Raw genomic sequence first — 120,129 nt, 5'->3', positions numbered from 1 at the left:
TGGGGGCAGGACTTTTTCAGTCTGGAGACTGGACTTTTGATTGGACAAAGATTTGGCTACGCTCATGAGTGTACAGTATTTTTGAAAATAAAACCTTTTTTTATGAAAGTGATTTTTGTCAACATTTAGGATTGGAGTACAATAGCAAATAGATGACATTAAACTCACATGATTCAACTCTTTGTCTTTACAGGTCTTTTAAGTATAGAGGAATTTGTGATGTGTTAATTTCTCTTCTCCCTCTCTCCCTCTTCCTCAGCTGTCAGTCTGGTCAGGTCCGGTCTGTTTGTAGCTCTATTTTAAGCGAGGACACAGCTGGGGGGAGGGGAGGAGGAGCAGGGAGGATGAAGGCTCCAGGGGCGAGAGGGTGTTGTAATGAAAGACTTATCAGCAGGCCAGGACACCCGTCCAGACAGTCTATGAGATCAAGCAGCATGTAGATTTTCATATCCATCCATTGACACTCACCTCACATATCAAAAGCGTCAATAATTAACCAGGCCTGAAGCTATAATTATTCATTATCCATCAGAGGTGCTGGTAATCTGGTCATGGCTTTATGATAGACTCGCTGCTCAAGGTTATTTGGAAATGATGATCATTAAAGTGACCCTGCTTGCATATAAAAAGTGTTAAGCTGTACATTTCTGAAAGCTTAAGATGTATTACAAATGGCTTGCTAGATTGTTTATGAGCAAATCTGGTTTTGTGGGGCATTTGGCAGCCTCATTGAGACTGTGTTTTTCATGTGGTCCTAAAAGGCAAGGCTCAAAACAAATTGTTGCTGTTGTGGATGCCAAAACAAGAGCTGTCTCATCAGAATTATGGACATCTTATCTTCTCTCAGCCAGACGGCTGTGTGTGAGGACAGTCTAAACCTCTCAGAAACCGTCATAGAATCTTCCTCTTAATCTGCATATTCAGATGGTATTCAGTGTTGTAATCATCACACATGCCTGCTTTTGTGGGCAAGGAAGCCTGGTTTTGTCTCAGACTTCCACAGATGTTTTCCAGCAGTCTGAACAACTGCTGAATAGCAAAGAGGATTTACCTTTATTTTTTCCCCTAGCATGCCTTATATTTGGCTTTACATATCGAATACAAACTGACATACTGTGCAATCTGTTTCTAAATTAGTTTTCAAATTGCAATTTGTTTCTAAAGACAACTACATTTGCATACTAAAACCAAATAATTTTACCAACGTGAGGCCTCAACTTTTGCTCTTTAACTACAACAAACTGCTAAATCAATGGGTATAAAGCTGTAACGAGGTTTGTGGTCAGGGAAGGAGGAGGCGCAAAATGACGAATGTTCAACATACTTGAATTTATCAAAATAAACAAACAACACTACGAAAATTAAGCGGCAGCCCCTCATGGACGACTGATGCACAAACATAACAAAACACAAAGTAAAATAGTCCAGGCCTGAGGCCCGTTTCAATAAGGAGGTTCAACCAACTCTGAGTTGACTTACCCTGAGATGAGTTTTGGGTTTCAGAATAGCTGAATTGAGTTAGTTCTGTCAATTCTGAGTCGTTGCCTCACTGCCTTATCAGACAATGGCTTGTAAGGCAGTGTTTGTGCATGAAGGCACCTCACAAAACTTATTTTGGACAGACTTCTTAGGCAGTGTAACCGTTTAATGATCTACAGCAAAATAGAGAGAGCTTTGGTGAGAACTAAACAAATATTTAACTACTACAGTAGTAATTTCTCGCTAGAAATGACATCAGAAGTGGAAAATGTTGGTAAAAAACTTACATTTACACACAAACTGACCAGCAAACGCAACTTTCGGATGCCATCTTTTTTTTTGTCACAGAATGGAAAGCACGGGATTGTGGAATAGCAAAGGTAGCGAAGGATACATATATCCCTCTTTCAAAAGTATACAAATTATTAAAGGTATTTCAGGGGACAGGAAGTGAAGCGTCATGATTTTTGATTTTCACGAAATTATGATTCACCATGGCAACAGCACCCGACAAAAGACGTCCGCATACTTTCGGGTCAATATGTAAATGTAATTCTTAATTCGTTTAATTAAGTTTCATTTTCTTGGTATCCCACAGGCAAAAAAAAGAATGTGGCAGCAGCTAAAAATTAAGTATAAAAACATAATTCAATCAGGTAAAGCTTTAAGCATAAAAGGTTCATGGGTGTAGGTTTCATGACTTTACAAATATTTGGCGTATTAAGTAAATATCATTCAGTGTCTATTTCAATGTGCAGCGGCTTTTCCCACACATGCTCTTTTCACATAATTAAATGTTCTCTGATCCCACCTGTTACATTTCTTAATTAGGGTAATGAAATTAACATTTGACTTCTACTCAGCCAACAGCAAGAAAGCAGAGGCTCGCAAAACACCAGCACCACTGACAGAGGATATTAGAAATAAAGATGACCATACAAATTTGTGTTTAGTTAACAGCTGTGGTGGTGGTTACAGCATATATCTCGGACTACCTATCCATCTGACATCCTTCCATTTCATACAGTAATCCGTTTTCGTTAGTGTGATGATGGGAATATAATGGGTGTCATCAATGCATCCAACCACTGGAAATCCTAAAGGAAATTCTAATTATTAGGTTTAAGGTTACTTCCAGAGGTTTATCAAGTGAACGTCAGGATTCTGTATAAAAGGACCTGCCATTTTTGGTCACTTTGACAGTGTCCTTATGATGAAAGATGTGCAATGAATGAATGTACCTGCACTGCAAAAGTGCTTTTCTTGCTTTCTATTTTTGTCTTTTCCAGTCAAAATATCTAAAGATGCTTAAATCAAGATGCATTTTCTACATAAGAAAAATGACACAGTATTTAGTCTTATTTCCTGGGGGAAACACTAATTGAAGTGCATTTTTCTTATTTCGCAAATTATCTGTGGGGTAAGAAAAATAATCTTGTTTCTGTTTGCATAAGGATTGTTTTTCTTACCCCACTGGCAGATAATTGTACTTGTTTTAAGTAAAATGCGCTTACTTTAGATTTTAGATTTAATTTATAATTTTTCGATATTTGTACTTGAAATAAGACAAAAATACTCAGTAAGAAAAGCATTTGTGCAGTTTGTATTTAAACACTGCTGATGCCTTAAAAAGGGGGAGGAGACCGAAATAAACTCTGTGTTTACAAAAGAAAACCGGCTCCAGACCAGATTAGGTTCACAGAGTAAGTGACCCTGGTAACTGACTCTGAGTATAATCTACCTCTCTTTCAGAAACTGGCTTGACTTACCCTGCTTCTGGGGTTTGACATACCTCGGGTTTGACATACACAAAACTCAGAGTTTACCTCATATCAGGGTTAACATACTCAGAGTTTTCACTTAACCTCCTTTCTGAAACGGGCCCCTGGTCCTCTCTCGTCCTTCACTGTTGTCACTCTTCTTTTTATCCATCATTAGCAATCACGCCACTGGCCTCGCTCCGTTCCCACGGCTCTTGGCCCCGCCTTGCTTGGCACATACCCCCATCGCCCTTTGCAGGCCAGGGGGTACCCTCGAGACTGCGCTCTACTCCCCCCACGTCGGCCACAGACAATAGTGTGCATACTAAAGCATGTAACAGCAATTGAATATTAAACTGTAATGTAGTGTTAATATTTTTTTATACTCAAACATGTTAGTGCTTGTATACTAACGGATGATTTAATGCTAATTATATACTAAAGCATGATACAGTGTGAATAGCTTGTATTCTAAATCATATTAGTGATAATGGTATGCAAACTAAAGCAATATATTGCTACTAGGTTGTATACTAAAGCATGATAGGCCTACTCGATGCATACTAAAGTATTATGCAATACTAATACTTTTATACTAAAGTATTTTTATACTACTTTTATACTATACTTATACTAACATTTATACTAAAGCATGATACAATGCTTATAGTTTGTATAATAAAACATGGGATGCAATGCTAATACTAACGTGTTCTGCAATGCTAATAGTTTGCTTACTAAAGCATGATATAGGGATAATTTACATACCAAAGCATGTTATATATTGGTTTATAAACTAAAGAATTATATAGTGCTAATAATGTACTAAATAATGTATTTGTGTGCTAAAGCATTATGCATTGCTATAGTTTGCATACTAAAGCATGATACTGGACGCATACTAAATTATGATGAAATGCTAATAGTTTGTACTAAACCATGATATAGTGCCAATGGTTTGTATACAAAAGCATGAAAAATAGTACTAATAGTTTGTATACTAAAGTATGATCGTTTCTATATCAAAGCATAGTAAATCTTAAAATAGATGCAGTGCTCACAGTCATGAGTGTGATTCAGGATGTATACTGAACTGTATAATTCAGTCAATGCTAATAGTTTGTATACTAAAGCATGATGCATAAAAGATGCATCAGAAAAGATGTGTTCCTGTTCCAGGACTCATTCAATCTCCGTCAGATGCACAGCGCAGCGTAAAGTCTATAGAGCTCTAATTATGACAGAACAGCCTGCCTGTAACCTGCAAACAGCCCCATCTCATGCCTCTCATTTATCTTGTTTGGAGGTGGGGAATTGGGTTTCAGATAAAGCATAGGATATAGTCCTGCTACTGCCTCAAGGCGGTGGGATAGATAGTCTACCTTGGTGTGTCAAGGTGAAATAGATTGATTTGTTGTGGTTGAGGTATTTGCAATGGATGTGGGAAAATCTCGTTTCGATTTTATTGGCTTTAAAACCTTGGGATGGCCTTTTTGTGGCTCGTATTGTACACTGGAGACAGCATTTCTTCAGTACAGAGCTACGTTTCACCAATAGGCATTAATTCAGTTTTTCTTGATTTTCTTCTTTCATTATCTAATTAAATGTCTCCGAAACGGTGCTATTGCTCATGTGATATTGTTTAAATTGCACCTCAGATTTGGATGTTTCATTCTTTATTTTGGTCTTTGGTTGGAGTGGAGCACAGATAATATCAAGGTCATGCCAACGTACAGCCTAGTACCCTTTGAGTGTTTAGTAGCGTCAGACTGTCCTTTGGGAAATCCCCCTGACTAGGATAATGTCAGGTGACAGGTCCATGGTACTCCTGCTGTAACTGTGCAGTTTTAATTACAAACCTGCAGAGTGTGTGTGTGTGTGTGTGGATGAGAGGGGGAAGATATTTAAAGATTCACTGTGTGAGATAATTAAAAATTCACTGTGGAAGAGTCAAACAATTATTCTGTATACAGATTTCTAATTATCCCCAGTTTATGTGTGTGTGTACAGAGCATTTTCTGGGAGTGAAAGTGTTGCTAAATGTCAGGCAGGGGAGGGTCATGCCAGCTGCACGACACTGACGTGGCACCCATACCAAATATCAGACATGTCTGGATGAACTAAGGACAAGAGTTTGCGTGTGTGTTTGTGTGTGTGTGTGTGTGTGTGTGTGTGTATAAATAGCAATATAAAATCAATTTATTGAAATATAATGTCAATAATATGAATATAATGCACATTTCTTGTACCTTTCTCTCTTTTTTTAAAAAAATATTTCAATATAAATTCTAAATGTAGTTAATGTTATCTGATATTTATACAAACCTGCAGAGTGTGTGTGTGTGTGTAGATGAGAGGGAGATGGAAGATATTTAAAGATTCACTGTGTGAGATAATAGTGATAGTGTTTAAAATCCATATATACATTTAACATAAATTTAATTAGAAAACAAACATGAATTAAATATTTGCAATATAGTATATAATGTTATATATGTTATCCTTAACATTTGAGTATTAAATATACAGTAAATGGTAGAAAATTATAGGATATTTCTCAAATCTATCTGTCTATTTGTCATCTGTCTAATATAAGCAATCATTGGCATTATATTAAATACAAATATATTTTATATAATGTAGCAGACAGTATAAATAAGTATATATAGCAAATAATTTCACAAATAACAAAAGTGAAATGGCTGCAGAAGGCTCGATTACTACATAAAATAATTTCCTCCATTGTTTCACACAACTTCATTGATTAGATGTCACTGTATTATGACATCTAGTGGAGACGATGAGAAATAACATTAATTTTTACCAATAATTATTTGTGAATCAGGAGATCGTATAACTAGAGTTGAGCTGAAACAAGAACAAAGACGACTTTAGTGTGTCACATCTAATAGGTGTCCATTTCTCATCTCAATTTGCAAAATTTTAACTTAAAATTTTAATTTTAAATCAACCTAACATTCAAATGCAACAATGGTTAACCAGTGCTCATAACCGGTGCTCTTGCATTTTCATAACATATTCACGTCTAAATGGTCATGGCTATATGTGACTTAAAAAATGATTAACCTGAATGTATATCTGACTGTGCTGCGCTGACCAAGTAAGAGAAACAAGAGTGTCAGTCTCATCTACTTCTCCTCAAGAGTTATCGAAACATTGTGGTAATTACGCCATAATCTGTTGATCTTTTCAGAAATACAACTGAAAAGCTTCTTAAGGAAATGGTTTAAACTCTTTTCCGCCGCTAAATGTGGATAGATTAATTACGTGTTGTGTGTTTTAGCACAGCAGTTGATGCCAAAATTGTAAGACAAATGCAGCATGTGGTATCTGATTACAGCAGGGCGATGCATTAATAATAATTATGGATCTGACAAATTGCAGCCTCTGTTAGACAATCATTTTGCAATCAATTTTATTTGGTCTCTGATGCTTTAGAAGGCATCAGATAAGTATTATCATGCTGATGAGATAAATGAGACCTCGTACTTCTATGCAACCGAGGCTGAATACTAAGAGACACCTCAGATCTCCTTAATCACAAAGTACATCCTGCAATTCACAGAGGGATAGTTACGTTGAATATTAACATGTCTTCATTCAGAATGTCAGACGTATTGGAGGTCTTAGTCTACAATTATCTTCCAATAAGTCACTTTGGGTAAGCTTTACTTGAAAACGGATGCGAGAAAATGTTTACATGTGTTAATCATTGTCCATTATAAAAACACAAACCTGCCACCAGCTTCCTCTCCTCTAAGATCTAAGACAGCCATTTCATATGCTCTGTGTCTATTGTTATCTAATCAGACTTCATGAAGAAGAAATCAGCGTGTGTGTGTGTGTGTGAACCCAACTGGTGATGACTTGAACATTTTAAAATAGTTGCATCTATGGACCAAGGATTGGCTGTTGACAGCCACTTAAAGGTTTTTGTTGCTAGGAGAAATATGCATGACTGTTACTGCAAACTCCCAAATGGGTACCCGAAAGGCAACCAAGATATGCAGATTTGAGAGCCCTTTGTATGTAGTGCTGTTGCTTGATTTGGTGCAGAGCAGACCATTTGATGTAGTTGAGAACCTCAAGCCTGCTTGTTTTCCAACAATATATATATGCGTCCCCTTATTCTCACTATAAAATTGTGTATAGCAATGTAAACTTTACAGTTTTTCTCAATCCCTTTGTTTTTTTTTCTCTCTGATCAGTTAGTTTCATGTTAACATCAGATTTGAATTTCTTATTGATTTAAAGGGTTAGTTCACCCAAAAATGAAAATAATGTAATTTATTACTCACCCTCATGCCGTTCCACACCCGTTAGACCTCTGAAGATGAAGATATCTTTGTTGAAATCCAAAGGCTCAGTGAGGCCTGCATAGGGAGCAAAGCAATTTACACTCAAGATCCATTAATGTACTAAAAACATATTTAAATCAGTCCATGTGAGTACAGTGGTTCAATATTAATATTATAAAGCAATGAGAATATTTTTTGTGCGGCAAAAAAAAAAAATGAAATAACGACTTTTATAGTGATAACCGATTTCAAAACACTGCTTCATGAAGCTTCGGAGCGTGTCGAATCATGATTTGGAGCGCCAAAGTCACGTGATTTCAGCAGTTTGGCGGTTTGACATGCGATCCAAATCATGATTCCACTCGCTGATTCGATACACTCCGAAGCTTCATGAAGCAGTGTTTTGAAATCGGTTATCACTATATAAGTCGTTTCGTTTTTTTTGCCGCATAAAAAATATTCTCTTCGCTTTATAATATTAATATTGAACCACTCTACTTACATGGACTGATTTAAATATGTTTTTAGTACATTAATGGATCTTGAGAGTGTAAATTTCATTGCTGCCTATGCAGGCCTCACTGAGCCATCGGATTTCAACAAAAATATCTGAAAAGGTCTTACGGGTGTGGAACGGCATGAGGGATTCATTACATTATTTTAATTTTTGGGTGAACTAACCCTTTAAGCAAATTGCATGTGTTTTGGCACGTGTGTGCAAAAGCGTACAATAACTAAATTCATGGCTTGTTGATCAAAACTGATGAGTTGATTCCATAGACTGTAAAAAAATATGGACGTAGTGTCCGTGACGTCACCAATAGGATTCTGAAGAGCAGTTTTGAAGCGTAGGCAGCGCATTTTGGATCTTGGCAGTGCGTCACCGCGCGTCACTCCCGGATAACAGAAAATGGGCAAAGAGGCGGGACGTGTGGAGCTGAGGTGACGTGATGACTAACAGACAGCAGACAAACGGCAATTCACCTGTCACTCAAGTGGCCACGCCCTTAATTGTGCAGGACTTTAAAGCTTTATAATGTAAACAAATGAGTTATAAACAATTCACCTCCCAGTTGTCATGAATGGCAAAATTAGATATATGGACCAAAACCACAATTTGTACCAGGCTGTAAACATGTTTTTTTTCTGCTGTAAAGTTGGCCATTTTAACATGGGGCTCAATGAGATTCTGGAGCCTGTCTCTGGTGGCCAGTCAATGAATTGCAGTTTAAGTCACTTCCGTATTGGCTTCAAGAGAAACTGGGGGAGGTTGATTCTCAGTGAAATTGTCAAACTCTTCATGACTTCTAAACATTATTTCGCTGTGTGAGCCTTCACATACAAAATTATCCAAATGATCAATATCTGTCAGGCATGCATGTATATTCCATAAACACCCATGACATGGAATTTTTGTAATGTCTGCTAAATTGGCAAATGGCCTGCCATTGTAATGAAATGGGAATCACAATCTTACCAATCAACCAATCAAGTTTGGAAGCACAATCAAACCATTTTTGAACATCACATTCACAACAGCAGCAGCAGCTACATCAGTTTTACAGTGTTTCTAATTTGCTTTGGCACAAATTGTCGAAACATTCTCTAAACTGTAAGTTCAATTGTCACAACTGTTTGCTGGAACGTCAGAACTCAATGGCATGTCTTCAAAATGTAGTTACTCACCCAAAACATTTAATTAATGCTTCAAACCCTAGTTATTGTGTCAGTAAATTGGCCAATGCCACCAAAATAAAGTGTTTTTGTCATTTTGTGCGACCACTCTGGTCAAAATGTTTTCTTTTCTGTTGACACTAACTGCTTTTAAATTCTATACAATAATGTTTTGTCTGAATGCTCTTGTGGATCACACTGAGCTTTTTTTAACTGTAAATACTAGGGCTGGGCCAGAATATGCGTTCGATGGGTTGGTATTCGAATTTCAAAATGGTGATTTGAATGTGTGTTGGTTTTTTTCCTGGCATGCATTAAGAGCCGGGGGGTGAAAACTTTTGAACAGGATGAACATGTCCACATTTTTCTAATTTTGTTTAAATATATATATTTTTTTTCATTTAGTACTGCCCTTCAGAAGCAACAGAAGATACTTGCATGTTTCCCGGAAGACAAATTAAGTACAATTTACCTTGATTTTCAAATTCAATAGGTTTTCACCCCACGGCTCCAAATGCATTGTGTTTCCTTCTGGAGCATCAGTGAATGTTTCAAACTTTTTTTAGTAGTTGTGTTTGAGTCCCTCAATTGTCCTCAGTATGAAAAGATGGATCTTAAAATCATACAGTCATTGCTGGAGAGGGTTCAAATATGAAAAAGAGGCTGGAAAACTGAAGAATGTGCAGGACCTGGAGGATTTTTCTGAAGAACATTGGGCAGTTTAACTGCTCAGGACAAACAAGGGACTCACAAACAACCATCACAAAACAAAAAAACAGCCGTGGATCACCCAGGGAACGACACACAGCACTGAGAATCAATGGTTCATAAACTTTTTATCAGGGTTATTTTAATAAATTCAGCTATTTTTTTTGTCTTGTGGACTATATGTAAACATTTTTTGTGTAAAATATCTTATTAATAAAAAATAACATGCATTTTGTATGATCCCTCTTATTTAGTTAAAATTATTCCCATTTTCACAGATTCTGCAAGCGGTCCACATACTTTTTCATGCCACTGTAGTATAGAAAGCGGTCTGTGTAAACAAAAAAGTAGGAAAAAACATGATATTTGTATATAATAAATATTTCCTTAGAGAAAAAAAACATCTAAATACACAGTGTGGCTCACACAATGACAAAAATACTTTTTTATTTTGGTGGCATTGGCCAAAAAATTTGCCAAAGTGATTAAGAAAAACTGTAATGCAGCTCAACATTATACATCCCAGTTTCAATAAGAGATATGTTATGAAGCAATATGCACAATAAATACAATTCTCAGTTAATAAATACAATAAGTTCAAGTGAAATTCTTGGCTTGTAGGTCAACAGAACATTTGGAGTCATTGAATGTACTTCAAGGTGTCTGTATTATCAATATGAAAAATATATATTTAATATATATACAAAAATATTTAATTTTTTTATTTTAAATAAATGTTTTATTTCTGCAATAACTAGATGTGATATCTGTAATATAACTTTATCAACTTTAATATAAAGATATATAAAACGTATAAGAATATCTTCTTTTTGCTCTGCAGAACAAAGAAAGCCATACAGGTTTGGAACAATATGAGGGTGAGTAAATGACATACTTTTCATTATTCATTCATTTATTGACTTAAAGAAACATATAGGCCTAAACTTGCAGGTTGTCACCAGGACCTAGAGGTGTTAGGATAGGTTCATAGGTCATTGTTTAACAAGTACTATATAAGTAACACTTTGTGAATGTACAAAGCTAATGATTGGCCCATTGGCTTTCTGAATTATTTTGTAGAATCAGTGACGTAGCCTTGGATTGCATTTATTCTAAATTGAAGAGACAACAATAAAGCATTTAAACCCAACCTTTAGAAATGTTCTTTTAGGAGTTCTTTGCTGGTGAATGTTGAGATCATGCAGACAATATTCCATAAAACGTGTTGATTTAATATAAGTGGTCCAATTATGTTCACAATCAAAACATACAAGGGGTGGGGGGGGGGGGGGGGGGGGGGGCGCTGAATGCTTGAAGCTGATTGGTTTACGAACGTTCGAAGGTGTGCAATTATTTTATTTTCAGGGAAATGGATGGCTAAAGTAGTTCCGGGCAGGTCTTGACCACATTACAATTCAATATAATTTCTCCAATTGATTTCAGTTTTTGTTAAAGGTTTTACAGCCGACAACAGCAAAAGAACCAAAACCCACAACGACACTGACCAATCAAATGAATACACACAAAAACGACAAATTATTTCCATGTTTCCCCCCCAACAAATTAGGCTACCTTTCACAAAATCACAAAAATAGCACCATAAATTTGCAGTATTTTTTCCTTTATTAACTGAAAGCAGAAAAGAGAGGCTGACAATCACGACGGAAAACGGGCAGAAATAGTTAGCTACGTGCTAGGCTAAGGTGTGAATTTTAAGGCGTGAATACAAATCAGAGCATCTTGTAAATATTAATATACAGCTCTGATTTGATTTTTGATTCATACCAAGTTGAGATTAGCTATAAAAAATATTCGCTTATTTAAGAACGTGCATGGCATGGACTTACTCAGGGGAGCTAGAACATAGGCTAATGTAGGCCTTCGTGTAAAATGCAGCTAGTTCAGTTGAAACCTTTCCCCCTTCGACTTGCTACTGTTAAACTGAAAATACGAGGTAAACTGTCTGCTTAGCAGCACTGGAATAAGAATGCGCTGTTTATATATTTTATAGCAGTTTAGTGTCATCCACACAAGATGCGTTTTTTGCGGTTAGTGACGCCCTTTTTAAAGGTTATTTTAACTTTTTCCGCGTTTATAAAGCCGCGCCATGCACGATAAGCTGCTCTACAAAAGTATGGAAACGAGATGCGACTGCGAGCGCTACAGTCAAACACTAGGCGATGTTTACATTAAAAACGATAGAAATGTAGCGCAATGGAATGAAAAAACATGCTCCGTGTAGCCTTTAATTGCCCCTTTCCACGCAATTAAAGTTGCATCATTGCTATAGTAACTATGGCTTCCATTCTGTTTTCTTTCCAAATGATCACTGGACAGTAGAAAAGTGAAAATGTTAGCATTTTATTCGAAGTAAAGATTTAAAAAAATGACATGTAGGTGTGTTATACAATGTTATAAATAATTAGCCTATAGTTGACAAGAAAAATATAAGAAAAATAATGCACACCCGAGGTGGTAATGCGTCGTGGCCGTTAGGCTACACCTCGGGCCGTCGTCAATGCAAGCCTCGCTTATCTCATGCTTATCCACGACTCTCATTGAGGATCAAAATCATTGACAGTTTAACTGAAAATCATTGACCGTTTCAAAGAGCTCTGTTGAAAGGTGATTTTTAGGCATTAACTTCAGAAGCATCGCACAAAGATTGATGAAATGGGTGGAGTGAATGGATATAAATGTGGGAAACGATCGTCTATTCTGACATCTGTCAAGCAAATGTTTTGAAACCTACTGAAAGGAGCATCCAGACACCAGTAGGCTACAGCTGTCAGTGGAATAGATCGCAGATTTTCACGCTATGTTAATTGAGGAGCGTATATTAACACTTTTCCGTAGGAACTGTCAACATACACTGACATACTGGAGTGTGTTCTTTAGCTTTGGACTGAGCATAGCCTTTCTGGGGCCTACGATCCTAGATCTGAAATGCCAGACGGGCTCCACGTTACAGGAGATCACCTGGGTGTTCTTCTCCCAGCAGCTCTGCCTGCTCATCGGCAGCTTTACTGGAGGAGCTTTCACAAAAACGTGAGTAGAGCAGCGACTCTCTGCTGGTAAACTGCGTGAAGGACATCTGCATCAAGATCAACTCTCCATTTCTGTAATACTCCCATTGTTTGTGAAACAATGTTTTGTTTAGTTTCAGTTGAAATGTCAGACAGTAAAGGCTGTAAGAGTCTATTACATTCTTGCCTGCAGGGAGTTTTTGCACTTTTGGTCCTTTTTTCCCTTTTTTAAAATGCTTCCTCCTCACTTTGTGAATCTCAGATGTTGGTTAACCCTTTATTATGGCCATTTTATAGTTTAACAAATGTATTGCAACTTTTCACGTCAGTTTACAGCCTAAAACTTCTTGACATCCTCAAGAGAGATGATATTTGAACACAGTACAATTAAAATATACTTTTTGCTTATTAAAATAGGCCATGTCTTTCACACAAACAGCAAATTGTAAAGCTTGAGCTGGGATTTATCATATCATATATTTGTAAAACTATATGAAATCATATTTGAAAAAAAATCACATTCAATATTTTTATAGTTTTAAAGACAAATGTATATTTTACGAATTTATATATATAATTATTATTATTGTTTTGTTTTTGGTTAATCTGATATATAACTTCATATTCAAGTTTGAAAATATGATTTTTTTAAATGAATTAAATGAATATATATAACAAAAATATTTAATATATAAAGATATGAAAAAATTCAGCTTAAATAATTACATTAGATATTTTTATAGTTTTAAAGACAAATATATTCTACGGACATATTGCGATATTTCTGATAAAAAATGATACATTTATTGTGATTTATATATTCATATAAAATAATATTATTATTATTATTATTATTACTACTAAATAAATAAAATATTTTGCATATTTCACTGTAAAATTGAAAAACTAGTGGTCAAGAAAAATAATATTATTACTACTAAATAAATGCAAAATATTTTGCATATTTCACTGTAAAAAAGTGTTCAAGAAAAATATGATTTTATTTTACACTACAGCTAAAAAATGTAAATACTACAATTCATGGATGCCATCTTTCATTTTCAAATATTAAAATTAAAAGTTTTATTTTGATGTAAAAAGCAGGGAGCCCTTAAAGCTTCTCTTTTGTTCATAAGTGCTTCTCATTACAAGTTTGAGAAAATGGTCGACCCAAACTCAGAGCGGATGCACAGATACACAAGTTTGTGTGGAGCAGCATGTACTGCGAGTTGCTCTGAAATGCTGAAAACACCAGTGGATAATAAAATAACACTGAAACGTGTAGAGCATATATTAATTCATTTAAATGACTCATGTAGCCGTACAACTGACTGACTAACTGTCACACGAAAGCACATAAAAATACAATTTTAAACTTTTGTAATTGGCAGTGTTTTAAAAAAAGTACAAATGTGAGAAATAAAGAGGGGGGAAATAGCAACCAAACTGTTTTCCTGGTCTTCTCAGGTTGTTCGGTGCTCTCATCGCCCTCTTCCTCTCCTCCCTCATCATCTCTGTGGTTTTTGCTATCATCCCACTTTGCTATAATGTGCTGTTGCTGGCGGTTGCTATGGCAGTGTCAGGCCTGGCTATGGGCATCATCGACACTATTGCAAACTTCCAACTTGTGTCTATTTATAAGAAGGACTCTGCTATCTTTCTGCAGGTGAGTGAAGACATTTCTCTTCATATACATCACTCAGGGAGGTGTTGGTCTGCTCTATACATAAGTTTATGTACAGTAGTGTTTATTTCAACTAATCATATTGTTGTTTTATTTCAACCTGTTGGTCAGTGCCTGAAAATAATGTAATTCAATGGGAACTACATCAATGTAAAAGAACATCGATTTCTTTTGGACCTGGACATTTTGTGAGATTCACTCCAGTATTCATTCTGTGCCGGCTGCTTTAACACGTTAAATTGACAGCTCTAAATTGTGTTTCCCATCTGTGTCTTCACTCTCTTTCCAGGCACTGCACTTCTTCATTGGGCTCGGCGCTCTTGTGAGCCCCCTGATTGCAGAGCCTTTCCTATCAGAGCACTGCCTGAGCAGTAATAGCACAGAAAATGCCACAGAGATACTTCACCACTTCAGATCCAGCTACAGGTCCCCTGTAATCCTTCCTGAGAGTTCCCCGCACTCCGGGCCGGTCGAGGAGAAGGCCAGTGTGTCGTACGCCTTCTGGATCATGGCTCTCATAAATGTAAGCTGATGTATAGCCCTGTGAGCAGTGTGCAGAAGAGCCTGAATCTCTGTGACATCTTAAGTCTTTTTTTCTCTCCTAGTTGCCTGTACCGATTGCAGTTTTAGTATTGATGTATCAAGAGAAGCTGCTTCCCTGTTGTCCGAACAGCACTCCACGACTGCTGGACAAAGATGAGTTAGCCATGGAGACTAAAGCACCAGAAATCACAGAAATGCCCGAACCACACAATGCAGGTACAAGTGATCTTTGACCTACAATAACATATCAGAACTTTTGGGTCGGTAGGATTTTGTTTGAAAGAACCCAGTTATGCTCACCAAGGCTGCATTTATTTGATTAAAAAAAACTGTAATGTGAAATATTATTACAATTTAAAATAACTGTTTTTGAATTTTCAGCATCATTACTCCAGTTTTCAGTCACATGATCCTTCAGAAATTATTTTAATATGCTGATTTGCTTCTCAAGAAACATTTATCATCAATATGAAAAACGGTTGTGCTTTACATATATATTAGTGCTGGGCAAATTAACTGGTTAACGCGGGCGATTCATTTTTTCAGCTTAACGCATTAAAAATATTTAACGCAAATAACGCAGCGTCCGTTTTTATTAGGGGTGCACCGATCCGACTTTTTCAGTCCCGATACCGATACCGATGCCTGGGCTTTGTGTATCTGTCGATACCCGATACCGATCCGATATATTGTTGAATTAATAATAAACTGTATATCTTCCACCTTATACCTTCCTTGAAGAGACTAAAGGCACCAGACTTTACTAACTAAACATAACTAAGACAAAATAACAGATGTATGTAAGGTGTTGAATTCTTATTTATTTAAAAAACAATTGTGCATTCAAATCTAAAATAGAATGTAATCTAACTTCTTTAAATAAATAAAATGTAGCAGTGGAAACAAAAAACAGTGTATTGGTCAAACATACAATAGTAATCTGACAGTTACCAAACATTTTTTACACTACAGATAATTGTTTTGGTATATAATCATATCAATATTAAAAAGTAGCATTACAAATTAACAAATAGTCTAATACCATATGCAATTTAATAAAAATTTTCAGCTAGCTAATAACAACTTTGTTCTGGTTTCACCTCACTCCAGATTAAATGATTGTAGGCTAGGCCTATTTATTTTACTACACATTGTCAACAGAAATAAGATGAAATACTGTTGATAATTAAAAATAATTCTTACTACCCACTCTTGCTAAAATGGGTAAGCACACTTGTGTTCTCATTTCAGTTGCGTTCTGAGTAAATTAATAAACTGAGTTCATGAGTTCAGTGTTGGACAGATCAGTTGTTCTGGCCAGTCGTTAAAATGATTCGGTTCAAAGGAGTCATTAGGTCACGAATCGGACATTAGCAGACGCGTTGTGTGCGAATCCCGTCTGTAAGAACATCGCGAAAGATGTCAACACACAGAAAACACTTCATAACTGGATATAATTTGTCTCCCGCTTATTGAAAGTATGCTTTATGTCAGCTGGTCAGAGAAGAGTCAATGTTTTTTGAGCGCAATTCACACCCAGTGATAATTCAAGGACAAAATTGTCCGAATGTGTCACGTGCAACATGGTTTCGGTCTTCCCAGCTTTTGATTTGGATTAATATGTGAAATATGAGAGCGAACACTGATTATTTTGAAGACCCAGAGAGCGCGCGCGGGGGAGGAGCTCTCAGATCGGTCTCAGTGTCACCACAAGCGCAGCATCAGTTCTACATCACTCGTAAATCACAATAGGCTTGTTTGAGATGCGCCTCGCCTCGCCTGAAATTCAGCCGAGACTAGGCGGCTGCAGTGAGGGGAGGAGTGAAAAAAGTGCAGGCAAGCCGGACAGTTCTCTCTTCTCGTAGTGGATCAGACACCTGCGAGATCAAAGGCGGATATCGCGGGATTCACACTCGTGCGCTTTGTTGCTGATAAACTGGATGTAATTTAAGTTCTGTTACTTTTATATGAAAATAAATATTATGAACAAGACACCCAAAGTTGTTGTTATTTATTTCCATTCGAAATACGTGTTTATCAATCATTTTGACTTTAATTAGGCCTACATACATGTTTTTTTATATATATATATATTTTATAAATATGACAAAATCACATAACCCACAGAGAGATCGCCTTTGCTAGAGAGTTTGGGAATATTCACACATAAAAACATGATCTCAGAGTTTTAAAATCAAACATTTTAAAAAAAGAACCATACATCACTGTTGTTTAAACCAATAAGCATTAAGCTGTGTCGTCAGCAAGTCGTTTCCCATCATGCTTTTGCTCCGCGCAGTCGGTGGAGAGCAGCTGCGCTCGTCTGCAGAATCCGACACATCCGCCTTTCGCTCGCGAGAGTTTTTTGTCATACGTCAGCATGACATCAGAGCAAGGCGGACCGCCCTCGGACACTTTTCTAACCGGAATGCATCTCGCGCTGATCACCGGTGATCGGTTCTGCGCAGATTTTGCTCATCTCAAACAAGCCTATTAACTCATCAAATTAGGCTTTGGCCGTCAAAAAAATGTCAATGCAGGAAAGACCCTGACTTTGCAGTAATACCCTCGAAACAGCGACGAACTAGTTGGCGTGGCAAGCGTGAAATATCTCCTCCACACAGCCGACTCTCTGGCTCGCTCCCTTCTAGCATGCGACACACGTGAAGCTGACGAATGACGTAGGTTCTGCTGCGACGGAAAAAAACACCTGGAGCTTGTGGATCTGTTAATTTTTCCGATCCCCGATCCAGCTATTTTGTCAGTATCGCGGCCGATATCCGATCCTAATATCGGATCGGTGCACCCCTAGTTTTTATATCCATTTTTGCCTAGCATTACATGATCATCACGCTCCTATTCGTGTAAATGCATCCAAGCGCAACAAGACACAAGAGAACGCGCTGTATATCAATGTCCTGTGTGTGTGTGTGTGTGTGTGTGTGTGTGTGTGTGTCAATGTCCTGTCCTGTCTGTGTGGCTGCGTTTCATGTCAGCTAATCGAGGGACACTCTGACACACACACACACACACTCGACGCACAGACAGACTCGCGTCAGTCTCCTGCTCACATCGAGTTCCCTTTTGCTCTTGAACAAACAACAACAACACAGAGAATTTTGAGTATTCTCATATTAGGAGTCTTAAATTAGTTAAATAACGTCTTAAATGAACTTAAAGTGTTGTGAGGAAATGAGATGCGTGGGACAGCGCGTGAGATCCGCTTCATTTTCGTCAGCGGCCGTTCTTAAAGTGACAGGAGCACTGATGATGCCTGTCATTAATGTACATCAATGAACAACGGGAATAGAGAAAATTGTAGTTTTAATGATGATTAATCTATATTTCATTTATTGCAGTTAAGAAAGGTGTTTGATAACTATTACATTTCTGTATATGTCTATTATATCTATTATATTATATCTGTCTATTATTATAATGGGTTTATGTAAAGATTGTTTTAAGTTGTTTTTTTAAAGCCTAATAAATGTTGAAATTGGGAGCTTTCAGTTATACTGTAATGTAACGTCATTAATGTTTCATAGAGACATTAGTATCAGTGATACTGGCCTTCATTCATAAAAAGATGCCATTACAACACATATTTAAAATATACTGTCTTTAAATTGTTTCTACATTAATTTGAAGAGTAACTGAAATGATTAAAATATAAATATTAAAATCTTGCGATTAATCGCAGAAAATGTTTTGATTAATTAGTAAATTTTTTTTAATCGATTCCCAGCACTTATATATAATTATATAAATATAAAATTACAATCAGTAAACATTTTTCTTCAATATTGTTTGATGAATAGAAAGTTAAAAAGAACAGCATTTATTTGAAATAGAAATATTTGTAACCATTATAAATACTTGTATTGTATACTTAATTTTTTTTAAAGCAATTTAATGCATCTTTGCTGAATAAAATAATTAACTTTTTTTTTAATCATACTGACTGCAAAACTTTAAGCAGTGATTGAAACTAACATGTAAAACTATTTATGCAACTTCTGACTTTCACCTTTTTTTTTTTTTTGTCCCCTTCAATTTTCATCATTCAGGGCATGGAAACATTTTCAGCTGCTGTATTAATGGTAACCTGCGTGGGTTGCCAGTCACTTTTTTTGTTATCCATATCTTGGGCGGGATGGTGCTGTTTATGACAGAGGGCATTATGGTGAGAAAGCTCAAAGAAGCTAATTATATTTATGAATATTTGTTGAGAACTGCAAGTTAATATTCACACTTGACCCTTGAACCTCACCTTTAGGGGGTCTATGCCGGCTTTGTTTACACGTATGCTGTTTCAGCTCCCATGTCTCTGCACACTAAAATGGCAGGATATCTGAACTGTATCTTCTGGGCAGCCGTCACAGCTGGACGACTGGTGTCTATCCCGCTATCGTACCGCTTCAAGCCGGTGCATCTGCTCATCACAAACCTGGTAATCTATTATGAAACAATGTAATTAACACACATTGAGCTGTGTGATTTTCACTGTTTACAGTGTATACACCCATCCAAACTACCTATATAAGTGTTTACCTTCATGCTCCAGTAGAGCTGTTGCCATCAGTTGTTAGAAATACAGCATGAGGCTCTGGAGTATGTGATGAATCATAGATTTACGATTGCTGAATATGGATCCTCTCTGCTCTCTCCCTCTCTTGTTAAGGTTGGTGTGAATGTAACATTGCTGCTGTTAATGATCCTCTACACAAACACAGTGTTTCTGTTTGTTGGGACGACCTTGCTCGGGCTTTTCATCAGCAGTGTTTTCCCCTGCATATTGGCCTACACTGAGGACATCCTAAACTACCGCGGTAAACTGCACATAACATACTTCATGTTTTATATCACAGTGGGGGCCACTGATTTCAATTATTCTTATGTTCTATATTCCATAATAATAATAATTAAATTTTTATCGTTTTTCTAATTAATATATAAATTCTACATAATTCGTATCATATAAACATTAAAGACTATATATAGATCATTATAATTAGTACTATAATATATGATTTAGAATTTCAGTACAACAACCTCCTTTTGGGTACATCTGAGGATGTTCTTAATTGGAAATTATTTAAAAACATAAATATTTATAAATATAATTTTTCAAAAATAAAAGCTAATATAATAGGGCTATCTAAAATGTAATGTTAAACTGAAAAAAAAAAATCTCATGCGTTAAAAATATTTTACGCAATTAACACAGCATCCGTTTTTCCTTTGGCTAGCGTTACATTATATGATCACACTCATATTCGTGCAAATGCTTTTAAACCATTAAGCGTGATAAGACACAAAAGAGAACACAGTGCCGTACTGGAGCATGTCTGTGACACACACACATACTCGTGCGCACAGAAAGCTGTTTCAGAACAGTGCTTGAACAAAATTACGCCCACAAAAACACCCACAATGCCTGCTTTGTCAAGTATCCTCGTAGTATTAAATGAATGTAAAGAGTTGAGAAAATGGGATGACGCGAGATCAACTGACATGCATGTGCACCAGGTCTTAAAGTGACAGCAGCCTAATAAACCCGCTGCTGTCTATCATTAATGTTAATCAAAGAACAAAAGAAAGAAATGAAGGAAAATCAAATGATCAGTTAATCAAAGACATCTGATTAGCTGCGCCTGACTGCTACTTACCCTCTTAATGTCTATGGAAGCAGCAAGGGTGTACTTAGTTTACCCATGGCTTCTCCATTTTGGCTTAGTTTTTGTTTAATAAATAATGACAGAGTGTAATATGTCATGTGTTGTTGTTCATCTGAGGTTGTATTTACCTAATTTTAAGACCTTCCAAGGACCAGTTGTTCTTATAGTTAAAAACGTTGAATTCAATAGGGTGTCCTTTCATTTTCACTACTGTACACACACACTATAAATTATTTTAACTACAGACTAACTTTAAAATATATATTATGTATCAGTAAGTACTTACATGATTTTGATGTTACATTTTCCTAAATGTGCGTATAAATATGTTATATTTAAGAACAATTATGTTTATTATATTTATATTCATTATAAATGTATATGCATTTGTAATTTTAAAATGTATTAGGTAAATCGTCGGAATGCGCACAGGCTAATTACGAGCAAAATGACAAAACAAGTGAAAAATTTCAATTTTGAGGTTTTCACAAAAAAACGAGTTCATTAATCCCTCCTTTAAAACATTATTAAAGACAAGTAATCCAATTACAGATTGCCCAAAAAGATACAAATGAAATAAACATTGCTTTTCATGTTTTCAGGTAGGTCTTATCGTAGTTTTCATTTACAGGGTGAATTCGTCCAGTCACGCGCTAAACGTGAAAGAGAATTACGTGTAGTACTCAAGCGCGCTTCAGACTTTTGCACACAATAAGCTTCTTGTCCTGTAAACGTCCTGTAATAAAGGGAACCACTTGTATTTTTATGCTTTCTTTGTTACATGTTATCGTTTTATCTTGATTATGCTTGTACAGTACTTTGGTAAACCGTCTGTTTTTGGTGCTGTGTAACAGTTGAAGTCTTTACTTACATGAACAATTCACTTTTTTTAATCCAAATTGACACATGCTGATCAGCGATCAAGAGCATGTCACAAGTGCATGCTCTCTCTTTTACTGTCAGTTAACATTAATATGCACCTCGTTTTACAAACTTTAACATAAACAACAAAAAAGTTCTCTTTTTTTTCTTCAGGATGTGCAACAACTGTCTTAGTGACAACTTCTGGAATGGGTGAGATGACATTGCAAGTGTTGGTTGGATCAGTAAGTACTTGCGCTCAAGTTTTAACACTTGGAGAAAGATTTTCTAAAAAAGTAAATAACCCTGAGCAAATTTCTTCCAGCTTATTCAGAAAAAAGGCAGCTACATTTTTTTGGTGTGTGGTTTGGTCACCGGATGCCTTGGTTTCATCTTCCTCCTTAGCATGATCCTGTGCAACCGCATCCACAGAAATCTCACAGGTAAAAACAACATACTTTCACGGTGATAAGTTACATACTTAGTTGCTTAAGTAGTTGTTCAAGTAAACTGTAAACATTATATGACTAAATGTCTTTACCATCCAGGAGTGTCTAAAAAAGCAGCCATGGTGGAAGCCCCACCAGCACCTGCTCCACCTGCTTCAGAGAAAGCCACTCCAGAACAGAAAGTTGCTGTAATACAACTTGAATCAATTAAATGTGACTCTGGATGAGACCTTTTGCAGGTCATCACCTGCTGGGAATACTTAACTGTAATCCGTGAATATGCTTTTATCATATTTGTGTGGTGGGAAAAAAAACTACAAGACAAAAACAACAGAAAATGTTTTTATGCATTTCTGCTAAATTTGGTATTATATATGGATCTTTTTGGGGAATTAAGTCATTTATGGCATAAAATGGATACATATAAAGTTTTTTACTTTACCCACAACTGAAAATCATTAACACCAAATTAAATACCAGAATAAACTAATTAATTTGCCAATCTACGAATTCCTAGAACTTCCCTAGTTTTTATCTTTTATCTTAAAACTGGTCTCGGGCTGGAAGGTCAAGGCCAGAATATTGTACTGTTTATTTAAAAAATTCAAATGCTTGTGAAAAACTCATGACTAACGCAAAATATTGCAATAAATTATTGTTCACCATGTCAAAAGACGGAATAATATATGCTGATTGCGGTCGGACAATGAATAACTCCTCTTAAAGCAAAAATTATTTACTCACTCTCCTGTTGTTGTATTACTTTTTTTTTAAAATACCTTTATGCTCCGCAGAAGAAAGGAACCACGTGAGGCGAGGATAAGTAAATGGGATGTATGAAGCACAGCTCCCACACAAGTTAATTTCAATCCAAGCAGATTTCTGTTTGTCAATGCGGTGAATTCGCATGACCAATTTTGAACCCAGGGGGGAAATTTTGCACACTCAGGCAAAATTCCTGCTTGCTCGTTTCCTATTTAAATGACTGGATTTTAGCCATGAAAATTCATCGAACTGTAAATATAATCACACTTTAAAAGGGCAAAAAAAGGTTGCCATTGCCCATAGTGTTACAGTGTATAGAGAGCAGCTCACACAGAAGTCTCTTTCAAATCAAGCAGCTTTCCAAATTGAACACCTAGCGAATTCCTATGGAAATGACAGGATTTTTCCCCATAGATTTTACCCTATACCAGTACCATATTTTGCTTGATGACATCGAATTATGCAGTGCTGAGAAATCCTCTAAAAAATGCTAGAAGCCACACTTTAACACATTAAAGTAACACATCTTTAAGTGTCATTGCTTGGCTGAACTCTTCCAGAAAGATCAATGCATTTTACTTGCATGAAAACAAAAGATCCAAAGTAGTATTTCTCTCAAGCTATTGCTTTGAGTGCATATGTGTTTGATCTTAACTTTATTCAGCCATTCTGGGAAGTAGCTACATTATTTCTTATAAAAGACAGCATGGAGCATATATTAAGGAGATGTACCAACATAAAACACAGTACGAACTCAGGTGGGAACTGTGCTTCAACTACATTCATCCAGCACTTGAGGAAAACATCTGGATGCCAGTCTGTAATCTGAAAGAGGCTAAGTAAACTAGTATGATGTTTTTCCATTACAGTCTTAACAAAACTACAAAATAATGCTGTAAAAAAAGAGTGAAGAACAGGTCACCAACTACTCGATTTCTTTAAAGATACAATTTATTTTTCCTTGTAAAACAAATTTTACAAAAATCAGAATAGCGTAATTAAAACAAACATTTATTTTGGATAAATTATGATATAGACTGAAAGGCTACAGATTAGGATGGAGATACACGCAATAAAAATAGTCATATGAAGCTGAGAAAGCTATGGATGGTGTGCACTGAATTCAGCTCGTGTTTACCATTCTAATGGCTCGACGGACTGCATTTAAAAAGGCATCTATAAGCATCAAAATATTCTTAAAAAATGCACACATGAAGCATCACAGAGGTCAATAATAAGGTTCACTAGCTCACGTCTGACATCACTCATCCTGAGCCCGAGACTCCGCCCACCGACGTACTTCGCACCACGTACATGAAAGCATGCCAACCATGAAAGAGGTTCAATACAACCATAGAAAAAGTCATCTTAGTTCAAATGCTCAGACGGGAAAAAGCTGATTTACTAGACTGAATCAAGAAATAACTGCACGAAAAGTGGGAAAAGTAGCATACTAGAGCTATGTAACGTACAGTTGATGTAGCAAGGAAATCACATGACTGAACTGCAGCCACAACAATCCAGTGCAGTTCATGACGGCAAGCGTATATGCTCATTAGAAGCCTGTGTTTTCAACGGTCAATGCAGCTGGGATGAGATCATGTACATTAAAAGTCACAAAAATTAGTTTGTTTGGGAGTAAACAAGCAGTTGCGATCTTCTTCAAATGCATTTTGAAAAATGCCCATAAAGTGAAGTACAGAGCCTACAGTATAATCTGTATTTTTTGGGCAATTCATTTTCATCCTTTGTTATACGTTGAAGGTCAACTATAACAAAATGGTTTTGTTGCAAAGCTTATAATTGAAACATTGATAAATATCACTATGAAAGACCGCATTTTGGGATAAGGCCAAACCGTACAGTTTTCGAATAGGTCTGATGATATTTTACAGATTTCGTTTAGAGATATGGTATTTACAAGCTGAGAGACATAACAAACATCCAAAACACTCTTTGAGTATTGTGGGAAATAAATTCCACTGCTCCTCATTAAGAAAAACAGATAACAGACACGTTCACCAGCAGGCGAAAGAGCTCAGTCTTCACCTGATGGAGCTTCCTCCTCAGAAACATCGTCTTTTTCCTCTTTCTCATTCTCCTTCTCTTCCTCCTCCTCCTTTTCTCCGTTGCCATTGTTTTCCTCCCCTTCGGCGCCGCTTTCGTCATCCTTGGTCTTCTTGGGGGCGGGCGACTCTTTCCTGTCTTCCTCTTGCGCCTCGTCCTCTTCCTCCTTGTTGCTCTCGTTATCCTCACTTTCTGCTTTAGGTGAGGCCTTTTTCACAACTTTCTTCACCTTCGTCTGACGTTTTCCTCTCCTCTTTTTGGGCCCTCGGGTCACTGAGAGAAGATAATTGACTTAATTACTGTGACAGTTAAAGGTATCTAGAGGAAGTTTGTAATTAATTAAAGCAGGAAGTGATTAATTATCAAAGAATTACAGTAGACCTTTTTTTGGCAGAAACAATCTGATAGTAGGATTATGGGTGGCTTTACCTGAAGCCCTTATCTTGGGTTTAGGGGATTTCTTGTCTTTGCTTCTCCTGCTCACTTTTGAGATCTTCCGTTTGGGTCGGCCATAATCACTGTCATCATCATCATCCTCAACCATGAAGTCTTCATCGCTGCCTGAGTCCTCTATGAGCAGATGAGGGAAGTATAAAATATCAAGTATCTCACGGTTAGCTAACATGGGAATGTCAATGTTCTTGAAATAGTTTGACTCTGACATAATACTGTTTGTACCGCCAGTGTAAACGTCACTGTCATCTTCCTCCTCCTCTTCCTCTCCCTCCTCATCCTCACTTCCTCCGTCCCCGAGAAGAATCTCCCTCTGTTTGGATGCAGCTTTAGTGGCAGCCTGACGCACCTGCCGGCCCTTCTTCTTCACAACTTTTACATCATCGTCACTGTCATCTGTGTGTCAGAAGAGCAGATACATGGTTAATTAACACAAGCTGAAGGTAAAATGCATTAATATGCAAAATGCGTAAACACAAAATCACAACACAGGCATGAAGAAAATTGACTGTGGTTTTGCTTAAGTGAATAAGAGCAAGTAAATTAGCAGATGAGAGCAGACTGACATTGTAAAAAGGAACAAAAGAATACAAATTGCATTTTAATAGCATAAAAGCAAGTGAAGAACATGAAACACTATTATACACGTTATACACCATATTGCCAAAAGTATTGGGACACCCCTTCAAATCATTGAATTTAGGTGTTACAATCACTTCCATGGCCACCAAAACACTTTTTTTACTGTATGTAAATGCTGTTTTATGTGAATATTACCACAGGAGTGAAGCCCAAAGCTTTGTTTAGAAAAGAAAAGGTTAGCAATTAAATGTTACTTGGCATGTGGGCCAAGAATGGGATGTCATTAAATTCCATGTGCATGTAAAGGCAGGCGTCCCAAAACTTTTGGCAATATAGTGTATATTGTTTAATAAACATAAAATATTATTCACTGCCTATGTGGCTACTGACAGATTAAAGTTTGTTAGGTGGGGATGTTTGTACTTAAAGGGATAGTTCACCCAAAAATGAAAATTCTGCCCTCATTTCGTTCTAAACCCATATGACTTTAATTCATCTTCAGAAAACAAATGAAGATATTTTAATGAAATCTGAGATACTTCTGTCCTTCCACAGAAAGTGTCAAGTTCACCCAAAACTCTGATGCTTCAAAACGTTAATATAGAGATTGTAAAATAAATCAATATTGCTTTATATGATGAACATATTTAATTTAGGCTTTTATTCACATGGAGCACTCAAAATGGTGACATGAGGGTGAGTAATTGATGACAGAATTGTATTATTGTGTGAACTAAACCTTTAACATTATACACTACCAGTAAAATGTTTGACCACACTTGACTGAATGTATATTTTCCTGTCATTTGGGGTGTCAACATTTTTGCTGAAAAATTAATTGAAAAAAAAAAAAACCCCAACAAAACAAAACAACAACCTTGGAAAACAAGCCATTTTTTTTACATATTGTGCATTTATATTTTTAATGAAGAAGCTAAAATGAAATCCCAAATGTGCGCAGAAAGTAGTTGTCAGAAGTGACAATGAACGAAGCAGTCACTCAGCGTTTATACTGGTAGTACCTGCAGCCCTTTTCCGTTTAGCTGGTGCCTGTCTCCCCCTGCTGGCCTCTTTAGCATCAAAATCACTGTCACCACCATCATCCTCCTCTTCCTCATCCTCCCCATAGTCATTGTCATCATCACTTAAATCCTCTGGAATATGAGGATAGAAAAGCATTTTGTCAGAATATTCAATAACTGAATAAAAATTTGAATTGACTGAATAAAATAAAATAAAACATTAAATATAAGAAAATAAGTGACTTACTCTTGTGGTCCTTGGTTCGAGAATCATCACTACATAGGAAGAGATACAGCATTTTTTCTTTAGCAATACATAAAATAATTCAGACAAAATACAGCCCCAATGAATTTAAACAAGTCGTACTAATGAATATGTATGCAGCTCATAAATAATGTTCCAAATGGAGGAAGCTACAATAAATGCTTGCAGTGGTGCTTAAAGGGATAATGCACCCAAAAATGTAAATTTGTTCCAAACCCATAAGACTTTCGTTCATCTTCAGAACACAAATGAAGAATGAAATCTGAGATTTCTGTCCCTCTATTGACAGTCTACCAACTACCACTTTCAAGCCCCAGAAAGGTAGTAAAGACATCCTTAAAGTAAGCCATGCGACTGAGTGGTTTAACCTCAATTTAACGAAGTGATGTGGTGCTCTCATGAACATGTTAGAGATTAATATTTTGTAAATAAAGTGGTAATTTTTTATTTTTTTTTATTTACTATAAATGGAAGGACAGAAATATCTTTCAATGGTGGAACAGAAATATCTAATATCAATAAAAATATATATTCATCATTTGTGTTCTGAATTAAAGTTTTATGGGTTTGGAACGACATTTAATTATTGGGTGAAATAACCCTTTAATCTAAAATATCACTTTTACAGCCACAATTGTATCATTTTTGCTTTCATTACTATCTAAGATATTATATATTTACGTACAAATATTATAGCTATTCAAAGAGACTGACCTGCGTTTTACAGAAGTCTTCTCAGGTCGTTCCGTTTCTTTTACATATTCCTCATCTGTATCAAGTCATTCAGTTGAATCAGGTTATAAAAAAGCACGACTTTACAGCACATACAACACTTCATCTACTCAAGTATTAATGCAGCACAGTGACATTACTTAACATTAAAATCTTTTTCAATTAGTTATATTATATATATATATTAAGAACAATTATGTTTATTATATTTATATACATTATAAATGTATATGCATTTGTAATTTTAAACTGTGGAAACCCTGTTAAGTGGGACACAATAGTGAGGTGTGCAACAGGATATTTGCATTAGAGGAACTTACCTGCATCGTCAGACTCTTGGAATTGTGCATAGTCAACAACCCTTTTATTCCTGTGCACAAAGAACATGAAAGGAAAAATAAATGACCCACAAGAGGACAAACATGTATACAATATGTTTATAAATCATTTATTATTAGTCACCATTAAATCAAAATGGACAATTCTTATTTTTGTATGTAATATATTTCACTCTTTTTTAAATAATTTATCCGTGCATGTAGTTTAAAAAAAAAAAATTAATGAGCCCCTGTAAACTTTAATCAAAATAACTTCCCCTCCCACTTGCAGCAACATCTCTTCTCACATGACGAGGGTGGAACAACCTGTCACTCACATGACACCTCACAGCAATAGCAAACCACAACCATCCAACCAATTCCAGATGGACAAAAATCAAGTCCCATCCTACTTTTTTCTTGTTCGAGAAGCCATTTCACTCATGCGTCACAATAGAGAAGAAAAGACTATCGCAACTCCTGATTCATGCCGACTTTAAGACCTTCATCTATATTAATATCTTATTGCACCATATTAATGAATTTACATGCTTCGATGCCCACATTGCAATATCAATACTCATAAAATAATCAATGGTGTAGATCAGTGGTTCCCAACCACGTTCCTGGAGGACCCCCAACAGTGCACATTTTGGATGTGTCCTTTGTCTGACACACCCACATCAGGTCTTGGTGTAGCTACTAATGAGCTGATGACCTGAATCAGGTGTGTTTGATTGAGGAGACATGCAAAACGTGCACTGTTGGGGGTCCTCCAGGAACGTGGTTGGGTTAGATAACCTGCATTATATTGTTTACTTTTTAATGTGGGAGGAACAATAAAACATTTATCAGTTTCAATTTCAATTTGCTTTTGGTTGAAGTTCACTTAGTTTAGCATTTTATTTTAACACACATTTATTTATTTTAATTAATCTTAGCTCAAAGGAAAATTGCCAGACCCCGCCAGCAGTACCGCCCCACATATGGGTAAAGGACCCCTGTTGAAAACTCTGGCTTAAAGCCACAATATGTAATGTTTCACTGCTAGAGGTCGCTTATTCAAAACAAAGGCATAGCTTGATGATGCCTTGATTTTGCGGAGCTTTTATTGTGCCGCAAACGACTGCTTCCGCTTCTTACGCTCATGCGGATGTGGGGTAACGCATCGCTGTTTTATCACATTGGATACATTATTTGAGTGTTTTGAAAGTTGTGTTATAATGCGACTCTGTGCGTTCGCTCTGGGGCTACTAAGAGACACTTGTTGCACACTGCAGTGAGCTAAACATGGTACTCGTGGTAAATCAAGAAAACGAGATTTAAGACAAACTGTGTTTAGCTATATATATAACAATGTTTCGTTTTCTGTCGATGAATGTTGCTCACCTGTCTAATAAAACACATAATATATTAAAGTGCCTTTGGTGTTTCCATGGTTTCTACATAATAAAACCCGAAATCGAGGGAAACACGCATATGATGTCATTGGTAGGCGACACACAAACACGGTCCGTGTCCTGGTTAAAATTGCTTAATTCTCTGGATTTAAACATTCTTGGAAACAATTGGCATAATGTGAATACACAAGTCAACAAAACATATAACATTGTTCTAGTGCTTTTAGGATATTTTAATCCAAAAATCTTACATATTGTGCCTTTTTATGCAAAAAGCAAAAATGCAACAAAAAAAAACTGATCTGAATGCAGCAGAACTTCTTTTTAGGCTAACAGAAACTGAATTATATGAATCTAAAAATAAATAAATAAAAGTGTATTCTAAATGGTTGCAGATTTTTTTATTCTCCATATGGCAACAGTGCTGTCACTCCTCTTATTTAAAGCTGTGAAGGGGCAGAGGAGACGGGGGTGCCATGTTGGAGTAGGTTAATTGCCATGCCAACAGCAGCAGTGTGGGGAGGGACTCTGCTCGGATAGGGCATTGAACTGCAGGCCCTGCAGGTCAGACAACATTCACTCACTGCCCACAGGACCTCCTCAGTTCATGAATTATACCGAAGAGACCTGCATTCACTCCCTGCTCCGAGAGAGTGTGCATATTAAATAAAAGAATAAGGTTTACTGTTTGGCAGGTGATAAACAACATGTTGCCACTGTTCACGTCACTTGGCTTGAGCTCGTGGGTTCACAGCGTTACGAAAACAACAAGGGCGCATTTAAATATATATTTATCGCGAAACCGAAACACAATTGTTGATTACCCACTTAGCAGCCTTAATTTCTGACTGAAACCAGTTCCAAACTCAAGGTGCATTGATTGCAAACACAAGTTTGCAGGGGAAATTGCTCAAGTCGTGTGTGTGAAATAATGGCGCGCATTGCGCTGGAGGAGTTTCACGCTGTGCTGCTGCTCAAACACACGTTGCCGCTAAACTAACAGTAATGCTCATGGGGCTAACTGTGGAAAATACGCGAAACTTCCACCGCAATACGTTATTAGTGCACAATATTTTCGCTATATGACGAAATAAATATAGGGATATTTTTGTGATATGGCTAGCTGGCTGGTTTTTGAACAACATTAATTACCTACCAGTGAGAACTACTATCCCGCTTTTTTATTTGCTGCTTGAGGTTAGCATATAGGTATGACTGGGGATGTAGCGACCGATATTGCCATGTTTTAAATGAAATTATATCCGTAGACGTATAAAGAGGTGAAAATATACATGTTTTGGGAAGCTATGTAAACGCGCGGTAAAAATGCTGGTTAGCCAGTTAGCATTTAGCAACATGGAGAGACCCACACACAGATCACATCATGTGCGAACCTGTGATTCCTGTAAAGCAACAGACAAACAAAACGCACTTACCTTGAAGGTCTCGCCATTCTGCAGACAGACTGAGAAACTTTAGCTTTTTCCAAACTACTATTTTATTGGGGAACCCCAGGTGCAGCTTAAATCCAGGTGTCTCCGGCTGCTGGAAAGCGCGTTCTGTAGCACGGAGCTGTGCGAAACTACCTAGCGTTAGATGCAATGCAAACTGCACTAAAGACGCGCAAATGTGTGAGATTTAGAGCATCTGCTCGCACGCCGCGTTGGCCTGTGTGGCAGAAAATGGAGAAATGTTGAAGTTGATCCACAGGCCGGATTGACCTGGTTAAGCCTGCTGTCGAATAGTAGCTAACTAATTAGCCACTGCCTGGCCTGCCAGCCAGGAATCTTTTATGAGTAAAAGTGGGATGGGAGTCTGAAGAACGCAAGATGCCCGCAAACCAGGATTGGATGACCACACTCAGCAACAGCCCTTTACTACCCACTCTTTCACATTGAAAGATGGTTCATCAGTTGATTAGATTATTTATATTGAACTATTTCCAAATCCAGTTTAGTCAGATAATGTTATTACCATGTGGTAATGAAGCTATAGACTAATTTAATCAATGTAATAAACATAGGCCTGCTAGGGCTGTTTTAGGGCTGTTACCAACACCACCAGAGTTAATAAAGACATTTATACATATTTATTCTGATTTAAACAGATGGCTGAGAAGTATTTTGTGTCTCAATTGTAGGAGGCAACAGGTGTGTTGCTGTTTTATTTCAAAAGCACTGCTTTCTTCTCTTTAATCAGGGTTATTAAACACACAAACAGTTGTGTTAACATGGCATGACCTGTAATCTCTTCCATGTTTTTATGTTTATTGGCACAGTGCTGTAATGAGTGCAAGAAGTGCTTTTCAGAGTACAGAAAGCTTACTCTGATAGAAAGCATGTTGTGTCATTGTTACAGTGTAATTATTAATTTAAGTACTGAGTAATATTAATTAACTACATGAACTTACTATAGGGTTTGGTTTAGTTGCATGTAATTATGCATAATTTACTGTTATTATGGTAAGTGTATATATAACAAGTTCACAGTAAATTTAAGTGTTACCGAAAGCACTTTATGTGTCATGGCCGATTTTAACCAAGACGCTGTGAAACTGCTTGACCTCATTGGTACATTCATAAATTGAACCAATGAAGGTTCTGCAATTGAATGGTCTATAGCAACTATTGCTGAAAATCTATCAATTAAGTGACATGGACATTTTTGCAGAGAATTAAATGAAAAATATTTTTTATGATAAATGGTGTCCTATGCAAATATATTTAAAAATACTAAAATATAATAAAGTTCTTGAGGAGTTCTTAAGTTTTTTTTTCAGTGAATTTACTATAATTTCTAAACATACTGTGAATTGGCTTGCTCACAGAAAAAAAAAAGAGGAAAAACTGTCACTAGGTGGTACCCTTTCAAAAGGTACTAATATAGGCTACACTTTTTTAGTATGGGCTAAATAAGGTTTATTAGCTTTGATATTCTGCGTGGAACGAGTGTGTCAATTTTGAAGGACTGTCTAAAATAGATATTATGATATTTTCTCAGATGCATATAAGATAGTCTTATTGTGTAAGAAATTGTTATTTTTAGTTAATGTTTCTGGGATTTCAGCCCTTAAAGATTAATATACCATCAGGCAATTAAACTTAGCATTACAATCAAACAAAATCTTTCATCTAATTCACACAATACAATAATCCTAATATGTAATACATCAGAATTCAATAATTATCCGGATATAACTTTTCTTACTGTCTATTTATCAGTTATTTTGTAAACCTTGTTACATATACGTTATAAAAATGTGTCGTTTTAATGGTTCAATGTAGCCTATATTACATACAATATGGAAAGAGAGAGCAATAACAAATAAATTAAAAGCTATTCAAAAGCTAAAGAATAATTTTTTTTAAAGACTTAAAAGTGGGAATTGATAAAGCTGACCTGGAACTATGAGTCTGGTACATATTACGGGAAAACATTATTTACGATGTGCTATTTCAGTTGTGCTGTATACATTTGTGTTTCTTTTACCTGTTATCTGCTCTGCAGATTCCCTCCAGCACATCTGAAAATGGAATAAAAAATCTGTTAAATTAAACTTTTTATACCAAGTAGCCTACCACCTCACAAAATGTTTGGCTCTCCAAGTACCACAAAAATGACCAACATTAAAATAAAGTAGCGTAGTAGGCCTAACTATTCAGCTACAGCTCTGCACAGTTCAAAAACGAGGCAGTTTATTCCTAATAAGAATATTTACTGTTGTCAGCCACTTTGTAAATACACAGTTTGTACATTAACACTGCGCTTACATACATGTATATTCAATAATGAAATCCAGTGGCGGCTGGTCAATAGAGGGTGCTGGGGCGCCGCCCCCCTCAAAATTCCAGAAATATACATGTATACAAAAATGATATAAAAATGAAACAAAAATAAAATAGTTTACTCATACAATGTGCCGGCTGTTAGTAAGAGCCTCAGCATTTAATAAAAACTGGCTTTGATTGGTTAACTATTTTATATGCTCTTCAATATGTTTCATGCGGTTTCATGCGCGAGGGACGCCGGACAAATGGACGTCTATCTGAGTCCAAAAATATACGGGCAGCATGTGACCTGAAGCTGGTCTCTAATTGGTTTTCTCAAAGATCCTCCTCCGGATGCAGGTCGCTGCGTCCCTGGCGAATCAGAATTGAATGTGTGTTATTTTATCCAATCTGATTGGTTCTCGTCACCTGTCATTCAACTTTCCATTCTTGGCAACTAAAGCGAAAGTGCGCGGGCGACACAGTCACTCCGACTCCGCCAAAACCCTGTTAGGATGATCAGTTTCGTAGAGATGGCCGCAGTTAAACCAAATTCTTTCACAAGGCGTTCGCTGATCCCGGACCAACGCGATTTACAAATCCAGCAGCAGGCCAGTGATAGGACGCAGCTGCACTCGGAGCTTCACACGCTTGTTATGAGAAACGTAGGTGGCTGGCTGGATGTGTTGTTGTTAGCAATGCCCTTTATTGCTTTCCCTGTCTTTTATTTCAAAGTGTCGGTACTGAAGTTTTGTGGACAACAACGGGGGTAAGAGACCTCAAATATCTAACTGAACAATGCAAACGTCATGACACTACTGAGATGACTGACTTTAATCAGAGAGTCATTGAGAAATTTGCTGGCCAGAAAGAAAGGAGAGCAAGATGTATGTTCAAGTAGTCAACATGCTAGTCTGTTGTTGCTGTTTTCTTTTGTTTTTCCTTTCCTCATTCAATTATATGTGGGAAATGAATGTGTAAAAAGTAGGGCTGTCAAAAGATTAATCGCGATTAATCGCATCCAAAATAAAAGTTTGTGTTTACATAATATGTGTGTGTACTCTGTTAATTATTATTTATATATAAATACACACACAAACATGTATATATTTAAGAAAAAAATATTATTTTTATATATAAAACTAGAGATGCTCCGATCAGCATTTTTGGGGCCGATCACCGATCACTGCCGATCACAGAATGGCAGGTGAATGGCAATCTTTTATCTATAATCTTGCAGAGTTTGCACCATTTGTAGAAATGAATCTAACTCTAAATTAACTGTATTGAAGAAAAAAAAACTGAAGAAATAGGCTAGAGTCAAGATCTTGAAGAACCACCAAGTGTTTATTTTAGAAAATGAGATAACTTAAGGCTACTGTAGGCCATCTTTCCCAAATAAATGTATATAATAAATGTATATAATTATCTCACCTAAATATTTGATCATGCAGTGCATTTTTGTTTTTAAAAACAAATTTTCAGGTAGGTCTAACATTAGTATTGAGGTAAGAAATACTAAAGACATTTAATAAGAAATCAAATGTAACTTAATATTGATCTTCCCTGATAAATTAAATTAGATTAATCCTTACACTTAAGGTTGCAAAAGTTAGTCATTCAAGAGCAGTGAGTGTCATAAAGGTTCATCAAACAACACAAGACAGAGAAACTCAGAGACATGTCAGCTGTCGAATACGGATACGGTTACATGCAGTTGCACAAACGTTCACTCGCGAGTCACGTTATACGCTTTATCTTTACTCTTTGTATTTGTAATGATTACGATTTATTTTTGCTTGGTGCAGTCCCGATAAGTCGCCATGTGGCGTTCTGCACCTCTAGAAAGTAAACACACACAAAAAAAACCCTGATCTGAAGTTTTATACTGCCAAATAAACAGACGAAGCCGTTCGTCACTTCCGAAAGTCCGTCCATTATAATTAATTAAACATTTGCACTTCATGATGCTGGTATTATTGTAAAGGCAAAAGTTTGTTGAACAAAACGGCAATGAATTCATACTTGTCACAGGATTCAATTTATCGTTAAAGCAGTTTTTCACGATGAGTGATCACATACCCACATAATGCGTGAGGTTATTAATGTACAAAACATTCTAAAGTCTTCTTTATTTCATGATGGGAAGGGCTGGGCTCATGCTTGTTGTTGAGCTGATAGTCACATTATATAGCCTACAACACTTGTACATTTTCTCGTCAAAATGCAGCTGCTCCCACAAATATTACACGACATAATAGCTAGGTTATGCTTCATAAATCACCCAGTCTTTTGATGAAGACGGTTTCTATATAAAAAAAAGTAAATAATAAACCTTCGCTATTGGTCAATTTCATTGCACAAGACACGTTTTCCCCCACGCCCACTCGCGGGAAAGCTAGACAGCAGTCATTGGTGGCCGCATACTGCCAGTGCCCAACGATGGCACCAGATGTCGGCGGGACGGGAGGATGAAGGCCGTCGCGGGAGATGGTCACTTCGGACCCATTCTGCAGTGGATTATCAGTGAATCCCAGTTGCCTCCGATGAAAGTTTGTAAAACTATGCTCTAGTTGTGGTAGTGTTTGGGGAGGGGCCAGGCTCAGTGGCTCCAGTGAGTCATCGAGCCACCGCTTTAGTACTAACTTACACAGAGTTATCTGTCTTTGTAATGTGTTTCAGCAATACATTTCTAACATATATAATGCGTTTAGAAAAATAAAAGAATTGTCTTTACAGGGACACGCGGCACGTTTGTAAGTCCACAAGACCGAAAGTGCATATGAAGTGTGCCATTTGGGACAGGGCCTTTGAGAACCACTGGCTTAAAGTTTATGGCACACCCATCCAGGGGCGTCGGATTGGGGGTAAAACCAGTACTGATTACCAGGCCCCAAGGGAAGAGAAGGCCCTTGAAAAATATTTTATTTTACCTGGATATTTTAATTTCCTAATTAAACTTCATAATGAATGTCAGATGAAATGTCAAGTTTATGTTTTATACACAGCGAAGATGGCCTGCATTTGACCGACATTACAGAATCTGGAGGGCATCGATATTTATCAGGTTGTCATTGCATGTGATACTAGCCTACATATAATGTTGTTGGTTTTAATAAGATTTTTCCCCAATAATAAACCTGGTGTCCTCCATGGTCCATGTTCATTCCGACAAAAAACGCACTTGAATGCAACAAGCTCGTATCACGACTTCGAGAAGTTTGCCCGTGAAGGCAATAAATAACAATAAAGCGAGCGAGCAAGTTTCCACCTCGTATTAATGCTGCCTTCACGGTCTATCGGAAATTTGATAATTCCCACTTCTGAAGTCGAGATTACGAGCTCATCCCATTAAAATTTCGAAAGTGGAGTGCGTTCATGTGCAATGTTTACCTGGAAACTCGTATTTACGATAATTCCGAGAGCACGTGAAGGCAGCATTAATGCTTTAACGTGCTTCACGGATGAGTAAATGCCGAAATTAAGACGAATAAATGCATTATAAGTAAACGTTCCATTTTTATTGTAACTGTAACAAATGGAACCTAATTTAAGTGTTGTAATTTAGTTTATTTTTAGTTGTTTGCTGTTCAGTCTTGTATATGTGTTTTAAGTGAATGTATGTAGGCTACATATTTTTTTGCATTGGTTTGTGAATGAATTTGCCCTCTAATAAAATCCTTTTCTGAAGTTGTTTCACATTTAGTTTTTTATTAAAACGATAGTTTTAGCAGTTTTCACTCTATTGTTTAATTATTGTAATATCTGCCTCAAGTTTCTGATTTATGTTAATGTTAATGTGTGCACATCATGTGTTGTTATGGTAACTCAGCTGGACTCCAGAAAGCGTCATTATGACGTGAGTTTCAGCTGCATATGAACATTCTTTATGGAATTCTCTCTGTTGGGTGTTTTTGGCGATTGATGAAGTTGGTGTGTTTTTTGCGGTTGGCGAGTTTCTACAGTTATTGAATATATTTGATTATTGTTTATCGGTTTTTGACTCTCTTTCGGACTTTGACTATCGGCTTTGGATTCGCGACAGATTTTGACTCTTGGTTTTTGACTCCCTTCTGCTTTTGACTCACGATTTTGACTGTTTTGGATTCCCGTGTTTGACCCTTTTCTGGTTTCGACTCTCGGCCTCGGACTCCTCGGATTGGTCGACAGCTCCTTTCATGAAAATGGGAGTGGTCGGAGTTTTATCAGTGTGTGTAAGTATGCGATATGCACACAGCAGACTAACAATTCACAAACACTTTCGGTAAAGAACTTATGAAATTTCTAAACATCAGCATTCTTTTTTTCTGTCTTGTTTTCATTGTTAAATATTGATATTAACAAACAACATCCTGTAAATTGGTGTTTGTGTACATGGAGGAACGCTATAATACATGTAGTAATGTTTTAACATGACAATGTATACAATAATAACGAACGGCTCAAAAGTCGGACAATTTCTGTTGTGGCGTTGCCATGACGCGTTGCTATGGGTTGCCTGCGTTTTGATTGACTGCTGATTTTCCACTGTTCGGAAACGGCTCTCGAGCCAAATATGGTCCTTTCAGAGAGTGGCCTTACGGGAAAAAAGTAAACCATATATTTTTTTCATCCATAATCAGAGCTAATGTGTTGATTTAATTACAAATCAATATATTATATATTTTAAAGTATTACACAATTCACTAATGCCCGTTTGTCATGTGCATACACCAACCAATCGTGATCTGGCAAAGCAAGTTCAAATTCCATTGGGCGATGTGAAGTGGAGGTAATTTTCTGTTCTTATTCATAAATCGGTTGAAAATTACATAGACAGACGAACTAACTTCGAAGAAACTTCGATTTCCTGCGGTTTGTGTCATTTTTTAAAAAATTGCATCACTGACTAAATGGATTTTAACTGACAACAAACAAATCCCTGCACAAAACCATGCAGCAGCAAAAGTCACATTAGTGTTAAATTCACTTGTATTATGTATATTGATACACCGTTTACTATTTCATTAAACTATCAAAGTTAAACAAACCCAAGTGCCACTGGCACCTACAGGCCTATTATGTGAAGTGTAGGCTGACGAAATACGTGAAGGGACTTTATTATATTACCATTTTTTTATATTATGCAGCATTATGAAAGAAATCTCTTATGTTCATCAAGCCTGCATTTATTTGATAAAAAACAGCAATATTGTGAAATATTAAAATAATGATTTTCTATTTTAAACTAATTTAAAATATAATTTATTCCTGTGATCACAGCTGGATTTTCAGCATCATTACTCCACTCTTCAGTACCACATGATCATTCAGAAATCATTCTAATATGATGATTTAATGTCAATGATGGAAACTGTGATACTCTTTTCAAGATTCTTTGATTAATAAAAATTAAAAAGAACAATGTAATATTTCACAATATTAGGCTACTGTTTTTTCTGTATTTTTGATTAAATAAATGCAGGCTTGATGAGCATAAGGATATATATATATATATATATATATATATATATATATATATATATATATATATATATATATATATATATATATATATATATATATATATATATATATATATACATACATACACACACACATACACACATACATACACATATACATCTCTCTGCACGGCCCTGCTACAATGCATACTTGTTGACAGCTTCATGTAAAAAAAAAAGTTGTGCACTCCTACAGTATTTACCAGTACTGTCTGGATTTGTTGTTTTTCATGAACTTTTGCCTTGTGCAGGTGGAAACACAGAGAGCTGTGTTTGGTGTGCCCCTGATCGACCTGAGGAAGAGTGGACAGATGAGGCTGGGTCTTCCTGTAGCGCTCATGCACATAGTGGAGTTTGTGGAGAAGCATGGTGAGTGCCGTGGCTCGTGTGTTTCTCAGTGTTGGTCAATGCAATAGCCTCATCTATGCTGAGATAATGTGTGTTTGTGTTTAGGTCTCAGGGAAAGTGGCCTGTTCAGGGTTGGTGGGAAGGTGAAACTCTGCAAGGAATTGAGGACAAGTTTTGATCAAGGAGGATTTCCGGAGTTTGACGGTGGGGATATTCCTACTCTTGCCTCCTTATTAAAACTTTTCCTCAGGGAGTTGCCTGGTGGACTTATTCCAGAGCTACACAGGACACAACTGCTGAAAGTGTTCAGGGGTAGGTGAAGCTGGGGTGGGGATGAGAACATTTTGGGTTCCTGCTGCACAACAAAATTGATTTAACTAAATCTTCTTGAATTCTTTATTGTATCTTGCAGATTTAAAAGAGGAAGAACTGAATCAGGCTGTGAGGACGATCCTGAACCGTCTTCCTGAGGAACATTTTAACGTCCTCTGCTACCTGTTGTTCTTCCTGTCCCGTGTGGCTGCAGAGAGTCATATAAATCTTATGACATCCAAGAACTTGTCAATAGTTTTTGGACCCACTATCTTTCAGTAAGTGTTTGTATTTGTGTATTAATCTGATATAGTCTGTAATTAAACGCACATTACAACATAACTCAAGGACTGAGGTGTCTATATAGTAATGTTTGTTATCTGTGTGTGTAGCGTTCCTCTCGGCTCCGCCATGGTTGAGGAACAGGAGCTGTGTAACGATTTGACAGAGCACCTGCTCAACAACCTGAAACATTTGCTGCCAAACATGTACCCTCATGCATCCACCGGCAACACAGCAGTGAGTTTATACTGTTATAAGTTTGTTTCAGATGATATTGGTATCTGTGTGATTGGGTTATGAATTTAATCAGAACATTGTTAAACTATTATTATTAGTCATTCATTGCTAGTGTGTAAGAGTGTATGAGAGATTTAAAATGCTTAGAAATGTGTTTGTGTGTTTGAGGAGGCAGAGGACTCGATTGATGAAGAGTGTGTCCAACACCTGCCACTCACAGAAATCAGGTACGTTACGTATGCTGAGAACACACACACACACATACACACACACACACACACACACACACACACACACACACACACACACACACACACACACACACACACACACACACACACACACACACACACACACACACACACACAACACACACACACACACACACACACACACACACACACACACACACACACACATGCAGAGCCGTGTTGTTAGCAAACAGTTGTTGATCAAATGTATGCACAGATCACATACACCCACAAACATGTACACATGGATGCTGGTCATTATGGGTTTTTCATAACTCATTTATCGTATAGTTCTTGTCAGACCTTCCTCATGCTTGTTCTGTGTATGTATTTCCAGATCAAAGCTGCCTAAAGTTGGACGACTTCGGCGATTGAATAAAAGATTAGGAAATTTTGTGAGAATGTTTTGCTCATGCTTTGGCAGGTAAGCGGCAGGATCTTTATAAAACATTTTCATGTCAGAGTGAGAAAGAGAATGATCTGGTTGTGCACAGTTATACAGGTAATGAATGTGTTGAGTGGACAAACATGAATTCTCTTTCTTTTTCATTCTTACAGTGGAGAGGCTTCTGTAGGAATGGAGACCTAGACATAGGTGACCCTGACCGCAGGACACTGAGGTCAGTAAGGGTCACTTGAAGACAATGAGGCTGGTGAAGGTCGTGGCAAGACATTCGGGCCGGCACCACAAGACATTCAGGCTGGCACCACCACGCACTGGGGCCAGTAATGGTCACCACACAGCACTGGGGCCACTGGGGCCAGTAATGGTCACCGCACAGCACAGCACTGGGGCCGGTAATGGTCACCGCACAGCACTGGGGCCAGTAATGGTCACCGCACAGCACTGGGGCCAGTAATGGTCACCACACAGCACTGGGGCCAGTAATGGTCACCCCACAGCGCTCGGGCCAGTAATGGTCATCCCACAGCACTCTGGCCAGTAATGGTCACCCCACAGCACTCTGGCCAGTAATGGTCACCCCACAGCGCTCTGGCCAGTAATGGTCACCCCACAGCACTCTGGCCAGTAATGGTCACCCCACAGCGCTCTGGCCAGTAATGGTCACCCCACAGCACTCGGGCCAGTAATGGTCACCCCACAGCGCTCGGGCCAGTAATGGTCACCCCACAGCACTCTGGCCAGTAATGGTCACCCCACAGCACTCTGGCCAGTAATGGTCACCCCACAGCACTCGGGCCAGTAATGGTCACCCCACAGCGCTCGGGCCAGTAATGGTCACCCCACAGCACTCTGGCCAGTAATGGTCACCCCACAGCGCTCGGGCCAGTAATGGTCACCCCACAGCGCTCTGGCCAGTAATGGTCACCCCACAGCGCTCTGGCCAGTAATGGTCACCCCACAGCGCTCGGGCCAGTAATGGTCACCCCACAGCACTCTGGCCAGTAATGGTCACCCCACAGCGCTCTGGCCAGTTATGATCACCGCACAGCACTGGGACCAGTAATGGTCACCGTACAGCACTGGGACCAGTAATGATCACCGCACAGCACTGGGGCCAGTAATGGTCACCACACAGCACTGGGGCCAGTAATGATCACCGCACAGCACTGGGACCAGTAATGGTCACCGCACAGCACTGGGACCAGTAATGATCACCGCACAGCACTGGGGCCAGTAATGGTCACCTCACAGCACTGGGGCCAGTAATGGTCACCCCACAGCACTGGGGCCAGTAATGGTCACCGCACAGCACTGGGGCCTGTAATGATCACCGCACAGCACTGGGGCCAGTAATGGTCACCACACAGCACTGGGGCCAGTGAAGGTAACCCCAAGAAACAAGGGCTAGTGAGGGTCACTGAAAGACATTGGGGCTGGTGAGGGTCACTGGAAGGCACTGGAGATGGTGATGGATGATAGCGTGTGATTATGAAGATACAGAGAACTCTGCAGCTGATTTCATTAAAAAGCTTGTCATCTTCAGTCGATTAATAGTGACTCTCTTTTTTCTTTATTAAGTCTGTACACAGTCTTTTGTTTGTAGTTGTCCAGGCAAGATTAATTTACAAAATGGCAAATTTTAAAAAAGCCCATATTCTGCACTCCAAAGTTTAGCTGTTTACACTTACATTTATTTACACCAAAATAAACACACATTTCTGAATATCATAAATTACCTTTTAATTGGCCTTAATATTTTAAAAAAAAGTTTAATCACGTTTATTGGTGATTAATTAACATTAATATGGAAATGTTAATATGGGGAAAAAAATATGTATAATAAAATATCTTCCTGAAACTCTCATGAGCTCAAGGCGAGCAATTAAATAAATATCCTTGTCCTTCGCGTTACTAACACAAGTAATCGCCTTTAGAGTAGTAATAGAAAAGATCTGCATGTGAACAGATGGTCTCTTGATTAAGTTTGATGCTGTTGCAGTGAGCATCTTCCCGAGGACGTTCCTAAACCAGCACTGAACGAGCAGCATATGAATCGGAGGGACATTGTTTTCCTGTGGAAATACAGGTAAGGCAACTCATTTTTCCATTCGTTTACAAAATTATCCTCAAACATGTCCGTGAAAAGTATGAGTAACTGTCGCGTGGCTGCGTTTTGTAAGTCCGCGACCTAGACTACAAGGATGAAAAAAGTTATCGATGTAGGCAACATAATACTAAATGTAAAGGTAACGCATTAGCTTTCCCCCCGTATTTATAGTAACCATAAACAGAAATAGCAACACAACACACTATGAAACTAGGATATGAGATTCTCAAATCATGCAGCTCCTCTTTAGTCTTCATCACAATTACGTGTTAAACAGTCAGAAAGTGTCTAAATTAATAACAGTTATTTAAGCAATAGCAGATTTTATAATTTTTTTAGTAGCCTATTGGTTTGAATACGTTAATAATGGAATTATTTATTTCTTCTTATCTTTAACTTAGCTACGACATCAAAAATAGATTGTAAGACTATTCATTTTTAGTTTTTTTTTTTCTATTTTATTAAAACCTAAAGAAATTAGTTTAAACCAAAGTAGTCATCCTTGCATATGCTTCATGCTAACATCATGTGTTGAGCTAATATACAGCCTAGAGTGTTTTCTTATTTTGTTTACCTATTAATTTCACATCCTCTCACTTGCATACATGTTGAGCTGGAAAGCAAGTGGATCTGGGCAGATTTGCAGTTTATTGTGAAGTTGCTTCTGTGCTGTAAAATGTGTGAATATTATGAATGTAATTCTCCATTTTTATTGTTATATTCCCAGAGAGACCCGGAAAAGCACCAGGGAGCAGTCTTCCATTGTCAGGTACTGAGCACTTATGCGTTTAAAGACCCTAGCCATGGCAGAGTTGCAGATAGGGAGATGGAAGATCAGATTAACCCAGGGACTTGACAGTAATACTGACACTGATCAGTAACAGTAATTCTTTTCCCTCACAAGTGTCCTACTAAATTCAGCCATCCTCTTTCTTTCTGAAGATCTACCAGTTTGACTTTTGGGGCAGATGATTAATATGTATTATTAAATACACAAAGCGTCATAATATTTACATTTCTTGTTATTTTACCTGTGTTTTTGCTTGAATCTTTGGTCACATTATGCTGTTTTTAAATATGCTATTGAAATAGGCCTTAAGTAGATATATATTATGCATGTACAGAAATAAATATTTATTGAAATAATGATCAAGACAAAATAATGATACACTCCTTTTTTATCTTAGGAAAATGCAAGCATGTCCTGGCAAACAGAAATCTGCATGAAGCTTGTCTACAGGAATAAATTAAGGCAGAAACCAAGGGCTCTTCTGCTTTTGTGTGTGTGGCTCCTGTGCTCACAGTCAGTGTCCAGCAGCAACCAAAAGTCTCGAGGGCAAACCGGTAAGCAAAGCCAAATAGTGCAACATCTCCCTCTCTCTCTTTCTCCCTCCCCCTTTTGTCATTCCCCTTAGGTCTCATTACACACACTGGACACACAACTATATGGCCCTGCTGGGAGCATCAGACCACTGCTAATAACAGCTAAAGAACCATTTGCCACCCAGTTATAACTCATTCAGTCATGAACACATTGAATCTAAAAGGTCATGAGGTGGCTGCTATTGCGTTAAAGTATATATTTACACCATAAAAAGTCAAATATTATATTTTGATATTATATTTAATATTAAATATAATATTTTACGCAAACGCATGCATAAATATACATATATATATATGCACATGTGTTTGTCTATAATATTATATTTTATATATATATATATTTATTATAGACAAACACATGCGCATATATATGTATATACAGTAATTCTATTATTTGACTTTTATGGATGCAAATAAATACTTTAAAGCTATAGCAGCCACCTCATGCATTTTTCGACTATTTTATTAACATTTTAAATTAGCTTTTATTTTTATATTTTTAGTTTTCATGTCAAATCATTTTGTTATGAGCTTCAGCTTTTGTCTTTTTTTTTTTATGGCTATTTTTGTCAAATTTATTTGTATTTCAGTTTTAGTTAGCTTTATTTCCAGGTTAATTATTTTAGTGCTTCAACTTAAATTCAGTTTATTGCCAATGCAACATTTCTAATTTTCATTTAGTTTAAGTTTTTGAGCGTTTGACGTATTTGAGCTTTATTTCAATGAACAGAAATGTTTTTAATAGTTTTAGTTTTAGTTAATGATAATAACCCTGATATATAGATGGTGTTCTTGTGACATCTTGACATATAAAGTGTTTTAATACAGATTTATTTATTTTATCATCTGTATTTACATTGGTCTTTATATATGTTTATATGTTATGTTTTAATATTTATTTCTGTGCTGCTTTTAATAAAGTCACTGGATTACAGCTCACAGTAATTGTAGTGTTGTGTATGTCCATGTGAGGGCGCCAAAACATTAGAAAAAATGTTATCTGTGCCTCTGTTTTCACAATATTTTAAGACGTGTGTATGCACAATATGCCATATTCTGCGTGAAATAAAGCTGTCCTGTCTCTAACTGTCTGTCTGTCAATTTAAGGTCGGTCTGAAGTAAAGCCGGGTACATGTGAAGTGGTGGTGGCTCATCGGTGCTGTAATAAGAATAAAATAGAGGAGAGGTCTCAGACGGTCAAGTGCTCCTGTCTCCCTGGACAGGTTGCTGGGACTACCCACACCCAACCTTCATGTGTAGATGGTATGTCTGTATCTCATTAACCTTTTACTATTGTACACTTTGGGTTTAAGAATAAATGAATCAAGGGTAACTGCATCAGTCACAGCTTTTTCTATTGTTGTGTGATGCTGCATCTACACCGATAGGTGTCAATAAAGTCCATGATAACTGTCATATTGGTCAAAACAAACAAAAAATTACTTGGTACAGCATAAGCTGCAGTGATCGTTTGCAAACACTTGTTAAATTTGTTTTAGTTTCAGAAACGGGCTGCTTTTGATTTAAAACTCCAGCAACATTGGCTTTCTCAAGCTGTCACTCTCCTTAGATTTAGGCTTCGAGGTGTGAATCTAATCCTGCTCTGACAGTTTGTTGACTTTTCAATCAACAGATATTTGAGGGGGATTTACTGCCTTGCACCATTTCTTGCTGTAGGTATCTCTGTTTTAAGTTTTCTGCTGGAAATCTTTTTGTGAATTTTTTTTAGGCATGCACAAATGTTACAATTCTGGCTGATACAATAAACTAATAATTAATTAACTAACTAACTAACCAACGAATGACTGATATTAAAATTCTATAGTGATTTGTTTAAATAAATGAAAATGTCTTTATTACCTTTCATGTAGAGTGTAATACTACAGTATATTATTAGTTATGTATATAGAATTATTGTCTCCCAAAATAAAAAAACTGATTCTGAACTGCCTGAAATGAGTCGTCAGTAATTCTAGCCTTCCTGCAGGAACATACAGTGGGAAGAACAAGTATTTGATACACCGATTTTGCAGGTTTACCCACTTACAAAGCATGTAGAAGTCTGTAATTTGTATCATAGGTACTCTTCAACTGTGAGTGACGGAATCTAAAACAAAAATCCAGAAAATCACATTGTATGATTTTTAAGTGATTAATTTGCATTTTATTGCATGATATAAGTGTTTGTGCTTTCCTGTAGCTCAAACAGTAGAGCATGGCGCTAGCAACGCCAAGGTCGTGGGTTTGATTCCCAGGGAAAGCAAATATTGACAAAATGTAAAATGTGTACCTTGAATGCAATGTAAGTCACTTTGGATAAAAGCGTCTGCCAAATGCATAAATGTAAATGTATTTGATACATCAGAAAAGCATAACTTAATATTTGGTACAGAAACCTTTGTTTGCAATTACAGAGATCATACGTTTCCTGTAGTTCTTGACCAGGTTTGCACACACTGCAGCAGGGATTTTGGCCCACTCCTCCATACAGACCTTCTCCAGATCCTTCAGGTTTCGGGGCTGTCGCTGGGCAATACGGACTTACAGCTCCCTCCAAAGATTTTCTATTGGGTTCAGGTCTGGAGGCTGGCTAGGCCACTCCAGGACCTTGAGATGCTTCTTACGTAGCCACTCCTTAGTTGCCCTGCCTGTGTGTTTTGGGTCGTTGTCATGCTGGAAGACCCAGCCACGACCCATCTTCAACGCTCTTACTGAGGGAAGGAGGTTGTTGGCTAAGATCTCGCGATACATGGCCCCATCCATCCTCCCCTCAATACGGTGCAGTCGTCCTGTTCCCTTTGCAGAAAAGCATCGCCAAAGAATGATGTTTCCTCCTCCATGCTTCACGGTTGGGATGGTGTTCTTGGGGTTGTACTCATCCTTCTTCTTTCTCCAAACACAGCAAGTGGAGTTTAGACCAAAAAGCTCTATTTTTGTCTCATCAGACCACATGACCTTCTCCCATTCCTCCTCTGGATCATCCAGATGGTCATTGGCAAACTTCTTCCATTTTCTAATAATTGCGCCAACAGTTGTTGCCTTCTCACCAAGCTGCTTTCCTATTGTCCTGTAGCCCATCCCAGCCTTGTGCAGGTCTACAATTTTATCCCTGATGTCCTTACACAGCTCTCTGGTCTTTGCCATTGTGGAGAGGTTGGAGTCTGTTTGATTGAGGGCGTGGACAGGTGTCTTTTATACAGGTAACTAGTTCAAACAGGTGCAGTTAATACAGGTAATGAGTGGAGAACAGGAGGGCTTCTTAAAGAAAAACGAACAGGTCTGTGAGAGCCGGAATTCTTACTGGTTGGTAGGTGATCAAATACTTATGTCACGCAATAAAATGCAAATTAATTATTTAAAAATCATACAATGTGATTTTCTGGATTTTTGTCCAGATTTTTTATTTGGATTTTTGATTCTCTCATAGTGGAAGTGTACCTACTTGTACACTTGTTCTCTGTAATACTTGTTCTCCCCACTGTACGTAGGTGTGTAACAAATTTGCATAATGCCGCGAACAGCATCTACTTTGACCTGCCCTCAAACATTGTAATAACACTGTATCTGAGGTCTGGAACAGTTGGGTTCGTGTTGTCGACTTGTCGAGAAGACCTTGTTTTCTGTGATGTGAAAGCGAATCACTTTGCACGGCAAAGGATGAGGTCTTGGGCTTGAATTGATATGGTAAAACCAACACCATCAGTGCTAAGGAAGCATCCTGAAACCCTGAAATTCAGATATGGTAATGGCCGTTTCGAGGCAGAATAGAGTAAACCTAGTCTCAGCCTCAGACGTGACTCCCAATGACCGTTGGCTGAACGTCTGATACATATGGCACACTTTTCTGGAAATACTTCAGGATTTTCAAAGCCGCTATCTGATTGGTTGAATTCTACAGGATGTCCGAGAGATGTGTATGTTGCGTTATTTAATGGTCCGCATGGAAACAAAGCTGTCATGATGCCAAACCCACGTGTGGAAGAAGAAAGCCGTTGAGTTTACAACTGTTATAATGAGCGCTTACCAGGATCAACTAAACGCCGGATTTTCAAAAGTATGTGCAGTTTGTGGCTCCATTGTTGCAGTAAACTTGCACAAATTAATAATTTTTTTAGATGCGCATGCCAGCCTGTTATTGTAGGGACATCGAGTTTACATTTTCACGGCCCTAAACATGATGCTGAAAAAAAAGAACTGTGATTGGTTGCGTTACATGTCAGTAAAACATCCTCTTAGGCGGTCCTCAACGAATGAATGCTGCGTTGGAGTCAAGACCCTCTACTGTTAGTCTGAAGATCTGGCTAAGCTAGACTAGAGTAAACCAATCACAACAGACTGAAGAATCTGACCAATCAGAGCAGAGTAGACCAATCACAACAGACTGAGCCATCTGACCAAAGTTCAGTAAGAATCCTTTATTTAACCGTTTCATACTCTGAAAAAAAGAGGTGATGCTGCAACATATATTATGAGAAAAATTATTAGGATTATATTATATTAGGACAATAATTATATTATTAGGAGACCTCCAAAACAAAATTAGGAGCCTTTAAAATGTATAAATGCTTCTTTAAATGCTTCAAGTGAATTTAGGCATCATAATGTAAAGTGGTTGTAATGAAAAATGGATATGTATTTTAAGATTAGCTGAAGCTTACATTTAACAGTGTTATTAAAGATGAACTTTAAATGGCTATTAGATGATGAGCATGTACAATTAAAGGAATAGTCCACTCAAAAATGAAAATTAGTTTTTTTTAAAAATCATTTGTTCACCTTTGTCATTCCAAACCTGTAATGACTTTCTTTACAGACTAGATATTTTAAAGAATTTTGAAAACCAATCCATTCTGGTTCGCTTTGACTTCCACAATGGAAGTCAATGGGAACCGAAACTGTTTGGTTACCAACATTCTTCATAATATCTTCTTTTGTGTTCCCCAGAAAAAGGAAAGTCATACAGGTTTAGAGTAAATGACAATTTCATTACATTTGTGGGTGGACTTTCCTTTTAAATATCCATATATTAAATATCCTTAAATGTCCAAACATTATGGTAATGATGTGTTGTGCATCCCTTAATCATTTGAATGAATATGAATAATATTCCTTGATAATATAGCTACCCTATATAATAGCTTTTTTTTGCACATCGGCCACTTGAGCTTGTTCTCTTATCTAGTCTAAATGATAATGCAGAATCATCCAGAATTGGATTCATAGTCATCATAATTCATTCTTAGATAAAAATTTCAAGAAAATAGTTTTGAAAGAAAAATCCAGATGTAATGCCACATTCACTTTCATACATTTTCTCATATCTACAATATCCTTATATCCTGGTGCCTCGGGTGCACATGTATTGTGTTACACAGGATATTACCCTTTTACTTCTTCAAAAGAAGCTGCTGACTACGTATGGATCTCTCCCTGAATATCCTGCTGAAAAGACCAGCATGAATTTTCAGACCAGCATTGTCTTTCTGACTAAGCTGGTTGACCAATGCAAGTCTTGCAGGTTAAGATCATTATTAAGCCAGCACATCAGCGACCCATGCAGTGGCCGTGTCCAAAAAAACACAACATATGCTGTTGTTTTTTTCCTCAGCAGGGCAGTTTTGTCAGCATTGAGCATTAATCAGCCATTGCTTGTGTCTTTTTGTGTAGTTCCAGCATGCAGGTTTGTCTCGCTGTGTGGGTTTGAGTGGGTTTATGTGCATCTGAGAAGTGGGCATGAGCTTATGTGGGTGTAGTATGGTCATTTTTGCATGCCTCTGGGAAGATTTAACAGACCTCAATATTTCACAATTTCAGTTATTTGTGATTTTGTATTATTATTATTATTATTTGTAGTATTCTTACTATCTCTGGAATACTTTATTCTTTCTGTTGTGGAAAACATCTTGACCATTGACCGTTGTCTCTGGCAAAAAAACATTTGAATTTTATGTCTTTCTTATCACTCTGCAGTCTCTTTCATCTCACATAATAAAATAATTTCAACTCAAATCAGTATTTTACGTCCTTGTTATATTTGTTTAATAAGCAGCACAATGAAGTCAGCTGGTTATCACAAAATAATCCCAACGCCATTCATTATCTGGGTCTTGATCGCCCTTGACCAGCTGACTGTACATTATCCAGTACATGAGAGAACTGATACTAATTAACACACTAGAAGGTTGACAAGAACTCAGACATGAACGAAACAGAAAACACACTGAAAACCAACTCTGATTTCTGAAGGATCATGAGACACGGAAGACTGAAAATTCAGCTTTGCCATCATAGAAATAAATTGCATTTTAAAATAGTTATTTTAAATTTTAATAATTTTCCACAATAGGGCTTTTGTACTATATTTTTGATAAAGGCAGCCTTGGTGAGTATAAGAGACTTCTTTCAAAAACCAAAAACTTACCGATCTCAAACTTTTGAACCTGTATATCTTTAAAAAAAAAAGTCATCAATTCCTTGGTGGTACTGCATGCTGTTCCTGCATTTCACTCCGTTTTCTTTTAATTCCCTCTCAGCGTCAATCGTGCGGATGAAGTGGTGGTGTCAAATGGAGCCATGCTTAAATGGTGAAGAGTGTAGGGTATTGCCTGACCTAACCGGCTGGTCCTGCAGTTCTGGGAACAAAATCAAAACTACCAAGGTGAGTTGTAAGGCCTGGTCTTTGGAGAGAACCCACTGTTACCTAGAAATATAGTCAGCAGTTTGACCACGACCACACACATATCAGAGCTTCATCACCAGATGTTTTGGGCTGAATGTCCCAACTGTGATGCTTATTTGTACTGCTTTCTATTTATTCATTACTAATTCTACAACGAAACATCATGAAATATCATCTAAAGTGCATCTTGGACCTTCTTCCCCGTTTAGGTCACGCGGTAAAGCAACACTTCTGTGGACATGCGATGACAGCTCATAATTTCACAGGAGCATATTTTAAAATCAAATCTGCAAATGTCAACAAAAACGCTTGAGCAGAAACATGTGAACTGTGAACTAAGACTGAGAGAAGAGTTCAGATGATGCAAGGCATTGGGTTGACAACCCAAATACTTCTATTTCAAAATTATGTTTCCACAAAAATTTTGATCACTACAACTGTTTTCAACATTGATAATAATAATATGAAATGTTATTGCAATATATGTAAAGCAAATCAGCATATCAGAATAATTTCTTAAGGATCACGTGACACTGATGACTGAACTAAATATATTTTACAATATTACTATTTTTACTGTGTTTATGATCAAATAAATACAGCCTGGATAAGCAAAAAACTATCTTACAGACCCCAAACACTAGTCTACATTTAACAGATATTTCCCAAAGTATCTTTGTTTTGTGTTTCACAAAAAGTCATACAGGTGTGGAACAACAGGAGAAATTGTTGACAAAAGTATAATTTTCCGGTGTACTATCCCTTTAAATATTTTTGGAAATCATAGGTACCTACATATGTTTTGTTTTCTCTCTCTCCATCTTGATTAATCCATGTTCCCGAATTGTAACCAAGTTAACTCTGATGTTGTTTTTGCACAGCAAAACTTCTGAATATTAAGATAAAGCCCCTACCTGCGCACATATACACAAACACACTGCTCGTCTCTTCATTTTCATCTGACTGACTTGACACCACCTGCAAGTGGAGGCAAGTAAACATGGAAGTTTGGAGCAAAACAAGCCCTGTTTGATATGGAAATAGAACAGAGGAGTGTGAGAGTGTGTGTGTTTATCTGGATGTGTGAGAAAGACAGATGGAGAAACAGACTATGCTGGAGCCCATGTGCTCCTAAGTTGTAGGTTATTATCATATTAGAGTTTATTAAAAAAAAAAAAAAAAAAATCTTTTTTAGAGGGGGGGGGGGGGGGGATTTCGGTTGGGCGGTTAGCTTTTTAAATTATGACTGTTACCACAGTGAAATTATGTATTACTTTCTTTACACAAACAAACGTAGGGGCTCACTGCAGGTTCCAGTCTGTTATTAATTCACACCTGGGTCACCGCTGACTGTTTTGAATGATTTATCATAAGGCTCATTAAAACTGATGACAATTCACTGAATTAATTGTGTGTTCCAAATGTAAAACTCTAATAAATATATATATATATATATATATGTATGTATGTTTATTCATTAACACTTAAAAAAAAAAATATATATATGTATATATATATATATATATATATATATATATATATATATATATATGTGTGTGTTCTATATAAGACATTCATTATACAACATATAGACATTCTATATAACATTCATTATTGAGGTGCCTCTCTGTATCGTTATTTAACCATGAAGAATGTTGGCATTTTTTCAGCTTTTCGCTCTGCGGTACCCATAAAATTATACCTGACAGTTTAAGTGGCAAGAGGCAAGATAAATTTAAATGTATTTCCAATAAACACATTTCAGTTTTAATGACACAGAACCTTCCTGGAAAGAGTAATTGTTCTGTGTGGAGATTCAGAAAACAGGATATTATTTATGCATGCCGTGCCTGGCATCAGTCCCCTGGGGAGGGCCAGCACGCTCCTGTAGTGTTTTAGAGGAACCGAGGACAGTGGATGTAAGTATACCTGCTTGAATTTAAATGATGTTGACATCCATAATGAACTTAATGACGGGGTGCTTGAATTTCACATTCTCACTCTTCTGGTTTGCAACGTTGTTAAGAGTGCCGCTGAATAACTCGATATGCTCATTGTTTGCATACTTTAAAATAAGGAAATGAGGAACCCATGCCAACACGCTATGCCAGCATCTTATTACATCCAGCAGTGAGCGGAGGAAGACAGAGAAAATTGTTTGGCTCTGTGGGAAATAAAAAATTCAAATTATGAACTACTTTAGACCAGCAATCTGCCATTACCAGGCTCAGGCGGATCCCTCTTTTTACAGGAGAAAATTTGCATGAATGGTTGTGGGGGCAGTCCTCTCAGATTCAGTATCTTATCCAAAATGTGTGTTCATCGGTCAGATAATTACCCAAACCCGTACTTACATTATACTCACGATGGGGCAGAGAAAAGGAGGCTAGAGGAACGCATCATGTGACACCTGTGTGCTCTTTTAAAGGGACAGTTTTGAAAAAATTAAGGAGTTTGCACAACTCTGTTTTCAACTAAAAACAGGGCCTGAAAATGCAAACATTTGAAAACGGGTTTCAAAGTGCACATTTTTGAAAACGAATAGCATTATCGTCTTCGTGTAAACTACAAAAAACTGGAATTTGAGGAAACTGTGTCATCATGCGCATGCATATTAGTTCCTGTGTCTCATTTCAAAGGCTGCGTCCTTCGGAGGTCTCATTTGACGGCCTCATATGTCCGATTTCAGAAAACCGTTATTTCTAGTTAAGCGTAAATTGTTGCAATTTCTTTTAGATATTTTACTTTTTCCACTGCATTGTCTTGTAATTCCCCAGTACAGTATAAGTCTACTGTGGGTGATGGCTACAATCTAATATGCTGTATCTTCTTCATTTTGAACTGACTACTCATTAAAAAAAAATGTGTTGCAATTTCTTTATGACTTTGGAATAGTGGTCAGTTTACTGAAGTAGCGTTTTATTCGTTTTCGTGGATCTGTGTGAATGGTAATCATTTTGATATGAGTTTTCTGTTTTTAGTACATTGTTGTCGTGTAAACGTACCCTTAGATTCAACATTCATCCTCGTGTAGTTCCAAACTTGTATGACTTTCTTTCTTCCATCAAACACAAAAGAAAATTCAAGCTGAGATTCTTTCCATCCAATGAAAGTGTACTCAGACTCACCTGAGTAAATGATGACAGATATTTTTGGGTGGACTTATAGTAAGACCTTATCATTGTGAAAAAGAAGTACACTTCAACATACTTTTAAAAGAGTAGCCTTATTGTGGAAATAATATACTTTAAAAGAATATAGCCTATTTGCGAATCGAATGAAAATTGAAAAGAACTTAAGTGCATCTATGCAAGTTCATACTTCAACTGTCTTTGAAATATGGTACTGTCGAATGTATTCATTTGGGAAACTAAAATATACATTAATGTAATTTCTATTGAAACATGTATTCAAATATATTTACACATTTGTAAAGATGACATCATGTATTTAGAATATATAAACTCGAAATGTAATATCACAAATTACACACTTATAATTAAGTACTTTACATGTGCTTATGTGTATAAGTGTATAATTGTTTAAAGCACAAAAATATTAATAAAACAATGAATTTAAAGTGAAACTTTTAATTTGACGTTATTACACTTTTTAAAAGTGCACTTAAGTGTGTATGAAACATACTACTTGTACTAAACTACTACTACTATATTTATACTTTTAAGATTTGAAGTACACTATAAGTGCACATTCAATACAATTAAGTGCACTTCTTTTTCTAAAGTGTTTATTTGGTTTAGAGACATGCTAACAGAGTTCCAAGAAAAGTGTGCAGTCAGTGAATGACAGTGTTAACTGTACAGGTACTTGGCATAAGTAAGTGAGCAATGATGTGCCCCATTTGTTTTGGGATTTGTCTGCCTCTGTATGTGAATTAGAAAGATATATAGTCAATGTCCAGAAATGCATACTATGTAGTATATTTTTGCTTGCACATTAATCATAGCACTTGCATATGTTATATAGCAACACAGATAAAACTAACTGGTGAATTGTTACCATCAGACTGTCTTTTGTATAATTGTTGGGACAACTTCACATCTGCTGGGAAGTAGTGTTCTGATGTATGTGTAGCTTGACTAATCTGAGCCTTGAAAAGGATTCGAGAATGCTTCTAAATGTGCCACATTTATTGATGAACCTAATTAATTATTAACTATTTGTATTGACTAAATGTGGTTACAGTTGCACAATTGGTTACTTTTACCCAATAAAACTACTCAGACTCTATAATGAGCTGTCAAGGACACTTTTGGATGATTCCCATTTCGTTGTCTGCTTGTCGTGATCAAGTGTTTTGGTGTGTGTGTGTGTGTTGAGAGATACCTGTCTTGTTTGTGTAACAGGGTGTGAGAGGTGGCATTGAATTAAGTGACTCGAGAAGGTGAAAATGAAAGGTGAGAGCAAGTATTGAGTTTGCATAGTCTATCACCACAGCTCAGATCTTCAGGTACTCTGGTTTTAAAAAAAGAATAATTGTGGCTGGCATTCTTTAAAACACAACTGAGATTTGAACGGGTTGGTTTAGCTTTCTTGCATGTCTTGTTCCTTAAACGCGTTTCAGTTTTGGAAACAGTGCTTACCTCTTCAATTTCTTTGAATTATTCAGTGCTTCTAGCAGTTAACAGTGTTGGGTAACGCATTACAAGTAACTTGAGTTACATAATCAGATTACTTTTTTCCAAGTAACTAAAATTTACAACAAAATATCTAAGTTACTCTTTCAAATAAGTAACGTAAGTTACTTTGTTTTCCCATTTATTGACTGACAGCTTTCCTGTCCCCATGTTGAGAGAAATCTGGAGTAAATGCAGAGGTGTTGTGTGCGCTGTGTTAACATGATGGTTATTGTAGTTCTAGATTAAAGTGAGCATCCATTTACTCATCTCACTTGCAAAAATAAAGATTCAGTATTCCTCAAAATTAATAAAAACAGTGCAATGCAAACTCAGAATAAACACAAACCTGCAATAATTAAATATATTAAATTACAGAAATACACTTTATGTATTTAATATCACTTTATTAAAGGGATAGGTCACCCAAAAATGAAAATTCTGTCATCACTTGTTGTTTTCCAAACCTGTATGAGTTTCTTTCTTCTGTGGAACACAAAATAAGATATTATGGGTAACAGTTGATGGTAGCCATTGACTTCCATAGTAGGAAAATAATTACTATGCAAGTCAATGGCTCTGTCAACTGTCTGGTTACCAACATTCTTTAAAATATCTTCTTTTGTACTGTACAGGCATACATTTACATTTCCTTCGGCCTGAGGCTTATCTTCTTTTGTACTGTACAGGCATACACATTTCCTTCGGCCTGAGGCTTATTTATTTCACATTTGGTGAGAAAGTACCTTTACATTTACAAAAAACAAAACAAAAAAAATGTAGCAGAAAAAGTAACGCAAAAGTAATGTAACACATTACTTTTCATAAAAAGTAACTAACACAATTAGTTACTTTTTAGGGAGTAACGCAACATTAATGCATTACTTTTAAAACAAACTTTCCCCAACACTGCCAGTTAATTGACAACGACTAAGAGGTAGTGATTCTGGAGATGTTTTAATGCTTTATTGCATGCACATTGGCAAACAGCACACATGTTGACAGCTCCCTGACTCTGTACTGGTCATTAATAATTGTGATTGAGAGCAGGGTTGTGTAAGAAGCTCCTGATGTCAGGTTAAATTAGAGTTAAAAAGAAGGGCTTTACCAAGAAAACAACAAGGGTGCTCATGTTGTGATCAGCATTTATGCTGAAGTTAAACGGAAGAGAGTGGCCATTGTTATTTTGACCTTGTTAATTTTTTTAATCAAAGATCGAAACTTAATTTTTATACATCCGAATTTCAGTTCGTGTTTTCTGTATTTCTTTTGAATCTGTCAGGGAAAAATACCAACAAGTTGTTTTCAAAGGGATCCAATTTGCAATCTCATTCGCTGTCCTTTTAAAGTGTTATATAAATGACTTTTTGTAATGACATTGGGAGACTTTCAGAGCAGACAGAGAGCCTCACAGGAGCATTTCAGACTTCCCAGACCTAGAATGGTCTCTCTGAGCAAATATCAGTGCAGTCAACGCCGTGGCAGCAAGGAGGACATCACTGCTTTTATCCTTCAAAGCTCCAGCGGCTTCATTGTATCAGAAACTGCTTTGAATCCTTAATAGCCTATTTACTGAACCTCAAAGAGCTTAACAAGCAACCACCAGCATGTGTGATATGCTTTTTTTTTTTACAACACTTTTGCTGAAGGCCTAACTTTGCATATGAATACCTTTGTCCTTCTAAATAACACCGGAGGTCGGAAGTGGTAAAAGAGCATGGTGGAAAACTTGGAAAATATGTGTATTGGTAGTTGACACGAAACATTACGGGAAAGTTTGATGTCCTGTGGTGTGACATGCTACACCCTCCAACTGTTTTAAACAGCTTGTTTTTATTCAGTTAGAATTATTATGCATGCTGTTTTGTGAGCTCATATTAATTGAGAGGCTACATAAAATATTTAAAAAATGTATTTCAGCATTTAACATGAACAAGGCAAAAAGGTGAACACTTTTAAAGAAATGGTGACCCAGATGTACACTTAACTTGCATATTAATTAAAAATGTCCATGGGCATGAGGGTTTATTATGTGACAAAATGTCACATAGATGTGATAGAAATCTGTATAATTTTTTATTTTCAGCGGTTTTATAATAAGCAATATCTCACGGGCAAGTGCTGTGGCATCCATAGGCATGAGGCCACAGTTGAAGATATTGCTTTTATACAGTTCAGTCAACAAGAAAAACTTAAAATGAATAAGTTTGCATTTTAAACACAATATTGTCAGTAATTTTGTCTGTTTTGCTCCGCCAACAAAAATAAGGTAAAAAATAAAATAAAGGTGCCTTTCAACACACTCAAGGACATTATACAGTTGAGTGATAGTCATAAAAAACAAGAACGCAATACAACAAAACAGCTGTTTAACATTAGATCATTTAAAATTGATCAGAAAAAGCTAGATAAGTTTTAAGACGTGATTTAAAAGTAGTCAGACAATCACTTTCTTGTAAAAATTGTGGAATAGAATTCCAGAGACGAGGAGCAGCACAGCTGAACGCCTTGGAACCCATAGTGGATATGCTCAATGGAGGAGGTTCTAGTAAATATATGGGTGGCTGAGTCCTGGACCTACTGAAGTTTATGGAAAAGTTTGTGAGGTTACCCAAATAGGAGAGAGTTACAATAATCAATGTGTGAAGTGACTAGAATGTGTACAAGAATGGCTTTTGGGTGTGAGAAATGGACATAGGCGGATGTTCCGTAAGTGGAAATGCAAACTGAGTAACATTATTCACATACGTTTCAAAAGACAAAGTACAATCAAGGATGACACCCAGACTCTTAACCTGAGAAGATGGGGAGGTTATCAATAGAATTATCAATTGAAAGTGAAAAGCTGTTGGATTTTGCTAAATTGGATTTAGTGCCAAGAAGAAGAACATCTGTTTTATCAGTATTTAGCTGGAGAAAATTGTGTGAAAACCAGGATTTGATCTCTTCTAGACAGTCCAAGAGGGAAGAAGAAAGAAGTGTAGAATTTGTCTGGGACAACTATTAATCTTATATTTCTTAAAAATACAACCAAGAGGTAGTAGGTAAATGATAAATAAAAGAGGGCCTAAAACAGAGCCTTGAGGAACACCAGTGGTAACAAATAAAGAGTATGGTAGTAATTAAAGAGACATTTTTAAGCTGGACAAATTGCACTCGGAGAGATAAGATGTATGCCTGTTAAACCAGGTGAGAGGGACACCAGTGATACCTATAGAGCAGGGGTGTCCAATCCTGGAGGGCCACTGTCCTGCAGAGTTTAGCTCCAACCCCAATTAAGCACACCTGTACCAGCTAATCAAGGTCTTATTAGGCATATTAGACACTTCCAGACAAGTGTGTTGAGGCAAGTTGGAGCTAAACTCCGCTGGACAGTGGCCCTCCAAGACCGAGTTTGGACACCCCTGCTATAGAGAATAGTCTATCTAAAAGAACTTGATGGGAAATATAATCAAAGGCCACAAGTTTATCCCGAAAGACTAATGACTAAATGATTAAGTGACTTTAATATGTGAAAAGAGTAGTATGTCTGAATTATATATTATTCATTAAACAGAAGGCAAAAACTACCCAGATGACCTATTACTTCAAGATTCTTAAGTGTGCATCCCATGGACACTTTAATATATGATGCCATGGGAGAGGAGTTGTGAATTGCAGTGGTCACAGTATCACATGACAACATGACAAATGTAGTACATCTGGATTACATTCATGCAACACACATTCATATAAAGAACATACTCATACAGTAGATGAGAGTATTTGGTTTCAGACACAGTCACTCACTTGTTTCATTCCTGAATGAATCTGTTTTTGAATTAATTGGTTAAGTAAAATGGCAATCACTCACACATAAAGGAACTTATTTCGTTTCTAAATGAATCAGTCTTTGAATGAATTTGTTGAAATAAAAACCCAATCATTCACTCAAAAGACTTGTTTTGCTGAATTAATAATTTTTTAAACAATTGAATTAATAATTCAGTGACTCACCCATCTCTAGCAAAGACATACTCTAAAACCCTCACTAATGCACAGAGTGACAGTTTATACACAAACACAGACAAGCGGAGCGATACAAACATGTGGCCATGTACACACTGCAGTTAAATTCGGTTGTCAGTTCGCCAAGATTTAAATTCCAGAAAAAAGGGGATAACCTTTCACAGGTGAGAATGTGTTGGTTTGTGTTTTTATATGCATTAACTCTATATTACAGGTTTTATAGAAACTACGTCTAACCACACAGGCGCACAGTCAACTTACTCTCCAGTGTTCGGCTTACGCATAGCGGCCCATAGAAACAGCCACTAATGCGAAATCTATGTTTATATATCTATGGTAGTGACAACCACATTTACAAACATTCTACACAGTGTGTACAGAACCGAAATGAACAACTAGTTGTTAATATTGAAATGCATATTAGAGGTGTGTACTGTCCTCTGTATGTGTGCAGTGTGTAGCGAATTAGCTCAGAGGGGAAATATTAATAATTATTCATAACTCATTATGATTATTTATGAATATTAAAATCAGTTAATGAGATTAACTTGATTTAGCTACATTAACATTACAATCAATCAATCAGTTCATCCTGTGAACACTCAGTATTGGTTATTAATTAATTCTAAGAAAAGGGTATTTTTCATGGCCATAGAAAAATAATTCTTACTTTGCATTTACAGCGCTTAGAGCGCATACCAAGATTGATAATTTAAGTGACAATTGGTTTGCAGGCAGGGAGTCTGAACCAAATATGTATTGTGCACACATTTTATTAACTACATCACGGACACGACTAACCTAACATAAAAGCATACATACACATCACACATACATGGTAAAATGGGAAGTGAGAGAATGAAGAACCGGATCGGAACAAAAGAATGAAGCTATGGAAACACATTGGAGAACCATCATTGACTACAAGCTCCTTTGTCTGAACCAAAGGAGTTTACAGTTTTACTAACTACACAGCGATTTGTATGTCATACGTTACTTGCATTTAGCCTGAGCTGTTGATGAGCGTCAGTTGTAAAATCACAGGAGAAAGTCTTGATAGTTCGGTCCGATGGTGTTGAAGTTACAATCGATTTCTTCTGCGTTGACTGAAGAAGATATGATGAACTTGCACGGTTATTCCGACTCCAGCGAGGTTGAGGAAGTTGCACATGGCTTGAGGTGTTAGGCCTGCTGGCCCACTGGCCATGTGGTGGGATCGGGTTTCCTGTCCCCCACACACACATGGCTTGATGTGCGTTGCGTGTAGGCCTTACAGCCTGGCTTGCTTGGCCTGGCTGAGAGACAGCCAAGGTGTTTTCGGTCCAGGTCACACCTCTTAGCGTCAGTGAGCCAGCCGTATTCAGGCTTTTGGAAGGAAAGTTTTGTCTCAAGCAGATCATTTGCATATGTAACTGGATTGGTTTCTGATGAAAGAACTATTAAAGATTCTTGTTATACTAATATGTTGGTATATTAGGTATTGACATATCATATACACAATCATTCAGATCTTTAAATTACAACTTCGTAGACACCAAATATGCCATACACATACGTTAACCATATATGCAATTCTTAAGAACATAAATCCAACAGAGATTTAATTAATACATAGACCAAACCCTATAAAAATGAAAAATCATGAGAATGATATATGTTTTTAAATTTCTCAAGTGGTTATATATAGGCTATATGGGTTTAAGAGGGTTTATTTGTCCTTTTCAAAAAGAATTAAGTGGGAGTTACAGCTCTCTGCAAATTCCTTCTGGTTGTAAACCTTATCAGATCCCATGTGTCCTGTAACCAGAGGCCTCTTCTTGCTCTTATGGGTCTTTTGGGGAATGAGTCCATAGACCTCAGAGTAAGTTTTAAAGATTATTTGTTAAATTAGACAAATAATTGGGTCTGATTTGTCTCAGTCGCTACAGGTGCAATAAAACCACAGGGTAAGTGGTATGAGCTTTGACTTTTTTGTTTGGCCATATCTTGCTGAGACAGAGAACAAGAACAAGCCCATAATAAACCGAGATAAAACCAAATGGTTAATATTGAAAACACGACCAAAATGTTGCAACCCACACCTGCCTAATTTATTAACTCCATGAACTAGATCTCTTTAGGAGTCAAGCTCAAACAACAATTCAAGCTCTCAAGCAATCCCACAAGATGCCAGAACTTTGCTGTGGTTACCATGCTGTCAACCATTGCAATTTCAGGGGTGAGTCGTGTTTCGTTTACACACGAAACGATACTTTAGGGGATTCAGTTCCCGTATTTAAATGCGGTTGTCATTGTCAAACTTTACAGTTGCTGTGTCCCAATTCGCCTACTTATACTACGACCTAAAAATATGTACTCTTTTTGTGAAGAAAAAGTACATACTTTTGAGTGTGTAGCAGAAGAGTATGCAAGCTTTTGGGACATACTACTCCGTCATCTTTAACGGACTCTGTTGCTTAGTTACGTGAATCCCGTCACCGTTTAAACTGCTCTGTCAATCGTCACAGTTAAAATCCTCCACATTCAGTTTAATTTCCTACTGTATCGAAGAGAAATGTAGTAGCACGTTGATCTGCCATTTGTAGGTCTTTAATGCAGAGACTCCCGTCATGTGTTTGCAGTTTAAATATAATAATGCATTTAAAAGTTAATGGCCAAACGTATCATTACAAAAGTTCACAATGCTGCTACAGGAAAAATATAATGTGGATAACATTGAATAAATATCTTTTCGTCAGGTTTAATACTCATAATTGATCACTCAAACCCCTCCTCACACATCCGCCATGTTTGTAATGGGTTCCTCGTCCAACAATGGGTTGTGGGCAATAATAGCCGTTAGAGTGTGCGTCGATCTGCACTTTGAATTCTGAGCGGAAATAGTAGACCATCTTTGGAATACTCTTTTCAACATACAATGATTTGGGACATTAATTCTATTTCCGAATACTATTTAGTACGGATAGAATTGGGACACAAGCACTCTTGGAATGCTCCTCAGCCAATCAAAATTTAGAACTGAAACTATAGTATAATGATGTTTGTGATCTCAGATTAGATCAGCTCATTTCCTTCAATTCCTGTCTCTTAATGGTAATACTGTGATTCCTCTTTATTGTAAGTCTTTTCTACAACACAAAGGAACTTTTTCCACTTGGCAAAAAACATGATTTGAAGACTCTCCATCAAAAGCTCAGCCTGCAAGAGAAAATTCTGGTATTTGCTTAAGATTTCCGTGTAGCCAATTCATTTTCCCACTCTGATATTCTGGAGTCAACTGTTTGAAATTCCACTAAAGCTCCACTGAAGGTGAGGGCTAAAGTTCATCCTCTGCTGTCCCATGTGGAGGACTGTAAATGTAGTGATCTGTATTCACTCAGCCTGTAGTTAGAGCCTTCTTTCTGCATGCCGACAGCAGCACTGAAGCTCTTATGTTCCCGACTCCCTGCTTAAAATGCTAGAGCTACATATTCAGAGTGAGTGCGTGCTCTGGCCCTCAGCTGCTCCGAGCGGAGAGGACTATTTCTGAATGTAAACGACAGGTAAATGTCCCAGCGGGTGTCAGAATTTTCACAATGTCCTTCAGTTCAGGCTGCCTGCCTACACATTCAAAGACCCTCAACCCTCTTTTCTCCAGTCTTTTCAAACGGACCCTGAACCAGAACCCTCAATATACAGAATGGTCTTAGTAGGTCTTGTACCATTTAATTAAGTTATATATTTGAACAATGGGAAATGAATTTGATTCAGAATATTTAAATGTCACGATATTTTACATGTGCATGCACCAGCATATTTCAATCAGGCTTCATTAACTTCAGTAATAAATCCACAGCTTTTATATATTGCTGTAGCCAAAGTGATGGTCTATTAGTTTTTCATTAAACATGTAAATTTTCAGAACACTTCAGTTAAGCCTTGATGACTCAATTTGTCAAAATATTACTGAAGCCCAAAAATAAGAATAATAAGAAACAACATCTTTTAACCAATCAACAGTGAACAAGAACACTTAAACAAGGCTGTTCCTTTGCACCCGTTCACCCATTACTTTCACATTTAAACTATTGTTTACTGCAAATTAAATATAGTTGTAACATAATTCTCACCATTTTTTTAAATTCATTTTATTTATGCAAAACATTTGTTTCACCTATATTTACAACTTCCCAGAAATCATGCTAAGGACTTATTTGGTTTTAGTATCACACCATAATTCATTCAGAACTCTTAATCTGATATAATGTTCCAGGAAATGGAGGAACATCTCCAGACGGATCGGATGGGATCAGTCATCCCATGTACATGTGCTCCTCAGCATTTTTGTTCATAGTCGATGCACAAAGTGTCTTTATTAAAGTTGTTTGAAGACGATCAGGCCCCTTTTGAAAATCCACATGAACAGGAAGCCAGTTTCACTACATACAGTAGGAGAATTAATATGTTCTTCCGGAGACATAAGAACATCCAAGAATATTACAGTTGATGATTATTTCAGGAAAGGTATAGCTGGTTTGAATGCAGTCCACACAAAGGGATACGAGTTTAATTATCCAGGACTCACTGAGAGGAAACAAATATTTGACAACTGTCAGACAAAACAATGAAAGAACCAGCAGTTCAACGCCCACAAAGAAAGTCTGGTGTCCGTGTTACTCAGAGAAAGTCGGATTTATGAGAAAAGGGCTCCATTTCAAGTCATTAGACACATGTCTGTTGGTTTAGAGTTGGGAAAACTTAATTCAGCTTGTCGTCTTGGATATTTCCCTGAAAAAGTACAGTAAATAAAAGATGGATGAGTATTCCGAAAACAATCTGAGAATGATTTCCATGTTAAAATAATTAGCAACAACATATCTTGCAGAGATTATTTGTAACTAAATATGATTGGAATTATTAGAATTTTACCATTTATACACCTTTGAAATCCATAATTTGTCAGTTTTCTATTGGTCATTTTACATCTTCACTGAATCACCATGTTGAACAGGCAAAAAGGAGGAATAAAATCAAGAAACCTTTATAAAGTTCCTCCGTTATGAGCTTTCCAGTGACTCTATATCTGCTACAAGGATGTATATGGGTGGGTATTCTGAAAAAAAAAAAAAAAAAAGAAAATAAGGGGAAAAATCATACCGAGGCTATGTCCACACTAGTGCGTTTTTGTTTTAGCAGCGTTTTAAAATGAAAACGATCCTCCTCCATAATGGCATTTCAGAAAAGATCTCCGTCCACACTACACGACCGGAAACGCATGTCACATGACTATTCATGCACACAAGTGTAAACAGTTGCCGAATACTCTAATCCATGTTATTGCTTACACGGTCCTCGAGGTTGGTCTGTTACAGAGCCATTGAGAGAGACGGCTCTGGTCTGTTTTTCGTCGTGTTCCGGTAGCGTAATGGTCATAGGATAGGGGCTTGATGAATCAGGGAAGGATACGCAATAAAATATGCAAAGACCCAATACAAAAGTCTTGAAAACTGGATGCCAGGTGCAACCGTATCAAAAGTTATGTGTTTTAAAACAAAAACGCACTAGTGTATGGCTATGTCTACATTAATCCGGATACATTCGAAAACTATGCTCCCTGTCCACACTAGCATTTTACAAAAGTTGCTCATCCCCATTGAAACATCTGAAAATGCTTAAATCACCTTACTGCCCATGCGTAAAACATACTAAAAGTTCACAAGATGATACCGAGAGAGCAGACAGACATAATAAAGTTATCACGCTATTCTTCTGGCACAATCATTTTATTAGCAAAATATCCCACCACTCAGTGTTGCGTCCAGGTTGCACTCAAAATCGCATGGTCCAAAACGCAATTGTCATTATGTTTTGCCGCAGGACAGCAATTGCGAGTACATTTTCAGTCATCTTTGCAGGAATGCAATATGAAGACTGTGCAAAGAAAGATTTCTTTTTAGCAACACTATGAAAGTAGATATCTATGGGTACAATATGCGCCACGACTAAAAATGCATCATCGTTTTTAAATACCTCAGTTTTCACGGTCTAAAAATGTATCCACTTGGGAGAGTGTTTTCAAAAAGCTCTGTTTTCATTGACAAAAACTCCATCTCAATGTGGACGGAAGGCCAAAATGGAGAGAGAAAGATTTTCAAACAAAACCGTATTAGTGTGGACAAGGCCTAAACAGGGCCTGAGTGTTTTTTTCTGTTCTTAATTAATCCCACCAGGAGGCACTTTACATTCCAAATGGTATTTCATAGAACTTTTATAGAAATTACCATTGACCATATTGGCTACTTGAAGAAACCCTCTGATTGGCTATGATTATTTGCCGATGTGTCATTTTCTGCTTGACAGAAGTTACATGACCGAATCACTGTTATTTTAATAAATATTGGATTTCTTGTGAGCTAGAGCAGTGTGCAGGTCTTCTATTTTTATAATACGTCCAGTTTCCAACACACCTGCCTGCAGCCATTCAGGGGCATGAGGGTGGTTTATTTATTGTTCTGTATTCTGTTCTTTATTAACAAATTATTTCAGCTAAATAAGCTAAATAAACAACAGCACAACACAGACACACATTCAATCACATCATGCAACCATACACCGCACCACGAAGACTCATGTATTGTTCAGTAGCTTGAGTATTGTGTGTAAAGTAACAAGGAATGCTTTTAGGTGTTCTAAATCTCACCCTGGTGGTTTTGATCTTGTTTCCGGAGTAGCACATCCAGCCAGAGTTATCTGGTAGAGTCTTGCATTCCTCTCCCTCCAGACACGGCTCCATCTCACACCACCACTTCCCAATCACTATGGAGGCTGCAAGCAGATCATAATTGAGTTAGACTCTTCCTCGCAACTGACTTAAAAAAAAAAAAGAGTAAGGTTCCAATCTCCATCCTTGACTGCTCCTTGACCATCTGACAAATAATGTTTACATGTCTAAGGATGCTTTACTGACTGCATCACTCCAAATGTTTTAGGATAGATTCTAAGAATTTAGACTTAAAATTGTCTAAATTAAATTCAAATTAATAAATAAATACAATAAAATAAATTTAATATTTCACCCAAAAATTACAATTATGTCATCACTTTCTCACATTCATATAATTCCAAACCTGTATAATTTTATTTCTTTTGTGGAACATAAAATAAGATATTTTGAGGAATGTTTTGTGTGTCCATATGGAAGTCAATGGTGAGGAATTTTTTTAATTTTTTTTATTTTTCAACCTCTATATCTTTTTGTGTTTTGCTGAAATTCCTTCAAGTTTGGAACAGCATGATCAAAAGCAAATGATGACAGAATTAATTTTGGGGTGAACTATCCCTTTAAATTAAATTAAATTACAAAAATTTTAAATAAATAATATAAAAGTACACTCTTATGGGGAAAAAAATTCAATAGGGTTCTATAAAGAGCCCTAGGTTCTTGACTTGATTTTAAAGAACCCTTTATGGCAAAAACGTTTTATATAAGGATAAATGTCTTAAATGATTGCATAATACTGTCATGTTTAATGGGTTAATTTTTTCTTCTAGAAATAAGGTATGTTTATGAGCTATTTAATTTATTATTATTAATAATAAATGTAATTAAAATGAATAATGAATACAAAAAAAACCCAATTAAAATTAAATCCATAAATTGATCCTATGGGAACCCCTAAAGGTTCTATATGAAGCACCTGACAGAACCCTTAAACGGTCCATATAGAACATTTTCTTGTTAAAGAGTATACATAATAATAATTAAAAATGTATAAATAATTTGATTTATTCAATAAACATACTATATAGCACACAGTATTACACATAATATGCATTTATGTATTTATATTTATTGTAATATGTGTTTTGTCATGAGAAGGATGGTGTCCTCCAGCAGAGTCTGCTCTTTTCAATTATGTTTTTCTCCCTCTTGAACATTTTTTGCACTTTTTTGTTCATGCCACAGTCACCTTTGGCTTGTTCATTGGGGCTTTAAGGTACAATTTTCAATAAAACTGCTGTGAAACAATCTGTTGTGAAAAGCGCTATACAAATAAAATCAGCTTGACTCTAATGTGCTTGAATAGCCTCAGTGGATGTCTGTGGTCAGTAGGAGCAGAGCCATTTCACAGAGGGGCACTTTATGAAAAGTATTATTCTGAAATGAAATCCTATGCCGAATCGTTCACTTAAATCACCTTGTAGTCTTAGGAAATCTTGTGAAAAAAATATATATATATAGTCCACATTCTATGTATATAATGAAGGTCAATCTACTGACATTACAATGGAAAGTATTACGTCGTTTCAGTTGCTTGAGAGAAAAGCATTCTTGTAAAAAACTATAAATTTTTCCCACTTTGTGAAATTTATGATAATTACCAGATGGAGACCAAGTAGAGACCATTAAGGAAGCAGGTGCTCAGGAGTTTGAGAACATCTTATCTTTGCATCACTATGAATATGTTAGAATATGATACATTAATGCATCACTGTAATGCTGTCACATTGCATTGAATACCAAACGTCTATGGAGAGCGTGTTACTTGAAAATATAGTAGCCTACAAGGCGTTTATAAGGCACTTATATATTATTAATATTCTGACAAGTACTCAAAGTTTGTGACTTACTCCATTTCCGTGATAATGGCAATGAACTTAAGTCACATTCATTAATATTGCAAAACCCAAAAGCACTCAACCAATAGTTTTTGCGAATAGGCCTTTAAAATTTAATTTACCTGTGCTCAACACTTTCTCCATGGATATTTTAAATGGGTGAATAAAGGTTATAGACTTTGCTCATATGTATAATAGTCACAGCACTGTATGGCTGAGGCAAATCTAACACTGTTCTGGCTACAGAGCAATAAAAAAAATCAATGGAAAACAACCTCAGGCAAGGGCTCTGTGTTTTGATTAAAATTTACTTTTCTAGGTCTCTTATCCTCCATAAAGCAAACAAAGCATCTCATACATAACATGTAGCGTTCAATGTCATGTATTCCTTTGACAGAAAGATAGCCTTCAGCCTCATATCCTAGAATAAAATGAATGAGAAGAGAACGAGAACATGGACCAGTTTTAATGGCCACCATCTCAGTAAATGTGTCATCTCAGTTTAACTAGGAACCGTAAAATGCATCAAAAGTAGCCTACAAAGTGTAACAATTACTTTTAAAATATTCTACTTGGATAAATGTTACTGCTGCAAGACCATAATAAATGAATGTAAATAGTTACTTTAGTTCATGTCACTGCTGCAATATCTAAATATACATAAAAAATTATATTTCAACACATTTATATAAAATATCATAGTTACATCAGTTCATGTTACTGCTGCAAGACCTGAATATAAATTAAACAAATATTATTTCAATACATTTATATAAAATATTATAATTACATCAGTTCATGTTACTGCTGCAAGGCCAAAATAAATATCCTAAATGGGATTTTCTTCAAAAAGTGGACACTTCCATAAACTTTCTTTGCAAAAACTATATTTTTTTTAAGGTAAAACAGCAACAACAGGAAGTTTCAAGTAAGGTGGTTTCAAACATCTGTATTTTCCCCTGTTGCTTTAAATAAATAAATAAAAAATAAAAAATTCAGAGTGCAGACGACCCTTGTGTGTTTTTGGTAAAATAACAAATACAGAAACAACACGCACAAATACCAGGGAAAAAAAAGTCACTTCCAAACACACACCTCTGTCTCGAAACAGAATAGACAACACATTGCAGGCTGAAATTATGGAAAAGATATTTCCCTTTGTTTCTACTGGTGCTGCTGTCTTCTGTTGTGCTGTTAACTTCCATGTGTTTCCCCACCCAGACTCTATTTATTATAAAATATCTAAGCACAACAGCTATAGTTTTAAAAGAAGATTAGGCTAAATATATTGTAAATATATTGAACATTTACCGGCCACTTTATTAGGTACACCTGTTCAACTGCTTTTTAACACAAATATGATCTAATCAGCCAATCACATGGCAGCAACACAATGCATTTACATGTAGGCATGTAGACTTGTGCTGCATCCAAATTCGCCTGCTTATACTATGCCCTAAAAGTATATGTACTGTTTTTGTGAAGAAAAAGTACATACTTTTAAGTGTGTAGCAGAAGAGTAGGCAAGCTTCGAGACATACTTTGTCATAATTGCATTTTTAACAGACAGCTCTGTCGCTTAGTTACGTACATCCCGTCACCGTTTAAAGTGCCATGTCAATCATCTTGTCACAGTTAAAATCCTCCTCCACATTTAATTTAATTTCCCACCGTTTCGTAGAGAAACGTAGTAGCACTTTGATCTGGTTTCCTGCGGAGACTCTCCTCATGTGTTTGCAATTTGCATAATGATGCATTTAAAAGTTAATGACCAAACGTATCATTACCAAAGTTCACAATTCTGTTGCATATCCTCCATGTTTGTATTTTTTATTTGTGTTTCTAGTTCTAATCGAATTCTTGTCCAAAGCGAAATGGGTTGTGGGCAATATTAGCCGTTAGAGTGCGTGGATCTGCACTTTGGAATCTAAATGGGAAAAGTAGACCATTCGGGTATATTGGAATATTTCAGCATACTACGATTCATGCGACATACTAATTCTAATTTTGAATACTATTTAGGACGGATAGTGGGACGCAGCATTGGTCAAGACAATCTGCTAAAGTTCAAACTGAGCTTCAGAACGGGGAAGAAAGGGTATTTAAGTGACTTTGATGGGCTGGTCTGAGCATTTCAGAAACTGCTGGTCAACTGCGTATATTCTTATACTCAAAGATTTCTAGGGTTTACAGAATGGTCCAAAAAAGAAAAAGTATCCAGTGAGTGACAGTTCAGTGACAGGTAAAAATGCCTTGTTGATCCCAGAGGTCAGAAGAGAATAGCCAGACTGGTTTGAGCTGATAGAAAGGCAACAGTTACTCTAATAAGCACTTGTTAAAACCGGTGTATGCAGAAGAGCATCTCTGAACGCACAACACATCGAACCTTGAAGCAGAAGACCACACCTGTGCCACTCCTGTCAGGTAAGAACAGGAAACTGAGGCTACAATACACACAAGAAAATTGGAAAAAATGTTTTGATTTCCGCTGTGACATTCAGATGGTAGAGTAAGAACTTGGCGTAAACAACCTGAAAGCATGAGAGCCCCACCAAAATATGCATCCAAATAAAGACCTCTATATACACTGAATTAATAATAAATTGTAAATGTTTTCAGCAATATATTTTTCTGATTTTCTAGACTTTTTAAGTCGTGAAGTGAGCAGGATATATTAAAAGGATGTGCATGAATTTGGCAGGCAAGTATAAACCTTTATTTTAAAAGTGCTCATGTGAATAGCCTTTATATACAGTAGTTATGTTGTGTTTTGTTTTATGTTTGTTCTGAGACTGAGACATGACTTTCCACACCAGAATTCCTACACAACTTGTAATATTCTAAAAAAAAAAACATCTGAGGCAATAAATACTACATTAAGGCAATTCTAAGATGATATTCTATGCTTAGTCGTGTGTACTATATAAGTCTGTCAATCATCATTAGAGCACCGCACGCCACCCTCAGGCTGAATAACGCAATGACATTAGAATTCTGCCCAAAGAGAGTCTAAGTTCAGCTATTAGAATGTAAAGCTTACAAAATGTTAATCATAAGCTAGCGCTAAGACCCAGAATCTGCCCTAATTAAGTTTACGACCAGGAGCTACTGTGACCATATCCATCCCTTTATGACCACAGTGTACACTTCCAGCAGGATTATGTGCCAAGCTCAAATCATCTCAAACTGGTTTCTTGAACATGACAATGAGTTCGCTACACTCAAAAGGCCTCCACAGTCTCCAAATCTCAATCCAATAGAGCCCCTTTGGGATGTGGTGGAATGGGAGATTTGCATCATGGATGTGCAGTCAACAAATCTGCAGCAACTGAGTGACGCTATCATTTCAAGATGTCTCCAGCACGTTGTTGAATCTATGCCATGATAAACCAAGGCAGTTCTGAAGCCAACCTATAAGCGAGGTATACCTAATAAAGTGGCCGGTGAGTGTATGTTCATGTTGGATTAATTTATCCTATTTATCCAATATGTATACTATATAAATGTCTTGACATATTTGCATGTATTTTATTAAATCATGATGCTTACCCTTGATTCTTGATTAATGGCCCTGGCCATTTAAAGAAATCAGCCTCAAACAATGGAAGCCTCAGTCACCAACCATTCGCTTTCATTCTTCTTCAATTCATCTTTTTTTTCCATACAATGACAGTGAATGGTGAGTGAGACTGTCATTCTGTCTAACGTCTCCTTTCCATGGAAGAAAACAAGTCACAGGGGTTTGGAACGACACAAAACGACGAGTAGCTAAATCATAAAAGAATTGTTATTTTGAGGTGAACTATCCCTTTAAGCTATTTAAGTGTGTTAACATCCAAAAGACGACAGACCTCATCTTTTAAAAAAAGAATATCCTAATGAGCTTTACTTGGGGAAAAGGTTGGATGCTCCTCCGCGAGATGCAGTCAAAGTTAATGTTCTTTGATTATCTCGTGGTGCGTTGCGAGTGAGATGTTCTCCCAGAAGTGGTAGTTTACAGCAGCTCGTTTGTCATAAGGACAGAGCATTAATAATGAAAAGCCCTGAGGATCTGAGCTTTTCTAGGGCAGGGACACTGCAAGAGCGACCCTGAACAGAGTTTCTTTAAACATACCACACCTTAAAAAAGCTGCACAGTCTTTTGGAGCACCTTGCAGCTTTACACAGCTGCACAGAGTGTGTTTAAGCACAGCTGCACTGTGCAAGTCCGTTCAACCACTGCACAGCTGCACTGAGATGGTTTAAATCAGTCGAGCATCTGTTACATGCCATTTCACATAACACAAAGCTCTCTGCACTTAAGACTTAAGGTGACATATGCCATGTCTCTTCACCTACCGTCGACACATGAGGGTTTATTCCTGGTGGTTCCTGCTACTTTCCCTGGTAAACAGGAGCACTTCACCGTCTGAGATCTCTCTTCTATCTTGTTTTTGTTACAGCACCTGTGGGCCGCTATCACCTCGCATGTCCCTCCTTCTGTCGGAAGACAAAGCCATTAGACAAACAAAAACTCCTGACTCGCCACGTGAATCTACATTTACAATCATTATCTCATGCATGTCATCTTTCATGGTCCCCTTGTATTGCCACATAATTCATCATGCATTTCAATTTAGACACTGCAGACACTCCTTAGGGAGGATGAGGCAGAGCTTTAGAAGGAGAGGAGAAAAAAGAGGGAGTGAGATAGGGTGTACGAGAGATTTTGTAGACATTTTTTACAGGTATACCATATTTTAATTTTTTTTTTCTTATATTTATTTTTGTACCCTACATTTTTCCTTATATGAACGTTCTTTATTTTTTGTCCCTTTATTTTATTTATGTTCCCTTTGAAAGATTCCTTTTTATTATTTTTCCTTGTCCCTTTTTAATTTTCCCCTTCATTTCCTTATTCACATAACAGAATTTATTTTTATTTCTATTTATTCCTCCTTCTTTTATACTTTCTTTTATTTTCCCTTATATTTATCCTATAAATAACTTTATTCCATTTTTTTTATTTACTCCTAGTCCCATTCTTTTATATTCCCAGTCAGTTTATTTTTCCTTTTGTTTATGTTCCTGTTCAAATCTAATATTGCTTTATTTGATTTTTTCCCTTGTCCCTTTTTTTTTTTTTTTTTTTTTGTATTTCACATAACGTTAATTCTTTTGATTTATTAATTGTACCTCTCTTTTATGTTCTCCTTAATTTCCTATATTTCTTTTTTCATCTTATTTATTTTCTGCATTGTCTATTTTTATGCAGTGCGCTCAACAATCATGCCAATAAAGCTTTGCTGACTCTGCTGAGAGAAGATAAATGGCTCTGTAAGACAATGGTAAAGAGAAAGGGCATCGATGGCTGCTTGTAAGTTTCTTTTCTTTAAATGAGATCATACCAAACATATCCAACCTTTGGAGATAGATATCGCAAATAAAGGGGGGTTGAGGGGCTGACGGTAGGCTATACACTCTAAAAAAAAAAAGGTTCTATATGGCACCAAAAATGGTTCTTGGCTTGTAATCATAGGGAAACCTTTTTTAGTGCTATATAGCACCAATTTTGGTGCTTCAGTGGTTCTTCAGCGGTTATATATAGATGTATATGTATATGTATAGACAGAGCTCCGTGATGCACGTCACCGCGCGCGCCGCCGGGAGATGAGAGAGCATGTCGCAACTCCGTTTTTCAACACTCTGGCTTTTACTGTTATGCCATATTAGCGCCGAAACGCTATTTATTGTTTGAATTTCGCATTAAAACTTAAAAAAAATTAAAAGCTTAGACTTTTTTTAATATCAAAAGCAGGTTTGGCAATTTGGCGTGAGATTAATGCCATGTTCCAGGCAACCCGTAACCCATGTTTTTCCAACCTTCTACCCGTGAAAGTGGACTGGAACGGCAGCCAAACCCGTGACTTCCCACCCGTGAACTCGTACTAGATCGATGTACTCCCAGTTACGAGTTTTGACGTCACATATAGCCCGCGAAGCAACAATGGCAGCCCCCTACGGATGCAGTGTTTATGAAACAAATAACGTAAAATAAAAGGTATAACAGCTTTTCTTGCCGTCTGCGCTGTTTTTCTCCTCCGTTTCCCTCAAATAAGCAAGGAGTAAGCACCTTTGGCGATAGAAATGATTGTAAATGAGCATACAGTACGGTCCGCCATGCTTTTGTTTACATCTAACTACCACACGATTCCTTGCGCTCAGGCAGTTTGGCGTGACTTTGCCTGGAACACTACAAAGTCGTGAGTCGTGGTTTGAAGTTGTAATTTACGGGCTCAAAAACCTGCCTGGAACGCACGCAGCATAAGTTGGGCAGCCTGAGAGCGTGAGTATCACGCCAAATGCGTGAGAGTTGGCAACCCTGTCATTATAATGCTACGCTGCCTCAGATGGATCCGAAATCAGATTTGTGAGGTAGCTTGTAGACTTTTAAGTCAGCTGCCTTAAATTTCGGATGCAGCCTAAATGATTCATTCACTGATTCACTGACTTGGTCCCGTGTTAAATTCTCGCGCAAAGAGATCATGGAGCAGGAAATAACATCAACATCAAGTTGCATTTCAGTCTGCACAAAGTAACTTATCGTATGCCTGACCTGGAATATAGCACAAGATTCAGACCATGGTGCTTTGTGTTCTTTTTGAAGCCGGAAAGCTCATTATTGCATGGGCTGAGAACAGCATTGTGGTGGTGAGTAAATTATGTTTTATTTTTGGCTGAAGTGAACTAACGTTGATCTTTTGACTTTAGCACTAGCAAACTGGCAAGCTACTATTCAGCGGAAGGACGGCACCTAATTTCTTGATATAATAATTTATGGTAAATAATTTCTTGATATAATAATTTATAAAATAAATAAAATTAATGACGTTTAATTGTTTTAGAGTTTTAGTACCTAATTTTATTTAGAAATAATGTTGTAATGGCTACCCACTTCGCGTCTTCACAATATAGCACTGTCTTTCGTATTAGCCTACACTGCGCAATTATATACAAAAATGAGAATTTGAAAATTAAGTTAACTATCTTCCCTTAAAAAAAAAAAGTGTTTTTTCCAGTCTAGTCTTAAATGTGTCAATATGGCATAAGATGTGTACACCTAACAGGTCCAGTCATGGCCATAACTAGAAGGTTTAACATTGTGGAAATAATAATGCAACACTGAGAACTGTTGTGGATTGTTGAGTAGGTCGTGTTTGTGCTGCTTTCATTATGAAAAATACTCCATTCCCCAGTGGTGCTTCACAGTCTGAATTCACAGGGGTTTGTTTTCTTTAATGCCTAGTCTTAATTACACAAGACAGACCCAGTTTCCTCTTTGATCTATCAAGAGAGGGAGAAAATGCTGGAGCTCCTGACTTAAATATCTTGACTCCTCAATAAGCGTAAACAGAGCAGTGGGACTCTCAATCGGGGATTTGAAGAGTGGGGGAAAGGGGAGAGAAAAAAAATTGTTAAATGCGCTTTCAAAAATCAATAAAAATGTAAATAGCGTCTCTGTCTCTCTCTTTTTAGACTCTCATTACCTCCAGATTGAAGTTAGTCAAAACAGGAGGGAAAAGACACAGAAAGAAAGACAGGAACAGAGCACTGCCTGTCAACTGTTTTAACAGCACATCAGAATATTTTAGAGCGCTTCTGAATATTTAAGCAGGTGACAGTGGACAGCTCAGATCCATGCAAGGACGTGATTGCTTTTTGTATTCTGTCACTTCGTGCGACTCACTAGAAATTGATTGCTGAACCTCAGGGGCCTAACGTTATCTCGTGTAGGCCTCTGTGTGGCTCCTTCCTGCTCAACATATCAAACAGAGGGTCAGAGGACTTTTAAAGCTCTGGTAAAGCACTGTCAAGCAGCTTTCGTTAACTGGACCTTATGTCAGTGTGTGTGTGTGTGTGTGTGTGTGTGTGTGTGTGTGTGTGTGTGTGTGTGTGTGTGTGTTTGTGTACATATACTGTACACTGGGGTCCAAAAGTCTGAGGCCAGTAGTGAAAATGCTTTTATTGTTTCTTTATTCCTCTACAATTTCTTCGTTACAAATTAGTAAGTGGAAAGTTGAATTGAAAAATTACATGAATTTGCCATATTTGGATTGTTCGTCTTTTCTTTGATGACAGCAGCACTGGAGTTTCCTGATGTTCTCCGGGATGATTTGAGATTGTCCAAACTCCAAACAGCAGCCGATCTTATGCTGTGTTCACATCATGTCGTAACCGTAATTATGAGATGGCAACCCATGATGTTCTACCCGGAGCTGTTCACGTCCTCCGACTCGGATTAATGCATTTCTATGTCGACTCAACACAATGCACAACTCTTCAGCTGTCAGGTGGTACAAGCAAGAGCTCTGTAAGTAATTTATGTTCATTATTATTGTAATGTTATGTGCTTTGAGACATGTGGTAATTTAACGCTGTCTCTATAATAGTTTCATTTTATTTTACAGTACAATTGCAAAATTAAGGGCTTTTTAAACTTCATTTTCAAACATCTAAGATGGTCGATGCATGTTGCATTCCCAAATGCACAGTATAAGTGACCCAAACTCAGCATTTACTGTGAACTGAGCCACTCTGAGGCACTGAAAACACAGATCATGATGTGTTTGCATGTAAAAGAACACAATGCTTTATATATTTAATGACATCACAGCCTTTGCGATAATAATAATAATTGCACTAAACTGTGACTTCAGTTTTATTTTGATTAATCGTGCAACTTATCATAATGTTTATTTGTCATAAAATGGCTTATTAATAGATTTGAATTAGATTCCCATAGGCTCAGACTTTTGGACCCCACTTTATACCGTCAGCCAGACAACAATACTTCATTCTCCAATTTCTTTTTCAGACCTTTTTAGCATTTTTGGATCTCTTTTCTAGTGTCTTTCATCAAATTTATATCTGGAATTAGATCCGGTATCCATTTGAATGGAAGAAGCCAAAAGCAGTCTAGCACTTTGCTGCCGTAATGTTCCCTAACCTCTGCAGGAACGACTCAAAAACATCCCGAAAATTCAATTTAAAAGTCTTGCGTATAATTCCATGAAATGTTAATGACTAAGCAAACTCGGAAAACCTACAGAGTATCGTTGAATGGTGCTGAGTTTCATATTTTTAAAAGACATAGCATAAGGTCACCCTGAGGGAGTGTGGGCTACACCGCTGATTGATCTAGCGGATGCACTGATAGCTGCTGTGGTAGGGAATCCTGCATCATACTGCTTACTACAAGGGCTATTTCAGGCACTTATTCAGTTTAATGGATATGAGACCAGGCCATTGGGGACCAATATAGGCTCATTTTCCTGTAGCAGCAGGGGTGCGGAGAGAGAAAAATAGACAGCGTATTACACACGGGCTATAACTTTGACTCTTCTGCTGTCTAATTAGCCAGCTGGAGTGTGTGTGTGTCGTGTCTGTCTGGAGAAGGCGTAGTGTGTGCATTCAGCCTCAATTGTTCCATTCATCCGCAGCCATCTGCGTGAGAGTCAGGTTATATCACAACCTTTCAGCAGCAAACAAACTTGCTTTCAGAGGACAAACAAACAGCGACAGATGAGCAGGCACAATGGGCCTCTGCCTATAAACATATAAGCCTGGACAGGAAACATTTCAGTCACATGCACTGCAAAACAGCTAGAAGGGAATCGGGTTGACGAAAAGAGTCAGTCTGGGTGAGGACACAGAAAAGCTGCACATGCAGATCCATTCCTTTTAGCAGTCCATTGTAATTTATAATCTATGATTGAACCATCTTTCTTACAAGAGTGTAAACACTGTGTGGCACTATGTTTGAATGGTTCGACATGTCAACCTCTGGCTTGACCAATGGCGTGAGTTTGGGGTAGGACTAACTGCAGTGCTGGGTAGTTACTGATTACATGTAATCTGGATTATGTAATCAGATTCCAAAAATTCAGTACTTGTAATTTGATTATATTACATTATAAAATACTTGTAATCAGACTACAGTTACTTTTTATTGATTTACATGATTGAATATTATTAACACAGTGGCAGTGCACCATTCATAATTTACTGATTCTCCCACTTCTTTTTCATGTTTTAAATGTTCTTTCCTAAAAAAGCATATTGTTATATACATTTTGAAAGTCTTCCAGGAGGAAGGCTTTTGTCTTTCAAACACATTTTTATGATCATTTTTATATTTTTATAACATTTTATTTTATGGCTTATTTACTTAATAGCTTTTCATTAAAGGCCCACTGAAGTGCCTTGAAATGCGCAGCATTAATCAATGTGTTAACGTAATTTCCCCTGAAACGGCTCCAGCTGTTAGCAGCTCCTCCCTTTTTTGAAACAGCCAATAGCGTTTCGTTAATACCAGTTTGACTAGAGCCTTTCTGTTTGGTAAAGCCACAGTTTCCTCCTAATCTCTAACCGTTTATCATCATAATCTCCTCTATATTGCTTTGAAATACAGCACTCTGTGCAGAATTTAAATGGGTCCGATATGTTTTGTTGTCTGCGCCGACTCGCGTATATGATCCGAGCTACACTCGTGTCTAACTTTAGACCAGAGCCGTTGGTGTGTGTGTGTGTTTGTATGTGTGCTAGTGTGAAACCAGACTTCATTCGCCTCAACTGAAAGCATATTAACACTGTCTGAATCGTTTCCTATGGCATGTATAGTGCGCTATGTGCCTTTCACCATGTAGAAAATAGTAAGTGTGTGAACAACAACTGACTGATTTCAGACGCAGCTTCAGCGTCTGTTTATAGTGATGGGGGGTGGGCGCTTCAGATTCTAGAGAGCATTTGATTGGACCGCGATGATGTCATCAAAATCTGTGATTCATTTTAACGGAAGTGAAAGATTGTAAGTTTTGAATGCTTTTATCTCCTAAATGCAAATGTTGTCATTGTTTTGGAACACACCAGCTTATTCATAACCTTAAGGCTAACACAGTCATACTAAAAGCTAAAAAACTTCCATTTTGAATTCAGAGGGCCTTTAAACTCACACTCACAGTTCCTTCAAGAACCCCAATCTGGGAAACCCTGAAGTAATATAATATTTAATGCACTTCATGTTGTTGATAACAATGAATACAATATATTTTCTTTCTCTTTGTATTTTTGTATCAATATAGTCCAATATTATCCTATTCAATTCAATGTGATAAACAAGTTAGGTCAAAAGTAAACTAAAAGTAATCAATATGTAGTCTGATTATATTGCCTAAAATTTGTAATATAATTTGTAATCATTAACAGTAGTGAGTTATCTACCCAGCACTAACTAACTGTTAGTTAAAAAAAATATAAACAGGGCCAGAGGTGTTTTGTCAGAAAAACCTGTTTGGAAAAAATAAGTAAATTTTCTTTTTTACCTCTAAAAGTGCAATAAGCCTGTCAATTTGCTCTAACTCTGCCCACCATTGTCTTGTTGAGCCAGACAAAATTGCAATAGAGACCCATCCAGTAACAGAAGCAGTGGCGTGAAGGGCAGTACACTGCAGTGTGTAATGTATTACAATAGACTGAGCTGCAAATAGTGTCTGCCACTTTTTACTAAAAGTAAATAGCATGTAACACTATTTATACTTGATTCACACTTGGTACAAAGAAAATAATGCTATTTGCAGTGTAAATAGCACCCCCCCGCCATTTTTAGCTTGCTTAACCTACTACTCCATTCTTTTAATAATTTTAGTGTTAGAGTTACATTGTATTATTTGTATAGAAATTTAAGAAACATTGAGGTGCTTTTGTTAGAACCGTTTAAAAGATAAAAAATACAAAGGGGAAGGGCTTTATGTATTTTTATTTTTTTGCATATTCCTCAACCTAATAGTTATTTTCTGTCATTACTTTATTATTCAGCCTATTCCCCTAAAACAGGGTGCGGTTGCATAAACTTCTAAGTCTTATAAGTTAGTCATCAATTTTTTTTCTTCAAGACATTCTTCTTTCAGACGAATACAATCAGAGTTGTATTATAAAATGTCCTGCTTCTTCCAAACATTATAATGGCAGTAAATGGCAGCCCAAAATTTGAAGCCCAAAAAAAGCGCATCCATAAAGCATTTTGAACCAGGTAAAGCGTTACACTTTCTTCATAAGTTGAATACGGAAGGCGGTCTACCAGAATCTAGATTTTTTTGACTTTTTATAGTTTTAAATATGGGTATTTTTCTTACACAAACCCATTGATTCGCCTTAAGAGGCATTTATTAACCCCCCAGAGCCGTATGGATTACTTTTTATAATGGATGGATGCACTTTTTTGAGCTTCAAATGGGCTGCCATTTACTGCCATTATAATGCTTCTATTAGCCAGGACATTTTTTTATATAACTCCGATTATATTCCTCTAAAAGAAAAAAATCATGGGGAAATTTTCATTTTTGGGTGAACTATTCCTTTCCTTACAAGGCAGGTAGAGCAACCATTGACTACCATAGTAGGGAAAAAATACTATGGTATTCAATGGTTGCTCTATCTGCTTGGTTACAAACATTCTTCAAAATATCTTCTTTTGTGTTCAGCAGAACAAAGAAACTCACACAGGTTTGGAACAACTTGAGGGTGAGTAAATGATGACACAATTTTCATTTTTGGGTGAACTATCCATTTAAGACGCAGTCTTAACATGGCTATGTTATGCAACTGGCCTCAGGTCTGTTTAAATCAAGCCAGGAAACAAGAATGTTTTAAATCCCAAAACCAGAAGGTTTCATTAAAGTGACCTTGGCAGAATACAGGTTTTAGCCCAACACTCTGACAGTCCTGTCAACAGCGGTTGATGAGAGAGCAGACACATGACACGCACAAAAATCCCAACCTCAACCGCTATTACACACTGGCCAGGGGTGTTTATTCCTTTGGGTGTTACATCACAGAATACTGTCAGTCTTTTGGGAAAAGCTGAAATTGGTGAGTACCGTTCACTGATGAATTGCTTCATCCTCGCAACCCTCAAAACAAATTTGTCACCGACAGAAAAAACCTGCTTCCACCAGGGTAAAGAATGAACTGGGTTTATCTATTCCAGTGCACATGATACACATCCCTACTATAACCAGTGTTTTTTTTTTTACTGCTACAGAAAAACATCTTCCTTTTAGAGCAGAATTATTACCCAGAGAAGTTTGAAATCGTTGGTGTTTCTTACGTCACAAACTACCTTGTAACCAATCATGTCAACGTGCAGGTGGGCTTTAGCATATCATCATTACAATGCTCTGAAGCGGGGAAGTCTCTTATCCCGGTATATCTTTCTGTTGATATAAAAAATCGGGTACATTTAGCAATACAGCGGGTGAATTATGTTATTAAAATGTTATGATGAACTGTATGTCTTTCTCCACTGACGTTCTAAGTTGTTCAAAGCGTTTCTGTTAGAAGGCAGCTGTCTGACTCCGAGATGGCGAACTGGAACATGGTTTGTGTAACATTAGCAACACATTATTAGCTGTTTGATAACGTATTCAAGGTAAAGGCTAATCATATTAATTACCGTGTCCGACGTTGTAGAGAGCGGCGATACATAAAACGCATTACCATTCTGAAACATCGTCCTCGATTTGTAGATGAGCCTGTATGAGTGAGTGGAGGCGGCCCTCATTTACATATTCAAGAATCCGCGAATACTAATGAAGGAAAGGTGTAGAGTTTTATTCAAGCTATTTTAAAGGAACACTCCACTTTTTTTGAAAATAGGCTCATTTTCAAATCAAATCAAATCAAATCACTTTATTGTCAAACAACCATATACACGAGTGCAACAGTAGGTGAAATTCTTATGTGCAGTTCCAACAACATAGCAGTCATGACATGACATGAGACGTACGACATTTTAAGCAACATCAGATTACACATCTGATGCGCACACAATTACTCACAGTACACTATACACTACACTAAACAATAAATAATTTACAAAATGTGAGTGCGGTTCTCACAGCACAAGTCTTTTACAAGTCCCCTAGAGTTAAATAGTTGAGTTTTACCGTTTTTGAATCCATTCAGCCGATCTTTGTATCTTACGGTAGCACTTTTAGCATAGCTTAGCATACATCATTGATTCTAATCAGTCCATTAGCATCTCATGCGAAAAGTGACCAAAGACACTTTCAATATTTTTCCTATTTAAACCTTGACTCTTCTACAGTTACATCGTGTGCTAAGACAAACTGAAAATGAAAAGTTGCGATGTTCTACACCTATATGGCTAGGAACTACGTTCTCATTCCTGCGTAATAGTCGCGGATCTTCGCGGCCGTACCATGGCTGCAGCGGCACAATGATTCATTGGTATTCTGTGAAACAGGGTGGTAGTTACACCTTCGACTTACTATCACAGCCGTTTACAACACACAGAACCATGGCTAATCACACAGGTAAATCCACAACACAATTTGTCGGATGCAAGCCTGAAACTTTCTCTGCAACTACACGAACTTAGTGCCGGTCACATTGAAAGTTACCTAGCTGGGGGCTACTTTCAGGCGCTGTAATATCATTGCGCCGCTGCAGCCATGGTACAGCCGTGAAGATCCGCGACTATTACGCAGGAATGAGAAAGTAGTTCCTAGCCATATAGGTGTAGAAAATCGCAACTTTTAATTTTCAGTTGGTCTTAGCACACGATGTAACTGTAGAAGAGTCAAGTTTTAAATAGGAAAAATATTGAAAGTGTCTTTGGTCATTTTTTTAATGAGATGCTAATGGACTGATCAGAATCAATGATGTATGCTAAGCTATGCTAAAAGTGCTACCGCCAGATACAAAGATCGGCTGAACGGATTCAAAAACCGTAAAACTCAACTATTTAACTCTCGGGGACTTTTAAAATGAGCCTATTTTCAAAAAAAGTGGAGTGTTCCTTTATGGCATGAATATTTTTTTTCACTGGAAAAAATCGTTTAAATATGTCATTTTGGTGATCAAAGTTTTGAGAGATAAAATTTACTACGGGGGACTTTAAAATGTAATTTATTCCTGTGATGACACAACTGAATTTTCAGCATATTTAATCCAGTCTTTACTGTCACATGATCTTTCAGAAATCTTTCAGAGATCCATTTCTTATTTTTATCAATGTTGAAAACACTGCTTCATATTTTTGTGGAAACCATGATACATTTATTTTCAGGATTCTTTGATGAAATGTAAAAGAACAGCAATTTTTTGATGTAGGTTTTTTGTAACAATGTAAAAGTTTTACAGTCACTTTTCATCCATTTAATGCATCATTGCTCATTAAAAGTATCAATTTCTTTCAAACAAACAAAACGTTTTTTTAAACAGTTTTGCTTCTTTTTAAAAATGATCCTGATTTAAGCATGTTTAGATGATCCAACGTGATCTCATATTCGTGTGTATTTTTACGTAGTGTGGTTCTACCACACGTACATTTACTTAAGTTTTCATACACACTGAAATGAACAAAATCGACAGCTTTAAAACATAAAAAATTGAAAATTTTAGATATATGATTGTGTATAAATCCTTATTTATCAATATTTAAAATGTGGCATTAATATTTAGATTTAGTATTCATCTGTCATCAATATGTTTTCAACAATAAACATATTTAACTGCAAAGCCCCTGTTCCATTAAGTTATTTGAGAATTATCTTTATACAACGTTTTTTTTAATATCTTTATAGAAAAAAGTCCTTCTACAGATACTCTGTTGACTGAGCGGCTCCAGGACATAACACACTTCGGTTTTAAGTCACTCCGTTGACTTTTGTTGTAGGTTTTGTGTCTTCCTGTAAGAGGATGAATCATCTTCCATGTCCCAGATCTCCTGGCTGCACCACCAGGATTTCTCTACGTTGCTTTCGATTTAGTTCTCTATCCATTTTTATTTAGCTTTTTATGAGTTTTCCGTGCCGCAAAGAATTGTGCCTCAAGTGTGATGCTGCTTCACAGTAGGGATGCTGTGCTCGTGATGTGCTGTGTTTGGTTTGTTCCAATATAGCACTTTGTATTAGGGCCTGAAAGTTGGAATCTGGTCTAACTACAGAATCCTCTTCCAAATTCTGAGTCTCTTCCACACGCCTTTGGGCACAACTCCTGCTGAGATGTGATGTGTGTGTGTGTGTGTGTGTGTGTGTGTTTCTTTTCTCTCTCAACTAAGTCTTTTGGTTGCCACCCATCTGTACCAGGCAGATTTCTGAACTGTGCTTGCTGGTTGTCTCGCAGAGGACTGTAACCCTGTTAGTGCTGCTGTGTTAGTGTTTCTCTTAATGACCTATGCTTCTGTTGTTCCTTTCTCCCAGACACTCAGTTTTGGAGAACAGCCAGTCCTGGACAGATTCGTAGTTGTTCCTCATGTCCAAACCATTTTAATGATGGCTGTCTTTCTGCTCAGAGGTACATTCAATTCTTTAGATTGCCTTCCGCTGGCTGGTATTTTTCAAGAACCTTGCTTCATAATTACTTTTAGTGTCCTTTGGTGTTTCTTTGGAAATACAATATACCCGTACAATTTCAAACACACTCAAATGGATTCCTGTCAAGTCATTGTGTATCTTGGCAAAGGGTAATTATTCTAATTAACTCTTATATTAGTCAAAGGGGTGTATACAAAATTTTCTTTTTAATTTATTTTAAAATTGCTTAATTAATATAACAGCTATTTTTTTCCTTTATAGTGCAGTGGTTCTAGCGAGTTGTACTTCAGGAGTTTACGTTGGATATCAATTAGCAACCCAACAGAGAGCCAAAATTGTTTTCTCGTAAACCAAAATGTTATTAAAATCAAGTAATTGAAAAATTAGCCAGTACTGTACAAAACAGCCTCATCCATGTTTATTCACATATTTCAACCCATATTTAATGTACTCTGGCTGCATCATAGTTTCTTTTACCTTGCACAGCTTTATGGTTTTTGAGGATGAGGGAATGCCTGCAACCTCTTTTTACCTATAGTAACCGATTAATTTACACTTTAAAAAGCATTTTATTGTACGCATGATTGGTTAGTTGAGTGAGTTAGCTGGTTCGATGGATTAGTCTATCACCCGATCAGAACAGATTTTTTGACCAATTTGTGGAACCGCTTTGAGAACCGCTTTTATAGTGATCTTTGTGTGTGTTGAAAGCCAAAAAATATGATATACTAAGCCTGTTTATACTTAAATAATTGTGAGCTAAAGTTTAAAATAAGAAATGAAGTCATACTGTGAGAATGATATAGTCACAGTTATGATGTATACATTGTGAGATAAAGTCAAGGCTTGGAAGACACTACTGTTCAAAACTGTAAATTGAAAACTTTGAAATAAATGAATGCTTTTATTCACGGCACATTTAATTGATCAAAAGTAACAGTAAAAACATTTATAATGTTACAAAAAAGGTTGTTTTAAATAATGCTGTTCTTTTGAACTTTCTATTTATCAGAGAATCCTGAAAAATTAAATGTATCACAGTTTCCACAAAAATATTAAGTTGCGCAACATTTATAATATTAATAAATATGTATGGAGCACAAAATCATCATATATATATATATATATACAATTTCATTTGAGATATATTCAAATAGAAAAACGTTATTTTAATGGTAATAATATTTTACAATATTAGTGTTTTTACTATTTGATCAAATATATGCAGCCTTGGTGAGTACAGGAGACTTCTTTAAAAAAACAAAACAATTTATCTGACTCTGGAAAATAAATAAATAAGGCAACAATTGTGATAAAAACGATTGCAATTAACTTTTTTATCTTGAATAATCTGAGGTGAAAACAGGCTTCCTTCCATTTAACACAACACTGCTCCATCATGTAAATGTGGAAAAGTTTATATGGGGAATGAATTCTTTTCACAGACTCTCATGTCAAAACAATACACACTCACCTAGAACTATGCACTATATACACTTCCCTAAAATGCTTGCACTGTCTGAGAACAAGACTTGGAAAAGAAAAAAAAACGTAAAATTTTCAATGTCTCTGCTGCCGCTGCTGGCATGATGTCAGTCGGATGGAGTCATGCTGTTCAGAGCTTTGAGATGAAGCTGATTCACATTGAGAGATTTCTCATGAAGGGCAAACAGAGAGAGACGCCCCATCAGCATACACCCCTTTAAATGCACAGCATGCTTTAAACAAATACAAATTAAAAGAAGGATAGCATTGTAAGGTGCTCTGAGCAAATATTTACTCTCCAGTAAACAAATGCGAGATTCAGCTCTGGCGTCTCTTCACCTCTGCCCTGAGTGTAGTTCAGCGGCGAGGCACAGCAACTGACCCCGACCACTAAAGAAGAAAATATTTGGGCTGCCATATCTCTGTAAGCAACTCACGTGTGAATATGCAGTTTATTTTTTTACTCCTTCCAGTGGCTGATGGGCATGGTTATATATCACTGCTAAAATTATGCAAAAACTGTGAATGGGCACATGTTCCATTTATTATCACTGTCGTAGATTCATTTTTCCGAAACAATGCCCTTTCAAATGGCGGGTGGGTTTTTTTTTTTTAAATAGGATTTTTTACAACACGTGTATTTTACACATGGGTGAAGCAAATATCAATAGCGGGACTGAAAGCACGACTCGCAGAAGACAAATGAAAGCTGGTGGTTTATAAAACTACACATGCCTCCGAGCACCACTATCCAAGCGCAGAGTGAAAAACAGTCTGCCAAGGGAGGCCTGTATAAAACCGCCAATGTTTTATTAAAATGCCATGCAACTACAAAAGGGGAGAGCTGGTGTTGTTTTTAGATGAATAAGAATGGCATGAAAGTGGGTAAAGAGAGAAGGGACTGAAGAAGAGAGAGGGAGGAGAAGGAGAGGGGAAGAAAGGATAGGGATGGGGAAGAGAGAGAGAGAGAATCTATCCACATCAGTATGCGTTTCCTCAAAGGCCGTCAGCGGGCTGTCACATTCAGAAGGGGCTGAAGCTTCAGACAGTGGAACTGATCTGGGGCATGAAATCATATTCTGACTCTCCTAAAGGACCTTAAGAGAAGCTGGTCGTCCGAACGAAAAAAATAAAATTGTGGGTGCTCTGTTTGTGCACTAGATTCAGCAGTGATTTTACACTAGCAATATTACACCAAACTTAAGAGACACATCTGAGAGAGATGGCAGTTGAGAGCGAGAACGTTACACTATAGTATAATGTGGACATATGAACAGCATAGCCATATGCACATGTTGTTTTTGTTTCATAAAAAATAATATATATATACACACATACACACACACACACACACAAATCTTTACAAAATTCTTTACTCTCACTTTTAATGCATCCTTAAAAATATGGAAAATAAACATTAATTAAAAATATTGATTAAAAAAATCTGACCGACCCCAAACTTTTCAACAGTAGTGTGCATGGTTTACAAAACTCTAAAATGAAATTTAATTTTTTTTAATTTGAATAAATCCAACAAAATTGACAGCTAGTGAACACCTTAAATCTTCATTGTACAAAAGAGTGGCTTTGACAACTTTTGTTGTTCTCCATTGGAAAACAATTAATTAGAGTTTACTTTGTTGCACTGATATATGAGTGGGTGGATAACCGAATATTCATTTAAAGATCTGAGTCGACTAGCCTGACAAAGTTTAGACAGCATTTTTAGACAAATACTTTGTTTTATTTTTACCTAGACTAGTTGTGCAACTTACAAATGATACAAACTCTTATAATTATGTTACCATTTGAAATCCACTTTTGGTCCAAAAGTTTAAAGCGCATGACGCTTATGTGCTTGTGGAACATTTTCATTTCAAAGCCGTGAGCATTAATAGATATTCAATCCTCCCTTTGCTGCTTTAACAGCTTCCTCTCGTCTAGATTTCAACTAGATCAAGGCTGTGTGGATTTGCTCCCTTTCAGACACGAGCGTAAGTGAGGTCAAGTGCTTCAAATTCATCTCAAAAGGTGTTTGGTGTGGTTCAGTTCTGTGCAGAACAGTCAAGTTCTTTTAAACGCCAGACTCTGTAAACCATTTCTTACAGACTCCACCATGTTGAAATTCACCTTGTAAATCTCTGTCTGGAGATTGCGTCTGTCTGTAATAGGTGCAGCTGAAATAGTCACGTTTATCTTGTTGATCAGTGCGTGATCAGTGTGTGAGTGATTCCCTGTCCTCTTTCCAATCTCTTCCTCTCCACCGTCCTCCAGTCTTCACAACCGAGCTCATCTCGTCTCCAGAAGAGGCTTGCGTGTTTGTGTGTGGAACATTTGGACCTGGCTGCTCTTCACACAGCTGTCTGATGCTTAAGCGTAATCACCAGCGCCTAGGCTTCAACATGACAGACCCAGACAGACAGCCTTGTGGCCCGAGTAATTTTGCCGTAAATGTCACAAAGAAGTGTTTCAGACAAACACAATTACACGACGAGATTGTCTGCCCACATGCATGAATAACCAGGAGATGAGAGCTTGAACCGGTAGAACCAAATTAAGCCGCGCTCGGTTATGCTGTTCTGGATGCATTCAAGCACATATGTATTATCTACTCTTCTTCTAAAAATACACAGCCACTGAACCCTGTTGAATACCTGTCTTCATGGACAGAGCAATCTGTTTTCAGTACTGCCACACTGATCAAAGCGACCCACTCACGTCGAATAAATGTGACGGGCTCAAATTGTCCAATGTTAACAGTATCAAACACACTCGCTCTGCTTATGCCATTCACACCTCAAACCACCTCTGTCTAATCCCTTCATTCACTCATAATGAGAGAAATGAGCTCGGGCTGCAAAAATGGCCTCATAACTTCATGAAGGTGAGTGCGCGAGTGTGTGGGTGCTAAAGCACACGAGGTATTGAATAAAGAACAGCGGCGCTAATCACGTACCAAGCCCCAGATTGGGTTGCTCATTATCTTGCTAATTTATGAAGTTTCCCTCCCTTTTGGGCTCAATTTCAAGCTCAAGATGTTTTCTTTGAAAATAATAAGGTAATTAAATATATATGAAATAATGGTAATTAATTTTGCTGTGTATTCCTGAAGAAGTCTATTTATTGGAAGAATGCGGATTCAGTGGGAATGCATCTCATTGAAATTTATCTGCAGTTTCCCAGTGGACTTGAATGGAAAATAACAGTGCATAAAAGCATATCTCAACAAAACATAATGCGTATCTCAACTGAAATGATTATTTATGGGTATGACACTGTTTACCACGTATTTTGTCTTAAAATCCCATGATATTCAGCTCTAATGAGTCATATACCCACTGTGGGCACAAATAAAAAGGATTAAAAGAATAGAAATAATATGAATAAGAGTCTGTGAATATGGACGCAGGGGTTCTTATTTGTGAGAGTGTCCGGTTTAATTACTCCACAAAAGAGATCATGCATCATTTCCATGTATTATTAACAAGCTAATAATCATGCATCAGAGAAACACGAACCGCGTTCGGGCTGTGATTTTAGCTAGTGCTAATCTCAACATTTTACTTGCAGGGCATACAAAATACTACTCACAGTGGGCCTTTTAAACTCTCATTACAAATATTCACATGGCCTGGGGGAAGAACACTGAGCTGATGTGTTAATTCAAACGCACTAATTTCACAACTGCTTAGTTCCCATTATCTCTTGCTTTTTGCATTGTGCACATTTAGTGGGGAATTGACTTGGATTTCTTGGTCATTTCCTGGTGTGATGAGTTTTTCCCCTCACTGTGGAAATATGTTCCAGTTCTTTGCAAATTATTCCAGTGGCATAGGTTTATTTTGAACATTTACTGCTCTTGATTGCATACAACTAACTAGAAGTGTCATTCTCGTTTATATTTATCTTTTCTTGCCATTTTGTATTGTAGGGTAGTCCAGCGAGTGTTGTAACATGCGGTGAGCTACCAGGACGAAATCACCATCATACACTATACTTTCAAAAGTTTGGAGTCGGTAAGATTGTTCATGTTTTACATGTTTTTGAAAGAAGTAACTACAAAGAAATACAGAAAACAGTAATATTGTGAAATAATATTACAATTAGTTTTCTATTTGAATATATTTTAAAATTGTATTTATTCCTGTGAGAGTAAAGCCAAATTTTCAGCTTCGTCATTACACTCAAAAAAATTATTTGTTGAATTTACTTAAAAAAGCAGCGTCAACTGGTTCCACACAACTATATTGAGTCGTTTTTACAAATAACAATTTAGTTATATGAACAAAATAAAGTCAAGTAAAGCTGACAATTTCTTTAAGTTAATACAAATCATTTGAATTTGTCACTGTTACATTATATTTATATAAGATAACATAGTATAAAAGTTTATTATGTTAGGTGAACACATTTATTGATTTAATTAACCTTATTAAATTAACTACTTGCTCTACAAGTGTAAGTGGAAAACTATTAAATATAACAAGAGGCATATTTTTAGAATCAAATTTCAAAAATATCTTAATTGAGAACAGGAAGTCCATCCAATAAATGAGTGTATGAGTGGCCAGAGCCTAAACACAGGCACCACTCTTCTGCATAATGGTAACCACAAAATTACAGAAACTCCTCTAAATGTCCAACATAACTGCACATAACACTAACATAAACTAACAACATCTTTCCCTTTACTGAAAAAGATTTAAATAACACTTTAATCCCTACATTTACTCTCCTAATGCAGTCCCTTGAAAAGCATGCTGGGAACTACAGATCCACTGCCCAGTTTGTTCGTTTCACTCAGCAATGTTAAGTTGACCGAACAAACACTTATTAAGTGAAGCTGACAATACTCATTTTTAGTAGAAACAACTCGGTACATCTAAGTAAATTTAGTTACATGAGTTTTTTTAAGTAATGTGAACATGGATGATTTGAGTGCAACTAACAACAGTGAAAGTTCATTTTTTTGAATGCTGTCATCAGTGTCACATGATCCTTCAGAAATAATTCTGATATGCTGATTTACTACTAAAGGAATATAAAAATAAAAATAAAAATCTGCATTTATTTGAAATCAGTATCTTTTATAACAATATAAAAGTCACTTTTGATTAAAGATACACTATGTAACTTTTTGTTCAAAATTAAATAAACATGACACTGACATTTGTTCTACAATGTAAATTACACACACACATACTGAAAACGTGAATTTGGAAGCAGATATGTTTATTTTGAAAAAATCAAAGTATTAAGTTACTTCTAAATTGAAGAAAAAAAGAAAATCTGAATTAGTCATTCCTGCACCACTCTATACATCAACAATCCTTCCAAATGTGTTTTTGTCTTACCCTGATTCACTATGGTAAGCCTATATTAAGTGTTTAGACCTGAAGGGATGGTTTCCTCTGGAAATTGCGTAAATATCTCACTCGCCCGTGCATGTCTTGTCATGTCTGTAAATAGAGAGAAGTTACTCTGGCTGCTTTGACACATGTATGGTGTGGAAGTGGCATAGGTTAGTTGTCACAACGAGTGAGAATGGTTGATAGGGAGAAGCTAAATCTCCAACCTCCGGGGAATCACCAGTTTTATAAAAACGCAGAGGAGAGTCTGCTGGCAAAAAGAGAATGTGACAGAGTGTGCAGCAAAACGAGAATTAAGATTGGCTGGCTTTTCAGAGATGGAAAGAACTGAGGGATTTGAAATATTGTAAAGGCAACGCAGAAATGGCGTTTTTATTAATCAACAGGTGAGTAAGGTATTTTATTGAACCGATAAATTGCCATATGTAGCTCCCTAACAGAGTTCATAGTAAAGCATCTATTGTGAAGGGACACATATGGTTGTAGCGCTGTGCTGGAATTTATCTTCAAGGAAATATTGTGTCTATTAACGGGCTACAGTAACGTCTTCAACTAGTCAGCTTGAAATCCTTTCCATCTAAAGTAAACTGATTATATCTCTTAAAGGGATAGTTCACCCAAAAATGAAAATTCTGTCATCATTTACTCCCCCTCAAGTTGTTTCAAACCTGTTTGTAACCAAGCAGATAGAGCAACCATTAACTACCATAGTAGGGAAAAAAATATAATGGTAGTCAATGGTTGCTCTATTTGCTTGGTTACAAACATTCTTCAAAATATCTTATTTTGTGTTCAGCAGAACAAAGAAACTCATAGAACCATAGTCATCCGCACAGTCACACAGCACTGAAGCACAAACAAAACTAAGTTCTTTCGCAAAATGCATGCAGTTTTTTTTTTTTTACTGCTAGGCCAAAAGTTACATAGTGTACCTTGCTGAAAAAAAACATAAATACATTTAAAAAAATCTTACTGACCCCAAACTTTTGAACGGTAGTGTGCATACGAACCATCCTCCTTAAGCCTTATACTGTAGTAGAATGTACAATAAATATAAATATATGATCAGATATATTTATCAGATCCTCTCTACATTTGTTTCAAATCATTGCTTTTGCATATTGACATGGAACTATATGTACCATTGCAATAATCCCCTGACAGTAGCATATCTGTTGTTGGAGATGACATACATTTTGAAGTAAATTTACAATGATATATCAATGTATAATATTCAAAATGATTCCCCATGTTTTATTATATTGTTTCAGACCCAGTAGTGGGGTAGGTTTTAGCAGCGCTCTTTGTACTTTACACTAATTTATACAGTTTATGGATGAGTTCATAGTGTCTAAACCACTTTAATATGCAGAAAGAAACTATGAGAATATTATATTAAAGTTTGAGACGCATAGCACAAAAATACACTGAGCTACAGGCGTTCAAATAAGATGTTACTTCACTCCTGGTCTCCTATGTTTATATAGACAGCAGGCACCTTTATGGGAATTCCAGTTTGATTTTAATTTGCATGTTGTGCTACAAAACAGTCTGACTCAGTTATTGATTTCAAGTATATTCTGTTTATTAATGTCAGAAACATTGCACTCGTCTACTATTACCGCTTTGAGTAATCATTAAAGGTTCAACATCAACGTGTGTTACTTGTCCTCAGACTTCCTGTAGTGTATCTATGATTGGGACAATTTACTCCCTTCCGAACATTCTGCAATTATGCTGTACTGTCACTCCACAGCTGGATCATGCTAATGGCGCACTGACGTTCTGGCCATGCTGTAGAATTAATTACCTCACACTGAATTCATGAAAGTGGTGTCCAGACAGGAGAAAAGTCCTGTCCTTGCTGAAGTGAGTCATTATGTGTGTAAATGAGTTCAGAATTGCCCTCAAATGCACAAGTACTAAAGCGCTCTCTCTATTGATCTGAAGGGCCCTCAGTGTGTGTTCAGATGTAGCATGTGGAGGACATCACTCTTAAGCACACATCTCTGAAGAAGGACAGTGAAATGGTCTGCACTTTAAATACTTCTACAACTGCTTTTCTCTCGCAAGACTGTAAGAATGTGGATGAGCAAAGAGAAGACAAATACCATTACAAATTATGTCAATTGGTTTAGGTTAGGTCATATGTAGTGTTTGAACATTGGAAAGATTTATTTATTTTAGTGCATCTGTTTGTCCTGAGCAGTCTTCTTTCATATTTAACTTGGGAAAGTCTGTTTCATTGTAGTGAATCGATTTGTCTTGAGAATCTTCGCTCTCTTACATGTAACATTGGAAAGTTTAAATCCTTTTAGTGAATTGGTTCGTCCTGAATGTCTTCTCTCTCATATGTTACATTGGACAGATTGATTCATTTTATGGCATCAGTACATTCTGAGTAGTGTTCTTCTTTCTCATATTTAACATCGGAAAGCCTGATTCATTGTAGTGAATCAGTTTTGTGCTGAATGGTCTTCTGTCTCTTATATGTAACAGTGAAAAGTATGATTCACTTTAGTGCATCGTTTCCCCCTGAACTGTCCTCCCTCTCAGATGTAACATTTCAAGATTGATTCATATAAATGAACAGTTCATTTGAACACTCCATGTATAAGAAAAGATTCACACACAAAAAACGCATTACATTTTTGTAACTAATCAAAATTATTAAAATGCACTACACAGTGTTTGAACAAGCATTTTTACCTTTCAGAGTGTGCCGCTTGTAGTCACTGATCACACTCACACGATACCTTACAAACACTGCAAATCATTGGAAACTTCAGCTGCTATACGCTACAAGTGATGTGGAACGTCTTAAAATTCATTGCGAGAGATTTTGCTGCTTCTCAATGTGTTTTTTATTTTACTGCCTACACGAGGGTTTTTGATTGATTACTTCTCTGCATGGCTGATGGCTGCAACTTTCGCATGCAAAACAGTTAAATTGCCTTGCCACCTCTACTGCTGCAGGTAGGAAGAGTGTGAGAGAGAGAATAGGTGCAAAAGAGAACGCGAGAACGAGCAAAGGAAAGAGACATACAGAGAGATGGCATGTTTATTATTGCATGGGGATCCTCTTATTGGGTCTTTGTGGCTGTGAGCGACATGAGAGGACAAAGTGTGGTGTAATTAATTAAGCTGTAGGCGACCGAAATCCATTTTTCTCAACCACCGCCCGTACACTTTCAATTACTCCTGCTGTTTAAACAATTACACACAAACACATTCTTGATACACGCTCTGAATTATTCATCAACTGCAAAAGTGAAATTTTGACTTAAACTCAAACTGATAACTCTAGACACACTTCTGTTTGTGCGATCAGTGTTGGAATGTAACGGAAAGTAGCAACTACTTAAAGGGACAGTACACCCAAAAATTAAAATCTGCTAATTTACTCACCCTCAAGCCAACCAAGATGTAGGTTACTTTTTTCTTAAATGGAACAGTAAAGAAGATTTTTAGCTGAAACTGTGGATTCATACACTGTAAAAAAAAACGTTCTAGTGACCGATCACATCTAAATTACATAAATTGAATTTCTGTGAATTGTTGTAATTTAATTCACAGAAATTCAATTTGGCCAACTAAAAAATTTAGATGTGATCGGTCACTAGAAAATGTTCAATTGGAGACCTGATTTTTTTTTTTACAGTGTATAATGTAAGTCAGTGGCTACCATCACTGAGAGTAAAATAAAAAATCATATGCTAGGGAGAACGAGATGTGGTGTGTATTAGGACTGTCAAAAAAACGTTTAACGTGTTAGAAATATGTCTATTTTCATCGAGTGCAAATAGCATGCCTTGTTGGCAAGTGCTATTTGCACTAGCTCCGCCTAACAATGCCTGGTTGGGCCAAACACACATAATCAACTTCTTCAGTGGTGTAGTCAGTAAAGTGTAAGGCTCGAGGATCTTGGTTTTGACGAAATCCGGCCCACGGCAAACGCCGGCGACTCCTCTGCTCCCTCTAGGACGGCAGCAACCCCACCTTGACCCAAGGGCACGACAGCGAGTTCTCCATCCCACCAGGTCTTCCATCGCTTCAGCACCATTGCCTCGGGCAGCCCCTCGCTGTCTTCTTTCTTCTTCGCTGCCTGACCTCCTCAGCACCGTGATCCCCCTCAGCAGCGAGGGCTCTCCGACAGCATGTCCCTCCTTCCTCCTGGGTTTGCGCACCAATTTAACAAAGTTCTTTGTTCAAGGAAGAAGGAGGCGGGAACCAGCGTACGTTAAAACAAGACTTTAATAAATAAATAAACAAACTAAAAGTAAAGGCGGCAGCCCCTCAAGGACGACTGCCGCACACACATAAAACGTAAATAAAACACAACATAAAATCCAGGCCTGGTCCTCTCTCGTCCTTCACTGTCGTCACTCCTCCTTTTATGCAACCAAGCTCCTCTGCCTCGCTACTTGCCACAGTTCTGAAAGTGGAAATAAAGTGCCTAACGAAATGTTTAATAATAAGTTTTTTTTTGGTAGGGTTAGGTTAGGGGTAGGTGTAGGTGTAGGGAGGGCTTTTATTGTCCCATTAAGGCAGCATCCATTTAATAATTTTAATAAATATAATCATTTACACTCTGTTATTGCATCCTGTTAATTTACAACAATACTGAGGTGCAAATAAAATGTATATCAAAATAAAGTATAAATAGCTTCTAATTACTATTTACACATATTGCAAAGAACTGCTACTTTTACATGGTGTAAATTAGAATTACACTATTACACTATTTTCACTTAGTATGCTATTTCACTTAGTAAATAGCATCTACAGCTATTGGCACTGTGTAAATAGCAATTATCACTAAGAAAATATGCTATATTAACTTGGTGTAAATAGCCGCTGCCTAAAAATATTTAATGCAATTAACGGCATCAGTTTTTTCTGTCATCCTCCCGAAACTACTAGTGTCGCGGAGCTGGAGTGTTACGGATACGTGGTGTTGCCATAGACAATAAATTAATTAATTTGGTAAATAAATATAAACAACATTTATTTATACATCACACAACTATTTACAACACAACAGAGGTTGGCTTTGCTTGAGTTGTTGCTCTGGATTTTGTTGCTTTTAAGAAAAAAAACCTAATTTTTGCCTATTTAGGTTCGTCACCTTCTCCGTTGCATTTTTACATTTTTACCATTAAAGTTACTACACGCAAATCCGTGTTTTTTTTTTGTTGTTGTTTTTTTTGGGGGGGGGGGGGGTATATTTCAGGGCTCAATGCTAAGGATTTTTTTCGGCGGTTCAAATTTTTACTTGCCCTGTCAGAATTTTCACTGACCCCACCACAAAAAAAACCACAAATAAAATAAAATAGGCCTAGTATTGTTTTTGAGCCATATAAGCTTAATAAATAAGGTTATGAGTCTAAAAACTAATATCCTAACTCATATATATTTTTTATATTGTTAAAGACCATCAGTAATAAAATAAGAACAAATAATCTAATTATGAGCAAATGCACAAATAAATACAGCAGAACAAACATATACAAATGAAATAAACAGTTATTTTCATGTAGGTCTAAACTAGATTGTCAGGTACAAAAATAGTAATCAAATGTAAAATATCACTGCATAGTCTGCATCAAATTATATGCCACTGCATATAAATACAGATTAACCCTTATTAAAAGTTATTCAGTCAAGAGCAGTGAGTGATTTTTTTTTATCTCTTGTTATCTCAATATTTATATAGCCAATGACGATATTTCCCGGCTTTCCATGTGTGTTCACTGTTATACGGTAGGGGGCGCTGTAGCGCATTTCCTGCACGAGAACAGAATCTCCTGATCAAAACAGCCGAAGAAGAAGGAACGTGCGCTATCATAAGCAGATGTATTATGTAAAATAACGCGACCCTTTTCGCAAATTTCGTTTTTAACCTGGAAGTAAAACACTAGTGGGGTATACTTTTATAGTGGTGAATGTGAGATAACAGTGATATATGTGCCCTTCCTCTCTGTTGTAAACAACCGTGTCATCGTCTCACGTGTGAGTTTGCTCCCGCACATACGTCATAATGCCTTCACTGCCGTATCATGACAGTTTGACGAGGCTGTGAAGCTAATAATGTTGTGAATAATGTTCAGTTTCGCTTCATAAGACCTCAATGTATCGTCTGGAGCCATGGGTATTCAATTTGTTTTGGCTGTTTTTGTCTCTAAGTAACGGTAGCCATTTACTTTTTTTTTACTCTCAGTGACGGTATGATGTTTTTGATGGGGTTTTTTTACTCTCGATGACGGTAGCCATTGACGAATACCAAAGGTATTACCCAAAGACTGTAAAAAAAGTATGGACGTAGTGTCCGTGTCGTCACCCATAGGATTCTGAAGAGCAGTTTTGAAGCGAAAAGTAGGGACGAGCTGGCCGTTGCCATCTTGGCAGCGCGTCACTCCCGGATAATAGAAAATGGGCAAAAAGGCGGGACGTGGGTGGAGCTGAGGTGACGTGATGACTAACAGACAGCAGATAAATGGCTATCCACCTGTCACTCAAAGTGGCCATGCCCTTAATTATGCAGGACTTTAAAGCTTTATATAATGTAAACGAATGAGTTATAAAAACATTCACCCCCTTCACAGTTGTCATAAAGGGCAAAATTAGCCGTATAGACCAAAACCACAATTTGTACCAGGCTGTAAACATGTTTTTTTTTTCTGCTGTAAAGTTGGGCATTTTAACATGGGGCTCAATGAGATTCTGCTCCCTTCTGGAGCCTGACCCCAGTGGCCAGTTGAGGAATTGCAGTTTAAGTCACTTCCGTATTGGTTTCAAGAGAAACTGCGGGAGTTTGCCGCTTCGTATTACCATGGTTTTAGCTAAACATCTTCTTTCTCTTTATATGTACTATTTGAAAGTCTGATTCTACTCTACTACTCTCTCCTTGTATGTGTTGGAAAGTCATTTTCTTTTTCGCAAATTAGTTTGTTCTCATGGGCAGGGATAATTTGATTCAGTCTAGTAAAAGAAGACTTAAAAAAAAGAATTTGTTAAATGGGTAATTGGCATGACATTTATAAAGGCTGGAATTGCTTATTTAAAACTTAATAAAACTTAAGAATAAGTAATGTTTTGTTAGTGGTTTGTTTGAACACTTTTTGACCTTTTTTGTTTTGTTTTTTATAAAAAGGCAAAGTTAGGTCAAATTGAGTATTGATGATATATCAAGATGATATTCTTGTATGTTTGTTTAAAAACTTTAAATGAAATATGTTTGAACATTTTGTAAAATAATGATTAACATCAATATGAGTTGAGTACACATTTTTGTTAAAAACAGTACTGGTTTCTAATTCATCCCAATAGATTACAAATCTGCCCAGTTACACAAAGCAGCAACACCAATATTCTGTCCACATCTTCAGTCAGTGGTGGAGTTGTGTATTGATTCTCCTCAGCTATTCCCAGAATATGATTCGCAAAACATGGATGGGTTGTTCCCTTATACACAAATTATGCAGAAATTTTCCATGGCATGAAAGTTGAATTGTAAGCGAGACCGCACTGCACTGCCCTCCACACTTAAGTCTGTTTCTCTGTCTATATTTGTTATAATTCTGGAACTGTCATTTTTGTTTCACAGAAAGAATACATTTAAAATGACGACAAAAAACAATACGGGCAATGTTTGGCTAGCATCACCAGCTCTGTTTCTGTTCCTCCCTGCTGAATATCTGAACTGCAGCCTGAACTCATCTGCAATATAGATTTCTCACTTGCACCCTGGAAATTGTTTGTTTTGAAAGTGATGGCACAAACAAGCCTATTAAACTTCTGCCGTTTGCGAGATATGAAATCAATTAGAGGAGATTAATGGATAGAGCAGATCAGTGTTTTACTGTGCTGTGAAGACTTTGATTACCCCAGTAAATCCCCATTGAAATTACAAATCATCAAACGGAGAACAGTTTCTTATCATTAGTATATTGTAGCCATGGCAACATCTGCGATATGTCGCTTTAGTTCTACGTTTATTGCGTCATGGGAGATCTGGAGAGCATTAACACATCCAACCAGAATGAGATGACGGAGATAAAGTCTGTAACAACACAACATAAAGATATAAAGTAGAAATACTCACACTTCAGCTGGATTGAATGTCAATTTTTGGGTTCTCTTCTTGACAGATTTAACATATAGTATTCGCTTGTTTTATTGTTCACATCATTGAATCACAGTGGACTTGTGGGTAAATAAAAATACTCTTTATAATACTGTAAAACTATTTTTTTATTAATTTTTTTAACTAAAATAATTGCATTTAAGTATTCATCCCTTTTAATTCGTCATTGATATTTTTTGTTTTATTGTATTGGTTGATATTGGATATTTAATTGCTAAAAACATTTATTAAATGTAATATTTAGCATATCTCAAATTTTATATTTATTTTTCACACTGTACATTATAATGTTGTGATGCCTAAATTCACTTTTTATAGCATTTAATATATATATATTTTTAGAGAACCGACTCAAATCTGCAAGACACCTGCCATAGAGAAGATTTGTTTTCCAGCCAGATAAACACCCCAGTCATGTGAAGACAATAATGTCCTGCATTGGTCAGAGTCCAGATCTCAATCCAACTGAGAATTTATGAGTGGTTTGAATAAGGCTCTACTCACAATCTCCATGCAGCCTGACTCGAACACTTGTGAAAAGAACAATAGGGGAAATTGCAGTGGCCAGATCCAAATCCACATAGAATCGAGATTGGATGTGCTGAAAGAGATGGACCTACTAAGTACGTGACTGGAAGGGGGTGAATTTCTTCAATTCAATTTGTAGAAATTCTCCCTTTGACATATAAGAAAAACCATTTTGTTAATCAGTGTCATAAAAGCCTATATAAATCTTTGTGGTTTTAAAAAAAACAACAACAAAAACATGAAAACTTCCAAAGGGGTTAATATTTTGTTCCATAATAACCAATTTGAAGAAATGTCTACTTTGCCATGACATGTTTTCTTTTCTATTAATCACTCTGTCATAACCAAAAGTCAAATACAACTTTTTATAGGGACCATATTGTTGACATTGAGGATCGGTCACTTGTGGTAAATATATTTTTGGGCTCGTCTATGTAAAGACTTGAAGTTATGAGAGAGCCAATAATGGGTAGCAGTTTTGTGTTAAGAGAAAAGACAAATAAATAAAAATCTGTCCCTTTGTTCAAGTAGCTCAGTAGTAAACTCATAAGGTTGATGTAATAAAGTTGATATAGAACTTCCTCCATGCTGTGGCAAGGGAAGATTTTGGAGGTAATATGTGGTTGTATGTGTCTGGTGGCTTCAGGTATTGTGAGGTCAGATTGGCATTCATAGAACCGCTGTCTGGAGCAGAGAGAGAGAGAGATGGAGAGAGTGAGTGGAAGTGTGACGGAGAGCAGATGGAGGACAGCCCAGGGGCTGAGGCTGTACGACTCTCCCATTGTTCCTACAGGCGAGCTGGCACTGTCAGGAAGATTGGATGGAAGCGGGAGAGATGGACGGAACGTCTCTGCTAAAATAATGTGCCTTTAGGAGCTGCATTATATAAGGCTATTAAACTGTCAGTGTGTGCTGGCGTACATGCGGGAAGATAACCTTTGTTTTGAAGCAGATGAAAAACACATTCCATGTTTGTTTTGATGTAGCTACATCCATGGCCTGCATCCGTCGGTGCGTGTGGGGGAAATTATCACAGATGACTGTCTTCTCTCTTATGCCGCTGAGATATATTTAATACAAAGAAGGACACGCAGGATGCCGTGCCGCAGTCGAGCCCTGATTCTGTCAGAGGCACTTTGTGGGGAAGTCTTCGGGCGGCTTCGGCAGCCTAGAGCTGCAGATAGAGAACCGGCATCCAACGTCACCTCTGTTATTGAGCTTTATTGAGCCCTCGTGGAATTTTCCCCTCAGAGAAACTCTAATGGCAGAGCAGAAACCAGATGCCGTTTGATACAAAGGAATCCGGGCATGTCTCTTCTATAGCCTGGGAAGGATTGAAAACATTGCCTGATCCCCCGCAATGAGCTCATTAAACTTTTGCCAAAGTTAAAACAGTGTGAGTTAGGGGTTGGCCTATTTGTTTGTTCAAATATTTGCAAACGAGGAGCTCTATAATACCAGGAGAGTGTGATCCGTTAGCATTCCCATTCATCTCAGTGGCAATTGCTGGGTTGGCGTAGGGCCAGGTCTGGGAGAACGTGACCTGGAGGCTGCCATCTTCATGGGTGCTCAGTTCTGCTGCCAGGTTGTTTTGAGCCAATTAGCTGAACTTAAATGGCATGTGACTGATGACTGTAGTGCCAAGAGGGAAATTATGTCATGATCACAATGATTGGCTGATGGCAGCACAAGAACACACACACAGTCCCAAACCCTTCATCCTGAGCTGGGAAGTCAGAGGCAGCAAAATTATCCATTTCTGTTTTATAAGCCCCTTAAAAAGAATCCGGCTCTGGTGAAGCATCTACTGTGATATAATTAAATATGTGTGTTGCTTGTAAAAAAGTTCTATTAAAAACTACAGCTTTAAATTTATTTTGAACATCATAGGATCAAGCTTTTCCATCTTAAAATGACAAACATGAGACTGCTTAAAATCGATATACAGTACTGTCAAAAGTTTGGAAACATTACAATGTTTTTGAAGTAAGTATTTTATGCTCAGCAAGGCTGTGTTTATTTTATAGAAAATAAAGTAAAAACAGGAATATTGTGAAATATTATTACAAATTAAAAGAACTGTTTTCTATTTAAATATATTTTAAAATGTAATTTATTCCTGTGATGGCAAAACAGAATTTTCAGCATCATTACTCCAGTCTTCAGTGTCACACGATCCTTCAGAAATCATTCTAATATGATGATTTTGTGCAATAAAAAACATATTATTATCATCAATGTTAAAAACAGTTGTACTGTTTTTTGTAGGATTTTTTGATGAATAGAAAGTTCAATGAACAGCTTTTATTTGCATTTATTATTTATTGAATGTATTAAAGCATTTATTAAATAAAATAGCTTTAATAATTAAATTGTTAATAATTAATTAATTAATTAATAATTAAAGAACAAACTTTCTATTCACTTATGGTGCGCTAATCAATTATGCTTTATACCAGGTGCTCAGTCAAGCAGCAGTACTAAGATATTTAATAGATATTTAACTGTAAAGATGTCAAGAAGATGCTAACAATTGAGTCCGGATAAATTTACAACACTCCGAACCTACAAGACTTAATCTTACTTGATCAGTATTTATATTTTCCAGTAAAAATGTTTAAACATCATTAAAACAAGTTTTAGTATTTAGTTTTGTATCAAATACAATGTGCTTTTCATTGATCAAGATCTGGCAGATACGGCAAATTGTTTCTCTTGGGCGAGCGATTCGCGGACAGCTTTGCGGACAGGACAATGATGACTATACTTAACAGAGCATAGGCAGCAAAGTTGTTCTGGATCCGCTTACTCGGAACTCTCAGTGAGTGGCAGATTTGAAGAAAATTACCGTAATTTAGCAAATAAATAAATTATGGAGAGTTACATTCATATTACTAACATCTTATATGCTCTGTGGTACACCTCAAACAAAGGAATTTATAGTAATTTATAGTGTTAAAGGGTTAGTTCACCCAAAAATGAAAATTCTGTCATCATTTACCCTCAAACTGAACACAAAAGAAGATATTTAGAAGAATGTTTGTAACAAAGCAGATAGAGCAACCACTAACTAACATAGTATTTTTCCCCCCTACTATGGAATGGTTGCTCTATCTGCTTGGTTACAAACATTCTTCTAAATATCTTCTTTTGTGTTCAGCAGAACAAAGAAACTCATACAGGTTTGGAACAACTTGAGGGTGAGTAAATTATGACAGAATTTTCATTTTTGGGTGAAATATCCCTTTAATTAGCGAGTCCACGAATGACTTGGGTATGCAGAGCATTCGCAGCTTATATGGTCCACACGCCTGATATGTACATATAATTCTTTAATGCATTTTAACATGAAATAATCATCCAACCATTACTAACACTGGTAAAAGCAGTGCAGTCTTTTCAAGGACATTGACCTGATCGTTACTTGTTCAAGTCTCAGCTTACTCTGATGAATGGAGATGTGGCGTGAGCTTTTTACAGTCTATAGGCGTGAGGTACATCTGATTCCTCATATGACTATGCTTGGGTGTATGTTGATACATGTCATGCATTTTCACATGTCCAGGAAGAGCCGCATTGATCAAGGATCTAACAAGTAAAGTGAATCTGACAGACAATCTATATTTCCCAGAAACTCAGCAAGATTGATATGATATCTGCCCTCTAAAACCACAGCGAGCAGCTCATAAGTCACAGTTTTGTTGCTATTAAACTAAAGAGGCAGCAGAACCGCAGTTATCGGATTAGACTGCTGTTATATTCAACATAATACAGTTAGCTGCCAGTCTACTATTAACACTTGCACTTTAAATCTCTGATCTACCCAGGTCGATTCCGGTGTGGTTGTTTCTATAATAGCCTGAATGTCCTTGGACTTAGTGATGGTCTCCCAGGGGCCCAAGAAACTGTGCCTGTATTTGTTTGTATGGAGTTTAAAGGGTTCGTTCAGGTCACGGTTTGTTAGAGAAGGGTTATTTTCTACATCTGCGAGTTCAGTCTCTAACACTAAAACATGGCAGCTATGCATGCATGACAAACACAATTTGCTTAGTGCTGTTGCAGCTGTCAGTGCTGAATAAAGACCTGGTCTCATGAATCACCCATCCTCATCTGTCTGTCTGAGCCGGAGAGCAAGAACAGCCGGCAGCACATCTGTGAGAAGCGCTACATGTTCCTCTCTCCGTCTGTCTTTCACTTTCGCTCACTTCTGTCCCTCACATCTCTACATTTTAAAATACATATAATCATCTGCATCTCATGCAGCGAGTAAATCCAGACCCATGAGCCCACAGAGCATCTGATGTACAGCCGTCACATAGTAAAATGAAACAAGATGCAATCCCATGCGCTATAGGCATGGTGTTTTAATGCATATAGCTACAATAATTCAGATTCCTCTGTTTTGCTAAAAATGCGTCATAATTAGATAGACATACAGTCATCTCTATTCAGCCTTTAAATGGTTGCAATAATTTTTTAAAAAGCAATAAACCACAAGAAACTGCTTTATTAATTTTAATGGTAACAATCTATAGTGATTGATTGAAATAATTACTTAAATTTAAGTATTTGACATGAAAGATAACACAGATGCATTTAATAAGGTAATTATTAAAATTGCCCATATAAAGGTAAAAAAAAACCCCAATAATTATTTTAACTGATAACCAATAAATGGCCAATATTAATGTTCTAAAAAAATGAGAAAATTAAAACTTAAAACTAAAATCATTTTAAATGCTAAAAAGTGAATTTAGACATCACAACATAATAATGTACAGTCTAAAAATAGATATTTATTTTGAGATTATATTTATTTGTTATAAAAAAAAATGTCTTTATGTTTTTAAAGATGAACTTTAAGTGAGTGTTAAATGATGGTACAGTTCATTTAAATGCAGTACAATATAGGAAATAAGCATGAACAAATAAATATTAAAGGTCCCATGGCATGGCATTTTTCTATTATTTTATAATGTTTCCTGGGGTGTACTTATATTGTTAGTATGATTTTTACATCAAAAAATGTCATAATTTGGAAATAAAAGGCATTTTTTCTATACTGTTATTACCCCTCTGGCTTGAATGCTCTGTTTCAAGGGGCGTGTCTGCTGCGAGACTTCAGTGAAAACGCTCACTGTTCTGATTGGCTGACATCTTTGCATTTGAAATGAGTGTTAGATTATGTTGCGGAGGGGGCGTGGTTTAGCGAGGCACTGCGTGCATGAGAGAGAGAGGCTTGACTGCGCACTCGTGAACCAAGGAGAGCTGGAGGAAGTTTTATTGTAACAGACTTCTTTGTAATATATCTTATAATTTGTTTTTGTGTACATTTTTGACATTTCTGTACGTTTAAATATGTTTTAGGTCTGTATTATCTGTGTAAATAAGTAGGGACTTTTATTTTGACGGGTGTTACAGTCTACGGAGCGATATGAAAAAAGAGGGAGCGATCATGAGAGCTTGCGGTTCATCATTCAGTGGGTTTAAGCAGATTTAAAGTTTACAGTTTGTTTAGTACCCCCCGAAAAGACAATAGGTATGTATGTGCTTGTTTACTGTCATTTGTAATGAGTATGTTTGTGTATTTCGTAGTGCTGGGCGGTATACCGGTTCATACCGAATACCGGTATTTATTTTTGTTATGATATGAATTTTGATGATACCGCAATACCGGTATGTCGCTTAAACAACGTTCGGAGCGCGGCGCAGCGCGTCATTGTTTGAGAGGGGACGCATTTCACTGTTGCACTGTACTAGTGAGAGCAGTCAGAGCACCGCTGAGATCACATTACAGAATCCGAGATCGCCTCCTATACCCTCATTCACTATTCCCTACGTTATCACTTTATTTGAAGGAGTGAATGAAAATGAGTGCGTGAAGTCGGACAACCGTTGTGTGTACATGTACATCGGCTGTACACTCGTTATTGCGGTGCGATGTGGGATAGAATGAGTGCACTCAATAACGTCCACTATGGTTTCGGACACCACTAAGCGCTGTCCCCTCCAAATAATGCCCTATTTGAGGTTATAAGGGGCGATTTCGGATTCAGCCCTTGATCACAGTGCAGAATTCAAACTACACGCGGCGCGCGCGAGAGAGCGGTTTCTGCGCGGAGCACCGTGATGAGATTAACAACGCTCACCACATGGATCATATATCTGATATAGACCAGAGCGAGCGCGTTTAAGTTTTTTATGGACATATTTCATATACTATAGTGCTCTAAACGTGAACTCGAAGCGTGTATGCGCACATATTTCATCACGTCTTCTTCAAATGAAATGCGCACTGATTTGGCTACACCCATCTGATCACGACCGCAATGACACGATGGATTATTCTGCTATACAAAAGACAATGAATGATGTAAGTTAATAAATAAACTGACAATTCAAAGAAGAATTGGCAAAAAAGTAACTGCTTTATTCTTTCTGTGTTAAACTGAAGTGTGTCATTTGTTCAGAGAGTGCTCTTAAATGTATTGCAAATATCCGCGTTTCTCCCTCGTTTTGGCCGTTTGTTGTTATATAGGATTTTTATAACAACAAGATAAGATTTTTTAAATGCTTACGGTGCCCTCAACTCTGTTTATTTTCTCTCCGTGGTCATATTTTAATATTCATGTGCCTGTAATGAGTGTGTTGCAGGTCTGTGTTTTATTGGTTGTCTCTCCATAGCATTATTTTGTGGGGCTTTGCAAATCTGTATTAACTCTAGTGTGGAATTCTTCAACAATTCTCTTGTCATGACAGTAAAATAGGGCATTCTAGTCAATCTACTGCAGTATTTCCTCTCTCAATCAGTAGAAAATGTGATTAACACCCGGTCATGCATAGGGGAAAAAATACCGTCATATACCGTGAAACCGATATAATTTAGAAAAATACAGTGATATACATTTTTGGTCATACCGCCCAGCACTTTTCGCTGTATTGTTATTGATAATGCTATGGAGAGAGAGTTTGTGTACGATGCACACTTCTTTGTTTTTTGTTCAGCTCTTACAGTGATTTTTGGAGATAAACGGTTTCAATAAACTCCTGAAACATCAGTAAAGTCTAGCCATCATTCGGACGGGGTCCGCTACATTTATTGTAACGTACTGAGTTGTTGAGAGCGCTGTGCTGTTTGCGCGAGCTTATTTGTATCTGAGAGTTCTGAATAAACAGTCCCAGTCACGTCGACTCTCTGTCTTCCACCTTTGTAACACATGTAATGTACCATTACAGCCGTCAAGATGAACGAATCGTCAAAGTGTGGATTATAGCATTATTTTATGATCTATTCCTATCACATGAAAAGCTGCAGTGATGAGCATTGAGTACACAGGCAGTCTGTTGATCGCGTGAATGCAGTGATCTCGTCATTGCAACGCGTTTTCTCTCACAAAAGAGAAAAAAACGTTTGCTTTCACCACAACTAACAGCAAACACGACATGGACATGAATACAGTAAGAGCTTTGTGCAGCATAACAGCGTCATTCATTATAATGGCAGTTTGGGCAAGTGTGCAGATACACTCACGATGTGTGATTGACAGCTCCGGACATTATGAAGAGTGTTCTTTGATCGCTTTCTGTAGTTTAATCACTTAAAAAAGGATTTGTTTCATGCTACTAACAGAAACGATCGTTTTAATCACTGGCTTGATTCACTGATGCACTACGCTTAGGGCATCAATACGGCGATCATTAAACGATCTAGAAAGAAAGTCTGTATGAACTTGAATGATTAGCTACACATATGCTTTTGAATGTAACCAATGCGACGCGAGCAGCAGTGCAAGTCATTCACAATGGAGAGGAGGTTTTCAGTTAATGAATGAACGAAACATTGCAGCCTCACATCCATTAAATAGCAATACTCTTTGTGCTTTGTTGCTATTGATATAAAACAAAGTCTCGGATTTCAAATTACGTCCATTTTATTACGAAATTCAAAAACATAAATACCGTTTTGGCGCTGTGGCGTGAGATTGCTTTGGCGCAGCTCAGCTCTAGAGAAGCGGTCGCGAGCAGCGCACATGAACAGATCTTCTCTTCGTCCATAAACTCATTAGTCAGCTAGAAAAATTGACTCTAGAGAGGAGCATTTTGCTAAATATATGTACCATATTCCATATTCATTATAATTTGTAATGTTCTTCAATATTGAATGCATGTTTGAATTAACCTGGCAAGTTTTTATGACAGCTACCATTTTAAATGTTTATATTTCAAAAAATATGTATATGATTATGTAATTTGTAAAGTTAATATTGTAACTTTATTATTATAAAAAAACATGTAATTTAAGTGTTTGTACAAATCAGTTCATTTTTACCTTTAATATTATAGCACAACTGACTCCCATAGTTTACAGCATTAGTTAAGAGATTTGTTTTCCCAAATTTGTTTTAGATTTTAGATTTATCATGAGATTTGTTTTACATTCCAAAATTTGCCATGTATTTTACCTTATATACGTATCCAAAATAATCAAGAACCAAGCCTTTCCAAAGTTTTTTTTGTGACAATTTATTTATTTAATTTAACTCTTTTTTTTTTTTCTTTTTTTAATGACAAAAACAAAATAGTTTTTCAGTTATCACAACTGTTCTAACACTGGTTATTCAATAAACAGATATTACTGTTACTAAACTCTGTTCAAAAGAAATTTAATTCCAAATTGATCCATATCGTGATACATATCGTATCGTGACGTCAGTATCGTGATACGTATCGTATCGTGACGTCAGTATCGTGATGCGTATCGTATCGTGACATTGTTGGTGATACACAGCCCTAATATACAGGCTAGGGGAACTCATATTAATGTTAAAAAACCTCATAAAATGAAATTTTCATGCCATGGGACCTTTAAGCATTGTTAAACAGTTAGATTAAAACATCTGACATTGGCCAATAACCAGTATTGTATTATCCCGATCTTCTAATGTAAGTATTATTCCCTTAAAGGCCCACTGATGTGCCTTGAAACGCGCAGCATTATTCAATGTGTTGACGTAATTTCCCCTGAAACTAATGTGAAACCAGACTTCATTCGCCTCAACCGAAAGCCATGTCTGAATCGTTTCCTATGGCATGTATAGTGCGCTATGTGCCTTTCACCATGTAGACAATAGTAGATGATGTGTGAACAACTGACCGATTTCAGACGCAGCTTCAGTGTCTATTTATAGTGTAGGGGGCGGACGCTTCAAACTCTAGAGAGCATTTGATTGGACAGTTGTGATGAGAAGATGAAGTCTGTGATGATGTCATCAAAATCTGTGATTAATTTTAACTGAAGTGAGAGACTGTAAGTTTTGAATGCTTATATCTCCTAAATGCGAATTTTGTCATTGTTTTGGAACACACCAGCTTATTCCTAACCTTAAGGCTAACACAGTCATACTAAAAGCTAAAAAATTCCATTTTGATTTCAGGGGGCCTTTTAAAAGGATAGTTCACTCAAAAATGAAAATTACTCCATGATTTACTCACCCTCAAGCCATCCTAGGTTTATATGACTTTCTTCTTTCAGTAATCCATACGGCTCCGGGGGTTAATAAAGGCCTTCTGAAGAAAAATATCCATATTTAAAACTTTATAAAGTAAAATATATAGCTTCCGCCAGACCGCCTTCCGTATTCAACTTACGAAGAAACTCTCGCAGTTCAAAACGCTTATGCTACGCCTGGGTCATACCGTACGTCACACCAGTTATGCTTTTTCCATAAATTGAATACGGAAGGCATGTAGGATGGATACACTTTTTTTGGCTTCAAATTTTTGGGCTGCCATTCACTGCCATTTATAATGTTCGGATTAGCCAAGAATTTTTTTTTTATAACTCCGATTGTATTCGTCTGAAAGAAGAATGTCACCTAGGATGACTTGAGGGTGAGTAAATCATGGGGTAATTTTCATTTTTGGGTGAACTATCCCTTTAATGAATTTGCTGTATAAAATAACATTTTAAAATCCCCATTGTGTCTACCGAAACATTTTAGCTGTGCCTGATTTTATTTTAATCCTCAATCTTCTCAAATCTGATTGCTTAAATTTCGTTCCTAACTATAGACTGTTTGCAGTTGCCATGCGACATTGTATCTTGGCACATTAATATGTGCAGTTTATACTGCATAATAATCAATACTGCATAAATCAAACATATGCTCTTATAATCCTCAACCTCCTTTGAAATTCAAATACAAATGTCAAATTCTCAATAAGGACAAAAACATCTATGTAATGGATGCATCTCAATTAATCAGTTCCAGAACAACACCGTTTCCTACATAATCTCAATTTCCTGCTGTGATCTTGGTCACTAGTCACATTGGTTTCAGTGAAAGCAAAGGTGCTGCAACAATTCATGACCTGTCAACCCTGATACTCAGGACAATCCACCAGGCTCAAAGCACTCGATACTTAAAAAAATATCTCTTTGCAATACAACACACATGCCCCCCCCATCCCCACACACACACACTCCCCAAGCCACAATCTCACCCTGACTTGGAAAAAGGTTACAGAACACAGTTGTCATAACATCAAAAATGTCCACATAATCACACATGGTCTGAAAGCAGAGCAGATGTTGTCAGTTTGGCTGGCCTTTAAACCGTTTGTCTTACGTGATTGACAGTTTGAAGGAATGTTTGCTGAGCCTGACATTTTTACAACATGCAAATGCATCTTGGAGCTACTGTCGGCGCTGGTTGTTTGTGTTTTTCATACAGGACAATGAGAAGAAAAGTAATGAAAGGAAATGGCTGTTAAGGTGTGATATCTCACCATGAAAATATGACTATAAATTATGATATCGTTTGAAGAAATAATCTTTTCGAAAGCAGAATAGGGGCTTCTTTTAATAAGAATTATTCTATAACGCTTTTATATTCAGTCAAGAAACATCTAAATGCCTCAGAATTGTCCATCTTTCGAGAGAACATATGGACACTTAAATGTAATCTCTGTCCATTCATTCCATCCAGCAACAAATGTGAATTTTTATGCAACGTCAAAGCTCATAAAAGCCCAATCTGTGCGTTTTGTTTATCTGCTTTTTTTTTATTTAGATTTGGGGGTAATGGAATCCCGAGCGCTCAGTGGTCCATAATATAGCCCTCCATTTAGGATGAACGTGATTTAAGAAATACACTCGTTCTCTGATAAGACTCTCAGTTGGAGCTCAATTATTTAATCAGGACTAGCTTTACTAACATTGCTCTACCTACGCTCTGAATGGCATTGAAGCCAAATCGGTCAAATCTAAATAGTCAAAGCATTTATTGTCAATGGAGGCAAAACTCCACAGACGTTCTGCTTTGAATCAAGAATAGCATGTAGCTCTGTAATTGTTCTATAGTCTGTACAATAAAATCAATTCCAATTCAGGATCCAATCCTAGTAAAGTGCCTCTAGCAAGATTAGTTAAGGTAAGTGGTGCGGTCTCGAATTGCTTTTTGCCCTCTTATTTGAAGGTGTGAGGTTACAAGAAGCTTTGTTTCGTGCTCTGTTTCAACTGAGGCAAACCTTAACACCATCCTAGACCGCCAAGATATTAGATAAACAGGGTTTCATAATATAGATTTACATTCTGATAAAAATGTCTGATATCCTCTTGACCTGATCTGTGAAAGTGAGACTGATTTTTACTGTGATGGGCACTATTATTTATTCCTACATTCCTCAGTGTTCAAATATGGTTTGTTTGAGATAACAACTTAATTTGTTCTCATGACTTTTATTTTATTAGTTAGACTGTTAAGGATGCAGTCTTAGGTATATTTGCAAGGATTTACTATCAACTAATGTTATAAACTACTCTCACACTCCTTGGCTAACCATGAGGTCAGAGAGCAGTGGTTCTCAGCTGCTTGTTTTGCATGTGACGTTAAAAAAGCAAATTGAAATAAAAAAATACAACTAACTAGATAATTGTGCATGGGTAGGATAGCACAATAACAGGCTTATCAACATTTAATGGGGATGAAACATTTTGCTTTTTTTTTGTTGTTGTCAAAAGATGTCTCCCTATAAAACTGTGGTATTTTGGTGCAACTATATCTTACCTTAACAGTAGATAAAAGCTAGCCAAGTTAAGCAGTTATCTGACATGCCCTCCTCGAAAAGCATGAAAAATTATGCAAACTTTTTAAAAGAAATATCACCCAGACTTCATTAAATACTGACCACAATGTGTTGTGTGCAGGGAATTATTGGCTACCGCGAGCTTGAAACGATCAAAACAATTCTGTTACTGTGTTGGGTTGCCACTTGATAAATGTCCAATTCTGGGTCCTGCAGCAACACTATGTTGAGAAGCACTGTGCTAGCAATACATCCACTGTGTGTTTACTTTCCTGAATCTCAGAATCTACCAATGAGAATTAAATTAAGCAAAGGATTTGCTGAAGTTGTTTTGCACCACTTAATAATACACTGCCTTACAAACCAGTGATTAAAACCTTCACCTGCAATTCATTTTGATAGTCCACCATGGTGGATTAACCAATGAATGTAAACAGCTGCAAAAAATAACAACAACAATTTTTTTTTTTTAAATACAAATACTTGGACACCAATCTTCCATTTTTGAGTGTCTTCTACATAAGGAGGCCAAAGGTAGCTTGTTCAAGTAAAGGATCTATAATATAATATAATATAATAATAATGTTTACTTTTTACTGTATACATAAAATATTTAAATTTATATATACCATGTATATCTTATGCCATGGTCTGTCTGAATACTTTGATTGGCTGGAAGGTGCACTAAAAGCATTTACAGTTTTTTACAATTTTTTCAATACTTTTAACAAATTTCCCAAACTCTTAACGCACCAACACACCTACATCACACAATTGGCAAAACGGTTCATTTCATGCTCAAAATCACACATTGTAAACTAAACTGCAACACTAATTTTCAAAATACAATAAAACACTAACACATGTTCTCTTCCAATATTATAGAATGCCCTTCAGTTTTATTTAATTATCCCTTTGTTGACAATAGCAAGTTCCTGTACTTCATTTAGGAGCTTTCCTCTGCCCCCTGAGGGAGGTAGACGTTGAATCCTTAGATTAAAATTCTCGGTATGATAGCCTGTGGTTTATGACATGGTCTATGATTGTAGCTTTTATTTCATCAGTTACTCTAATTCTGGCCCTTCTTTGAGCACCACCATGCATTCTAACTCCTCAATCCCTACCTTGTCCTTGTCCCAATCCTCTCCCTTGTCCTGTTACTGATCTTCCTCTCCCTAGTGCAGGCATTTTTCTTACTTTCCTTGTGTTGCTCTATATTGTTCCTTTTTCACACAAGATAAGCCCAAAGGTCCTCTTCTACTATATACAATATGGTCATGTGATTGAAAGAACATCAACATTTCCTAGATGGGAATCAGCTGTGATTTATATATTTGAATAACTTCAATCTGCTGCTTCTCAGTAACGATGGAATAAAATACAGGGGATATATTTCTGTTTCAATTCACAATATGAACAGCTGTTCACTTTGACTTTAGCCTATAAGATTAGGTTTAGAACATGGTGTTATCTGTTCTGACACACAGTGTTAAAGCATTGGTCAATTTGGGAGTAAAAATCCATTGTTTTGGTCTTGGTTGAGCTTGTGTGTAAAAGAAGTTCAAGCTTTTTAAATTTGTGTTAACTGTATGAATTTTGTGTAAAAGCAACAATAAATGTGTTAATTGTATAGCCTACACAGACCAATGTTGTGCTAACTGCGTTAAGAGTTTAGGAAATTTGTTAAAAGTATTGAAAAAATTGTCATAGCGATTGTAAAAAACTGTAATTCACAGGTAGTTCCAGTCAGTTTAATCACTGTTCTATATTATTGCGCAGCTTACATTGAAGAACACACACAATTCAGTCAAGGGATCAATCCGCGCACACACAGAAACATTGAGGAGCACAGAAACTTATCAACACTGCCCCGCGACTTTTAGTAAGAAATTAGCTTCGCTACTGAATCGCTACATTAAATTACTCAGCAAGGAGGTTGTAACGTCACTGTTTTTGAAGTAATTAAACTCACATGTTCATTGTTAGTAGAGATATGCTGCACAGACGTAGGTAATTTACACATTCATTCAAATAAATGTTATTATTCAATCAAATAAATGTAACCTACACTTGCACTATTTTATCTTGCTGTCTGATTTAAGATGGGTTATCATCACAATGAAAATTCTTCAGTTCCTTAACAGAAATTAACTGAAATCCTTAATTTCCTTATAGGAACTTTTTTATTTTTGTAATATGTTACAATTTTGGAAATTGAAACCAGTAAGTTTAAAGTTAATCTGATTAAACGGCTCAATATGGATCACTTTTACAATCTCTTTTTGATGCATGAAATGTTTGATTGCATGGACTTTCAATAAATGGACAAAAATGATAGAGAATATTAATAATACAATAATAATATTGTTGTAATAAAATAAAAATAGTTAAAGAATACAGAATATTAAAAAATGTTTGTTTTGGAACAACATGAGGGTGAGTAAATGATAACAGAATTTTTATTTTTAAGTGAACTAACGTTTAACTAAAAGTGAAATGTAAGTTTAAAGTACTAGATCAGCTAGATTTAAAGCATAAGGATAAAGACTAAGCAGAACATAATGGAATAAATGCCCCCTTGTTTATTTTTAAAGTGCTTAATGCATAATCGGGCGGATCTAGAAAGAGTGGCAAAGGGGTTGCATGAGGTCTATGATGGGTGGCAAAATGTCTCAGAGCTTGTATCACTACTACACAGGGGCGCAACTACCCAGTGCCAGAGGGGTATGCAGCAACAATTTTGGCGCCCCCCATTGATAAAGAAACGAAAAGAAATAAAAGAATCTGAATTTTTATAACGATTCCAAGTAGGAACCAGTTCTCGATGCCCAATACTAGTAACAATGTTGCTACCAAACATTCTAGAGTGCTCTTTAGTTCCTACTAAATTGTATCATGGCGTGCCTTTTCACTTGCCCATTAATCTAGTATTGATGGTCATTGCAAAAACTGTCATGCAGATCGGCTGAGGCTGGGGACCGATGGTGGTGAATTGAAATTTTACTGTAACTGTAATCATTGCCACGAGCGAGATGATTGACAGGACGATAGTGGAGGCACAAGCACAAGATCACTTTTGTTAATAAAAAAACAAAAACAAACCACAAACTGAGGGTTCCCCGTTTTAAAGGGGAATTCCCAATTATCTTTTATTTATTTGTTATAATTTGGGTATAGCTATTTTATAACATCCATCTTATTCGTTTTTTAACAAAAGTTTAATATTTTTTTTTACTGTACTATTTTATTGTTGTTGTATTTTCATTAAAAATAGGCTAATAACAAACATTAAAATAAACATTAGTTTGAAAGTAATTAAAGAGGAAATTATTAATTAAGCAATATCATACGAGCAAGAGTGCTATTTTCCAGAGTAGCCTATATCAGCACGATTGCAAAATGCGATATTACTTTTATACAACAGTTCAATAAACAACAAGTTGTCATTTTTTACAGTTTTGCTCTATTTTTCCAAAAAAAATAGATTCAAACAAAAGTATAGGTTTCATTCTCGAATAATTCACAGTTTTTGAACAGTCGGTTAGAACGAATTAGTTGATGATTTTAGAATCCACTCACGCCGACAACTATATTGGCAGTTTATAGTTTCATAGGCCTGGAATAATTTCATATTTCTATATTTGAAATATTATATTTAGAACATAAATCTAAAAATCTCATTACATTATTTAGGCTATTGTAATTACAGTGTAAGTGGATTTTGATAAATGTAAGATGGATTTTGTTGATACTGATTTCATTTAATTCTATAACAGCCATAGTGTATCGTGGTAAATAGTGTAATTACTTAAAAAGATGGTCAACAATATGTAACTTTACTTTATAAGAGGTGTGCCCTAAAAAGTGAGCACGCACATTTAAGAACACCAAGGAAAGAGCACGTTCTTTAGTCTGTTTGGATACTTCAAACACAAGTTTGCACGGCCTGTTTGGTTTACCTGCCGACTCATAGCGCGCCTCCTCGACGCGTGATTTACCATATAAGCGCGCGTTCTTAACGTGCGGGTCACGCGTTTGTGGTAAATCACGCGCCAAGGACGCGCGTTTTGCTGTCAAATCGCACGCTTTTGACGTGTCTGCGCAATCAGACGCCCACCCAAGCGTATATGAACACTTTGGCTTGCCACCGGCACCAGGCGCGCCTACTCGCGATATTCCATTAATATCCAAAATTCTATTATGGAATCTTATGAGGGCGCCTACTCTAGCCTGTTAGTCCTCTAAAATGTTATATAATAATATAGAGGAAATACAGAAAATATTTAGAAACGCACAACAGCAGCTACATATAGAAAACATTTTTTTTTTCATACCATCGCTTTGGCGCCCCCAAGGTGCTGCGCCCCTATGCGCCGCATATAGCGCATACCCACTTTTTGCGCCACTGCTACTACATAAAAAGTAAAGTAGTTTTATTCATATTGCATAGGATACATGGATGGTATAAATCATCATAAATCAGTTTTATTGCAAGTTTAAGAGCAATAAAAACATTAATTGAATCAGCTAACATTAGAAAGAAATACCAAAATATCAAAGCACTGAGACTGGATCCGTTTTGCAAATAATGTGTCTGTTATTAACAGAGGTGGAAATGCCTGTATGGATCTTATGGAAGGTCAGCCAGAAACATTTACTGCAGAAACACTCCAGCAACTGCATAGCAAGAGCATAGCAACCACCTAGCAACACTTTTGCAAAGACCCAGAACATCCATCAACTGACCTAGCTTCAGACTATTTAACTTTTTTTCTTAAAACAAGACTTTAAGTTGGCTTTATGACAAGCCAGCATAAATTTGTCTTTCAAACTTCCTATTGAAATTCGATTTTTTTCGTTTGCAAAAAGACCTAGCCCAGAAATCTAGACGCACCCTAGCGGTCATCAAATCTAATTTGGAGCCAAGGTAGTCTAGCAACTCTCCGTTGGCTTGCGAGCTACAAAAACCAAACTCTGGTCAGGCCAATCACATCGTGTATAGAGTCGGTGGGCGGGCTTAACATAATGACGAGAGAGTTAATGGCGGCTCCGTGTGCTACTTGTAAACAAAGAAGCTGGCGAACAGCGGTCTTTCGAATCGGCTTTGGCCGCGACTCTGGAAGACTTGGAGTTAAGCTTTTCTTTGAGAAAAGAACAAAGAACGGCACTGAAGTCATTCTTAACAAAGGAAGATGTGTTCGGAGTTTTGCTGACCGGATACGGTGAAAGTTTAATCTATCTTCACCTTCTTCGTTGCTCTGGTTAGTTGTAGCGCTATCCTATTGCGTGCAGAGGGAATTTGAAAGACAATCGTTTATCCCGCCCCTCGGATTGAGCCCTGCCAATGGTGTGTTCCCAGACCAAACATCTTGATGTGGTTCTGGCTTGTCAGGCTAAAAAATACCTATATTCCTGATAAAAGTGGAGCGGGCAGTCGGAATCTGACATAAGGGGCTTTCGCACCGGAGGAACCTTTTCATAGTTCCTAGAACTATTGGCGGAAGTACCCGGATTTTGCTGTGTTCGCACCGCAGAAACTGGGAATGATTTTAGTTCTTGGAACTACTCTTGGGTGAACTATATTCTACCCGGACGGGATTAGATTCCTCAGTGGACCTCCTGAGTTAGCCGAGAAGCGGAAATCTTCCAATTCACAAACAAATGAAAAACAGTCAATTTGTTTGGGCTGTGCTGTGTGTTTTTGACTCACAAAGAACCGGTTCATAAGAGTCATTTTTTAATGAAGCTGAGTTCACTGGGCGCGCTGCATGCAACCCACGAGGACAATTTATTGAAATTTAGCAAATGGTGTTTAGAGCCAAATGACGCCCAACTCCCTTTCCCTGGTTGAATAGGTGGAACTTGACCTAGTCCAGCTCCGCCTCTATGCAATGGGTGGAGCTTGGCTTATTTATGTCTAGGGATAGTGTTATGGGTAGGGTGTGGTTGGGTCTTCTAGCTCCACCCATTGACTCTGCAGTGAAGAGTTTCTCTTATTTTGCAGTACGCTGTCTTCATGTCATAACATTAAAACGCCACTGCTAAAAAGCAGTACAATATACATTGCTTACATTTAAATCTCATACTGGGATAATTCTGGGGTGGTAATCGGTAGATCCGCACCTAGGTGTGATGCATCTGAAGTAGTCAATAAAACTTCAGAGTGGAGGAGAAGCAGGAGATGGACAGAAGGAAGGACTCACCGAGGATCTGTATGTTTGTTCCAGGAGGGGCCAGGTGCTGCTGGATGGTCTCATAGAAAGTGGCCTCACACATCAGCAGGACTGTCACACTGACCCACACCCACACCAGCCACGACATCCCAACACTCCTCTGAAGATAGACAGAGCGAGCGAGCGGTTGATCAGTAACATCTTGCTTTCTTTCTCTCACCTCCATTCACTCCTACCTGAATTCAGACCTGAATTTTCTAATTAAATCTGAAAATTAATAAATCATTATCTTTTATGTTAGTGTGAGAGAGTCTGACAGAACTTGAGGAAATCTCACAGCTTCAATCTTCATAGACTGACTAGCTTTCAGCCACTTAGTGTGTATTAGGCCACATTTAGAGATGAAAGTGCCACTCGGTTTCTTTTCCTCGCTACCTGACAGCCTGCCACTAATCTAATGTTTCCAATTGTCTATATTAAAATAAGAGTTATGACTTAGCAGTCACATTTTCTTTAGACATCCACATAGCGTGCACTGAAATCAAATGTCATACTATAATAATGCCTGGAGAACTTATGAAAAGAGCCAGGCATTCAGGCTCACCGCATATGCTTTATTATGTAGGCTATAATAATCACTGAATGTGAGGCCAGCTCAAGGTATTCATGCTGATATTTCAGTGCACTTTTTTTTTCACAGAGAAAAAAAAAACGTATTCCATGCATCTAGGTAAAAACATGTTATATTTGTTTTTTTTTAACCATTACTATATTGAATCAGATGCATTCTGATACTTGGTAAAGAGGGAAACAAAGCTTGTTCTACTGTACCTGTATCATTCAGGGACAGCCGTAGGAGAACTCAATACTTTGTCCTCAATCCATCCATTGTGAGGTGTCTAGATATTCCCGGGTCCAGGTATTGTTGTCTTGTAGAAACTCTCAGTTCTTCTCACTTTGAAGCCTGAAGCTGAAATCAGGGGCACTATAGGATAAACAAAGAGCGGAAGAGAGAGAGCGCTATGATCTAAAGCACAGCAAACCCGCTCTAACACTAGAATCGCCTCTTCACTCCCCTGAGCCACAGAGATGATTTTCCGCTTCACATTTAAACACAACTGAAGGGCGGTACTCTTTCTCTCTCTCTTTCTCTCTCTCTCACTTCCTCCCTCCCTCCCTCCCTCTATCTATCTCTCTCTCTCTCTCTCTCGCGTCACTCTCCCATTTCATCTCTTTCTCTCTCTCACACTTTCTCTCTGTCTCTTCCTCTTAGTCCCTCAATCAATCTTTCTCTCTCGCCCTCCTTTGCACGTAATAATTTTTCCCGATACGCGAGAGCTCCTTGCTTTAAGCTATATGTGATCTCTCATGTAAAACCTGCCTTGATCTAACAGTCACTGGAAACTGGGAAATGATGCAGGGCATTTGTATCTTCATATAACGTTCCAATGGGTGATGCTGAATTGACATTTATAAGAAACTTTTTTAAGAGCAACATAAATCCCCCTTGAGTAGCTGAGGGTTCAATATTTTTCGCTCAACACGCAAGCAGATTGTAGTTGTGATCTCAGGAACTTGCCGGTTTTTAAGCTCCTTCTATCCTCAGCTTGTAATTGAGCCTCAGACCTTGACAGACCTGGAGTCACTTGCTTGTCACCA

The 120,129-nt window shown here is 37.0% G+C and overlaps 4 protein-coding genes across 7 annotated transcripts; 2 read left to right on the top strand and 2 right to left on the bottom strand.

Annotated features, from left to right (window-relative positions):
- Positions 1-12,758: 12,758 nt before the first annotated feature.
- mfsd4ab (major facilitator superfamily domain containing 4Ab) lies at positions 12,759-22,849 on the top strand (the record flags this gene model as incomplete). The annotated part of the gene is made up of 10 exons (XM_079803251.1): positions 12,759-12,988; positions 14,434-14,632; positions 14,940-15,173; positions 15,256-15,409; positions 19,261-19,376; positions 19,470-19,643; positions 19,875-20,022; positions 21,907-21,977; positions 22,058-22,175; positions 22,281-22,849. The coding sequence occupies 10 exons, from the start codon at positions 12,759-12,761 to the stop codon at positions 22,406-22,408; spliced, it is 1,572 nt and encodes a 523-aa protein (XP_079659377.1). The 3' UTR covers positions 22,409-22,849.
- Positions 22,511-31,632, bottom strand: nucks1b (nuclear casein kinase and cyclin-dependent kinase substrate 1b). The gene is made up of 8 exons (XM_079803252.1): positions 31,221-31,632; positions 28,388-28,437; positions 28,050-28,104; positions 27,318-27,346; positions 27,071-27,202; positions 25,692-25,862; positions 25,443-25,583; positions 22,511-25,286 (listed from the first exon to the last, which is right to left on the bottom strand). The coding sequence occupies exons 1-8, from the start codon at positions 31,235-31,237 to the stop codon at positions 24,985-24,987; spliced, it is 897 nt and encodes a 298-aa protein (XP_079659378.1). The 5' UTR covers positions 31,238-31,632; the 3' UTR covers positions 22,511-24,984.
- Positions 31,633-42,867: 11,235 nt separating this feature from the next.
- LOC307117147 (chemokine-like protein TAFA-4) lies at positions 42,868-52,229 on the top strand. The gene is made up of 6 exons (XM_079801870.1): positions 42,868-42,977; positions 43,726-43,767; positions 44,186-44,342; positions 45,492-45,647; positions 50,918-51,042; positions 51,273-52,229. The coding sequence occupies exons 3-6, from the start codon at positions 44,198-44,200 to the stop codon at positions 51,282-51,284; spliced, it is 438 nt and encodes a 145-aa protein (XP_079657996.1). The 5' UTR covers positions 42,868-42,977; positions 43,726-43,767; positions 44,186-44,197; the 3' UTR covers positions 51,285-52,229.
- An 8,235-nt stretch (positions 52,230-60,464) lies between these two features.
- Positions 60,465-119,590, bottom strand: tafa1a (TAFA chemokine like family member 1a). 4 transcript variants are annotated; one of them, XM_079802091.1, is made up of 6 exons: positions 119,302-119,590; positions 118,501-118,630; positions 72,645-72,782; positions 66,388-66,512; positions 64,727-64,800; positions 60,470-64,475 (listed from the first exon to the last, which is right to left on the bottom strand). In XM_079802091.1, exons 1-5 carry the CDS (start codon positions 119,308-119,310, stop codon positions 64,774-64,776), a joined length of 429 nt encoding a protein of 142 aa, XP_079658217.1. In that variant the 5' UTR covers positions 119,311-119,590; the 3' UTR covers positions 60,470-64,475; positions 64,727-64,773. The 4 variants fall into 4 exon arrangements, with proteins under 4 accessions (XP_079658214.1, XP_079658217.1, XP_079658216.1 ...); XM_079802089.1 differs by having other exon boundaries at positions 63,828-64,475; positions 72,645-72,785; positions 119,302-119,555; XM_079802088.1 differs by lacking the exon at positions 64,727-64,800 and having other exon boundaries at positions 60,465-64,475; positions 72,645-72,785; positions 119,302-119,555.
- Positions 119,591-120,129: the final 539 nt, after the last annotated feature.

This window comes from Gobio gobio, assembly GCF_949357685.1.
Source record: "Gobio gobio genome assembly, chromosome: 21".
NCBI classification, from domain to species: Eukaryota; Metazoa; Chordata; class Actinopteri; order Cypriniformes; family Gobionidae; genus Gobio; species Gobio gobio.
The sequence above is the reverse complement of the archived record's forward strand: the minus strand, read 5'-3'. Positions and strand labels throughout refer to the sequence as shown.

Excerpts from the sequence above, each read along its gene's own strand:
- LOC307117147 (XM_079801870.1), top strand. The coding sequence starts at position 44,198 with ATGTCCTGGCAAACAGAAATCTGCATGAAGCTTGTCTACAGGAATAAA. Across the intron at positions 44,343-45,491 it reads AAAGTCTCGAGGGCAAACCG|GTCGGTCTGAAGTAAAGCCG; the intron begins GTAAGCAAAGCC and ends TGTCAATTTAAG. Across the intron at positions 45,648-50,917 it reads CCAACCTTCATGTGTAGATG|CGTCAATCGTGCGGATGAAG; the intron begins GTATGTCTGTAT and ends ATTCCCTCTCAG.
- nucks1b (XM_079803252.1), bottom strand. Across the intron at positions 25,863-27,070 it reads TAAACGGAAAAGGGCTGCAG|ATGACAGTGACGATGATGTA; the intron begins GTACTACCAGTA and ends TCTGACACACAG. Across the intron at positions 25,584-25,691 it reads CAGTGACGTTTACACTGGCG|AGGACTCAGGCAGCGATGAA; the intron begins GTACAAACAGTA and ends ATCTGCTCATAG.
- tafa1a (XM_079802088.1), bottom strand. Across the intron at positions 72,786-118,500 it reads AACAAACATACAGATCCTCG|AAGGAGGGACATGCGAGGTG; the intron begins GTGAGTCCTTCC and ends GTCTTCCGACAG. Across the intron at positions 66,513-72,644 it reads TAAACCCTCATGTGTCGACG|CCTCCATAGTGATTGGGAAG; the intron begins GTAGGTGAAGAG and ends ATCTGCTTGCAG.